We start from the raw sequence: 144,179 nt of genomic DNA, 5'->3' as shown, positions 1-144,179 counted from the left end.
TAGATTGACCAATAATAAATGTTAAGTTTTATCCCTCTGTCCTACGGGATTAGTATTTATGCCACTTAATTTTGGGATTTAGTGGGCCTGATTGACATACCTGGCCCTATAGTTAATTCTTTTTAATAATTTCTCCCATATTTCAACTGGTAGACGCATAAAAGAACATCGAAAGTTGATAGAGCAGATATCAAATTGGATCGTGAACATCACGGGGACATGGTGGGGCAGTAAGTGTGCACACGCCTACACGAACTGACTGACAGGGGTCAGCCCCTGCAACTTCTGGGTCTCCAAATTGGGCACATGGCCTGAGCTTGCCCTTTACCCCTTGGAGGTGCTGGCCTGCTCTGCAGCTAGTGTATTGTCTGAACGTGTGTTTAGCATGACTGGAGGGGGGTTATCACAGGTTATATTTCCCAATGTTTTGGGGTGTACCCTAATTTTAAAAATAAAATTCAAACCAAAAAACCAGTGTAGGCTACCTCCTACTCCACCGCCGCTTCCACCGACACCGCCACATCCACCGCCTCCTCAACCTCCTACTCCATATGGACCTGGTCCTCCTAGATCAAGATCAAGCCCTTTCCATTACATTTTTACAGCCATTTTAGTGCTCAAATGTTCGGGCCCCCATTGACTTAAATGGGGTTCGGGTTCGGGGTCAAGTTTGGGTCAAGTACTCAAACTTTTTTCCGAAGTTCGGCCAAACCCGTCAAATCCGAACATCCAGGTGTCCGCTCAACTCTACTAGTGAGACCACACCTGGAATACTGTGTCCAGTTCTGGAGACCCCACCTACAAAAAGACAGATAAATGGAACGGGTCTAGAGACGGGCTAAAAAATGTCTTAAGCATAAAACATACCAGGATAGACTTAAAGAACTTAGGGGGTCATTTACCAATTGATATACGCCAACTTTCTGGTATTTTGCTCTGTAATCTGCGACTTTTCCCTGCTCAACCCAGGTCGAAAAAAAGGAGATGTGGCATGGACGGCCTCCCAGGTTTGTCTCATTTTTTATTTTCTACACCTGTTTTTGGCGTAGAAAATTTTCTAAATCTACACCAGCAAGGAAGCTGGCGTAGATTTAGACCAGTGGCTCTACATAACTTCGGCAGATCCACCACTAGTGCAGGGGTTATTAAGTCCAGTATCGAAAGCATCTTAATTAATGACCACCTTATTTTGTATAGCCTTGAGGAATCAAGGGAAAGGGGGGGTACATGATCAAAACCTTTAAATGTGTTAAAGGCATAAATAAGGTTCAGGAGGGAAGTGTTATCAATAAAAAGCTAAACACAAGAACAAGAGGGCACAATCTGAACTTAGCTGGGGGTAAGTCCTGGGCCTTCTGCCATACCTCCCGCTGTCATATCCTAAGCATCTCCTGCCTCGCTGCCCGCTGCTGTCTCCGCCAGATGTGGCAGGTGCGTGCCTGCCAGACGTGTCCTCTGGCCACACTGCCTCTGTGCTCCATCCCATGCAGCGTCCCATAGGGGTGCCCGCCGCTTCCTGTCATTTATGCTTCCAGGGGCGCGTGCTTCCTGCCTTCCAGCACCAGCACGGCCCCTGGTTAGGGTTACAAGGTTGAATAGCAGCTTCCTCTTCCAGGAAGTTGCCTGAGCGTTTGGTTACTATCAGTAATAGCAAAGATGTTCCGATCTGATCTTCTGTGTTTGACCCAGCCTGTTTGACCATTCTGTTTACCTGCCACCTGCATCGACTACTGGACCTGTCTGACCCTGAGTCTGTCTGATTCCCTGTACCACACTACTATCTGATACCGGCTTCTGACCTCTGGCTTGTCTCTGACCACGCTTAGGCTTCTGCAACTTACAATCATCAGCTGCTGCCTTTACTCCAGTCTTCTCTGCAGTACCACTTCTCACCACCATGTCTGCTACTGGACTCAGTTCACACTAACTGCAGTTCTTACTGCAACTTGAGCTATTGGAGCGTTACCTGTTGTCTGACTCTGTGAGTCAGCTGTCAGCCATAAGCTTACCAATCAGAAGCAAGTAACATCTTATCTCCAGCATGTGACTGCTTGTCTGGATTCCTCATCTGCGGCTATTCAACCTCCATAGGCTCCTATAGTTACTACTGTATTTCTCCTCTGACTGCTACTGCTTCTGGTGCTGGTCCACATTTGTCTCCGCCTCCTCGCTACAGTGGAGATCCCATGTCATCCAGAGGATTCCTGAACCTGTGCACTATCCATTTAGAATTTTAACTTTACCAATTTCCTTCTGAACGTGCTAAAGGGGCATTTATTATTTCCATTCTGGAAGGGGAGGCCTTGGCATGGGCAAATCCTATCTGGGAGAAAGCAAGTCCAATCACTAACAATATTGCTCTTTTTCTGGACTCTTTTCGCAAAGTGTTTGAAGAACCCAGTCATGTTTTATCTGCTTCCTCAGCTCTTCTGTGCATCCCCCAAGGTGCACGCTCTGTTTGACCATATGCCATTGAATTCTGTACCTTATACTCTGCACTGTCCTAGAACGAAGATGCTCTCTTTGCTACCCTCTAGAAAAGTCAAGGATGAGCTTGCAGGAAGAGAGATTCCATCTGCTTTGGATGCCTTAGTGACTCTGGCTACTAAAATCGACATCCGTCTGTCTGATAGGCCTAGGGAATCCCTTAGTAAGAAGATGTCTTCTGCTAGAGCACCAAAGCACTCAGTGGCTCTGTAGTGCCCAGGAGCAGGGGGTACTTTGGACATTTGCTCCTGTTTCCCCTATGCAAACGGGGGGTGGTAACTTTGTAATTGTTTGTGCTGAGTTTCTCCCCTCCACCCCTCCCACTGAAGGTTTTAGTGTAGCTGGGGTGCACCACGCCCTACCATCCTTTCCGGTAAGCAGCAACACGTGCTCAACGGTGTCTGCGGGACCCAGCGTAGCATTGGAGCCACCCCAAACTCGGCCACTGCAGCTTCATCTTCTGTGTATGCTGATCCTGAACCCATGCAGGTGAACCATCTTAGGGTGTCGGTTGAGGAAAGACGGCACCATCTCTCTGCTGGTCTTTGCCGATACTGCGGTGGTTTCAGCCATCGTGTCCACAACTGTCCTAGGAAGTCTGGAAGCTCCAGTGGCTAGTGCATTAGGAGAGGTGATCCTAGGCAAAGATAACTCCTCTCTGAAAACCTCTGTTCTACCGTTGTTTGGTCATGCTAGGTTCTCCATGACTGCCTCTATTGACTCTGGTTCGGTAGGAAACTTCCTGGTGGAGCAGTATTGTATCCCAGTTCGACAACTCAAGAATCCCGTTGTAGTGACGTCGGTCAAAGGCAAAGCCCTATCTGGATCTTTGTTAGGCTACTTTCACACTTGCGTTCAGAGCGGATCCGTCTCAGATGGATCCGCTCATATAATGCAGACGGTGGCTCCGTTCAGAACGGATCCGTCTGCATTATATTGTTAAAAAATTTCTAAGTGTGAAAGTAGCCTCAGACGGATCCGTCCAGACTTTACATTGAAAGTCAATGGGGGACGGATCCGTTTGAAGATTGAGCCATATTGTGTCATCTTCAAACGGATCAGTCCCCGTTGACTTACATTGTAAGTCTGGACGGATCCGCTTGCCTCCGCACGGCCAGGCGGACACCCGAAGGCTGCAAGCAGCGTTCAGGTGTCCGCCTGCTGAGCGGAGCGGAGGACAGACGGTGCCAGACTGATGCATTCTGAGCGGATCCGCGTCCACTCAGAATGCATTAGGGCAGTATGGATCCGTTCGGGGCCGCTTGTGAGCCCCTTCAAACGGAGCTCACAAGCGGACACCCGAACGCTAGTGTGAAAGTAGCCTAATGTCACCAAGCCTCTGGATGGTCAAGTTGGAGTTCTACATTTGGAGATTTCCCTGTATCTACTTCCTGAACTGTTCACATTGTCCTGTTGTGGCTGCCCTGGCTCCGAGTCCATGAACCCGTTTTGGTTTGAAAATCAGGAGAGATTATCCGCAGGGGACAGTTGTTCCTAACCTCTGTACAGCTTAAAGTTTGCTCCAAACCACCTGCCAATTTAGAAGTTTTACCTATCACATACCATCATTTTGAGGATGTCTTCAATAAAAAAAAAAAGCTGAGACTCTTCCTCCTGATCTACCATATGATTGCCTCATTGATCTGTTGCCTGCATCTACTCCTCCTCGTGGTAGAGTGTATCCCCTCTCACCTGCAGAATCTCAAGCAATGGCTGACTACATCATGCATTGATTATCTTGGACTAAACAAAATCACTGTTAAAAATAAATACCCTTTGCTTTTGATTTCTGAGCTTTTTGAAAACCTTTAATACCCATGATGGACATGAGTATCTAGTTATGCCGTTTGTAAATTACATTTTCAGAGACTTACTATATGCATGCGTGGTCGTATACCTGGATTACATCCTCATCTTTTCCAAAGATCTTCTCTCTCACTGCAAACATGTTCAACTACTATTACAATGTCTCTGAGACAGTGCCCTACATAGAGAAGTAAGGGCCCCATAGCAAGGATCAAACCAGGCCCCCCCACAAAGGAAAGAAGGCCCCTGGGCCATTTTTTCCACTGCTTCGTTTGCTAAAAGCTGTTCCTTTAGAGGGTAGAGTCCTGACCAAGTTTTCACCCCCAGTAGAAGAGGAGATGATCCCAACTGGGCCCCCTCTTTCCCTGGGCCCCATAGCAGTCACATGGTCTGCACCTATTGTAGTTACGTCCTTGCTCCGAGAGAACAGTTTATACGCAAAATTTGAAAAATGTGTTTTTGAAAAGTCTTCTTTACCTGTTGTCTGACTCTGTGTCAGCTGTCAATCATCTTTACTAATCCTGTAGGTAGTGGTTCAGTTTCTCTCTTGCTGCATTCTGTCCTGTCTCCTGTGAGAGTGCTGAATAACACCCTAGGGCAGTGGTCGGCAAAGTGCGGCTCGCGAGCCACAAGCGGCTCTTTAGACACTTCTATGCGGCTCTTTGATGCGCAATAATCGACTTGCGAATAATCGATAAATGCGATTTTGCAGACCCGAAAATTATATGAAGGGGCACATAACTGGCTTTGTGTGTGAAGTTTGTTTACTACTGTCTGAACTCTGAAACAAGCTCTCTCCTATTGATAATATGGCCAGCCTCTGTACTCACTGTCACTATGAATGCACTGCAGCGAGCGGCTTCCGGTGCAGCTACATCACTTCCGGGTATAGACTTTTGTCCGGGTATAGAAAAGTGGCAGAACAACGGCCCGCTCGCTGCAGTGCATTCATAATGAAAGTGAGTACAGAGGCTGGCCATTTTATCAATAGGAGAGAGCTTGTTTCAGAGTTCAGACAGTAGTAAAAAACGTTACACACAAAGCCAGTTATGTGCGCAGTTTAGGACACATGAGGGGACACATAGGGCCATGAGGGGGACCAGCATAAGATGCTATATGTGTGTCTTATGCTGGCCCCCCTCATGGCCCTATGTGTCATAGTACACATCCCTGGCCCTGCCTATAACAGTGCCATCCACAGATCCACCCCATAACAATGCCATCCACAGATCCACCCCATAACAGCGTCATCCACTGGTCCCCCATAAGTGTCCTCCACAGATCACCCATAAGTGTCCTCCACAGATCCCCCATAACAGTGTCCTCCACAGATCCCCCATAACAGTGTCCTCCACAGATCCCCCCCATAACAGTGTCCTCCACAGATCCCCCCATAACAGCGTCCTCCACAGATCCCCCACATAACAGCGTCCTCCACAGATCCTTCACATAACAGCGTCATCCACAGATCCTTCACATAACAACGTCATCCACAGATCCCCCACATAACAGCATCATCCACAGATCCCCCACATAACAGCGTCATCCACAGATCCCCCACATAACAACGCCATTCACAGATCCCCCCCATAACAGCGTCCTCCACAGATCCCCCACATAACAGCGTCCTCCACAGATCCACCACATAACAGCGTCCTCCACAGATCCTTCACATAACAGCGTCATCCACAGATCCTTCACATAACGTCATCCACAGATCCCCCACATAACAGCGTCATCCACAGATCCCCCACATAACAGCGCCATCCACAGATCCCCCATAACAGTGCATCATCCACAGAAGCTTTACAGTGGGTCATCCACAGATACTTAACAGTGCGTCATCCACAGATACATAACAGTGCGTCATCCACAGAAGCTGAACAGTGCGTCATCCACAGAAGCTGAACAGTGCGTCATCCACAGATACATAACAGTGCGTCATCCAATATTATTGTTTTATGTGAGTAAGGGTGCTGGTTTGGTGTTGGTGGCTTTTTTTTTAAATGAAACATTTTTATAGGTGCCCCTGTTTGACATGGCTACAAAGAAAAAACAACGAAAAACGGAAGATGAAAACCGTGAATTTAAAGTGGAATGAACCGAGACTTTCGCGTTTATTCAAAACGTAAATGGCCTTCCGACCTGTCTTATTTGTAAGGAAAAATTGTCGCATAACAAGAAATCAAATTTGGAGAGACACTTTACAACTAAACACTTTTGGTAATAAATATCCTGTCGGTGATGCAAGGAAGAAAGCAGTTGAGGAACTTCTCAAGAGTCAAGAAAAATCAAGTTCTGTGTTTAATCACTGGGTGCAATCTTCCAACTGTGTTAATTTTGCAAGTTTTGCGGTTAGTCAAGAGACTGCTAAAAGAGGCAAACCATATACAGATGGCGAATACATAAAATGTTGTTTTATAAATGCATCTGAAGAGTTATTTAGGGATTTTAAGAACAAAGAAGAAATTTAAAAAAAAATTAAAGAGTTGCCATTGTCTGCTAAAACAGTGAAAGATAGAACAGCCAAAATGTCTTCCAATATAACCAACCAACAAGTTGATGATCTTAAAGGGGTTTCAGCTTTATCAATAGCAGTTGACGAGTCTTGTGACATAAATGATACAGCGCAAGTTTCACTTTTTGTAAGATTTATCTCAACTGCAGGTCCTAAAGAAGAACTTTTAGGATTATTGCCACTGAAAGGTCAAACACGTGGAGAGGATATAGCAAATGCTGTAATTGATTGCATTGGAAAACATCATATTCCACTTGATAAAATCATCTCAATTGCAACAGACGGGGCAAAAAGTATGACCGGCGTAAGAAAAGATTTTGTTGCTATTATAAAAGAAAAAATTAGTCACGAGATACTTACATACCATTGCATTATACATCAAGAAGCACTTTGTGCGCAGACATTTCCAGAAGAAATGTGCAAAGTTATGGAATTGGTGATTAAAGGGACACTGACAGCCCTTCTGAGCATAATTAGCTCTTTATATGCCCCCCTAAGTTTTTATTGAGAATATTCTGCATTTAAGTATCCACGTGGAGAATACAAATAACACAACTAATAAAACAAAGACTTTAGAAAGATATTATTTATTGATAACGTTAAATTCCGTAAAATTTGCCTTACAAGAGAAAATTACATCCTGACAAGGACTGACAAAGTCACAAACACTAATGTGAACAATGGCCTTGCATCTCCTTGGAAAGTTTGAGTAAGTCAGGTTTGTATGTTGTTGTTTTTAATTTAGGCACGATTTCAGGTTCTCATCGTTGAGACGAATTTACTCAATTTACTCTCGATAAGGTTCATGCTTGAAAATGATTGTTCGCATATATATGTAGACCCGAATAAGGAAAGAACAGCAAACGCTAGTTTTTTCAGTTGACTATATGAGTCAGGAATACTATTCCAGGTGTTAAAAATCAACATATCTTCCTTCTCCAGATCTTTCAAAGCAGACCACTTGTGCTGTGAACTAAGTTCACAATTGTTTTTCTCCAAAATTTCTAAATCAGCACAAAGACGTTCAAATTTCGAGCTCCACAGTTCTTTGTTTTTAAATCCAGCAATTGCATTTCAAAGTTGCCAATGTCGATATTAAAGGGAGAAAAGTTTAATTCCGTTACAGTAGCATCCAGAGGTTTTTTAACAAAGGACAACGTCGCTTTGCTGTTTCTGAATTCCTGAAACCTCTTGAGAAAAGCTTCCCTCATATTTAAAAGTGCTGTTTTAAAATAGCAAATGTCAATATCAGAATTATATTCTTGGCGATGTTTCAACAGGCTTGGAAAGTGAATCAAAGTTTCTCTGTCAAAATCTTGAGCAAAAACAGATAATTTGTTTTCAAACGAAATAACTTCTTCTAACACCAAAAAAATGGTGTTTCCTTTCCCCTGTAGTTTATGATTAAGCTGATTTAGATGGGACGTAACCTCTACCATGAAATACAGTTTTTGGATCCACTGTTAATTCTGGATAGTGAACAACCTTCTCAAGGAAAAATGCTTCAATTTCTGTTAATAAGGAAGCAAAACGTTTCAAAACGTTTCCTCTTGATGCTGTTATGCAGCAGAAGATCTGCGTACTCACTCCCCATTTCAACTAAAAATTCTTTAAATTAGTGATGATTAAGAGCTTGAGCTATAATGGAGTTGATCATCTTAAAGGGACACTGGCAGGCCTTCTGAGCATAATTAGCTCTTTTTATGCCCCCCTAGGTCTTATAATAAGTTACCAATTCATATAAGTATTATCCCTGTGCGCATTATGAAACGTTAAAAATAATCTTTATAATCACCTGTCCTTTCTGCCCAAGGGGCGTTCTTTGTGCCGCATTTGTGCCCAGCCGCGTCCCCACTGCCAGATCCTTAGACACGCCCATCTCATTAGTATTCACTTGGCGCAATGTGATCCCGGCAAGCGAGGGGACTGTCGGGGACAGGAAAATACCGCCCAGCAAAGTGAATACTAATGTGATGGGCGTGTCTAAGGATCTGGCAGTGGGGACGCGGCTGGGCACAAATGCGGCACAAAGAACGCCCCTTGGGCAGAAAGGACAGGTGATTATAAAGATTATTTTTAACGTTTCATAATGCGCACAGGGATAATACTTATATGAATTGGTAACTTATTATAAGACCTAGGGGGGCATATAAAGAGCTAATTATGCTCAGAAGGCCTGCCAGTGTCCCTTTAAGATGATCAACTCCATTATAGCTCAAGCTCTTAATCATCACTAATTTAAAGAATTTTTAGTTGAAATGGGGAGTGAGTACGCAGATCTTCTGCTGCATAACAAGGTACGTTGGTTATCAAGAGGAAACGTTTTGAAACGTTTTGCTTCCTTATTAACAGAAATTGAAGCATTTTTCCTTGAGAAGGGTGTTCACTATCCAGAATTAACAGTGGATCCAAAAACTGTATTTCATGGTAGAGGTTACGTCCCATCTAAATCAGCTTAATCATAAACTACAGGGGAAAGGAAACACCATTTTTTTTTATGTTAGAAGAAGTTATTTTGTTTGAAAACAAATTATCTGTTTTTGCTCAAGATTTTGACAGAGAAACTTTGATTCACTTTCCAAGCCTGTTGAAACATCGCCAAGAATATAATTCTGATATTGACATTTGCTATTTTAAAACAGCACTTTTAAATACGAGGGAAGCTTTTCTCAAGAGGTTTCAGGAATTCAGAAACAGCAAAGCGACGTTGTCCTTTGTTAAAAATACCTCTGGATGCTACTGTAACGGAATTAAACTTTTCTCCCTTTAATATCGACATTGGCAACTTTGAAATGCAATTGTTGGATTTAAAAACAAAGAACTGTGGAGCTCGAAATTTGAACGTCTTTGTGCTGATTTAGAAATATTGGAGAAAAACAATTGTGAACTTAGTTCACAGCACAAGTGGTCTGCTTTGAAAGACCTGGAGAAGAAAGATATGTTGATTTTTAACACCTGGAATAGTATTCCTGACTCATATAGTCAACTGAAAAAACTAGCGTTTGCTGTTCTTTCCTTATTCGGGTCTACATATATATGCGAACAATCATTTTCAAGCATGAACCTTATCGAGAGTAAATTTAGTAAATTCGTCTCAACGATGAGAACCTGAAATCGTGCCTAAATTAAAAACAACAACATACAAACCTGACTTACTCAAACTTTCCAAGGAGATGCAAGGCCATTGTTCACATTAGTGTTTGTGACTTTGTCAGTCCTTGTCAGGATGTAATTTTCTCTTGTAAGGCAAATTTTACGGAATTTAACGTTATCAATAAATAATATCTTTCTAAAGTCTTTGTTTTATTAGTTGTGTTATTTGTATTCTCCACGTGGATACTTACATGCAGAATATTCTCAATAAAAACTTATTGAAACTAAAAACAATGTACCTTCCTATATATTTTAGGTTTTAAAAATGTGGCTCTCAAAAGAAATTTCAATCGTGGTTTTGGCGATATTTGGCTCAGTTGACAAAAAAGTTTGCCCACCACTGCCCTAGGGGTTAGTGGCTGCCACCCCTTGGTTGACACAGTGAATACACGATCTCTGGTTTGACTAATGGGTCCCACCCACTGGTCGTAACAGGCTACTTTCACACCTGCGTTTTTGCTGGATCTATCAGGGTTCAGCAAAAACTCTACCGTTACTGATAATATAACCATCTGCATCCGTTATGAACGGATCCGGTTGTATTATCTTTAACATAGCCAAAACGGATCAGTCATGAACTCTATTGAAAGTCAATGGGGACGGATCAGTTTTCTGTTGTGTTAGATTGTATCAGAGAAAATGGATCCATCCCCATTGACTTGCATTGTGGGCTCCACATGTCAGGACCGAAAGAAAACCGCAGCATGTATGAGAACGGAATGGAATGCATTTTGGGGCACTCCGTTCTGTTCCGTTACGTTTTGTCCTCATTGACAATGAATGTGGACAAAACGGAAGCATTTTTTCCGGTATTGAGACCCTATGACGGATCTCAGTACCGGAAAATATTAACGCTAGTGTGAAAGTAGCCTAAGTGAATTTAAACATGCCTGGGATTAGCACTTCTATCCTAAGATAAAAAAGAATGAATATAAGGGCAGATTAGATGGACCAGGTGGTCTTTTTCTGCTTTAACTCCTGGAACCCCCAAAGATCAGCTGTTTTAAGAGGCCATGGCACTCCGGTGAGCGCTGCAGCCTCTTACTAGGTCTGTGCCATCACGTTCATCCGTCATATGGCCTAGGCGCATCTTAATCCCATTCAAGTAAATGGGTCTGAGCTGCAATACCAAGCACAGACACTTATCCAGTGGACGGTGGTGTGCTTGGTATGCTGCGAGGAGGCTGGGATGCTCACAGGGCTCCTCAGACAGCTGATCCGTAGGGGTGTTGGGAGTCGGACTCCCGGGCAATCTGTTATTGATGACCTATCCAACCAGTTAAATGAGTGATCAGATCATTTTCAAATAAAATTATGAATGGATTCATCCTGGTTGTTTTCTGTAGGTGCATATGCACTCAAGGGGGAACAATATCAAATTAGTCCCATGAGTATATCATGTTGCTGCTACTGATATAATGGGGAATTCAAAAGCATAGCTTGAACACAAATGCAAATGTACAAAAGAGCCCCCCAAGTTGGCATGTGCCAAGTACAATAGTAGTGTCCTTTAATATGCCAGACAGGTATTTTGACATGCTATGTTCCCAACTGCCAACTTTACTGATCCTATAGTTGTGACCCTGGCCATAGGGATGGGAGGTTACATGCAACCCCATTTTATAGTGGCATTTGGAAGCTATGAAGCTCATAAAAAAAGATGTAATTAGAAGGTGGTCCAATATTTATTAAAAGTGACCGATCCTGTTAACTACCCCATGAAGGGTCGAACAGTTAGATTAATTTCAAAGTAGTTATTCATTTTTATCTAAAAAATTATTGTATACATGTATAACTGTTTTGATATGGAACATAATTAATAAAACACTACAGCACTTTAGAGTAAAACATATTAGATTCAGGACACTTAAAGGGGTAGTTTGGTTTCAAGTTAAAACAGGTCAGTCGTGGGCAATGCAATAGGATTAGATCCAGTAGCACTGATCCTCTGGTCTTCCCTGCCGGGCTTTGATAACTTGGCATTGATAACACCTGCTGGATCCGCCAATCCGCATGTGACTGAAAGCATTTGTGAGACGCATCCGAATGAGGATCCGTCTCACAAATGCATTACAAGAAAGGATCCGTCTCTCCGCTTGTCATGCGGACAGACGGATCCGTCTTGTATCTTTTTTCACATTTTGACCGGTCTGCGCATGCGCAGACTGGAAGGATCCTATGGGGAAAATGCCGGATCCGGCATTCCGGCAAGTCTTCAGTTTTTTTTTCCGCCGGAGATAAAACCGTAGCATGCTACGGTTTCATGTTTCGCCTGATCAGTCAAAATGACTGAACTGAAGACATCCTGAACGAATTACTCTCCATTCAGAATGCATGGGGATATGCCTGATCAGTTCTTTTCCGGTATAGAGCCCCTGTGACGGAACTCAGTGCCGGAAAAGAAAATCGCAAGTGTGAAAGTAGCCTTAGTTGTAAGTGATGTTTCTTTTATTTGAGTAATAAGTAATTATTGAGTAATCATGGTAAACTGTTCTGCTGGAAAGTATTGCACAATGAATAATACAAAGTTCACTGTGGACTCACACAGATAACATAGTGCTGAAATATTAACAAATTAGTGTTTGATGAAAAAGGTTTTTGAAGGTCATCAGGTATGAGAGATCACAGATTGCTACTGCTGTACACAAGTATGCAGTATATGCTCTGCAAACACCAACGTTAAGTAGATTGATATACAGATGTAGCTTCCTTTTCTGGGTGGATACATTTTTCCATCACATTATACACTGCTCATTTCCATGGTTACGTCCACCCTGCACCCAGCAGCAGTGGTCGTGCTTGCACACTATAAGAAAAAGAGCGCTCCTAGCCTATGTGCGCTCCCACGGTCCTGGCCATCGGCGAGACCAGAGCTTTTTCCTATAGTGTACAAGCACGTCCACCACTGATGGATTGCGGGGTGGTCGTAACCATGGAAATGAGCAGTGTATAATGTGATGAAAAAATTAATCCAGCCAGCAAAGGAGGTAATATGGATAATAACAATACATTACTAAGTGCCTTGTATTAACTTTCTCTATATAAATGCCACTGAATAAGGTGAGAAAACCCTGTTAAGGCTCTTGTACACAAAGCAATGATCAGCTTAAAGGGATTATCTCACAAAAAGGATTACTGTACAATGAATAGGGCATTTCAAAGGAATTATTATTGTAATATATATATATACAATAAAATATTCTTCCTTTTCTTTTAAAATGTACATTACATTTTTCTCGTTTGTAGTGCCGTCTACTATTTATCCTGTGGCTGAACTTCTGGTCCAACTTCTCCTGCAGTCAGTGGTAGACTAACATGCTCAGTAGCTTCCCTGCTCATAGGAACACCATCCACGAGGTGAGTTGAGCATCTGCAATTTAGCCTCCAGCCCTGTACTCATGCACAGCCCTGCATATATCTATGTTTTTTAGGTGGTTTTATAAGTATTTTACCAGAGTGATAAAACCAGGACCGGCCTTAGGTGTGTTGCGACCTTTGCAAAGGCACTTTCAGCTCCCATGTGCTTTCATTCCACTACTGCACTTTCCCCTTTGGCATTCTACATTGATGGTGGCTGCACAAGAATTCCAGGAACTTTCCCAACTGGCAGCAAACTCCCTCTGCTCGGGAACCTCCCCACCCCTCCTTCTCTCTTTGGATGTGATGGTAAAGCAGAGGATTCCTGGTGCTCATCCCCCACCCAGCACAGCAGGAAGCTGCATACAATTGTGACAGTGATACACGGGTGATCACATAATAACCAAGATATATATATATACAGGTCCTTCTCAAAAAATTAGCATATTGTGATAAAGTTCATTATTTTCTGTAATGTACTGATAAACATTAGACTTTCATATATTTTAGATTCATTACACACAACTGAAGTAGTTCAAGCCTTTTATTGTTTTAATATTGATGATTTTGGCATACAGCTCATGAAAACCCAAATTTCCCCTCTCAAAAAATTAGCATATTTCATCCGACCAATAAAAGAAAAGTGTTTTTAATACAAAAAAAGTCAACCTTCAAATAATTATGTTCAGTTCTGCACTCAATACTTGGTCGAGAATTCTTTTGCAGAAATGACTGCTTCAATGCGGCGTGGCATGGAGGCAATCAGCCTGTGGCACTGCTGAGGTGTTATGGAGGCCCAGGATGCTTCGATAACGGCCTTAAGCTCATCCAGAGTGTTGGGTCTTGCGTCTCTCAACTTTCTCTTCCCAATATCCCACAGATTCTCTATGGGGTTCAGGTCAGGAGAGTTGGCAGGCCAATTGAGCACAGTAATACCATGGTCAGTAAACCATTTACCAGTGGTTTTGGCACTGTGAGCCGGTGCCAGGTCGTGCTGAAAAATGAAATCTTCATCTCCATAAAGCTTTTCAGCAGATGGAAGCATGAAGTGCTCCAAAATCTCCTGATAGCTAGCTGCATTGACCCTGCCCTTGATAAAACACAGTGGACCAACACCAGCAGCTGACATGGCACCCCAGACCATCACTGAGTGTGGGTACTTGACACTGGACCTCAGGCATTTTGGCATTTCTCTCTCCCCAGTCTTCCTCCAGACTCTGGCACCTTGATTTCCGAATGACATGCAAAATTTGCTTTCATCCGAAAAAAGTACTTTGGACCACTGAGCAACAGTCCAGTGCTGCTTCTCTGTAGCCCAGGTCAGGCGCTTCTGCCGCTGTTTCTGGTTCAAAAGTGGCTTGACCTGGGGAATGCGGCACCTGTAGCCCATTTCCTGCACACGCCTGTACACGGTGGCTCTGGATGTTTCTACTCCAGACTCAGTCCACTGCTTCCGCAGGTCCCCCAAGGTCTGGAATCGGTCCTTCTCCACAATCTTCCTCAGGGTCCGGTCACCTCTTCTCGTTGTGCAGCGTTTTCTGCCACACTTTTTCCTTCCCACAGACTTCCCACTGAGGTGCCTTGATACAGCACTCTGGGAACAGCCTATTCGTTCAGAAATTTCTTTCTGTGTCTTACCCTCTTGCTTGAGGGTGTCAATGATGGCCTTCTGGACAGCAGTCAGGTCGGCAGTCTTACCCATGATTGCGGTTTTCAGTAATGAACCAGGCTGGGAGTTTTTAAAAGCCTCAGGAATCTTTTGCAGGTGTTTAGAGTAAATTAGTTGATTCAGATGATTAGGTTAATAGCTCGTTTAGAGAACCTTTTCATGATATGCTAATTTTTTTAGATAGGAATTTGGGGTTTTCATGAGCTGTATGCCAAAATCATCAATATTAAAACAATAAAAGGCTTGATCTACTTCAGTTGGTTTGTAATGAATCTAAAATTTATGAAAGTCTAATGTTTATCAGTACATTACAGAAAATAATGAACTTTATCACAATATGCTAATTTTTTTAGAAGGACCTGTATATATATATATATATATATATATATATATACATAAATGAAAAAAGAAAAAACACAGGCGGCACCACCCTTCGTATATGGGTGCAAAATCCAAGGACGGCAGCAGGTGCTTACCCCGTATTGTAGATACAAAAATTGGACTGCACTCCCAGCAATTCGTGAAGAAAATCTTAGTTTATTCACCCATCTATGGCAAAGCGACGTTTCGGCTCCAACTGAGCCTTTCTCAACTCCAACTGAGCTTGAGAAAGGCTCAGTTGGAGCCGAAACGTCGCTTTGCCATAGATGGGTGAATAAACTAAGATTTTCTTCACGAATTGCTGGGAGTGCAGTCCAATTTTTGTATCTATATACATATATATATATATGATGTCTTCAGGCCCTTTCACATTTTGTTATGTTGCAGTCTTATGCTAAAATAAGAATCAAGTTTTCCCCCATTCTGCACTCAGTACCCCATAATAACAAAGTGAAAACAGAATGTTTTAAATCTTTGCTAATTTATTGAAAATGAAGAACTTAAATCTTGCAGTGACATAAGTATTCAGACTCTTTACTCAGTTCTTAGTTAAAGAACCTTTGGCAGCGATTTCAGCCATAAGTCTACTTGGATATGATGTCACAAGGTTTTGGATTTGGAGATTTTCTTCTATTCTTCTCTGCAGATCTCATCAATCTCCGTCAGGTTGTATGGGAATTGTCGGTGGACAGCCATATTCAGGTCTTTCCAGAGATATTTGCTTTTCAGGAGGAGGCCCTGGGCAGTAGGTTCAAGTCAGGTCTCTAGCTGGGCCATTCAAGAACATTCACAGAACTGTCCCTTACCCACTCCTGTGTTGTATAGGCTGTGTGGTTAGTGTCATTGTCTTGTTGGAAAGTGAACCTTTTCATTCTGAGGCCCAGAGCACTCTGGATAAGGTTTTCATTACAAATATCTCTGTACTTTGCTTCATTCAATTTCCATCTACCCCGACCAGTCTCCCTGTCACCCCCACAACATGATGCTGCCACCACCATGTGCAGTGCATAAAGGGTTACTGTATTAGTAGCAGTACTTTGATGGTGGTTCCTCCACCCACTTCCTCTGGAGGGGGAAGTAGTTGTGTTGTGTGTAGGCTGTGTATGTGTGAGCAGCTAGGAGCAGCCAGCAGATTAAGACAAGAGCAGCAACAGGTTGCAGAGCAAGCAGAAAACAGCCTGAGATACAGAAGCCTATAAACTAAGGACAGCCTCCGAGAGAGAGAAACTGAACTTAAATGGGTTGTCCCACAATAAATATATAAATATTCTACAGTTTTCAAATAAGCACCTGGATCAGAATAGTTTTGTAATTGCATGTAGTTAAAATTTTAAACACAATGCAACCACACTCTGCAAAAACAAATAATAAACTAAATACAATAGTGCCATACTCACTATGGAAAATGTACTAATGCTAATGCTATGTTATGAATGTGAAATTCTTGGCAAATACTTTTTGTACAAAATTATTTGTGCATGTACGTCAACAACAAGGGGATCTCTTTAGGACAGGAACCTACTCTGAATACTACCTCCCACGATAACAATATTAAGAAATTTATCGCGATAACTATATATTGCGATAAATACCCCTCCAACAAGGAGACTGTGAGGAATATGGATTAATATTTACTGTCAGCCATGTCCTCACACCCCCCATTTGCTGACAGACAGCAGAGGTAGGGAAATCTACAGGATTTCCCTGCTTCAAAGCCCCCAGCTCTGTTTGTAATTTGATGCACCTCTTGGCATGATTCTGTGTACATGCCAAATAAGTTTCCACTCCCCCCCCAGCCAACTGAGTGTCAGTTGGCCAGGAAGACACCCCTCAGGGGGTCCAAGCTTCAAGGAGAAGTTCACACCTCTGTGCAGCAGTTGGGAGCCACCTGAATCTGCAGGAAAACCCCCTGCTGTGGGTATCTGCTTTTGCCTGGATCAATGAGATTTCCTAGACATATTGGCACCTACCTCTCATAAGGAATTATGAATCACCTGGCCATCGCAGGCGCAAACCAGATACATATTTGTGTCACGGTGGCCACGAGGTACGGTCCCATGGTCTTTGTTTACTCGTACCCAGTCGGGGTAGGGAGATACCCATATCTCCCCATAGAAGCCACCTACCAGTACCAGGTTTGGGCTCTACTTGTAGCCGGAACCCAGGCAGGTCCATTAGTCCCAGAACCATCTCCCTGTGACCCTCTGGTCTGGAGCTATGACCCCTAAAGGGTTTTGTGGGTCATTCACCGTCAGCCCAGAAGAGGGGGAGTTGACCCCTCCCTGAGGCAGGGAGGGGAGGGGCCGGCTACAGGTTAAAAGCCTGGTGCCAGCAAGTAGGCGGCGTCTTTTCTCTGAAGAGGGGTCACATCCTACACATGTGTTTAGAGGGACCCAGGAAATAGCAGGAGATCACAGCCCCTCGTGTGGACTCCAGCTCAGGACATCACAAAGAACTTTCATCATACTTGGTAACTTACTTTTACACTGCTTAGCCCAGTTGTACCCATATAATCTGTATCTGTAATCTCAGACCACTGTATATATTGTCTGTGTATATTGTGTCATATCTAGTGTGCTCTTACAGCGATTAAATCTATAATTTAATCTTGTGCTATCTTGTATCTCGATCACGAATCCCCACGTCCGTGTTTTGGCCTAGTTATAAGCTACCGCAGGTTGGTTTCTGACCCTATATAATCCTGTTAGCGGACCGGGCTTATATCAAACGAGAAACTGGTGGCAGTTACCCGGGCTGAGTGTGGGCTGTTTTCACTGTGGCAGTGAAAAGGCCCTTCCAGCTTGTTGCCTCTCTGTGCCCGCGTGGACAGGAGGTGTGTGTGTAAACTATACCAGCCTGACCTTACGTGCTCCTCTGGAGGGCGTAACTTCACGTTTTTGGTAAACCCCGTGATCATACCAGGTCTCGTGAGCTCGACGAGGTTGACGTCAGCGGACACGAGGGGTGGTATTCATCACATATTGGTGGCAGCAAAGTGGGATCGAGATACTAGTGTGTGTGTGAGTGTGAGACCCATACTTCCAGACACTAAAGACGACCAGCAGTAGCTCTTGCTGCTGGAGTCTTAAGATCAGTTCAACACTAGACCGTCTGAGTGCAGATACAATAAGGTGTGTGTGCATCAGGTTGCAGTGGTGTCAGTGACCATCCGTTGCAATGACGGCCAGTATCACAAGGAGCAAATCGAAGGAGATGGCCGATGCTTTAAATGGGGGCGGAGAGGAGGTGGAAGGCGAGGGGGAGCACAGCCAAAGCTCCCCAAGGAGCCAGTCGCCAGAGGTGAGGTCCGCGGCGGGCCTCACTCCACCTGCCCATCCCCCCAGCCAAGCTGGCTCAGCTGCTCTCCTACAAGCTGCCATGGACCGTCTCCAGGCTGGAGACCAGGCATCCTCTGAGCTCCTACTGGCGGCTGCAGAGCGTCGCGAGCAAGCAGAGGCTGCAGAGCGTCACGAGCGAGCAGAGGCTGCAGAACGTCGCGAGCAAGCCCAGGCCGAGCGTGAGCACCAGCTACAAATGCTCCAGCTGAAGCTTCAATTCCAGCAGCCCTCCCCAGCCCAATGTGAGTCTCCAGAGGTCCGTATTCCCAAACTGCGGGCGGAGGACTTTCCCCTACTGGACAAAGATGGGGACCTGGACACCTTTTTGTTGGCATTTGAGACAGCCTGCCATCAATACCAACTGCCAGAGGACCAGTGGGTCAGATTCCTCACGCCACGGCTCAGGGGAAAAGCCCTTGAAATCTTCGGGTACCTGCCCAGCGAGACCATCCTGAGCTATGAGGACATCAAACAGGCTCTGGTCAGGCAGTATAACTTAACCCCTGAGTCGTACCGGAAAAGGCTCAGGAATTTGCACCGGGGTTCTACCCAGAGCTGGGCCGATCACATGCGGGCCTTGCTGAGAGCGGTCGACCAATGGACCACAGGATTGGAGCTCTCCACCGTCCAGCAGCTGAAGGAGCTCATCGCCACAGAACAGTTCTTGTGGAACTGCCCAGAGGATCTCCAGCAGTACCTCCGTGACCGGAAGCCAAAGGGGGCCTCCGCAACAGCAGCCCTGGCCGATGAATACACCAACAACAGGACTTCAGAGGCCCGGAAACCTGTCGGCTGGAGAGGGGGTAAGACGCACGCTGCACCTGCTACCCCTGCCCCTAGGCCCAAGTGGGCACCGGCCCCTGCTGCACTTTCCACGTCGGTGGGGGAACCCCGACTTTGTCACCTGTGTAAGCAGCCAGGACACTTCAAAGCCATGTGTCCCCAGCGCCCGAGGGATCCGTCCCAGTCATCAACCCGGAAACCGTCCACTGTGTGTGGGTGGGGGTGGTGGGAGGTCCCTTGACAATGTTCAACCAGTCACCGTGGGCCAGGCCGTGGCCATGGGACTTAGAGACACCGGCGCTGAAATGACACTGGTACGGCCTGAACTGGTGACACCCCATGATTTACTGCCCGGGAGATCCCTCACTGTCTCCGGGATTGGAGGAGTGGAACCGGCGCTGTCCGTCGCCAAGGTCTATCTGGACTGGGGCGCCGGCCGAGGAGTAAGGGAGGTGGGGGTATCCGCAAATATCCCTGCCAGTGTTTTGCTGGGGACGGACCTGGGGCGGCTTGTGTCTAAGTATGTGGCCGCTGACGCCCCAGGGTCCGATTCCCCAGAATGTGATGCAATGTCCCCCCCCTGATAATACTGTGAATGTACCTATTATGCATGTTGATGGGGATGTGGGGGATGTAATGTGTGCCTCTCCCCTCAGTGGGGAGGGGGTCATTCCTGTCAGCTGGGCTGAAGCCCCAGGGTGTAGCCAGCAAGCATGCTGGGACCTGTTGTCCTCCAGTGTGGTGACAGGGGGGACAAGCAGGGGGCAGACAGCTGCGGGGGAGGAGGATGCAAATGAGGTAAGGGCTGCCCCAGGAGAAGTAGGGCTCCCAGGTAAAGCCTCAGTGCAGTGTTCCTCCACCACTGGGATGTCAGAGGGCCAGGTTAGTCCGTCTGTACTGGCGACTTGGTCGGGAGTTGAGGGGAAGCAGGCACTACCAGCGGTGGCAGTGGCTGTCACGCGCAGTGGGAGTGCTGGGGCCCTAGGGGCCCCTCAGGGGTCTGATGGCTTTCCCCCTTCCGACCAAGTGGCTGCCAAGTCAGATGGAGGCCCAGAGACAGATCCCAGGGACCTTACAGAGGACGTGGCAGTCTCATCTATTCTGACCACGTCCAGTCAGGGGTTTCAGGTGGCGTTAGTGGCTGACGCCAGCCTGAACGCTCTCAGGGAGCAAGCGGCGCTGCCTCCCTCGGACTCAGACCTCAAGCAGGTGGTCTGGGACCAAGGAAGGCTGTGCCGGGTCATGGTCCAGCAGGGCTCACCGGAGGAGTGGCCTAGGGACCAGCAGTTAGTAGAACTGACAGGGGACGGGGCAGTCTCATCCATTCTGACCACGTCCCACCAGGGGTTTCAGGGGGCGTTAGGGGCTAGCGCCAGCTTGAAAGCTCTCACAGAGCATATGGCACGGACTCCCTTGGATTCAGACCTCCAGAGGGCGGTCTGGGACCAAGGTCGGTTGTGCCAGGAAACGGTCCCACAGGGCTCACCAGGGGCATGGCCTAGGGACCGACCATTTGTGGTATCCTATCCGTACAGGGCAGAATTTCTGTGGGCTGTGCATGAGACTCCGGTAACCAGATACCCAGGGGCCGCTAAGGCAGAGGCTTGGAGTGGAGACCTAGCCACCCCTGGGGCATCAGTCAATGAGTGTGTCGTGCGCTTCCAGGAAAAAGCGCCGGCCTTGTCGCGGTTGGTGCACGACAGTATGGGGCAGGCCCAGACCGTCCAGAAGCAGGGGTACGACCAGTTAGCTTGTGAGAGGACCCATCACGTGGGTCCGCAAGCATGGATACTGGTTCCAGTACCTCAGACTAAGCTTCAAGCGGCCTGGGAGGGACCGTACCTCGCGCACCAGCAGCTCAATGCCAGGATGTACCTGGTCACCCTGGACCACGCCCAGGGAAGGCAGAAGGCACGGGAGGCAAGTGCCCTCCCAGAAGGCCACCCCTTCCGGGAAATGTTAGCAAACACGCATGGAAGGACTGCGTCCACCAAGATGCCCTTGGGCATGGAGTATGCCCCTGCCACTTCTAAGCGGATGGTCAAGCTGCTTAAGGGACTTGAAGGGTACGCGGCTGCGTACCTGGAGGTCATTGCCGTCTTCGGTCCTACATGGGAGGATCCCCGAGAGCATCTGGCGCAGATGCTCGGGCAGATCTGCCAGGCAGGCTTGACCCTTACGCCAGGAAAGTGCCAGCTGGGCATAAGCGAGGGGCCCTGGGCAGGCAGGGAAGCCTCGGAACCGGAACCTGGGAGAGGGGATGCCAGCTCATCCTGGATCACCCTCCGGGACAAGCACCAGGCGATATCCTTCCTGGGCTCTGCCGGGTACTATAGGGAGTTCGCACCCCACTATAGTAGCCTGGCGAGGCCCCTGACGGACCGCACCAGGAAGAAGCTGCCCAACGACTGCGAGACGGCCTTCCAGGCGCTGGAGCATGCCCTTTCTAGCTTCCCGTTACTACAGGCAGCCGACTGCACGCGGCCGTTTATAGTACCGTCTGATGCCAGCCATTGTGGCCTCAGAGTCAGGCTCAATCCAGGTGACTCCCTGGGTCAGGAACGAATGGGAGGTTGGTACGCGGGAGCCTGGCTCTCCGGCCGTACCACTTTGCCATTAGCCACCAGGGAGGGGGCGGATGGGCGCACGGGGGAGCACAGGAATGTGCTGCCCCCTGGCGCCCTCTAAAAGGGGGAGGTGTGAGGAATATGGATTAATATTTACTGTCAGCCATGTCCTCACACCCCCCATTTGCTGACAGACAGCAGAGGTAGGGAAATCTACAGGATTTCCCTGCTTCAAAGCCCCCAGCTCTGATTGTAATTTGATGCACCTCTTGGCATGATTCTGTGTACATGCCAAATAAGTTTCCACTCCCCCCCCCCCAGCCAACTGAGTGTCAGTTGGCCAGGAAGACACCCCTCAGGGGGTCCAAGCTTCAAGGAGAAGTTCACACCTCTGTGCAGCAGTTGGGAGCCACCTGAATCTGCAGGAAAAACCCCTGCTGTGGGTATCTGCTTTTGCCTGGATCAATGAGATTTCCTAGACATATTGGCACCTACCTCTCATAAGGAATTATGATTTACCTGGCCATCGCAGGCGCAAACCAGATACATATTTGTGTCACGGTGGCCACGAGGTACGGTCCCATGGTCTTTGTTTACTCGTACCCAGTCGGGGTAGGGAGATACCCATATCTCCCCATAGAAGCCACCTACCAGTACCAGGTTTGGGCTCTACTTGTAGCCGGAACCCAGGCAGGTCCATTAGTCCCAGAACCATCTCCCTGTGACCCTCTGGTCTGGAGCTATGACCCCTAAAGGGTTTTGTGGGTCATTCACCGTCAGCCCAGAAGAGGGGGAGTTGACCCCTCCCTGAGGCATGGAGGGGAGGGGCCGGCTACAGGTTAAAAGCCTGGTGCCAGCAAGTAGGCGGCGTCTTTTCTCTGAAGAGGGGTCACATCCTACACATGTGTTTAGAGGGACCCAGGAAATAGCAGGAGATCACAGCCCCTCGTGTGGACTCCAGCTCAGGACATCACAAAGAACTTTCATCATACTTGGTAACTTACTTTTACACTGCTTAGCCCAGTTATACCCATATAATCTGTATCTGTAATCTCAGACCACTGTATATATTGTCTGTGTATATTGTGTCATACAGTTGCAAGAAAAAGTATGTGAACCCTTTGGAATGATATGGATTTCTGCACAAATTGGTCATAAAATGTGATCTGATCTTCATCTAAGTCACAACAATAGACAATCACAGTCTGCTTAAACTAACAACACACAAAGAATTAAATGTTACCATGTTTTTATTGAACACACCATGTAAACATTCACAGTGCAGGTGGAAAAAGTATGTGAACCCTTGGATTTAATAACTGGTTGAACCTCCTTTGACAGCAATAACTTCAACCAAACGTTTCCTGTAATTGCAGATCAGACTGCACAACAGTCAGGAGTAATTCTTGACCATTCCTCTTTACAGAACTGTTTCAGTTCAGCAATATTCTTGGGATGTCAGGTGTGAATCTCTTTCTTGAGGTCATGCCACAGCATCTCAATCGGGTTGAGGTCAGGACTCTGACTGGCCCACTCCAGAAGGCGCATTTTCTTATGTTTAATCCATTCTGTTGTTGATTTACTTCTATGCTTTGGGTTGTTGTCTTGTTGCAACACCCATCTTCTGTTGAGCTTTAGCTGGTGGACAGATGGCCTTAAGTTCTCCTGCAAAATGTTGTGATAAACTTGGGAATTCATTTTTCCTTCAATAATAGCAATCCGTACAGGCCCTGACGCAGCAAACCAGCCCCAAACCATGATGCCCCCACCACCATACTTCACAGTTAGGATGAGGTTTTGATGTTGGTGTGCTCTGCCTCTTTTTCTCCACACATAGTGTTGTGTGTTTATTACAAACAACTCAACTTTAATTTCATCTGTCCACAGAATATTTTGCCAGTACTGCTGTGTAACATCCAGGTGCTCTTGTGAAAACTATAAACGTGCAGCAATATTTTTTTTTGGACAGCAGTGGCTTCCTCTGTGGTATCCTCCCATGAAATCCATTCTTGTTTAGTGTTTTACGTATCATAGATTCGCTAACAGGGATGTTAGCATATGCCAGAGACTTTTGTAAGTCTTTAGCTGACACTCTAGGATTCTTCCTCACCTCATTGAGCAGTCTGCACTGTGCTCTTGCAGTCATCTTTACAGGACGGCCACTCCTAGGGAGAGTAGTAACAGTGCTGAACTTTCTCTATTTATGGACAATTAGTCTTACTGTGGACTGATGAACAGCAAGGCTTTTGGAGATACTTTTATAACCCTTTCCAGCTTTATGCAAGTCAACAATTCTTAATCGTAGGTCTTCTGAAAGCTCTTTTGTGCGAGGCATCGTTCACATCAGGCAATGCTTCTTGTGAAAAGCAAACCAAGAACTGGTGTGTTGTTTTTATAGGGCAGGGCTGCTGTAACCAACACCTCTAATCTCATCTGATTGATTGGACTCCAGTTGGCTGACACATCACTCCAATTAGCTCTTGGAGATGTCATTAGTCTAGGGGTTCACATACTTTTTCCACCTGCACTGTGAATGTTTACATGGTGTGTTCAATAAAAACATGGTAACATTTAATTCTTTGTGTGTTATTAGTTTAAGCAGACTGTGATTGTCTATTGTTGTGACTTAGATGAAGATCAGATCACATTTTATGACCAATTTGTGCAGAAATACATATTATTCCAAAGGGTTCACATACTTTTTCTTGAAACTGTATCTAGTGTGCTCTTACAGCGATTAAATCTATAATTTAATCTTGTGCTATCTTGTATCTCGATCACGAATCCCCACGTCCGTGTTTTGGCCTAGTTATAAGCTACCGCGGGTTGGTTTCTGACCCTATATAATCCTGTTAGCGGACCGGGCTTATATCAAACGAGAAACTGGTGGCAGTTACCCGGGCTGAGTGTGGGCTGTTTTCACTGTGGCAGTGAAAAGGCCCTTCCAGCTTGTTGCCTCTCTGTGCCCGCGTGGACAGGAGGTGTGTGTGTAAACTATACCAGCCTGACCTTACGTGCTCCTCTGGAGGGCGTAACTTCACGTTTTTGGTAAACCCCGTGATCATACCAGGTCTCGTGAGCTCGACGTGGTTGACGTCAGCGGACACGAGGGGTGGTATTCATCACAGAGACATTATAGTGAATGAGGTGGCAGTCCACAAAGAGACATGATGCTGTATGGGAGCCACAAGGAGATATTATATATATGGGGAGGCTAGGGCCAAGGTGACATTATGCTGTATGGGGCCACAAGGAGATATGTTGGAGGTAGGCATTGCTAAGTGGTGTGCCAGCTGTTAGTGGGGAGGGACATAGCTAGGCAGCATGTCCTTAATGAGGGTAGAGAATCCAAAGGTAGCTAATGACTGACCCAAAAACCTGGTTTCATATGAGGTAATCTGGCTTGCAAAGAACTGAATAAAGAAACTGGTTTTGAACACGAGGCCTGTCTGGCAACTAAGCTGGTTGAGGCGCTACGATTTGGGCCGGGCTTCCCTACAGGGTGGAAATGTGGCGCTTGCTATAGTTTTTTGTCACACCTTGTGTCATGTTTTTCTCTCTGGTATGGGATATAAAGCTGTATGTAGGGGGAGGTTGGCATGTGTGCTTCTTAACAGAATTATTGAGAGAGCAAGATTGCACCCTGTTTTAACATGAATTCAAAGATTCGAGAATAAATAGGCTTACTAAGGCTAAGTGATAAAAATATTTATGAAGTCTGAGTAAATATATTAAAGCTAAAACAGCCAAACAAGTCATATACATAATAAAAAACAATCACTCTAACCTGTGTTCAAAACAACCAGCAAGCTTCAATGAACTATGCTACCAACATAGCATATGACCAATGCCATAGGTGATACAAGAGGTCTAACGACAGACTTACTTCTTCACATGATGTTTACCGGAGTAAAATTTATACCTTCTGGCCCCCCAAGATGCTTCCCCGTGTGCAGTACCATGTCCTGTTAGTTAACCACTCTGGAATGTGGGCTGGCAGTCATATGACACAGGACAATGGCTTTGTACAAGGAGTGCAGAATTATTAGGCAAGTTGTATTTTTGAGGATTAATTTTATTATTGAACAACAACCATGTTCTCAATGAACCCAAAAAACTCATTAATATCAAAGCTGAATATTTTTGGAAGTAGTTTTTAGTTTGTTTTTAGTTTTAGCTATTTTAGGGGGATATCTGTGTGTGCAGGTGACTATTACTGTACATAATTATTAGGCAACTTAACAAAAAACAAATATATACCCATTTCAATTATTTATTTTTACCAGTGAAACCAATATAACATCTCAACATTCACAAATATACATTTCTGACATTCAAAAACAAAACAAAAACAAATCCGTGACCAATATAGCCACCTTTCTTTGCAAGGACACTCAAAAGCCTGCCATCCATTGATTCTGTCAGTGTTTTGATCTGTTCACCATCAACATTGCGTGCAGCAGCAACCACAGCCTCCCAGACACTGTTCAGAGAGGTGTACTGTTTTCCCTCCTTGTAAATCTCACATTTGATGATGGACCACAGGTTCTCAATGGGGTTCAGATCAGGTGAACAAGGAGGCCATGTCATTAGATTTTCTTCTTTTATACCCTTTCTTGCCAGCCACTTGTGGAGTACTTGGACGCGTGTGATGGAGCATTGTCCTGCATGAAAATCATGTTTTTGTTTCCTTGCAGACTTCTTCCTGTACCACTGCTTGAAGAAGGTGTCTTCCAGAAACTGGCAGTAGGACTGGGAGTTGAGCTTGACTCCATCCTCAACCCAAAAAGGCCCCACAAGCTCATCTTTGATGATACCAGCCCAAACCAGTACTCCACCTCCACCTTGCTGGCGTCTGAGTCGGACTGGAGCTCTCTGCCCTTTACCAATCCAGCCATCTGGCCCATCAAGACTCACTCTCATTTCATCAGTCCATAAAACCTTAGAAAAATCAGTCTTGAGATATTTCTTGGCCCAGTCTTGACGTTTCAGCTTGTGTGTCTTGTTCAGTGGTGGTCGTCTTTCAGCCTTCCTTACCTTGGCCATGTCTCTGAGTATTGCACACCTTGTGCTTTTGGGCACTCCAGTGATGTTGCAGCTCTGAAATATGGCCAAACTGGTGGCAAGTGGCATCTTGGCAGCTGCACGCTTGACTTTTCTCAGTTCATGGGCAGTTATTTTGCGCCTTGGTTTTTCCACACGCTTCTTGCGACCCTGTTGACTATTTTGAATGAAACGCTTGATTGTTCGATGATCACGCTTCAGAAGCTTTGCAATTTTAAGAGTGCTGCATCCCTCTGCAAGATATCTCACAATTTTTGACTTTTCTGAGCCTGTCAAGTCCTTCTTTTGACCCATTTTGCCAAAGGAAAGGAAGTTGCCTAATAATTATGCACACCTGATATAGGGTGTTGATGTCATTAGACCACACCCCTTCTCATTACAGAGATGCACATCACCTAATATGCTTAATTGGTAGTAGGCTTTCGAGCCTATACAGCTTGCATAAAGAGGATGATGTGGTCAAAATACTCATTTGCCTAATAATTCTGCACATAGTGTATATGTTAACTAACTATCCATAACTAACTACATTACAATGAATATAAAAGGTAATATAATAATTAAAGGGGAATGAACCAATCAGTACTTAAAGGGGTTGTCCCACCTCAGACATTATGAGCATATCACTAGGATATGCCCCCAATGTCTGATAGATGCGGGTCCCAGAGGTAGGAATGAAGCCTACAAAGTCAAGAAGGGTGCACTGCGCATGCGCTGTCAATTCATTTCTATGGAAGCAGGTATTTTTGGCAGTTCTATTGAAATTAATGAATTGCTGAGCACAGCCATCATTCCATTCAGTTCTATGGGGTCTACGGAAATAGCAGAGCCACTGCTCAGTTATTTTCAGGGCTCCCATAGGAATGAATGGAGAGTGGATGCGCATGCGCAGTGCGCCCTCGTTTACTTTGCGGGCTCCGTAAAGATAGACATTGAAGGCATATCCTAGATATATGCCCCCAATGTCTGAGGTGAGACAACCCCTTTAATAAAAAAAAACAACCTTCTAACACAATCCACCCCTGGTTCTTCCACTTTAATTAATTTCCACCTATCTCAAACTATCCATAATATATGCAAAACAAATGAAAAAAATGTGTGTGTTTTGGACTAACAAGAAATGTCTTTCTCCGAGATCTTCGCTTCTGATCTTCTTGGATCCTAAACTTGTACGGTCTTTGTTGCTGTAAAACATGGGGATCTTGATCTTGACTTTGGAATCCTTCTCGTCAACCTTTTAACTCCATTTTTTTTCTAGCAAAGACAATGGCATTGATGCCCATTCTCTTAACACTCAAAAGTATCAAAGTCAATTTTCCATTTTGTGGTGTTCTGTGCACCATACTGCATGCTGTTTTGTGCCAGAACATAGAACAGCTGATCTCTTTACATTTTGTATAGCACAGACCCTTAGTTCAGTCTCTTAGCCCTCCTTTCTCCACCTTGATATGTGAGGGGATTGCAAGTATAATCACAATCCTGAGTGCATGTTTCAAAGCCTCTTCTCTGTGGTTGTATAACAGTCAGACTTGTCTCAAAGAGGAGTTTTGACACTGAGACCACCTGTTCCCCTCCCTAGTGTGCAGGCCGTTATAAAGTCATCACCCCACTGTTTGGTTGGTGTGCAGCAAGAAGTCTTGGGCAGACGATTAACTTTGAGTTTGGTCATATGCCTTTGATTTGATTTTTCTTAAACCTATCTAGAATAAAACTGAACACCATTAATATCACATGTATTCAGGAATTTTCTAGTATACCTAATGTTGCAATCTTCTACACTACTCAGTGTTGTATTTTAATTTACCCTGCATTTCATACCCTATGGTATTTTTGTTTGCAGATGTAATCAGCTTTCCTTGAAGTTGAAATGAATGGTCTTCTTCCATAAAGGCATACACAACAAATGTGAAAAGGTATCTCTTTTTCCATAAATTCACAAATTACTTCTCTTTTCTTTTATGTGGATGCCTTGTAATTAGGGACAAGCAAAAGGGGCTGCCTTGGTGTCCATAACATTCACCTTTTTCTCCTACCTCCCCTCCTTAGCTTCTCAGTACTTCTCTGCTTAACATATCATATCACATACCACAAACAGGGGCAGTATTACTAACTCCCATAGTGTTACTGTTCCTGCTGAGGAGTCCTTGCTATGAAAAAGTTTTATTTAGCTTCTATTTTTGAAATGTTCCTGCAAGGATTCAAACTCACAACCATCTACATTAAAGGCAAGAATGTTAACCACTGGGCTATTGAGCTCAATGTTAGATTGTTATAAAAAAAAAAAAAAAAAAAAGAAGAAAACTCATAGTAGTTTCTCATGTATATAGGTATTCATAAACAGTAGAAGCATCATTTTATATATTTTTTTAGTAATTGTAAAAAAAAATGTATGGCACAAAAAAAGTTGATAAAAAATGGCTGCACAACATTTCACATACAAACAATAGAGCTGAGAAATGGGGATCATTCTAAATTAAAGTGGTATTATACCTACTATAAATGGAAAAATAGAAGCTCTTTGCGCACCTTTTTGATCAAACGTGTGTCGGGCCCATCTACCATGGGGTAGATGTGAGTGGGGAGAAGTTGCAGATTTTGGCGCAAATAACATTTGTGCAGCAATCTGAGCAAGAAATACGCCAAAGATAGGTAACTTTCTGCTAGTAAATGAGCCCGATTGTTTCTGATAGAGGAGTACAAGTCACTTCTAAACTTTGGAGGTTTCTGTAAGGGTACTTTCACACTAGCGTTATTCTTTTTCGGTATTGAGTTCCGTCCAAGGGGCTCAATAACGGAAAAAAACTGATCAATTTTATCCTAATGCATGCTGAATGGAGAGCAATCCGTTCAGTATGTATCAGGATGTCGTAAGTTCAGTCACTGTTACTGTATTTGGCCGGAGAAAATACTACAGCATGCTGCAGTATTTTTTCTGTCCAAAATTCTGGAACACTTGCTTTCCATTGAAATGCATTAATGCCGGATCCAGAAAAACTGATTTGGTTTTCTGGTCTGCGCATGCGCAGACTGTTGAGGGAAGTGTTGGATTTAAATATATATGTATATATGCCCTTACATATATGCATGTATATTGGCCCTTTTGCATGGGCCGGTCCAGGTGGTATGGGTGTATACATGGAGATGTACAGACGTGGACAAAATTGTTGGTACCCTTTGGTCAATGAAAGAAAAAGTCACAATGGTCACAGAAATAACTTTAATCTGACAAAAGTAATAATAAATTAAAATTCTATAAATGTTAACCAATGAAAGTCAGACATTGTTTTTCAACCATGCTTCAACAGAATTATGTAAAAAAATAAACTCATGAAACAGGCATGGACAAAAATGATGGTACCCCTAGAAAACACAGAACATAATGTGACCAAAGGGACATGTTAATTCAAGGTGTGTCCACTAATTAGCATCACAGGTGTCTACAACCTTGTAATCAGCCATTGGGCCTATATATATGGCTCCAGGTAATCACTGTGTTGTTTGGTGATATGGTGTGTACCACACTCGACATGGACCAGAGGAAGCAAAGGAAAGAGCTGTCTCAAGAGATCAGAAAGAAAATTATAGACAAGCATGTTAAAGGTAAAGGCTATAAGACCATCTCCAAGCAACTAGATGTTCCTGTGAGTACAGTTGCACATATTATTCATAAGTTTAAGATCCATGGGACTGTAGCCAACCTCCCTGGACGTGGCCGCAGGAGGAAAATTGATGACAAATCTAAGAGACGGATAATCCGAATGGTAACAAAAGAGCCTAGAAAGACTTCTAAAGAGATTCAAGGTGAACTTCATGCTCAAGGAACATCAGTGTCAGATCGCACCATCCGTCGTTGTTTGAGCCAAAGTGGACTACATGGGAGACGACCAAGGAGGACACCATTGTTGAAAACGAATCATAAAAAAGCAAGACTGGAATATGCCAAACTACATGTTGACAAGCCACAAAGCTTCTGGGAGAATGTCCTGTGGACAGATGAGACAAAAATCGAAGTTTTTGCCAAGGCACATCAGCTGTATGTTCACAGACGAAAAAATGAAGCATATCAAGAAAAGAACACTGTCCCTACTGTGAAACATGGAGGAGGCTCTGTTATGTTCTGGGGCTGCTTTGCTGCGTCTGGCACAGGGTGTCTTGAATCTGTGCAGGGTACAATGAAATCTCAAGACTATCAAGGAATTCTAGAGAGAAATGTACTAGCCAGTGTCAGAAAGCTTGGTCTCAGTCGCAGGTCATGGGTCTTGCAACAGGACAATGACCCAAAACACACCGCTAAAAACACCCAAGAATGGCTAAGAGGAAAAAATTGGACTATTCTAAAGTGGCCTTCTATGAGCCCTGACCTCAATCCTATTGAGCATCTTTGGAAGGAGCTGAAACATGCAGTCTGGAAAAGGCACCCTTCAAACCGGACACAACTGGAGCAGTTTGCTCATGAGGAGTGGGCCAAAATACCTGCTGAGAGGTGCAGATGTCTCATTGACAGTTACAGGAAGCGTTTGATTGCAGTGATTGCCTCAAAAGGTTGCGCAACAAAATATTAAGTTAGGGGTACCATCATTTTTGTCCATGCCTGTTTCATGAGTTTATTTTTTTACATAATTCTGTTGAAGCATGGTTGAAAAACAATGTCTGACTTTCATTGGTTAACATTTATAGAATTTTAATTTATTATTACTTTTGTCAGATTAAAGTTATTTCTGTGACCATTGTGACTTTTTCTTTCATTGACCAAAGGGTACCAACAATTTTGTCCACGTCTGTATGTATGCCCCCTTGTCAGCATACATCTCTATGTATAATATATCCATAGGCAGGTGGGCTTATTACTGCCCATTTATGCCCCAGAATTATATTGTGCATTTGTACATGCAGGTAGATGTGCCCCAAACATCTATATATGTGTATCTGCCATGGCTCCCCCCCAGGTATATATATATATATATATATATATACAGTGGGATGCAAAAGTTTGGGCAACCTTGTTAATCGTCATGATTTTCCTGTATAAATCGTTGGTTGTTACGATAAAAAATGTCAGTTAAATATATCATATAGGAGACACACACAGTGATATTTGAGAAGTGAAATGAAGTTTATTGGATTTACAGAAAGTGTGCTATAATTGTTTAAACACATTTAGGCAGGTGCATAAAATTGGGCACTGTTGTCATTTTATTGATTCCAAAACCTTTAGAACTAATTATTGGAACTCAAATTGGCTTGGTAAGCTCAGTGACCCCTGAACTACATACACAGGTTAATCCAATTATGAGAAAGAGTATTTAAGGGGGTCAATTGTAAGTTTCCCTCCTCTTTTAATTTTCTCCGGAGAGTAGCAACATGGGGGTCTCAAAACAACTCTCAAATGACCTGAAGACAAAGATTGTTCACCATCATGGTTTAGGGGGAGGATACAGAAAGCTGTCTCAGAGATTTCAGCTGTCTGTTTCCACAGTTAGGAACATATTGAGGAAATAGAAGACCACAGGCTCAGTTCAAGTTAAGGCTCGAAGTGGCAGACCAAGAAAAATCTAGGATAGACGGAAGCAACGAATGGTGAGAACAGTCAGAGTCAACCCACAGACCAGCACCAAAGACTTACAACATCATCTTTCTGCAGATGGAGTCACTGTGCATCGTTCAACCATTCGGCACACTTTACACAAGGAGATGTTGTATGCGAGAGTGATGCAGACGAAGCCTTTTCTCAGTCCACAGTACAAAAAGTGCCGCTTGAGGTGGGCAAAAGCACATTTGGACAAGCCAGCTTCATTTTGGAAAAAGGTGCTGTGGACTGATGAAACTAAAATTTTGTTATTTGGCCATAACAAGGGCGTTATGCATGGAGGAAAAAGAACACAGCATTCCAAGAAAAACACCTGCTACCTACAGTAAAATATGGTGGTGGTTCCATCATGCTGTGGGGCTGTGTGGTCAGTGCAGGGACTGGGAATCTTGTCAAAGTTGAGGGACGCATGGATTCCACTCAGTATCAGCAGATTCTGGAGACCAATGTCCAGGAATTAGTGACAAAGCTGAAGCTGCGCCGGGGCTGGATCTTTGTAATGACCGGCAACACGCACAGGGAAGAAAACAGGGAAAGCCCTGCCCAAGGGAGAAGGAAAGGTGGTGACCCCTAACTCACCTTGCAGCTGGCACCTGCCTGCCCTGACGTCCCTAGACGGGTTCCTCACCCGTGCGGCGATCACGTGCCTAAACCCTGGCTTTCCCTGAAATGAGCCCTAGATAATGAACGGGCCGGTGGGATCGCTAGTCCTCACCACTGCACTAAGAGGGAAACACCAGGGAGAGGACAGACAAACACAAACACCCAGGTGGACGGCAACAATTGTCCACAAAGGTCCAACAGGGATCCGGAGGGTAGCGTTCTAAGGCAACACTCAGAGAACGCAGCAACACAGTTCCAGTGGGTCAGAATAGATGTCCAGGCAGGAAGCTCTTGACACCCTCGTGACAGTACCCCCCTCTCTACGAGGGGCCTCCGGACACTCAGGACCAGGTCTCTCAGGATGAGAGGCATGAAAAATCCGGACTAGCCTGTCGGCGTTTACCTCAGACGCAGGAACCCACATTCTTTCCTCGGGACCGTAACCTCTCCAGTGCACCAGATATTGGAGAGAGCGGCGGACCCGACGGGAATTAACAATTTTGGATATCTGAAATTCCAAACTACCATCCACGACAACAGGAGGGGGTGGCAGCGGTGACGGTTCTAGAGGTGGAACATATTTTTTGAGTAACGACTTATGAAAGACATTATGGATTTTAAAAGTCTGAGGTAACTCCAGGCGAAAAGCCACGGGGTTGATGATGGCTACAATCTTGTAAGGACCAATAAACCTAGGACCCAGTTTCCAAGAGGGAACCTTCAACTTGATATTCCTAGTAGACAACCACACATAGTCATTCACTCCTAGGTCCGGACCTGGCGACCGTCTCTTATCAGCCATGCATTTGTATTTACCTCCCATATTTTTCAAGTTAGCTTGCACCTTCTGCCATACTGATGAAAGAGATGACGAAAACCGTTCCTCTTCGGGAACCCCAGAAGACCCCCCCTCTTTGAAAGTACAGAATTGGGGATGAAAACCATATGCACCAAGAAAAGGTGACTTGCCAGTGGATTCCTGACGGCGATTATCTATGGCAAACTCAGCTAACGGTAAATATGACGACCACAACTCTTGGTTTTCAGACACAAAACATCTTAGATATGTCTCCAGGTTTTGGTTGGTACGCTCAGTCTGTCCATTCGACTGAGGATGGAAAGCTGAGGAAAAGGACAAGTGAACCCCCAAACGGGAACAAAAAGCTTTCCAAAATTTAGAAATAAACTGGGTTCCCCGATCCGAAACAACATCGGAGGGGACCCCGTGAAGCTTCACGATCTCACTGACGAATACCTGAGCAAGAGTTTTAGCATTAGGTAGTGCGGGTAACGCAATAAAGTGTGCCATTTTGCTAAACCTGTCCACTACTACCAAAATCACTGTTTTACCCGCAGACAAAGGTAAGTCAGTGATAAAATCCATAGACAGATGTGTCCATGGTCTATTGGGAATGACGAGTGGTAATAGAGACCCTGCAGGACGTGTATGTGAAACTTTTGCGCGCGCACAGGTAGAACAAGAAGACACAAAATCCAATACATCCTGACGCAACCTTGGCCACCGAAAACGACGAGACAATAGCTCTAAGGTTGCTTTACTACCCGGGTGCCCAGCAAGTGCCGAATTATGATGTTCCTTTAATAATTCGAGACGTAGGTTCAACGGTACAAACAATTTCTCTGAGGGGCAAGAGACCGGGGCGTCCCCCTGGGCCTCTAACACCTTCCCCTCCAAAGCAGAGTGCACCGCAGAGGCAACCACTCCTCTTTGTAGAATGGGTACCGGATCACTCACATTACCCCCTCCAGGGAAACAACGAGATAGTGCATCAGCCTTGGTATTCTTTACCCCAGGACGATAGGTAATCACAAAGTTAAACCTGGTAAAAAATAGCGACCACCTAGCCTGTCTAGGGGTGAGACGCTTAGCTGATTCGAGGTACAGCAGATTTTTGTGGTCCGTAAACACAATGACGGGGTGGACTGCCCCCTCTAAAAAGTGACGCCACTCCTCAAACGCAAGTTAAATAGCTAACAGTTCCCTATTGCCAATATCGTAGTTCTGTTCTGCTGCAGATAGTTTTTTAGAAAAGAAAGCACAAGGACGCCATTTGCCAGGAGACGGACCCTGAGACAGCACAGCCCCCACTCCCACCTCTGATGCATCGACTTCAACAATAAAAGGCTGAGAGACATCAGGTTGGACTAGTACAGGTGCTGAGGTAAACCTCTCTTTTAGAGAGGAAAAAGCAACTTTAGCGGCGTCAGACCATTTAGAAAAATCAGTCCCCTTCCTAGTCATGTCAGTAAGGGGTTTTACGATCACCGAATAATTTTTAATGAATTTCCTATAGAAATTCGCGAAGCCCAAGAACCGTTGTAGTGCTTTGAGGTTCTCAGGAAGATCCCAATCCAAAATTGCCTGGACCTTCCTAGGATCCATACGGAAACCTGACGCAGATAAATAATAACCTAGGAATTGTATCTCCTGAACGGCAAAAACACATTTTTCAATTTTAGCATATAATTCATTCGTCCGTAGGACCTGTAGTACTTGTCTGACATGCTCCTCATGTGTTTTCAGATCAGACGAATAAATTAAGATATCATCTAGGTATATTACCACAAACCTGCCGATTAGATGACTAAAAATGTCATTAACGAAATGTTGAAAGACGGCAGGAGCATTGGTCAGGCCGAAAGGCATAACTAGATTTTCATAATGCCCCTCAGGGGTGTTAAAAGCTGTTTTCCACTCATCCCCCTCTTTAATACGAATCAGATTGTAGGCCCCCCTAAGATCGAGTTTGGAGAACCACCTAGCACCCGCAATCTGGTTAAACAGGTCAGGAATGAGAGGAAGAGGGTATGGGTCTCGGATGTTATCCGATTTAATTCACGAAAATCTAGGCAAGGACGCAGGCCCCCATCTTTCTTTTTAACAAAGAAAAACCCTGCAGCCACGGGTGAAGAAGAGGGTCTGATGTGTCCCTTAGCCAAACTCTCGGAGATATAATCCTTCATGGCTTGTCTCTCTGGACCTGAAAGATTATATAACCTGGTCTTGGGTAATTTTGCGCCGGGAATAAGGTTAACCGGGCAATCATAAGGACGATGAGGTGGTAACTTCTGACAACCCTTTTCAGAAAAAACGTCCTCAAAGTCCGAAACAAATGTAGGTAGGGTAGTTATGGAGGCGACTAAGCAATTGCTATTTAAGCAATTTTCTCTGCACGGCTCACTCCACTCCAATATCTCCCTGGCCTGCCAATCCACCACTGGATTGTGCGCTACCAACCAGGGAAGGCCCAGCACCACCGGAGTGGGAAGCCCCTCCAGAACATAACATGAGAGCATCTCGTTATGGTGGTCCCCTACCCGAAGGTGTAAATTATGAACGATGTGGGTGAGGTTTCTCTGAGACAGAGGAGCAGAATCTATAGCAAATATGGGAATAGGTCTCTGTAACGTACAGAGAGACAAACCCATAGTGCGGGCAAAATGGGCATCTATCAAATTTACCCCTGCTCCACTGTCTAGAAAGAAAGAAACAGTCTCTGTCTTATCACCAAAAACAATAACCGCTGGCAACACAAATTGCGATGTACGTATGGAGGAAACGTATACCCCCCGGCTGACATCCTCCACACAGCCTGGGGTTAGTAGTTTTCCGACGGTTTTTTTGTTTCTGAGGAAAGAAGGACAGACGTTAATGAAATGACCCCTCTCCCCACAAAAAAAACAACCCCCACGCCTACGGCGAACCTCAGGAGGACGGACCTGACGAGTAGTTCCTCCTAGCTGCATAGGCTCGTCTAAGTCCGTACAGACTAACTGCTGCTTGGGAGGGGTTACCAATGGCTCCGGTTTTTTCAACCTGTCCCTAAGGCGTCTATCTATACGGATAGAAAGGGACATAACTGCATCAAGGGAAAAGGGGGTCTCATACAATGCAAGCGCATCCTTAACCCTTTCGGATAACCCAGAGCAGAACTGACTCCTGAGAGCCGGGTCGTTCCATTGGGTATCCGTAGCCCACCTACGGAAGTCAGAGCAATACTCCTCTACCGGCCACTCTCCTTGTAGGAGTCTCCGTAATTTTGATTCAGCCAGTGCGACTCGGTCAGGGTCGTCATATATGAGACCCAAGGCCCCGAAAAACTCATCCACTGACCGAAGAGCCTGGGAATCAGTAGGTAAAGAGAACGCCCAGGACTGCGGGTCCCCCTGCAGCAGGGAAATAACAACACCCACCCGCTGTTCTTCATTACCAGAGGAGTAAGGACGCAGTTTAAAGTATAGTTTACAGGCCTCACGGAACGTCAAAAACTTGTCCCTTCCCCCAGAAAATCTGTCAGGGAGAGGGACCTTGGGTTCCGCAACAACCTGGTTACCAGTAGCAACCGCTGGGCTTGCGGTCTGTTGTAATTGCTGCTGTTGCTGGAGGACCGACGCCTTCAATCCTGCCACCTCCAAAGACAGGCCATTAAATTGTTCGGACAGAGCAGCAATTGGATCCATACTGGATTCTAAGTAGGTAAAAAAAAAATTTTTTTTTTTTTTTTTTTACCTACACAAAAATAAGGGCCAGATATAATGTAATGACCGGCAACACGCACAGGGAAGAAAACAGGGAAAGCCCTGCCCAAGGGAGAGGGAAAGGTGGTGACCCCTAACTCACCTTGCAGCTGGCACCTGCCTGCCCTGACGTCCCTAGACGGGTTCCTCACCCGTGCGGCGATCACGTGCCTAAACCCTGGCTTTCCCTGAAATGAGCCCTAGATAATGAACGGGCCGGTGGGATCGCTAGTCCTCACCACTGCACTAAGAGGGAAACACCAGGGAGAGGACAGACAAACACAAACACCCAGGTGGACGGCAACAATTGTCCACAAAGGTCCAACAGGGATCCGGAGGGTAGCGTTCTAAGGCAACACTCAGAGAACGCAGCAACACAGTTCCAGTGGGTCAGAATAGATGTCCAGGCAGGAAGCTCTTGACACCCTCGTGACAATCTTTCAACAAGACAACGACCCTAAACACTGCTCAAAATCCACTAAGGCATTTATGCAGAGGAACACGTACAACATTCTGGAATGGCCATCTCAGTCCCCAGACCTGAATATAATTGAAAATCTGTGGTGTGACTTAAAGAGAGCTGTCCATGCTCGGAAGCCATTAAACCTGAATGAACTAAAGATGTTTTGTAAAGAGGAATGGTCCAAATAACCTTCAACCAGAATCCAGACTCTCATTGGAACCTACAGGAAGCATTTAGAGGCTGTAATTTCTGCAAAAGGAGGATCTACTAAATATTGATTGAATTTCTTTTTTGTGGTGCCCAACTTTATGCACCTGCCTAATTTTGTTTAAACAATTATAGCACACTTTCTGTAAATCCAATAAAATTCATTTCACTTCTCAAATATCACTGTGTGTGTCTCCTATATGATATATTTAACTGACATTTTTTATCATAACAATCAACGATTTATACAGGAAAATCATGATGATTAACAAGGTTGCCCAAACTTTTGCATCCCACTGTATATATATATATATGGGCCTATAACTGCCCATGTATGCCCCAGGTTTATAATGAGTATATATGTGTATATAGATGCGCCCCAAGTATCTATATACATATATATACTTTAATTCCCCCCATAGGGACAGCGTTCAGCCAGTTCCAGTAGGGGGGTGGATATGTCTCCAGGTGGCTGGTGACTTCAAAGGCTAAGGGATCAATAGAGTTTATCAGCCTAGATACTATGCTCTGCCCCACCTTATGTTTGTGACATGGCTGGGCGTGTGGTGCTGCTAGCCTCAGGGGGCCAACTGGCAGGCATACGTCACAGTCACACTATGATGTCACATCCCTGAGGAGGGGGGGGGGCTGTTTCTGAGGATGATATAAGAGCCTGAAACCAGGAACAGGGGTCTCTTGCATCTGGACTACAATCAGAGACACATGGGATGGGAGCAGCTCCCTGAAGGAAGAGAGGCCACATGCTCCTGAAGATGGCTGAGTACCAACCATCCCCTAACCCCTGGCTGCTGACCTCATGCCTCAGCATTAATCCCTGATGAGCCTGTACCCTGGAGGCAACACAGTTACCCCTTTAGCTGCCCTGTAATCCTACCCCCTTCACTGCTGCCTGCTTACCCCAGCAGCAGCTGATGGTGTGTTAAACCTTTGCCTCCCATAGGGATAGCTTAGAGCCAGGTTGGGTTGGGCTGCTAAGGAATGTATGAAAGTGTATTAGAGTGTGGGGTGGAATTGGGAATTGTAAATTGTCTAGTGTAGATAGGTTTGGATAGACTTGTATTATTGTCCCTGACCATCAACCCCTTCACTACATGCTGCCCTGCCTCAGCCCTGCTCTGCCCTGCAAGTCCCTGCAGAGCATAAACACCCTTTCCTGAGTTACCCCTTGCCATGCCTTGCCCAGAACTCTGTGTGCCTTGGCCTGCATGTATTTTCTCCTGCAGTGCCACAATTGTGTTTACCCCTTACTGATATTTGTGTGTATGGAATTGTATTATTGTAATTGTAGTTAGATTCTGGGGAGGATTTGGGACTGTGTTAGTTAGAACCGTATTAGTGTGTTGTTATAATGTGTTTACTTATATTGCTGTGTGCTGCTATAAATATATCTATCTATTCCATTTATATAGATATATATAATTATAAGCAAATATTAGACTGTTACGTATAGATGTATAGTGTGTTAATAAATACCTTTTATTTAAGCACAGTGTGTAGTCTTTTGTAGCTGTAATAGCCGTAGTGTAGTTCAGTGGAGTGTATAGGTAACAGAGGTAGTTAGCTAGTTAACATAGTTAACCTATATAGGTATCTATATTTATATTTTATGATTTAGGCATAAATAGGCGGAGTCATCACTAGACGATTCACGCCTATTTATGAATATTAATTATCGATATTTGCATAAATATTGGTAATTAATATTCCCCTTTAACACAGACCTTTAAAAATGAAAAAAAAAATAATAATACCGGATCCGTTTTTCCAGATGACACCGGAGAGACGGATCCTGTGTTTTAATGCATTTGTTAGACGGATCCGCATCCAGATTAGTCTACAAATGCACACAGATTTCCGGATCCGGCAGGCAGTTCTGGCGATGGAACTGCCTGCCGGATCTTCACAACGCAAGTGTGAAAGTACCCTAAGTTGTTAGAAGTTAAATAGCATTTTTTCCTCTGCATATTATCCACAGACTAACGGGCAGGTAGAAAGAATTAGGCTACTTTCACACTAGCGTTCGGGCGGATCCGTTCTGAACGGATCCGCCCATAATAATGCAGACGGAGGCTCCGTTCAGTACGGATCCGTCTGCATTATTTTTAGCATAGAACAGCTAAGTGTGAAAATAGCCTAGTACGGATCCGTCCAGACTTTCAATGTAAAGTCAATGGGGGACGGATCCGCTTGAAGATTGAGCCACATTGTGGCATCTTCAAACGGATCCGTCCCCATTGACTTACATTGTAAGTCTGGACGGATCCGCACGCCTCCGCACGGCCAGGCGGACACCCGAACGCTGCAAGCAGCGTTCAGCTGTCCGCCTGTCCGTGCGGAGGCGAGCGGAGCGGAGGCTGAACGCCGCCAGACTGATGCAGTCTGAGCGGATCCGCATTCAGGGCTGGACAGCTGCGTTCGGGTCCGCTCGTGAGCTCCTTCAAACGGAGCTCACGAACGGAAACCCGAACGCTAGTGTGAAAGTAGCCTTAACCAGGTTCTTGAGAACTATCTACGTTTCTTTGTTTCCGCCAAGCAAGATAACTGGATATCTTTGCTCCCATGAATTCTGCCATAACAATCACTCCACTAACAATCTACTGACAAGTCTCCTTTCTTTATTGCTTATGGTCAACATCCTCGGGTGTCTGAACCTTATGAGCGATCCACTGATGTGTCAGTTACAGATGCCTCGTCCAGGGACTTTTTCTAGATCTGGCATGAGACCAAGGCTTCTTTTTCTCAGTCCTCGATGTCCATAAAGAGAAAGGCACTGCCGATTACAGATGGAGACAATAAACACACAAGAACACATAAAGAGCCCTTCCAACTCATCATAGGAAACATTTACATCATATTAACATACCTGAGTTTCTGTGAACTCAATAAAAAAAATGGGCTCCAATAAAAAACAAGAATCTCCCATAAGAAATAATGGCCAAGGCGCGTTGGATAGATAATGTATGTGTATATACAGGTGAAACTCGAAAAATTAGAATATCGTGCAAAGTTTATTTATTTCAGTAATGCAACTTAAAAGGTGAAACTAACATATGAGATAAACTCATTACATGCAAAGCGAGGTATTTCAAGCCTTTATTTGTTATAATTTAGATGATTATGGCTTATAGCTTCTCAAACCCCAAAGTCTCAATTTTGAGGTCCCCTTTGCTCAGGGGGTATGGATTAATTAGCTGACTAGAGTGTGACACTTTGAGCCTAGAATATTTAACCTTTTCACAATATTCTAATTTTAAGCTGCATTAATGCAATTCCTTTAAATTTGCATTACTGAAATAAATGGACTTTTGCACAATATTCACATTTTTCGAGTTTCACCTGTATATAGTATTACACATAATACTTTACTCCGCACACTCAGCACCTTGCTATCAAGCATTCACATTCTCATTTGACTACAAACTTCATACACAAATTTGCAACATTTTCTTTTGTCCAGTCAGTTGAACATCCATCAAATTCTTTTGGTTACAATGTCACACATTCACAAACAACTACTCATAGTCACAACCATGCCTTTGTCTGGTCAATCACATTCTTTTGAAAGCAGCATCACACACTCAGCAGCTCTCTGTGCCTCTTATCTCTGAAGCATTCATCCACCCAGCTTTCCTGAGACACATACACACACAGAAAACTATCCTATCATGGTGCAAAGAAACATTTACTAATTAGATCAATTGCGGGCAAGTAAAGGCTGTATTACACCTGCCGATTTTTCAGCAGATGATCGCTAACGACTCGAGCGTTTGTATGAATGCTCATTAGCGGTCATCTTGCATTGTAATACTGCCGCCAATTGCCCGATAAAGGACAAATACTTGTTCATCGGGCAATTATGATTTTTAAGCACTCTTTCGGCAGCAGATGGTGTTGTCCGATTACGATCTGCTGCCGAAAGCACTAGACAGCATGGGGGCTGTGTAGGAGATCTCTGCATGTAATAACAGCGGTCTCCTCTGCTAGCTAGCAAGCAATTGCCAGGACAGAATGCTTCCCTCCCAACAATCACTTTCTCAATCTGCCTGTGTAATACAGCCTTAATATCAAAGTCTTCTTATGTTTATTCCGGCAAGAGAGTTATCTAACACAATTGTAACATCAAAAACAGTACTAAAACACACAAATACTCGCATATAGCAATACAACACCACACAACACTGTCTTTAACAGATCCTTTAAAACTCTCAAAACACATTCCAACACACATTCTTTGATTAGAAATACGACAGCAAATACAATAGTGGAAAAACAGCTTTGAATAGTGGGAAGGAAAAAAAAGTATCTGTATTTCAAGTCAGCCTCATTAAATTTTCAACAGAGTCTTTGTCTCACTCTGCTATTTCACTCCTTCCCCTCCCCTCTATAGTCATTAGCCAAAGAATACAGTAGCCATAACCTTATCTATGTTGTTAAACAAAGCATAATCAAACTAGCCATTCCAAACATATCAACCCCCCTGGTTAAAGGGACCTGTTCTTAAAGGGAAAGAGTAACCATTCTATACACATTTCTCTTTAACCCTTAAACTTCATACATACACCACTCAAAGTCTCACCAATCTGTCTTTTCAGTCTTGTCCATGATATATCATATAGCTTCAACAGTCCCTGATGGTTCTGAAACCAGAACTACTTTAACAAAGATATTTCTTTCAACCTCTTCATGTTCTTAGTGCTAACCATGCACTTATTGGCACACTAGGTAACAATGTTTATTTTCTGTTAATTAACAAACAGTCCCAGATGTATCACAGTTACTGTGTAAAGAAGAGGACCGGCACTCGCAAGTAGAATTTTCGCTGCTGTGGTTTATTCAGTCACTTATAAATACATAGTGACGCGTTTCAGCACATAGATAGTGCTTTCATCAGACCATACAATACACTCCTATCATTGTGTCTTATATACATACAAATATGTAAAGGAACTGACGTCATGAGATGTAAGGCTCCTCCCACATGGAGGCCGATACAGGTTCAGTTGTGTGTATACCATAGACCATGGGAGTCAATGTAAAGCGGTGGAAAAATTCAAGTCCGCTGAAAATCAAACATAAATCAAAGTATAAGCATTATGCATATTGTGGAAACATGATCAAGCATTAGATAAAGCCAGAAATATTGTAATCCCTGTTGAGGCCTCTTGGTTCCACCGTTTGTAATCGGTGGATCCAGTATGCCTCTCTCTTTAAGAGCATTTTATTCCTATCGCCACCGCAGCGGGGTAATGGTAGATTTTCGATCACTTGAAATCGCAGTTGGCATATTGCATGTCTTTTCTCATGAAAATGGTGCGGTAAAGGAAGCAATAGATTCTCGGTACGAATGGTGGATTTGTGTTTGCTTAATCTATCTTTGATGCACATGGAGGTTTCACCCACATAGAGCAAACCACAGGGACATTTGAGGATGTATATGACATATTTGCTATCACATGTGAACATGCCCTTAATTGGGATCTGTTCACCGGAATGAGGATGTGTGAGGTAGGCGCCTTTAATAACGCTGGAGCAGTTATTACAGTTCAGGCATAGGAATGTGCCCTGACGTGGGGTGGTCAGTGTGGTTTGTCGCAGATTTGATTTAATGGTGCCTATATCGGCTCGAATAATTTTATCACGGATGTCGACCTATTGACACATGCACCACAACCATCACAAAGCAGTGCCGACCCTTATCTTCAACACGTATCACAGTTACTGTCATTTGACTACATATATTTTTACTTATAGTTACTATTTTGAAGTAGTCTCTAATGCTGCAAATCTTTCCTACTTGGATACACAGCATTGGAGTAACAAAGGCTTCACATTCTAGACGAATGGGTGCTTTTCTCTTGCTAGTGCCATATATTTTTTATTATCTGTCAATGCACTGTTATAGACTTATCAGAATTTCTCAGTACATAGTGATCATTGAGCTCTGATACCTACAATATGCAAGCTCTCACTACTCAAATTCTTACAGACTGTTACTAATGATTTCTGTAAACTCAGCAGAACTCTGCTCCTTTCTACTGACTTCAATCCAAATCAACTGTCCAAAGCCTGGGGATTTTAGCACAGATTATACTAACTGTCCAAAACCTCACTTATGAATCTACTATCTAGAAGCCCCACTCTTAGCATTTTAGTACAGATTACCCAATTCAATGTCTGCCCACAGATTTTTGCTTTCCTGGGTTTTCTTATATATACCCTGGGTCCATCTGGAGTGGCTGGGATCAATACTTTTCTCTCTATATATCACCATATCAACAATATCAGCATATTTATTAACTCAATGTGAATTCAAAGATTTGAGAATAAATAGGTTTATGCAGGCTAAGTGATAAAAATATTTTCTAAGTGTGATTAAAGGGAACCTGTCACCCAAAAATCGCCTATTAAGCTGTTTACAGTACCTTATAGTGCTGTATACTCGTTTCTTGATGCACTTTTTGTTCGTTTTCCCGCATGTCTGCTCATTCAGAAATCGATGTTATATTCAGCTGCTGCCCCGTGCTTCAAGTCAGGCTTGAAGTCACGGGGGCAGCGGCCTCGGCGTCTTACATGGCCCTCTCCCCGCCCCCTGCCTCTGTTACTGACAGCCGAACTCCGAATCCGGGACCGCGCTCAACGGCCGCATGCGCAGTAAAGGGCGGCAGGAGCGCGGTCCCGGCTGCCGCGCGTACTACGCGCCGTCTTACTTTCGCCGCACTGCGCATGCGCCCGACATCCTGTATCAAACGCGCCCGCGCCCAGATGCATCAAGAAACGAGTATACAGCACTATAAGGTACTGTAAACAGCTTAATAGGCGATTTTTGGGTGACAGGTTCCCTTTAAATATGTTAAAGATAAACTAGACAACTCACAAACATAGTAAAAAACAATCATTCCAATCTCTCAATTATTCCCCCTATTTATTGCTTTGCAGCCAAAGCCTGGGGTCCAGCAGTATCCAGGTAGGAGCCCAGTGACACATGAAGAGACATTTAGGCCACACTACACCACTCAACATTCCTACCAAACCTGGGACGCGATACAAAGGACCCTGGGGGTAGGCGCCCGTTGCAAGTTGCATCACGAACAGGATGTACTTTTTGCCTTATTGTTACTATAGGCCTACAGTAATTGCTAAACCCCTGGAAAAATAGACTTTATTGCACTTACTTACTGCTGGAGTGTGTAAATCTGCATCAGTTGCAGCACTGTGCCAAAACAGGGGTTAATTCGGCCATCTTGGATTTAGGCATCGTGTGTTGAGAGGAAGACATCCACCCAGCAGAGAGGAGAGAACAAAACAGTGCGCCTCCACAGAGGAAACATTTTTGCAGCAGAAGGAACTAAAGTGCTCAGTACAAGTTCCCAGGAGGACAGAGAAACCTCCCTTTACAGGAAGTAGAAGCATCAGCCATTTTGGAAACTGGAAAAGGCAGTTCCTTCATCCCTGGATCCTGAGAAGCAATGTCCAGAAGTCTGAGTAAGTACTGCTAGGGAAAATAAACTTGCTAAAGACTGTTTGGGGCCATTATCTGCCTGCCACAGCATCATACTCCCCAAAATTGCTCAGTTGCAGAGACTCTTAAAGGATCCACACACCAATTCTGCTGCCGTTACCCATAGCAACATGCACTTAAAGCACATTTCAGCTTACACTGACCCCTCTAGTATGGTACAGGGTATCAGAAGCCATGTCTGACAGCAAAGATAGCACCTACTTGCATACATGCCTCTTACTATGCCAAAGTACTTTTTGGCACCTTGGCTCCCACGTTATTTAGGAGACGCCCACCAAGAACATCTGCAGTATGTCAGTGATCTACTCAAAGAGAAGGATACCACATGGCAGAATGACCTAGCCTGATGGAAGGCCCACAGGGGGAGTGCATTACAGGACTTGATAAAGAAAGAGGAAGAAAGGAAAAATCTTGAGAGGATTCTTAGTGGAGAAGGTGACTTATCAGAAAGAAGAAAACGCATAAAAAGCATATAAAGAAATTGTGGCGGAAAAAGAGCGCAGAGAAAGGGAATTGCATGAACTCTACAAAAATGCCAAGACTTCCTCTCATCCACCTGCTTAAGACAGCACACCTGGTATGACACTACCAGATCCTCTAACCACTGAAAGTGTCCTATCCACCAGTGAGAAGTTCACTGAAACTGCTCCATGCACTCCGGAACCACCCCTGAATGCAGAGCTCCTTGCTATGAAAGACCAAGGGTCCATGCTTTACTGTTGTCTGGAGAATCTGTCACCTACCAGGAAAAGACCAAGGCTTAGAGAGGATCCTCCAGAGAAAGGGGATCCTGCAGTTCCAAGTTCTGCCAAAGAAGGCCACCAGGAGATCACAGATGAAGTTTCTGCTTGAGTTACAGCTGCAGAGAGCACCAGAGCTACGAGTGACAGCGATGAGGATTTTGCGCCGCTTAAAGAAAGACTTTTGCACCTTCAAATATGGGACCCAGGAGGAAGACTTCCAGCCCCTCCTGTAAGAGACCTTATGCTGTGAGAAAACCATCTTTTGGACTACTGGAACCACTACATGGACTGAATCTGACAGGTGAGAGCCTGTTGGCCCATATTCTGTTTTTGTTGCCCTGTTCGGTCCTCACTCAGATAGACATGGTTTGTCAGGACTCCCCCCATTGGCAAAATACCTCCAAGTTGCACTCGAGACCTTTTTTCCCCCTTCTTAGGTTGAGTGGGAACCGTCTTTGCAAAAAGGGTCAGGGCCGTCTTTAATATTGATTGGACCCCGGGCAAAAATTTACTTGGGCCCCCTGGATCCTGCCTTCCCACACCTTAACATGCAATCACGCTCTCCACCACAACACACACACACAAAAAATCCACATATCTGGTAGAGTCCAGTGAATGACTGTAAATACTTCTAGTTCTGAAGACTCCAGCGGCTCAGGAGCAGTGCTCTGGGCAGCTGGGCTCAGGCTGGAAGTGGGCACCGCTCTGCAGGAAGGAGACCAGGGCTCGGCTCACCCTAGTGTTACAGTGCACCCCAGCACCCCACAGTATGCAGTATAACACCCTATAGTATACAGCACCACACAGTATGCAGTATAGCACACCACACTATACAGTACCCCACAGTATATAGTAGAGCAGTATAGCAGCCCACAGTATACAACACCTCACGGTATACAACACCTCACTGTATACAGCACCCCAAACTATACACGATACAGCCCCCCACACTATACAGTACAGCAGTATAGCACTACCCCCCCCCCCACTATACAGGCCCCCCCACATAGTATACAGGCCCCCCCACATAGTATACAGGCCCCCACACAGTAAACAGGCCAACACACAATATACAGCCCATTACACAATATATAGCCCACTACACAATATACAGCCCACCACACAATATACAGCCCACCACACAATATACAGCCCACCACTATACAGTAGTTTACAGTATATTAACATAACAGCCCCTGTCACCTTTTTCTGATGTAATCTTTACACAAAAAAGCTCCACAGTTAACTTCTGTAGGACCTGTGATGACCTCATAGCCATGTGACCAGTAATTGCTAGGTTACTGGTCACATGGTAATGATGTCATTAAGGTCCTAAAGCAAAACTCATTAAGGTCCTAGAATTAAGATCATTAGCACAGTACGATCATGATGCCTGTGTAGCCGACAGCCTGACACCCAGGGCAGTAGCTAGCAGGGCTCAAGAGGCAGCTGCCTTGGGCCCCCCAGGAGCAACTGGGCCCAGGGCAGCTGCCCCTTTTGCCCCTTGGTAAAGACGGCCCTGAAAAGGGTCCTCATTAAAATTGCAGCTATTTGATATCATATCTCATGTGGATTACAAATGACTCTTGCATTATTTGTTCCAGTTTGGTGCACTTAACAAGCCAGCATCCAAAGAATAGACTCAAAGGTATACCTGAGCTCTTTGCGGTCTCTAATGTGAAATTATTTGCTTTCTGTATTTACACAATTTATGCACTAATGTTTTAAAATTTTAGCAATGTTCAAGTACTTTAGCCCATTGTCCAGACTGTATTTTGGGTACCGCAATGTAACCCATGATGCACTTTTAAATGGACTTTGGTAAAATAATATTGTTAGCCAGATAGTTAGTTACTTCTATGCTCATATGGACTGCCTCTGAGGACATTAATACTAATGGTCTTATTTTTACCTTCTGTTAGCTTAGAAAGCCTAGGCATTGTATTGTGTTGTTGCTACACAAGGGGGACCAAGTGGTAAGTCACAAGCAGATCTAACATTGTCAAGGGTAACCCAGCTGCTGATAAATGTGTGTTTATGTACAGTACAGACCAAAAGTTTGGACACACCTTCTCATTCAAAGAGTTTTCTTTATTTTCATGACTATGAAAATTGTAGATTCACACTGAAGGCATCAAAACTATGAATTAACAAATGTGGAATTATATACATAACAAAAAAGTGTGAAACAACTGAAAATATGTCATATTCTAGGTTCTTCAAAGTAGCCACCTTTTGCTTTGATTACTGCTTTGCACACTCTTGGCATTCTCTTGATGAGCTTCAAGAGGTAGTCACCTGAAATGGTTTTCACTTCACAGGTGTGCCCTGTCAGGTTTAATAAGTGGGATTTCTTGCCTTATAAATGGGGTTGGGACCATCAGTTGCGTTGAGGAGAAGTCAGGTGGATACACAGCTGATAGTCCTACTGAATAGACTGTTAGCTGCTTTTTTCTTGCCATAATACAAATTCTAAGTAGAGAAAAACGAGTGGTCATCATTACTTTAAGAAATGAAGGTCAGTCAGTCCGAAAAATTGGGAAAACTTTGAAAGTAAGGGCTATTTGACCATGAAGGAGAGTGAAGGGGTGCTGCGCCAGATGACCTGGCCTCCACAGTCACCGGACCTGAACCCAATCGAGATGGTTTGGGGTGAGCTGGACCGCAGAGTAAAGGCAAAAGGGCCAACAAGTGCTAAGCATCTCTGGGAACTCCTTCAAGACTGTTGGAAGACCATTTCAAACTTTTGGTCTGTACTGTATGTTAGCAGAAGGACATTTCTCCAGTGAATGAAGAGGACTGTGGCATGCTAGGCACCTGTTGGACCATGCAATACATTTGGGCTGCTGTAGGAATCACCTTGTTTTCAAGCTGACAGAGTAGCCCATTCCTTGCCAAGATCAAGTTCTTCTAGGGTGCCTCCTAATACCTCATTCACACGTCAGTGTTTTGGTCAGTGATTTCCATCATGATGGAGAGAAAACAGGAGCATGCTAATGGAATGGAATGCATTTTGGAGCATTCAGTTCTGCTCAGTTACGTTTTGTCCCCATTGACAATGAATGGGGACAAAACGGAAGCTTTTTTTTCCGGTATTGAGACCCTATGACGGATCTCAATACTGGAAAATAGAAACGCTAGTGTGAAAGTAGCTTCAGATGAGTAAATTTTAAAGATTTGGGAAACATGGCTTCTTTCCTCCAAGAACAGTGACACACTTGTCCACAGGTAGTGTTTGGTATTGTAGCTACCTCAATAGAACTGTAATACAAGACACAAGCCATGAACTGGTATTTGTTCGTTTTGCTTTTATCAAGAAAACCCTGGTGACACATGTTAGGCTGAGTTCACACTCAGTTATTTGGTCAGTTATTTCCATCAGTTATTGTGAGCCAAAACCAGGTGTGTGTCAAAAACACAGAACAGGAGCAGATCTTTCCATTATACCTTATCTCTGAGTAGGTTTCACTACTGGTTTTAGCTCACAAAAACTGATGGAAATAACTGACCAAATAACTGAAGCGTGAACTCAGTCTTAGTCAATTACTTAGTAGAAGATGAAATCACTTTGGCTGGTTTCGGCTGTCCCATAGTTAGGATGAAGTCTGTGAGAACTGAAGGCAGGTATAAGAACGGTATCAGGATGAATTTACTGTCCCATCCAGCAGAGTAACGTGTCCAGGGATGAACTGCGGTCAGTGCATGCTCCATACAATCTGTAGCAAGAGACAGCTTTGTGGCGCAGAAGGATGCTACGCTGTCAGCATACTCATAGCCTAAAATATAAATACACACAGAATTAGATCACAGCATCAGGTCCAATCATATGCTTACAATATAGAACAACAAATATAGCTAATTAATCTTAATTTTTTATTTTTTTTTGCTTTATTTTAATTAGTGCCTTTTTTTTGTGACAACCCAAAGGTGCATAAATTCATATACAGCAGCTATGCATATTGGCTCCAATCTATCATGAGCAACGCAGCCAGGTTTATCTTTAGGTCTAGAGCAACCTCCAGCACTCCAGCTGTTGTGAAACTACAACTCCCAGCATGCTCTATTCACTTCTATGGGAGAGGTAAGTTTATTTATCTTGGGTCTGATATGGAGATCTGATATGGGGGTCTGATTTGAGGACCTGATATTTGGGTCTGATTTGAGGTCTGATCTGAAAGGTAAGTGGGTATTTTGTTTGTACTGCCATACATTATAAGGTTGTATTTTTTGTAATGGTGCACAGTATAAGGGGATTTTTTTTGTACTGGCACACATTTGGGGGCATTTTTTACTGGCACCGATTATAAAGAGAATTAATACTACTGGGGGACTATGGGAAACATGATTACTAGTAGGGCACAATGGGGGCATTATTACTATTGGGGGTACTATTAACAAAATTCTATTGGTGGGACTTTGAGGAGCACTATTACTGTGGGGGGCACCCTGGCACAGTATCGGCTTAGCACAATTATATTTGGGGGACATTATGTTTATACTATTATATAGTAACATAGTTTGTAAGGCTGAAAAAAATACATCTGTTCATCCAGTTCAGCATGTTATCCTGCAAGTTGATCCAGAGGAAGGCAAAAAAATTAAATAAACAACAACCTGTGACGTTAAAGCCAATATTCCTCAGGGGAAAAAAATCCTTCCCAACTCCAATCAGTCATTCACAATAACTCCTTGGATCAACGACCCCTCTCTAGTAACTATAATCTGTAATATTATTACACTCCAGAAATACATCCAGGCCCCTCTTGAACTCTTTTAGGGAATTCACCATCACCACCTTGTAAACGGACGTACCAAGACATACGGACGTCCCGGTGACAGTGAGTGGCAGGAGATCTGTGAGACTGGCAACATGTGGTTTGATCTGACAGGTTTTCCTTGTGGATCAATAGGTGTCTGTGTAAGGTAACAAGAAATAGCTTTTTTGGCACTTTTTTAGTTTTTGTTATTTACAACATTCATGTTAGATCATGTGGTAATTTTATAGAGCAGGTTGTCACGGACGCGGCGATACCTAATATGTATACAATTTTTTTTATTAATGTAAGTTTTATACAATAACTTTATTTTTTAAAACCAAAAAATTGTTTAGTGTCTCCATAGTCTAAGAGCCATAGTTTTTTCAGTTTTTGGGCGATCTAATTTTTTGTGGGATGAGATGACGGTTTGCTTGGCACTATTTTGGGGTGCATATGACTTTTTGATCGCTTGCTATTACACTTTTTGTGACGTAAGATGGCAAAAAATGGCTTTTTTTACACCGTTTTTTTTTTCTAATATGTATACTTTATTTTTATTTATGTAAGTTTTACACTATGATTTTATTTTTGAAACAAAAAAAATCATGTTTTAGTGTTTCCATAGTCTAAGAGCCATAGTTTTTTCAGTTTTTGAGTAGAGTCTCATTTTTTGCGGGATGAGATGATGGTTTGATTGGTACTATTTTGGCGTACATGTGACTTTTTTTTAATCACTTTTATTACCTTTTTTGGGAAGTAAGGTGGGCAAAATGTCAATTTTCTCATAGTTTTTTATTTTATTTTTATGGCGTTCACCGTGCGGGGAAAGTAACATGACCGTTTTATAGATCAGGTCGTTACGGACGCGGCAATACTTAATATGTGTAGTGTATTTTATTTTTTAAATTTTTATTCAGTGATAAATGTTTGTTTTTTTAATCTTAACTTTTTTCACTTTTTTTTTACATTTTTTTGACCCAGACCCACTTGGTCCTTGAAGATCCAGTGGGTCTGATGTCTGTAAAATACAGTACAGAACCCTATAGGGTTCTGTGCTGTATTTTACTTACACTGAACAGATCTATGCTTTTAGCATAGATCTGTTCAGCACCATGGACAGCAGGACGCCTGAGCAGGCGTCCTGTTGCCATGGGAACCTTCCCCGTCTGCCACAACTTCGCAGACGGGGAAGGGTGAGGACGGGGCTTTGGGGGGCTGCCTGGGGGCTCTCTCCCTCTCCATCGGGGGGCTGCAAAGGCACAGCAGCCCCCCGATGGGAGAGGGAGGGAGCTCCCTCTTACTGTTAACTTTTTCCATACAGCGGTCCGTACGGACCGCGGTATGGAAAGGGTTAAACGGCTGACATCCGGATGCCTTCTTAAGGTGGTCGTCCCTAGGTGAGTGTTGGGCTTCCCACGACTTGTGTGTTGACAGCACATGCTGCAGATGGCAACACTAGCAGTGGAAAAGGAGGAGCCAACCGAGGTGGAGACGGAGAATGGAGTAGGAGGAGGAGAAGAAGAGGCAGGCCTGCATGCAATCCATGGCGGTAACCCCAAATCCACACAGGAGCCACGGGTTACATTGACACTGCCGTCAGAAAGTTCACCAAGTGGGCAGTAAAAGTTATATACCTTCCCTGCTCGTGTTTGCTAGACCATGTGTCAGTGTCGGTGCCAAGATACATCTGACCACATTGTGCCAGAGATATATTCACTTGCCGCTGAACATGGCCATATAGCTCTGGGATGCCCTTCTTGGAGAAATATTTCCTTCTGGGGATCTTCCATTGTGGTGTGCCAATGGCCACAAAGGCCTCCTAGTCCACCAGTTTATATGGCAGTAGTTGGCAGGCTAGCAGTTCCGACAATCCAGCGGTCAGCCGTTGGGCAAGAGGGTTTTTCGGCGTCATCAACTTTTTACGCTCAAACATTTGGGCCACGGAAGCCTGCCTTTTTCCAGATGAACACGACGAAGGCACGGTGGAAGGAGGAGTGGAGGACAAAAGGGAGGAGAGAGGAGGAGAAGAAGAGGCAGGACGTGGAGCGTCAGGAGTGTGGCTTTGTGGGTTCTGATGGCGTTGCTCCCACTGGGCTTGGTGATGGGAGGCCAGGTGCCTTCTTAAGGTGGTCGTCCCTAGGTGAGTGTTGGGCTTACCGCGACTTATGCGTTGACAGCACAGGCTGCAGATGGCAACACCATTGTCAGCAGCTGACACGTTAAAAAAAGCCCACATTGCGGAGCCATGTGCTGGCGTCCTGGGAGCGCAAGATGTGACTTTGCGTGTGGATGGCTCGCTCCAGATACATTTGCAGTCTGCTTTTTGACTCCTGTGCACTGCGAGTTCTGCATGCTTCTCCTCCCTATCTGCTGCTCCGTCTCTCCCTCTAAACTCCCCTCCTCTTCCTCTCTTGTGGGCACGTGACGTCCATCGACATGCCATCATCGTCACCTTCACCACCACAGACATTAGAGATCTCGGAGAAGGCAGCAACAGCGGGGACCACCCTTCTTGAGCTGATCTGGGTACCGTCGTCAGACCGCTGGGTGGCGGCCGTTGCTACCTCCTCTTCCTCATCCGATGCCAAGAATGGCTGCGCATCGGTAAGGTCTGGTGATGGATGGGAAAATAATTCCTCTGACTCGAGTGGAGGAGCTATGGTGGTGGTGCACACAGCAGAGAGTGAGAAGGGTGCCAATACAGAGGATGAGGAGGGTGCAGAAGCGGAAGGTGAGTTAAATTATTTTTTAACCCCTCCAGCGCTATTTTACTATGCATTCTGTATTCAGAATGCTATTATTTCCCCTTATAACCATGTTATAAGGGAAAATAATAATGATCGGGTCTCCATCCCGATCGTCTGCTAGCAACCGTGCGTGAAAATCGACCGCATCCGCACTTGCTTGCGATTTTCACGCAACCCCATTCATTTCTATGGGGCCTGCGTTACGTGAAAAACGCACAAAATAGAGCATGCTGCAATTTTCACGCAACGCACAAGTGATGCGTGAAAATCACCGCTCATGTGAACAGCCCCATAGAAATAAATGGGTCGGGATTCTGTGCGGGTGGAATACACGTGGAATACTCGCCCATGTAAAAGGGGCCTATATGTTACATTCTCATGTTGTGTACATTACGTTTATGTGGCACAGTATCAAATGATTTTGAGAAATCAAGATATATGACATCCATTGACTCACTTTGTCAAGTCTAGAACTTACCTCCTCATAGAAACTAATTAAATTAGTTTGACATGACCGACCTCTCATGAAGCCAAGCTGATATGGCGTTATTTGCATTTCATTGAGGTACTCCAAGATAGCATCTCTTAGAAAACCCTTAAACAGTTTACCCATGACAGATGTTACTTACCAGCCTAAAGTTTCCAGGCTCTGTTAATTTTGACCCCTTTTTGAATATTGGCACCACATTTTCTAATCGACAATCCTGTGGAACACTCCCTATCCTTAAATGGGTATATCCATCACAGACAATAAGGGCATATTGCTAGGATATTCCCCCATTGTCTGATAGGTGCGGGTCCCACCTCTGGGACCTGCACCTACAACGAGAATGAATTGGTGAGAGTTGTGGTTGGAGGTTTCCCACCAAGAGCTGCTCCCCGCTGCTTCCTAGCTGTCTTTACATTTAGACCTTTTTCTACCCTGAAACAGGCTTAGAAAATGGTAAATGAGATGGGCCTCCCGTCCTGTCCCTTTCCCCGCCCACACCACGCCAACTTATTTAGACCTGGCGTAAGCGTGGAGAAGTCGCAGATTGCGGCGCAACTAGTTGTTGCGTTGCAATCTGCACCTGAAATATGCCTACTATAGGAGTATTTCAGGTTCATAAATGACCCAAATGACCCTCATAGTTTTTTCTTATTTCTTACATTTTTATTCCCATAAGGTATGTGTTGAGGGAAGTGTTAGATTTAAATATATATGTATATATATGCCCTTACATATGCATGAATATTGGCCTTTTTATATTGTGTATATGTACATGCAGGTAGATGTGCCCCAAACATCTATATGTGTGTATCTGCCATGGCTCTCCCCCAGGTATATATATATATATATATATATATATGTATATGGGCCTATAACTGCCCATGTATGCCCCAGGTTTATAATGAGCATATATATATATATACTTAATATTCCCCCCATAGGCACAGCGTTCAGCCAGTTCCTGCAGGGGGGTGGATATGTCTCCAGGTGGCTGGTGACTTCAAAGGCCTTTTGTTTAGTTTATCAGCCTACTTACTATGTTCTGCCCCTCCTTATGTTTGTGACATGGCTGGGCGTGTGGTGCTGCTAGCCTCAGGGGGCCAACTGGCAGGCATACGTCACAGTCACACTATGATGTCACATCCCTGAGGAGGGTGGGGTGTTTGAGGCTGATATAGGAGCCTGTAACCAGGAACAAGGGTCTCTTGGAATCTGGACTACAATGAGGGAACAGCTCGCTGAAGGAAGAGAGGCCACATGCTCCTGGAAATGGCTGAGTACCAACTATCCCCACCCCTGGCTGCTGACCTCATGTACCCTGGAAGCAGCCCAGACACCCCCTTATAACCCTTGGTTACCCCCACCTCTCCTGCCCTGAGTCCCCCTATAATCCTAATATCCCCTGTGTTCCCCCAGGATTGTAGATCCCTCATATCCCCTGTTCCATAATACCCCTGGTTATTCCCCGTCGGGATAGTATATTGCCAGGATTGGGTGGGCTGCTGGAAAAGTGTATGCATGTGTATTATTTCAATTGTAGTTAGAAGTTGGGGAGGACTTGGGACTGTGTTAGTGTAGTATAGTGTGTGTACTTATATTGTTGTGTGCTGCTATAAATATATATATCTATTCCATTGATATAGATATATATAGTTATAAGCAAATACCCTGCAGAGCATTACACCTCTGCATTGCTTTGTCCCTGCAGAGTCCAGACCATTAACCCCTTCACAACATGAGGCCCAGCTTCTGCCCTGCAAGTCCCTGCAGAGCATAAACACCCTTTCCTGAGTAACCCTTGCCCCGCCTTACCCAAAACCCTGTGTTCCTTGGCCTGCAGGTATTAACCCCTGCAGGGCCACAATTGTGTGATTAACCCACTTGTGCCCCCATAGGGACAGTGAGTAGCCAGGCGGGTGTATAACCGATAATTGTATGTATGTAAGTGCATTATTGTAAGTATAGCTAGTGTGTGGGGTGGAATTTGGGATTGTGCTGTGTAGTGTAGTTAGGTTTGTATTGTGTTTATTGTAGTACCGTTTCTATACTGCGGTGTGTACTTCTATATGTATATATATTCATATCCATTGATCTATGAATATATATAGATATAGCATATTGTTAGACTTGTATAATTGTATTGTGTAATAAATATTCTTTATTGTTCATAATACCGTGTATGGTGTTTTTAGTAGTCGCCGCCGTAGTATAGTGATAGTAAGTCGCACGTAGTGTAGTTCAGTGTAGTGTATAGGTAACAGAGGTAGTTAACATAGTTAACCTATTTATATATTATGCTGAAGGCATAAATAGGCGGAGTCATCACTAGACGGCTCCTCCTATTTATGAATATTAATTATTGAGATTTGCATAAATATCAATAATTAATATCCCCTTTAACAGTATGTACCGCTCACAATTAGAGTTTAAGATTGATCACTATTTCTCAGGTGTCCCCCAACCTGCACATCTGTTGTTCCATCAGGTCTATTGGTTAGTACTAAGTCTAGTATGGCCGTCCCTCTAGTCGGGTCCTGAACCAGTTGGGAAAGGTAATTGTCTTTGATTATTGCCAACCTCATTATGATTTGCCGCCTCATATATATCCTTTAGTAGTAGATTTTCTGTAGACTCTGGTAGGTGGCTTATCAGTATTTTATTATTGTTTTTGCTTGCAAGTATTTCTACCCACAGTGACTCCACATGTTCATTTCCCTCACTTATATCTTCTCGGACTGTGGGCTTTAGACAGGACTTTACATAAAAGCAAACCCCTCCCCCTCTCCAGTTTTGACAATCCTTTCTGAACAGATTGTAGCCCTGTATGTTAGCCACCCAATCATAGCTATCATCCAGCCATGTCTCAGTTATTCCTACCATGTCATAGTCCTCCTCACACCTTACTACTTCCAGTTTTATTAGTCAGGCTTCTGCCATTAGTATAAATACAATTAAGAGGGTTTTAAAAAAAATATGTTTTACCCTACACCTTTCCTTCTGAACTGTTCTAGTTCCTCCTTTCATTCCTCCCCAGTTTAATTATCTCCCCCAGGTCATAATGTAATTACCCTACTCCCTCCAGTAACCAATTTAAACACTTCTAGCCATCTTCTCCCCCAACACAGCTGCACATTCCCCATTGAGGTGCAGCCCATCCCTATGATGGAGCCTGTTAACAACAGAAAAGTCGGCCCAGTTCTCCAGGAACCCAAACCCCTCCTTACTACACCAGTTATCTTGAACCATTTGTTAACCTCCCTAATCTCCCGCTACCTTTCTGGTATAGCTAGTGGAATAGGTAGTATTTTGGAAAATACTACCTTTGAGGTCCTGAACTTGTAACCTAAATCCCTAAAATCATTTTTAAGGACACTTCACCTACCTCTAACTTTGTCATTGGTTCCAATGTGGACCATGACAGCTGGATCTTCACCAGCCCCTCCCAGTAATCTATTAACCTGATCTGCGATATGTTGAACTCGAGCGCCATGAAGACAACACCACGTCGATAATCCTGATCTTTGTGACAGATTGCCCTATCTGTACCCCTAACAATTGAGTCCCTAACTGGAAGAGGAAATGTCTCGCTGCAGCATTGCTATCCCTGAACTGACATCCCCCTCATCTGCCAACCTTGCCAACTTGTTGGGGTGTGCAAGATCAGGGCTGGCCTCCCTTGCACTCTTCCCTCTACTCTACTGCACTGTTATCCAGCTAGCTATTTAATTTTCCTGATCCTCCATACTATCACCCTCCCCCACATCTACCCTATAAAGCAGGGGTGCACAACCTTTTTTGGTCTGGGGGCCGCATTGTCACATTGCACTATTTCAAGGGGCCGCAAAAAAAAAAAAGTTAATCAGCGCTTGTTTGTATCAGCCTATTACACAGGCTAATGCAAAGTGACTGGGAAGGAATGATCGCTACCACAGTCATTCCTTCCTCATTCACTTTAATCGATTATTGGTAACACATTCCTGATTACACGGTGAACTTTTGGGGGTATGATCCTGTGACGAAACCAACCTCGCCACTGGGTGGTGGAGAAGCCTGGCTACCAGCCTCTTACCCCAGGATTATGGGCCCTCTCATCAGCCAGGCTTCCTTTGTTCACAAAGGACTTTTACTAACTTTTGAACCCCTGGTCTAATTTGTGCCATTTTGGGATATGTTAAATGTCTATGTGTACTGTAAAGGGTGGGACATTGTATATTTGAGTAGTGATGTCTGTCCTATTGTCCCCACGTGTGTATTGGCGATTTCCCTTTGTCCTGAGAGATAATTGACTTACTCCTCGGTTGTCTCCAGGACAGAGGACACTGTGTATTCTCCTGCCTGTGATACAATTGCATCAACCCATTGTGCAGGGTAATTGTATCACAGGCAGAGGGGAGGATTTTGTGTGGTAGTATCTGAGTGTATTGTACGTGTTTATTGGTTGTTTTTACAAAACCCAGTGGGTGGTAACCTTGTTGGAAAATGTGTATAAGTCAATGCTTGTGTGTTCAATAAAGAGTTCCTGTTTTACCCTTCATCATGTTGAGGCTGATGTTTGGGTAACTGATCGACACTGGGGATTACTATATGCAGAAGATTTGCTATACTCCCCTGGCTATACTATTAGCTCTTGTAAGAGCTGTTCCTGCTCTCTGGATTTAGGAGAGGTTCACCCACTGGAGCCTGGAGCCTTGTCGTAGGTCCAGGGTGGGTAGGAGACGGTGAGAACTCAACCAAGCTTCAGCAGATCGTGGGGTCTGCAGCGCTTGCGGTGTCAAGTGGAGTGCTTGAAGTCCTTGGGAAGCACTAGGAGCATCATTCGACGGAGGTACCCGGTCGGGGTGCCAGGAGATCCGTTACATTGGTGGCAAGCAATCAACACCAATAAATGACTCACAGAAGTGAGCACCCGTGCCAAACCTGCACGCAAAGTCAAACACCAAAGAAGAGAAAAAGCTGGCACAAATAAATAAATATAGACTTTATTGAAGTCTCAACACGAGACCAAATATAATAAAATACAGGTAAAAGACAATACTGTGGTGGGTATAGAACACACAAGAAAAAAAAACACTAGTATATAGGCATATACATATGAATATCCAGGCTAATGAAATAATGTAGATAGCATAATATATAAATGACCTGAACCGGATATCTAAAAAATTAGGCCAAACCCTGGCTAGCAAAACAGGATGGAGATCCAAAACAGTACAAAAAGTATAAAGTGCAAAGTGCAAACATACATAGTACATGGATCATAAATACTGAGCTAACCACAATGGAGCCATGACATAAGTACCTGAGTGGTGAACCGAATACCCCAATGCACGTTTCGCGTAAAGCTTCTTCAGGGGGAGAAGGTGTGGCAAGCAGTGGGATGGCGTCCTAGTGAGAGGAGAAGCAGCTCGGAGACACCGTTCGTGGATTGACAAAATTGAGGGCAACGCTAGTATCCGTACAGTGCCCCTGGCTACAGCAGCAGGATGGAACCAGCAGTGGCATACGATGAGGAAGACCTGGATGGCCGGGATGCATTAAGGAAAGGCATCTGGCACCAGGCCCTGGGTAATGTACAATACTAGCGAGGTGAGAGTCTCCCCAGTGGAGAGCAGTGATTGCAGAAGCAAGTGGCCCTGCGGATGCCCTTCCTGGGAGAGCAGCCCCTGGAGGAATGGGTGAAGGAACTAGAGCACTGGGTATGGCAGGAGCTATGTTTGGAGGAGGCCTACCAGGCGCTCTGGTGGTATATGGCACAGTATATACCCTGGACAGCTGAGCATGACAAGAGGAGTTTGATGGTCCTGGCTTGTTATGGGAGTCCTTTGCAGAGCCTGACTTCGGGAGCCCTGCACAGTCAAAACTTCAGAACATTTTCTACGAGAGGGAGGCTAGGCAGGATTGGGATGACCCCCACGAGGTAGAGAAAGACCTGGCTCACCTAGCAACCCTGGGGTGGGAACTGGAGCAGGACTACCGAGATCTCTTCCACTCCATTGAGAGGGCTCAGCGAGAGAGCAGAGTGTCAGACCCAGGTCCAGAGCCCTTCAGCTGGAATGATATAAGGATATTATGGAGGTTTACTGGGAAGACCCGACTGAAGTATCCCCTGCTTCAGTACCAGCTACACAGGTAGGGGGACCTCATAGACTGGTCCTGGGGGAAACCCCATATGGCAGGTGGAGATAGGACTGAGGTCTCTCCACCGGCCCTACAGGGATGCTGGGCAGTCGGCCCAGATCCCCAACGGCAGCCGGAGTTTCAGGGAGTAGGGACAGTCAGTCCTGCTCCCCAGCGGCAGTATGTTTTGCAGGGAGAGGAGAGCATCGTCTTCATCCCCCAGCGGCCGTGTGATGTACAGGGAATTGGGAGCCCAGTCTCCATTCCCCAGCGGCAGTGTGATGTACAGGGAATTGGGAGCCCAGTCTCCATTCCCCAGCGGCCGTGTGATCTACAGGGAATTGGGAGCCCAGTCTCCATTCCCCAGCGGCAGTGTGATGTACAGGGAATTGGGAGCCCAGTCTCCATTCCCCAGCGGCCGTGTGATCTACAGGGAATTGGGAGCCCAGTCTCCATTCCCCAGCGGCCGTGTAATCTACAAGGAATTGGGAGCACAGTCTCCATCCCCCAGCTGCAGTTTAATGAACCAGGGGGAGACAATATGCCCCACAACAGTGCAGATGGGACCATGGTCTCTGCACTCACAGCACAGGGGGTAGGGACAGTCGGTCCTGTCCGCCAGCAACAGGGCTGTTTAGCCAAAGGGGAGACAGTCGGTCTCTCCCTACAACAGCAGAGCGGTGTATCTAAAGGGGAGACAGTTGGTCTCCCCCTACAACAACCAGGCTACAACCAGACTTCTTCCATGGTAGAGCTGGCACCAGGGCAAAGTACCGCTAGTCTCTGCCCACTCAGCAACCCACCAAGGCAGTCTACCAGTCCCCCACACAGCCATGGTGAGGCACATGGACATGGACAGGTTTATCCCTTGCTCAGGTGTAGTAACTATTTATTGTGGATGGGCTGTACTGCTGTTTCTGTTTTGTGGGTGGGCTGCTGGACTAACAAGGGCACTGACCGGCAGAAGGTCAGATACCCTGTTAGTCTGTTTGGAAAAGGGGAGAAATGTGATGAAACCAACCTCGCCACTGAGTGGTGGAGAAGCCTGGCTACCAGCCTCTTGCCCCAGGATTATGGGCCCTCTCATCAGCCAGGCTTCCTTTGTTCACAAAGGACTTTTACTAACTTTTGAACCCCTGGTCTAATTTGTGCCATTTTGGGATATGTTAAATATCTATGTGTACTGTAAAGGGTGGGACATTGTATATTTGAGTAGTGATGTCTGTCCTATTACTACTTAATCCTCAGTTGTCTCCAGGACAGAAGACACTGTGTATTCTGCTGCCTGTGATACAATTGCATCAACCCATTGTGTGTGTTAATTGTATCACAGGCAGAGGGGAGGATTTTGTGTGGGAGTGTCTGAGTGTATTGTATGTGTTTATTGGTTGTTTTTACAAAACCCTGTGGGCTGTAACCTTGTTGGAAAATGTGTATAAGTCAATGCTTGTGTGTTCAATAAAGAGTTCCTGTTTTACCCTTCATCATGTTGAGGCTGATGTTTGGGTAACTGATCGATACTGGGGATTGCTATACACTGAAGATTTGCTATACTCCCCTGGCTATACTATTAGCTCTTGTAAAAGCTGTTCCTGCTCTCTGGATTTAGGAGAGGTTCACCCACTGGAGCCTTTTCGTAGGTCCAGGGTGGGTAGGAGACGGTGAGACCTCAACCAAGCTTCGGCGGTTCGTGGGGTCTGCAGCGCTTACGGTATCAAGTGGAGTGCTCGGAGTCCTCGGGAAGCACTAGGAGCATCATTTGACGGAGGTACCCGGTCGGGGTGCCAGGAGATCCGTTACAGATCCCCTCTGCAATGCATTACAATACATCTGTATGGTAATGCATTGCCTGTTCGTGCGAGTCCCCGCCACAGCAGGGCAGGGACTCGATGCGCTCCTTCACACACCGCAAACCACTTCACGGTCAGCACGGATTGCGGGGTTAATCCGCCGTCATCTGTTTGTATAGTGATGCCGGCGGATACAGCAGGGGTCCGGCTACCAGAGACTGCCGTTCCCCTGCAGTGATTGGGTGCGCTCCGTACATGCACAACGTTTTCCGTTAAGGGGTTAATAACCAGGCCTGGAAAGGCCTTACTGACCAGTCACTTTTTGGTGATTTAGCACACATGGTTGTAACTTTAAGTCATTTTTATTCAAACTATAGCTCATTATTTAAATATGCAAATTATTATAATTAGTTCCTTATATGTGTTGGATCATTTTATTATACTTTATGTTTAGTTTCACATGAATGGGGTGATAATTCTAATGGTTTTGGATGGTATGGGCATTTTTTTCTTTTATGTATATTACTATTTTTTCATTTTTTTGTTTATTTTTTATATATTTCTGCTACAAAAAGACCTTTTTATTTTGCATTTTCCTTTTTTTGTATTTTATTTATTTTGTATTTTTTATCATCGCCTCCTATTATTTATTTTTAAAATATATTTTTGCCACATAATACGACCGTGAACAATTTATATTTTTTATAGTTTTCTTTTGCTTGTATCTTATTTATTTATTTTATTCATTTATATTTTTGCTAAAATGTTCTTTTTTTAAAATATATTTTTCCTTTATTTTTTATTTTTTTATTGTGTTTTATTTTTTTTTACTTTTAAAATATATATTTGCCACATAATTTGTCCCCAAAATGTCCATAAAAGACTTTTGGGGACACAGACTTTTTTTTTTTTGCACCATTTCCACTGTAACTGGAGCATCCAAAGGAGCTTTAGTTACAGGGAAAGCCAGCCTCATGGTGAGGCTTTATACAAGGCAGAGCTGGTGAGGCTCTGCGCACTCCTCTGCTCCTGCACTGAGGAAAAGGGGCCAAAGTTGCACCAGGGCCCATGAGCCCCTATTCCAACCCATTGTGCTCTTTATTCATCTAATGACCTATGATTCTCATTCTTCCTCATTATATTCTCCCACTCCCATTTCCAAAACCTATCCAATGATGCACCCATTTTACAAAAGTGATAATTGTTGTTACAACAGACACAACGGAGGACATTTATCAAATCAGATATGTCAGTTTTATGGCTTAAAAAAGTCTAAATTTTTCAAAATGGTCTATGTTTAAGAGCTAAAAGTGAGATTAGACCTGGACTTTTTCAAAAATCACAAAAAAGTCGCAAGTTATGCCAAGCAACCCCCTGGTGTTCTTTTACACAAATAGGTGTAAACCACATTGCACTCATTACAAACATGTTATTAAGGTGCATCATTTTATAAATGTGGAGCAAGTACAAAAAGCAAAAACAGATTTAAAACTGACACAAAAACAACCACAAATGATAAATGTCCCCCTAAAAGTTCCAAACTGTTTGTCCGTAGTAGATCCAATTTCCATGTAGAGTAGCTGAAATCATCATGCACCTATTGTGTCCCTGGATTAGCAAGATGTATAGGGAATAATTTCGTGATCGTGTCGTTGGCACAGAAACCAGGACACTTCTCCTACAGCATAGAAATCACTAACTGAAGTGAATAACTATATATCAAACTGACTATATATCAAACTTACAGCATTTACATAACCCTCTATTAATTGTTTAACCCCTTAAGGACATAGGGCGTACCGGTACGCCCTATTTCCCGAGTCCTTAAGGACCAAGGGCGTACCGGTACGTCCTAACTTAAAATCTTAATTCCGGCGCCGCTGGGGTTAATCGGAACGGGATTTCGGCTGAAATCATTCAGCCGGCATCCCGTAACAACGCAGGGGGGGGTCATTTGACCCCCCCGTATCGGCGATCGCAGAAAACCGCAGGTCAATTCAGACCTGCGGTTTGCTGCGCTTTTTGCCGTTTCTGATCCCCGCGGTCCCTGACCGCGGGGATCAGAAACTTCAGAGTGCCCGAAATCAATATTGTTAACCCCCCCCTGCACCCCTGCACGATTTGATGGCGGCGGGTGGTGCAGGGGGGGTGTCGCATGCAGTGGGGGCGTTGCGGGAGGCGGGCGGTGCGGCAGGCGGGATCGCGATCCCCCGCCCGCCTCCCATTGCATAATCGTTGGTGTACAGTGGGTATACCAGGGTGCCAGCACATTGCTGGCACCCTGGTATAAACGGCTGACATCGTTGATGCGATGTCAGCCGTTTAACCCTTTCCATACAGCGGTCCGTACGGACCGCTGTATGGAAAAGGTTAACAGTAAGAGGGAGCTCCCTCCCTCTCCGATCGGGGGGCTGCTGTGCCTTTGCAGCCCCCCGATGGGAGAAGGAGAGAGCCCCCAGACAGCCCCCCCAGAACCCCGTCCTTACCCTTCCCCGTCTGCGAAGTTCTGACCATAACTGAGCAGACGGGGAAGGTTCCCATGGCAACAGGACGCCTGATCAGGCGTCCTGCTGTCCATGGTGCTGAACAGATCTGTGCTGAAAGCATAGACCTGTTCAGTGTAAGTAAAATACAGTGCAGAAACCAATATAGGTTCTGTTCTGTATTTTACAGACATCAGACCCACTGGATCTTCAAGAACCAAGTGGGTCTGGGTCAAAAAAATCAAATAAAAAGTGAAAAAAGTTAAGATAAAAAAAAAAACATTTATCACTGAATAAAAATTAAAAAAATAAAATACACTACACATATTAGGTATCGCCGCGTCCGTAACGACCTGATCTATAAAATGGTCATGTTACTTTCCCCGCACAGTGAACGCCATAAAAATAAAAAAATAAAAACTATGAGAAAATTGAAATTTTGCCCACCTTACTTCCCAAAAAAGGTAATAAAAGTGATCAAAAAAGTCGCATGTACGCCAAAATAGTACCAATCAAACCGTCATCTCATCCCGCAAAAAATGAGACCCTACTCAAGATAATCGCCCAAAAACTGAAAAAACTATGGCTCTTAGACTATGGAAACACTAAAACATGATTTTTTTTGGTTTCAAAAATAAAATCATTGTGTAAAATGTACATAAATAAAAATAAAGTATACATATTAGGTATCGCCGCGTCCGTATCGACCGGCTCTATATAAATATCACATGACCTAACCCCTCAGGTGACCACCGTAAAAAAAAAAAAAAAAAACTGTGTAAAAAAAGCAATTTTTTGCCATCTTACGTCACAAAAAGTGTAATAGCAAGCGATCAAAAAGTCATATGCACCCCAAAATAGTGCCAATCAAACTGTCATCTCACCCCGCAAAAAATTAGACCCTACTCAAGATAATCACCCAAAAACTGAAAAAACTATGGCTCTTAGACTATGGAGACACTAAACAATTTTTTGGTTTTCAAAATGAAGTTATTGTATAAAACTTACATAAATAAAAAAAATTGTATACATATTAGGTATCGCCGCGTCCGTGACAACCTGCTCTATAAAATTACCACGTGATCTAACCTGTCAGATGAATGTTGTAAATAACAAAAAAAAAAAACATGCCAAAAAAGCTATTTCTTGTTACCTTGCCGCACAAAAAGTGTAATATAGAGCAACCAAAAATCATATGTACCCTAAACTAGTACCAACAATACTGCCACCCTATTCCGTACTTTCTAAAATGGGGTCACTTTTTTTGGAGTTTCTACTCTAGGGGTGCATCAGGGGGGCTTCAAATGGGACATGGTGTCAAAAAACCAGTCCAGCAAAATCTGCCTTCCAAAAACCGTATGGCATTCCTTTTCTTCTGCACCCTGCCGTGTGCCCGTACAGTAGTTTAGGACCACATATGGGGTGTTTCTGTAAACTACAGAATCAGGGCCATAAATAATGAGTTTTGTTTGGCTGTTAACCCTTGCTTTGTTACAGGAAAAAAAATATTAAAATGGAAAATCTGCCAAAAAAGTGAAATTTTGAAATTGTATCTCTATTTTCCATTGAATCTTGTGCAACACCTAAAGGGTTAACAAAGTTTGTAAAATCAGTTTTGAATACCTTGAGGGGTGTAGTTTCTTAGATGGGGTCACTTTTATGGAGTTTCTACTCTAGGGGGGCATCAGGGGGGCTCCAAATGGGACATGGTGTCAAAAAACCAGTCCAGCAAAATCTGCCTTCCAAAAACCGTATGGCATTCCTTTCCTTCTGCGCCCTGCCGTGTGCCCGTACAGTAGTTTACGACCACATATGGGGTGTTTCTGTAAACTACAGAATCAGGGCCATAAATAATGAGTTTTGTTTGGCTGTTAACCCTTGCTTTGTTACTGGAAAAAAAATATTAAAATGGAAAATCTGCCAAAAAAGTGAAATTTTGAAATTGTATCTCTATTTTCCATTGAATCTTGTGCAACACCTAAAGGGTTAACAAAGTTTGTAAAATCAGTTTTGAATACCTTGAGGGGTGTAGTTTCTTAGATGGGGTCACTTTTATGGAGTTTCTACTCTAGGGGTGCATCAGGGGGGCTTCAAATGGGACATGGTGTCAAAAAAACTGTCCAGCACAATCTGGCTTCCAAAAACCATACGGCGCACCTTTCACTCTACGCCCCGCTGTGTGGCCGTACAGTAGTTTATGGCCACATATGGGGTGTTTCTGTAAACAGTAGAGTCAGGGCAATAAAGATACAGTCTTGTTTGGCTGTTAACCCTTGCTTTGTTAGTGGAAAAAATGGGTTAAAATGGAAAATTAGGCAAAAAAATGAAATTCTCAAATTTCATCCCCATTTGCCAATAACTCTTGTGCAACACCTAAAGGGTTAACGGAGTTTGTAAAATCAGTTTTGAATACCTTGAGGGGTGTAGTTTCTTAGATGGGGTCACTTTTATGGAGTTTCTACTCTAGGGGTGCATCAGGGGGCTTCAAATGGGTACATGGTGTCAAAAAAACTGTCCAGCAAAATCTGGCTTCCAAAAACCATACGGCGCACCTTTCACTCTACGCCCCGCTGTGTGGCCGTACAGTAGTTTATGGCCACATATGGGGTGTTTCTGTAAACAGCAGAGTCAGGGCAATAAAGATACAGTCTTGTTTGGCTGTTAACCCTTGCTTTGTTAGTGGAAAAAATGGGTTAAAATGGAAAATTAGGCAAAAAAATGAAACTCTCAAATTTCATCCCCATTTGCCAATAACTCTTGTGCAACACCTAAAGGGTTAACGGAGTTTGTAAAATCAGTTTTGAATACCTTGAGGGGTGTAGTTTATAGAATGGGGTCATTTTTGGGCGGTTTCTATTATGTAAGCCTCGCAAAGTGACTTCAGAGCTGTAGTGGTCCCTAAAAATTGGGTTTTTGTAAATTTCTGAAAAATTTCAAGATTTGCTTCTAAACTTCTAAGCCTTGTAACATCCCCAAAAAATAAAATATCATTCCCAAAATAATTCAAACATGAAGTAGACATATGGGGAATGTTAAGTCATCACAATTTTTTGGGGTATTACTATGTATTACAGAAGTAGAGAAACTGAAACTTTGAAATTTGCTAATTTTTCCAAATTTTTGGTAAATTAGGTATTTTATTATGCAAAAAAATTAATTTTTTTGACTTTTTTTTACTAGTATCATGAAGTACAATATGTGACGAAAAAACAATCTCAGAATGGCCTGGATAAGTCAAAGCGTTTTAAAGTTATCACCACTTAAAGTGACACTGGTCAGATTTGCAAAAAATGGCCTGGTCCTTAAGGTGAAAATGAGCCCGGTCCTTAAGGGGTTAAATTATCTGCATAGGAATATTGTGATTTCAATTAGTATCTTCATTAAGACTACATGCACATGAACGTATTTTGTTTCCGTGTCCGTTCCGTTTTTTTTGCTGATAGAATGCGGACCCATTAATTTCAATGGATCTGCAAAATAAAACCAATGACATACGGACATCATCCGTTTTTTTTGCAAACCGCAAAACACATACGGTCGTGTGCATGTAGCCATATGCCATCCGTTTTTTGTTTTTTTTCGGATCCATTGTAACAATGCCTAAAATGGACAAGAATAGTACATTTTTTTGGGGGGGCTACGGAACAGATATACTGATGTGAACAGCACACGGTGTGCTGTTCTAATTTTTTGTGGACCCATTGATATAAAAAAAAACGGAAAGGACACGGAAACAGAGTTTGTGTGCATGTAGCCTAAAGGTTATGTTTTAAGAGGCTGGTTCATGCAGTAACAGATTATAATTGTTACATCTGGTGACCTAATTTTTGTAGAGATGCTTATTTTGGAGTGTGACAACTTTTGGTTTGGCAGATGCCTTTTAGCTGCCTAGCTAAAATTTCAACATAAAGTATTTGCGATTGTGAGTTTGGGATCTCGTTGTGGGTCCTCAGGCTCCTCAACCGATCAAAGCTCCTAGTGGTGAGGTTTTTCTGTATTGTTTCATGTGACATACATCCTTGTAGAATATGTTTTTTTAGCAGTTAGCCACATTGACAAAGACATTAACATTCTGGTTGCTGGTATGTTTGTTGTGGTTGATGCTTTGTTTTACATAAGCATTCATTTGACCACTCATATATTTTATATGAATTAGTTACAGGGGCGGACTTGGAACTTAAAGTGGCCCTAGAAAAAAAAATCCCTAAAAGTGGCCCCATTTTGTAGGCAGGTCCAAATTAAGAGAGGGCGTGTCAACACAAGTAGGTGGGATCAACAGTACCATAGTGCAAAACACCATCCCATGAGAACCAAATAACACAGTATAGCATATTATACAGCCCCCAAAAGCTGTCCCTCTGTGGTGGCCATCAATAGCTACCATCTTCTGTCCTCCTCCTCCAGTTGTCTATGAAGCAGGGGGCTTAGGCTACTTTCACACTAGGGGCACGGACCTCCGGCAGGCTGTTTCATCGGGTGAACAGCTTGTCGGATCCGTCCTGCAGCTAGTGAACGTGTGCCCCCTGGACTGCCGCTCCGTCGCGAATAATCTGCACTTAGATGGTTTGGGCTGGGCTTGGGTCACGTGCCGCTGGCCACGTCATGTGACTCTCTTGTTCCTGCTATAATAACAGATTGGTCTAGTTACCCTCACCAGCTTTCTTTATATATTGATACCTTGCTTGTTTTGACCTCGGCTTTGTTTTTTACCTCGATCTCGCTACCTCCATTTGTATTTATCGTGACCTCTTGGCTTCCGACCTCGGCTTTGTTAGTGACCTTGCTATTGTGTTTTTCCCTGTGTACTGCGTGACCTCCTGGTTTTTTACTTTTGCTTCCCTGACTCTGTTCATGGTTTTCCCTTTGCTTTTAGGCCTCTGCACATATTTAAGCTAGGGACTGCCGCCCAGTTGTACGTCGTCAAATAGGACGGGTTGTGCAAGTAGGTAGGGACAGAGGTGCGGGTGGAGTCCAGGGCTGCACTCTTTCCTTCCTTCTGTGACAGTAATTTACTGTTGAGAGCTCATTAGGTACTTGGTCAATGGCAGAGAGGAGGACTTGGGTGGGCCCATGGGGCATCGGCCCACCGGGAAATTTCCCTGTAGGGTTTATGGCCAATCTGCCCCTGATTGGTTATTAATTACAGATAGTCTGTCTGCTGAAGATGCTATTTTTTTTAAAAAATGTTTCAAATGGTCCCCTCCGTTGCACCACTATGCCCTCCCTGTATGTTCTGGTGCCCAATATGCTCATTAGTACCATTGATACAGGGAGAAGGAGACCTCAGCTCTCCTCAGTGGGTGTCTCCTTCTCCCTGGCTGTAATGCTGTCCAATCGCAATGGACAAGCAAGGGAGAAAATGTGCTGTTGCCAAATCTCATGAGAACCGGCTATGTAAGCAAGTATAGAATATTAATTTTGGGGAACAACTTTTTTTTTCTTTTACATTTTTAATAGTTTCTTTAGGGAACTTGAACAAACAATCATTAAATTACTTCTCTCATATCCTCCAAAGCATTTGCATTGGAGTCTGTATAGAAGGGTCTCCATATGAACCTATCTGCGGCATCCTCGGATCATTCAGAAGGATGGAGGCTGCTGCACACACTATTCTGCTCCCCCAATCCCTGCTAGGGAGAGATGTTGCACAGCCAAGGGCATCTGAGGGGTTAAATGTGTACGATCAATGTTATTGTCAATCGCATACATTAGCCCCAGGTGTCTGTTATTTAAAACAGCAGGCACCTGGCAGGTATTGCACTCACTGCGCTCCCGAGCTGGTGCCATCTTTAAAGGGGTTGTCTGGGTTCAGAGCTGAACCCGGAGATACCCATAATTTCACCCAGGCAGCCCCCCTGATGTTAGCATCGGAGCATTTCATGCTCTGATGCTCTCCCTTGTCCTATGCAGGATTGCGCAGGGCAAGGGCTCTTTTATTTACCATAACACACTGCCGGGTGGAGGCTTCCGCCTAGCAGTGTGTTTGGTGACATCATCCACTGTGATGGGCCGGCTTTAGCGCTGCTCTAGCCGTTTTACAAGCTTGGGCAGCGCTAAAGCCCGCCCATCAGTGCCGGTGATGTGACCAGGCTCACTGTTGGGCAGAAGCCTCCGCCTGGCAGGCCTAAGCAGAGCCCGGTTCGTCACAGGAACTCCAGAAAATGCCTTTGCCCTGCACGAATCAGCGTAGGGCAACGGAGAGCTTTGGAGCAGTGGCGTACATAGAGAAATAAGGGCCCAATAGCAAGGTTCAAACTAGGCCCCCCACACAGGACATAAGGGTTTCCGCCTAAACCCTTTACAATGAACCCTGGGCCATTTTTATCTCTGCCTCGTTTGCTAAAAGTTGTTCCTTTAGAGGGTAGAGTCCTGACCAGGTTTTCACCCCAGTAGAAGAGGAGATGATCCCAACTGGGCCCCATAGCAGTCGCATGGTCTGCCGCTATGGTAGTTACTCTCCTGGTGGGAATTTGGGAAGGGCTGAAAGGGAATCTGTCACTAGCAACCTCCCTTTAAGCCTTGTTTACTTCATCACATTTGAAATGCTTTGGAATCCTTAGTGCTCACTGATACACTGGTAAGAAAACTATTTGGCTATGCCTTTGTGAAGCCCTAGGGTGTTATGGTGTATGGGCTCTTTCACACTTGCGGCAGGACGGATCCGGCAGGCTGGTCTCCCTGTCGGATCCGTCCTTCCGCTATTTCGCCGAGCCGCCGGACCGCCGCTCCATCCCCATTGACTATAATGGGGACGGGGGCTGAGCTCCGGCCCAGCACGGCGGTGCACGGTGAAAGCCGCCGGACTAAAAAGTCAGACATGCAGGACTTTTTAGTCCAGCGGCTTTCGTCGTGCTGCGCCGGAGCTCAGCCCCCGTCCCCATTATAGTCAATGGGGACGGAGTGGCGGTCCGGCGGCTCGGCGAAACAGCGGAAGGATGGATCCAACAGGGAGACCAGCCTGCCGGATCCGTCCTGCCGCAAGTGTGAAAGAGCCCTATGTCTGTTCTTCAAATACCAACAAAGTCACACAAGAAGATTAGTTCAATTACAGTAAACATACTCACTTTTCTTGAAATACTCTACTCCATAACTTTTCTTGACTTCTTCTGATGCTTGCTCCCATGTGAGTTTAACATTTTGCATTTGTAACTCTGGATTTGTTACCTCGGTTTTGAAAAAGCCAGGCTCAATTATAGAAACCTTCACTCCAAATGGAAGCATTTCTCGTCTGAAAAACAGGGGAAATATAAATATGTAGGGGTAGATTTATTAGAACCAATGGAAAGGAAAACTGGCCTAATGCCCATAGCAACGAATCAGATTCATCTTTCATTTTTAGAGCTCGAGTCATTTGTAAATTTAAAGGTGGAATCTGTTGTTTTTTTCCACCCTCTAAATCTCTGTGGGTGACAATTAAGTGAGGTGCAAGGGACTATTTGCAAATGAGCGTTAGTCCACTTCCTGGTCTTTGTATTGTGAGTATGCAGATAGATCTGATGGTACAGTGAGTGAACACTTGGCTGGTCTCACGTGAATTATATGCTTTTATACATCTATGCTTGTGAGTATAATAAATATTTATACGGCAGAATTGCCTACAGGACTTCACTATGGAGCACACTTCCTTTGCGCGGTGACTAATGGGTGCAAACTACAAGAGCAACAGAAAAAACTAACACTGTGATTGATGTGCCTGCATTTTCTTCTACGCTTGTGAGTACAATTCTTTGCAAGTGTGTGTGAATACTGACCACAATACTTCACTATTAGTGCGGTTTTTGGCATTCCACAGGGCTCTTAATGTTGAGAAGGCATCTGTGGGAATTGATGTTTTACCCGTGTGTATAAAGTTGGATGGCTCTGGAAGAAAGTGGTTACTGGTAGGGATCCCGCGGTCAACTGAAAAAAATACAGTGAGTTATCCAAATTCCCCAAATGTTCCTTTTACAACTCGTACAGCCTGTGGCTGCTTTTTAGGCACTGTCAGTAAGGCTACTTTCACACAAGCGTTGTTAGAATCCGGCAAACCGTATGCAAATGGATAGCTTTTCTTTCCGGATCCGTTAGATGGATCCGGTGATATAACGGATCCATCTTATCCGGTTTCAAACGGAATAACGGATCCAATATTGAATTTTTTTCAAAAGCGAAACTAGCTCCTCTTATATACCGGCGCAGGCCGGAAAACCGGATCCGGAGATGCGGCAATTTTCCAGAACAAGCAAGTGTGGTATTGTTCTGGGATTTTGGCTGGAAAAAATACTGCAGCAAACCGCGGTATTTTGTGCGGTCACATACCGTACAAGGGACGGAACGTAAGACATCCTGATGCATACTGAACGGATTGCTTTCCATTCAGAATGCATTAGGACAAAACTGATTCATTTTTTCCGGTATTGAGACCCTTTACCGGATTTCAATATCGGAAAAGAATAACACTAGTGTAAAAGTACCCTAAGATGCAATAAAAATATATTTGTACCGTGTTTGACAGTAAATAGAAAAATGAGATTCCTTATTAGTTGATACCTTTTAATGGCTAACTGAAAAGATAATGAAAAATGTACAAGCTTTCAACGTTAGCTATTAAAATATATCAACTAATAAGGAATCACATTTTTTGTATTTAGCAAGATACAGAGACCACGAAAACTTGCATTTTCTAAAGGATTTGGCTGATTTTGCCAAATGGAGACAGTGTATTTTTCATTTTTTGCTACATTTCAAGTGCCATATCTTTTTCACATTTTCATACATGTTGTGGTGTGAGGTTTTGTTTTGGGGTGTTTTTTTCTGTGGCTGGTTGTGGAACTACTGGTTCTTCAGTATCAGACTTTTCTACACTCCAATCCAGCCTAGGGGTGCAATTCTCACAAGACTTGTCAACAATGTAGACAGAGACACAATCTATAACACTGGTGAATAAAAGAGATCCTAAAGCCTTTTCTCTACCCGCCAAGGGCTGTGGAGTTTAGAAGCCATAAAATGTGCATTACCTCCACAGACTGCTTCACGCACTCTCCTCTTTGGCTGCTCAACCTTATGAGTATGTTTCTTTTTCCCCAAACTCAGTCTGGTAGGTTCCCTGGAGTTCTTCTCTGGACTCCTAAATTTGACCATGTAGACCACAGGACCTAGGCTCCTGTCAGCTGCTCAGCATGCCAACATCTACCTCCGACTAACAGGAAATTACGAAGCCCAGATTAGTGTTGACATTCTTGGAGACATTTGTCAAGGGCCTGGGATTAACCCTATCATTCTGTCAGAGATTATCTACAATTAACAGTATAACACCTAATAAAACATTAAAAAACATTTTATTAGTGGTGGTGCACTGGGTCACTGCATATGTAAGTGAGTTGTATTGTGCTTTGTACTAACTGTACGTAATCAAATGCACTAAATGCAAATCTGCAATGTTAATTGCTTTGTGGAACCATAGATGGAGTTAAATGCATGAAGCAAGTCTATGTGTGGGTGAGACCACATGCATTGCCCAGGGAGTTAGTTTAGCTCAGTAAGACTGCAGGCCTCAGGGAGCTGTTTCAAGTAATGGTAATTTGACCTTGGTGAGGGTTTGCGCAGCAAGTAGGATGAGTGGTAGAGAGACTGCTGAATTAACAACAGACATCTTAGCCTAATCAGAAGCAGGGAGAAGCCCAAAAAGAGCAGAGAGAAGTGAGAGGGATTTTTAACCTTAGTTCGTATACTCTTGCAGATAAAGAAAAAGAGGTTCTAGAGAAGGGGTTAAAATTTGCACCAACCAATAGATTAAATAAGTTTGAAGCTTTCCTTGATGTTCCACAAATATATTAGAAAACTTAATATTGCCAGATATTGTCTAAGTAATCACCTCTTATCAAAAATAATGAGGTTGAATATAAAATGATTCATACACAATAGCGGGAGAAGTCCATAAATAAAGATAATGAGTGTATTGAGGCGTTTAAAAGAGGGCTTCTTAGGGAATTAGATAAAATGGATACTAGGCTGAAATACCACAACCTTACATTAGAAGAAAAATTAGCTCTCAAAAAACTTGAATCTACCACAACCTTACATTAGAAGAAAAATTAGCTCTCAAAAAACTTGAATCTAACCCAAACATTGTCATCAAGCCGGCAGATAAGTGGGGGTGGAGGGGGAGAGAATGATAATAATGGATTTAGAAAAATATGAAGAAGAACTCCAGAGGCTGTTATCTGATGGTGATACTTATCAAATATATATATATATATATATATATAAAAAAAACTACAATGGAATGCAAAAGGCAAATAGATGAGTTGCTTTGGGAGGGCCATAAAAATGGGATTATCAACAAAAAGGAATTTGATTATTTTACTATTAAGTTTCCAGTGACCCCTGTCATATATCACTTGCCGAAGATCCATAAAAGTCTTACCAATCCCCGGGGAGATCCATAGTCTCAGGGATTCATTCATTTACAAGTAGACTGACTATATAGATTTTTTTCCTCTAAAAGTATGTCACCCGGGCTCCCTCCTATGTCAAGGACACAAACAATGTCATTGAGTTAATGAAAAACCTGGGACAGAGTCGAGAGAACACGTGGCTCGCTACGGTAGATGTAACATCATTATACACGATTATCCCAAAGGAATTGGGACTCAGGGCAATTGAGGAGAATGATCCTGAAATTTGAATCAACAAGGAGAACGTTTTTTAGATTGTGTAGACCTTCTTAGTCACAATTATTTTTCTGGTTAAAAAATACATATTATTTACAGCGGGACCGCAATGGGGGTGAAATTCACCCCAAGTTTCGCTAACCTTTTCATGGCCCTCTGGGAAAAAGAAATAATTCATCCTATCATAGAGAAACAAAAACTAAAAGTGGAGAACTGCGGGTTTGGAAACGTTATATCGACGATTATTTATTAATATGGGAAGGAGAACAACAGGGATTGATAAATCTCATTACAGCTCTTAATAAAATAATAGGAATCTCAAATTTACAAGTAACATCAGCGCCACTTCCTAGATCTAACTATTTTTATTGATGACAATGTCTTTAAAACAAAAACCTTCTTTAAAGAGACCAATGTAAATGCATATATTGCAACTACCAGTTGCCATTATGGCCCCTGGCTAAAAAATATATCAAAAAGAACAATTCAAGAGACTTTATCGCAATTGTACGGACATCAGTGACCATAAAATACAAAGTCGTCATTCATGAGCGGTTTGTAGAAAAAGTATATCTAGAAAAGGTTTTGACCATCTGTTGTAAAAATATAGCGGAAAGTGGAAGATTGGGGGAAAAAAGGGCGAACAAAATGTAAAGGATTTCTGTTTCACCTTTCTTACCCAATATAATATGAGTGTCGGGTTTTATGAAAAAGGCCATTAAGAAAAATTGGGTGGTTTCAAAAAATGACCAAATTTTGGGAGAGGATATTTTGGATCAACCAGAGATCATATATAAAAAAGCCCAGAACCTGTGCCAGCATCTGGTGCATAGTTTCATTCCAACCGAAAACGTTAAAAGGAAAGGGAACAAATTCACATGGTGCGGCTTTTGCCTCCCGTGTAAAAACAGGGTCAAAGGAAATGGAATCAGAGGTGTACAAGCAATTCACTCAAATAAAAAAGATTGGATTTTAAAATAAAGGGGGAAATTACGTGTGAATGTACAGGGGTTGTCTATCTATTGGAGTGCCCTTGTGGCACTGGCTTTAAGTTGCGACCCCTTAAAATGTGAGAGTGGGGAAAGTGCAGGTGCAGTTTTTGTTGTACCTATCATGTGAACAGCACCCAGTGGATAGAAAGTATTTGGTGTGCTATTTAATGTTGAAAGGATTAGCTTGTAGGTGAGGAGGGTGCGGTCCCTGGTCTCTGGAGTATAGCATGCAAACAGATCTCCTTGAGCGAACAAGAGAGGGAGGGATAGCTATCTCTTGTGAATAAAAGATGTGTAATTTTCTACTGGTCAGAGTGAACCATGTGATCGGAGTAGTGGTAAATGGGAGTTTGTAGCTTTGAACGAGATAATACATTTTTCACTTTTTAGAACTTTGATGGATAAATTATGCGTATTGAGAGTGAATTATTTTTTATTTATTTTTTTCCAAAGTACAAAAAGACAAATACATTAATAATCATGAACCGTCCAAAGGGCCCATGTTACAAAACGATATCATATGTTAACATTCTCCCTTTGGATTAACATTCACATTAAACTTTAACCCCAAATACCGGAACCCACCCCATTGAGAAGAGAGAGAGGAAAAAAAAAAACATGTTAACTCAGGCTTCTCGGCCCTGATTCAACCATTTCTTCCAAATATTATCTATTTTTCTCTGTCTGTCACTCAATCTCTCTGTAACCTGTTCCATTCTGATCAGATTAAGCACAGCTTCCTGCCACTGTCCTACTGTAGGGGGATCTTTATTTATCCATTTCCGAAGTATCAACAATCTGGCCTGGAATAATACTTTAGTGAATTTATATATTCTATTTGATTGTTCTTTTCTGTATTTATTTAAATTAACTGATATCCTAACTGCATTTTTTAGCTGGAGATATTTAAAGCTATCTTTTTGAGGGATCCCAAACTCCATTGTCAAAGAAGAGAAGTCCTTCAAGTTATCCCCCTCAAATATTTGCGCTAAATATTTTACCCCCTTTTTTCCCCAATCTATATAGGATTTGATCTTTTGCACTTCCTTTAGGTTTACATTTTTCCAAATAGGTGTGTAGTGCAGATACCCCTTAATATCCATAATTTTTTTAAGTTCCACCCATGTGTTTCCCATTAAATTCATTATATTATTTCCTGTGCTATTTTTCCCCAATGTTCCTGACTCCAAAATCTCTAAATAGTTTGTGTCCCCAATCCACCCGATTTTTGTTAACTCCTCCCTCCCCACCATTCCTTTTAATGTTCCATTTATCTGAATATATTGTGTTATTAAATAATAAAAAAAACAATTTGGAACTGCTAAACCACCATCTCTTACTGGAAGCTGAAGAACCTCTCTCCTTAGCCTGGGAGTATTACCTTTCCAGATAAACTCCCCCATTAAACTATCTAACAACCTAAAGAGTTTTTTCGACAACCACATTGGGGAGTTTTGTAGGACATATAATATTTTTGGAGTGTGAATTTATAAATATGAAATTAATTGTTTTTAGAGAAATTGTTTTTATATGGATACTGGATGGGGGGAGATGGGGATATGGTTTTGAAGATATAAAAAGACGGTGGAGCCCCTAAAGAAGGTGGAGTATTCGCCCCTGACGAAGCATAAGTGAAACCTGGGTCGGGCAGGAATACGAGGGTGATTCTATTGTTGATGAGCTTTTAACTTTATCACGTTTGTGAGTATAAATAAAACCCTTTATATGCGACTCTATCGATGGTGCTTCACTATCTATGTGCCTTTCTGATACTTCACAGAGTAACTTACCCAGAGGGACACTGTCTCGTGTGAAGATTGATGTTCCTTTTCCTGGCTCTGCAACATACCTATGACCTGAACATAGGAGGAATCCTTCCTGAAAATTGAGAAGCAGAGCGGTCCTACACAACGTATATAGAAGCAGGGAGTGACTGGAGCCTGAGGATGTTTGGGGACTGATTTGCTGCCATGTGAGACAGTGATAGACAACAAATCACAGTAGTATTTATAGGGTTAGAAAAGTATCAATATAATGTATCACAGAGAAAAATGACTTTTCATATAAAACATAACTTTTACATGTGAGACAGTGATAGAGAGCATCGTGAGTCTGAGACTGTTGTCCAGGGGAGCCAGAGACAATGTATCATGTCAAGAGCATAATAGCAGTCCATAAGAAAGTTCATCATTTTATTGAGGACTGGTTTCCCTGTGGATGGTTGGTAGGTAATTCCTAAGAAAGATAGCAGTCACCAGAACCCTTAGGCCTCTTTCAGACGGGCGTTGCGGGAAAATGTGCGGGTGCGTTGCGGGAACACCCGCAATTTTTCTGCGCGAGTGCAAAACATTGTAATGCGTTTTGCACTCGCACGATAAAAATCGCGCATGTTTGGTACCCAAACCCAAACTTCTTCACAGAAGTTCGGGCTTGGGATTGATTTTCTGAAGATTGTATTATTTTCCCTTATAACATGGTTATAAGGGAAAATAATAGCATTCTGAATACAGAATGCATAGTAAAATAGCGCTGGAGGGGTTAAAAAAATAAAACATTATTTAACTCACCTTAATCCACTTGCTCGCGTAGCCGGCATCTCCTTCTGTCTTGATCTTAGCTGTCTGCAGCAACAGGACCTTTGGTGACGTCACTCCGGTCATCACATGATCCATCACATGATCTTTTACGATGGTGATGGATCATGTTTTGGATCATGTGATGACCGGAGTGACGTCACCACAGGTCCTGTTGCTGCAGACAGCTAAGATCAAGACAGAAGGAGATGCCGGCTACGCGAGCAAGTGGATTAAGGTGAGTTAAATTCTTTTTTATTTTTTTTAACCCCTCCAGCGCTATTTTACTATGCATTCTGTATTCAGAATGCTATTATTTTCCCTTATAACCATGTTATAAGGGAAAATAATAATGATCGGGTCTCCATCCCGATCGTCTCCTAGCAACCGTGCGTGAAAATCGCACCGCATCCTCACTTGCTTGCGGATGCTTGCGATTTTCACGCAACCCCATTCCTTTCTATGGGGCCTGCGTTAAGTGAAAAAAACGCATAAAATAGAGCATGCCGCGATTTTCACGCAACGCACAAGTGAACAGCCTCATAGAAATGAATGGGTCGGTATTCAGTGCGGTTGCAATTCGTTCAACTCGCGCATCGCATCTGTGCGGAATACTCGCCCGTGCGAAAGCGGCCTTAGGCCTCTTTCAGATGGGCGTTGCGGGAAAATGTGCGGGTGCGTTGCGGGAACACCCGCGATTTTTCCGCGCGAGTGCAAAACATTGTAATGCGTTTTGCACTCGCGTGAGAAAAATCGCGCATGTTGGTACCCAAACCCGAACTTCTTCACAGAAGTTCGGGTCTGGGATCGGTGTTCTGTAGACTGTATTATTTTCCCTTATAACATGGTTTAAGGGAAAATAATAGCATTCTGAATACAGAATGCATAGTGCAATAGGGATGGAGGGGTTTAAAAAAATAAATACATTTTTTTTAACTCACCTTAGTCCACTTGATCGCGTAGCCCGGCATCTCTTCTGTCTCCTTTGCTGAACAGGACCTGTGGTGAGCATTCATTTCAGGAACAGGACCTGTGGTGACGTCACTCCGGTCATCACATGATCCATCACCATGGTAAAAGATCATGTGATGGAACATGTGATGACCGGAGTGACGTCACCACAGGTCCTGTTCAGCAAAGGAGACAGAGGTGGACTAAGGTGAATTAAATTCTTTTTTATTTTTTTTAACCCCTCCAGCGCTATTGTACTATGCATTCTATATTCAGAATGCTATTATTTTCCCTTATACCATGTTATAAGGGAAAATAATAATGATCGGGTCTCCATCCCGATCGTCTCCTAGCAACCATGCGTGACAATCGCACCGCATCCGCACTTGCTTGCGGATGCTTGCGATTTTCACGCAACCCCATTCATTTCTATGGGGCCTGGTTACGTGAAAAACGCACAAAATAGAGCATGCTGCGATTTTCACGCAACGCATAAGTGATGCGTGAAAATCACCGATCATGTAAACAGCCCTATAGAAATGAATGGGTCGGTATTCAGTGCGGGTGAGATGCGTTCAACTCATGCATCGCATCCGCGCGGAATACTTGCCTGTGTGAAAGGGGCCTTAGAGAACCATGACATCCATATGCAAGGGCTTAGATTAAACTCAGGATAGATAAGAAAGAGGCTTAACACACAACTGTAATAGAGTGTGAAAGATTTAACACAGAAAAGGATCGAGTAGGCTGCATTGTACTGTTACAGGCAAGATGTACAAGCCAAATGATAGGGCGTTATTAATAATAACCAATTGCAAATCTGTTTTGTTTGTAAAAATGTGTTCAAAGGCGTCCACAACCTTCAACTGATTTATTGGCATCACTAATCTAGAGGTGTCAGTCCTATTATTGTGATATATGTATCTACAATGACAAAGAAAATAGTCCTTAAAGGGCTTCTGTCACCCCCCCCCCCCCCCCAAAAGTCATTTTTCATTTTTGGGCTAACTAGAATCCTTATAGTGCGATTATTCAATATATAGTGCTCTTATATTTTTCTGTGGTTTTGTTTCTTTAAAAATGGCACTTTTATAATATGTTAATTACCTGGCTACCAGCAAGTAGGGAGGTTGCTTGCTGGTAGCCGCCGCATCCTCCTTTAAAAAAAATTGTCAAAAGATAGTCTCCTAGCAACCGTGCGTGAAAATCGCACCGCATCCGCACTTGCTTGTGATTTTCACGCAGCCCCAATTACTTCTATGGGGCCTGCATTGCGTGAAAAATGCTCAAAATAGAGCTTGCTGCGATTTTCACGCAGCGCACAAGTGATGCGTGAAAATCACCGCTCATGTGAACAGCCCCATAGAAATGAACGGGTCCGGATTCAGTGCGGGTGCAATGCGTTCAACTCACATCGCATCTTTGCGGAAAACTCGCCCGTGTGAAAGGGGCCTAACAGAAAGAAAATAAGAAAGAACTGCATGGACAGCCCATTACAGAAGATAGCAGCAATAAAGGGAAAAGAAATACAAAATTACAGCTACCTTCATAAATGATTATTTTATAGGATATTAATGCAGATCCCTTTAAAAGAAGATACATACCGAAGACTGTCAGAAAAGGATTCTACTCCAAACTTTGATATGCAGTATCCTCCACCACAGATACTTATTCTGCCAGCCACACTGCCTACATTCACAACACGGCCTTGTGCTTTCCGTATCATTGGCAACATATTAAGTGTCACGTCAATAACTCCTATCAGATTTACTTTCAGAATCTTCAAGAAGTCATCTGTAGTCAACCATTCATTAATACCTCCTGGAACACCAATGCCTGCATTGTTCACCAGACCCCAAAGACCTGAAAAGAAAAAGTTAGACAATTGCATTAAAGTGGTATTCCCATCACAAACCATGGGGGAATATCGCTAGGATATGCCCTCATTGTCTGATAGGTGTGGGTCCCACCTCCAGCCACCGCCAAGCGCTCTTCCCATACAAGTGAATGGGAGCACACCTCTCCTATTCATTTCTATGAGGGCGACGGAATTAGCCGAGCCAACACCGCTCCTTTCTCGGTGTAGGTGCGGGTCCCAGAGATCTTAGTGATATCCCCTTATTGTCTGTAATGGGAAAACCCCTTTAAGTTACATGTTTTAAATCAATTCTAAAATGAAACAGAAAAAAATAATGTTAAAGTGAACATGTCATCTTGCTGTGTAATCTGTGGTGCTTACAGAGCAGATTGATATTTAGTTTTGTGCAAGGTCCTACTGAGTGATTGATAACCTCCCCATATCAGTGTACATAAAGAAATAACTGTCAATCACTAAGTAGTATCGTCCACTAGACTCCTAAACCCAAAATTAGTAGATATTTAAATGAATACATTACAAGATATATATATATATATAGAGAGAGAGAGAGAGAGAGACTGACTCCAGGTTGTTCCGGACGCAACAATATCACATATGTCTATTTTCTTTGTTAATTTGTTTCAGTTTATATATATATATATATATATATATATATCCTAGCAGAAGGACCCGGCTTCGCACGGGTATATTTTATCTATTTCATTTTATGTTTCCGTGTGTCGTTTCCCCCATAACAGTGACCTCTACAGTACCCACCCCTTTAACAATTACATCCACAGTGCCCGCCCCTTAAACATTGACCTCCACAGTGCCTGCCCTTTTAACAATGACCTTCACAGTGCCTGCCTCTTTAACAGTGACATCCACAGTGCCCGCCCCTTTAAAAGTGACTTTTACAGTGACCACCCCTTTAACAGTGACTTCCACAGTGCCTGCCCCTTTAAAAGTGACTTTCACAGTGATTGCCCCTTTAACAGTGACTTTCACAGTGACCGCCCCTTTAACAGTGACTTTCACAGTGACCGCCCCTTTAACAGTGACTTTCACAGTGACCTCCCATTTAACAGTGACTTTCACAGTGACCTCCCCTTTAACAGTGACTTTTCACAGTGACTGCCCCTTTAACAGTGACTTTTACAGTGGCCGTCCCTTTATCAGTGACTTTCACAGTGTGTCGTAAAAAGATAGACAGTTTCCCCCATAACAGTGACCTCTACAGTACCCACTCCTTTAACAATTACATCCACAGTGCCCGCCCCTTAAACATTGACCTCCACAGTGCCTGCCCTTTTAACAATGACCTTCACAGTGCCTACCCCTTTAACAGTGACATCCACAGTGCTCGCCCCTTTAAAAATGACTTTTACAGTGACCACCTCTTTAACAGTGACTTTCACAGTGACCGCCCCTTTAACAGTGACTTTCACAGTGGCCGCCGCTTTAACAGTGACATCCACAGTGCCCGCCCCTTTAAAAATGACTTTTACAGTGACCACCCCTTTAACAGTGACTTTCACAGTGACCGCCCCTTTAACAGTGACTTTCACAGTGGCCGCTCCTTTAACAGTGACTTTCACAGTGGCCGCCCCTTTAACAGTGACTTTCACAGTGAACGCCCCTTTAACAGTGACTTTCACAGTGAACGCCCCTTTAACAGTGACTTTCGCAGTGCCCACCATTTTAACAGGGACATTCCTAGCGCCCGCCCCTTTAATAACAGTGATCTCCACAGTGTACGCCCATTTAATAACAGTGACCTCCACAGTGCCCGCCCCTTTGACAGTGACCTCCCCTTTAGCATTGACCACCCCTTTAACAGTGACCTTCATAGTGGTCGCCCCTTTAACAGTGACTTCCACAGTGCCTGCCCCTTTAAAAGTGACTTTCACAGTGACCTCCCATTTAACAGTGACTTTCACAGTGACATCCCCTTTAACAGTGACTTTTCACAGTGACCTCCCCTTTAACAGTGACTTTTCACAGTGACTGCCCCTTAAACAGTGACTTTTACAGTGGCCGTCCCTTTATCAGTGACTTTCACAGTGACCACCCCTTTAACAGTGATTTTCACAGTGACCGCCCCTTTAACAGTGACTTTCACAGTGGCCGCCCCTTTAACAGTGACCGCCCCTTTAACAGTGACTTTCACAGTGACCGCCCCTTTAACAGTAACTTTCACAGTGACCGCCTCTTTACTCTTTAACAGTGACTTTCACAGTGGCCGCCCCTTTAACAGTGACTTTCACAGTTCCCACCCCTTTAACAGGGACATTCATAGCACCCGCCCCTTTGATAACGGTGACCTCCACAGTGTACGCCCATTTAATAACAGTGACCTCCACAGTGCCCGCCCCTTTAATACCAGTGACCTCCACTTTGCCCCCCCTTTAAAAACAGTGACCTCCCCAGTGCCCTCCCTTTTAAGCAGTAAAGAAAAATGGCTGTGTTGTTATGGAAACCTTGAGTAAAACGGTGTTTATGGCAGTTGGGATTTGAAGAGAAAGACTTGCAGGCTTGTATTGACTAATGTGGGTAATTTTTTGGGAATATCTTAGGAATGGTATGTCCAAGAGAACCGGTCTAAAACCTTCCCAGACACCTGATGTACCTGTGTGCCAAATTTGGTGAAGATCGGTCCAGTCATTTGGTCACACATAAAGAACGTCCAGACAGACAGACGTCTAGACAGACAGACAGAGAAACTCATTTTTATATATATATATATAAGAGATCAATCTACTCAGCTCCTCCTGCTCTATAACATTCTGCAGATTGTGTTCAGTTTGGCAGGTTCCCCTTAAAATCTTAACACATTGGGGTTCATTTATCAAACTGGTGTAAAGTATAACTGGCTTAGTGCCCATAGCAACTAGGGATGAGCGAATTTCATATTTTGAAATTCGTTTTTGCTTCGTGTTGTGGTATTTACTAGAGGTGGGACGACGAATCCGTTGAATCCACAAATCCCTCGAATTTTGCAGGATTCGTGGGATTCGTGGACTCGAATCCTGACGTAATTCACGAAATTTGAATCCGCCATTCATTTTGACCGCTCATGGGCATGTACATTTCTTCTAAACTGTAATCGGTATACTCTGACCTGGTCTTGCAGTAACTTTAACTTTTAATCAGCGCTTGCTCGGTAACAACTAACATGCAGTGCGTGCGGCACGTCTGCTCCTTCCACTTGGCGGCCTGTAGGCTGTAGCCTGGCCCTGTTACCGAAGCTAGCTGAGGAGTGGTGTAAGGTACTAGTAGAGATGAGCGGCCGCTTATATAAAGTGAAATTTACTGCAGGATATGGATTACAGTTTAGAAATGTGACTGTCAAATGTACACTTCTGTGAGCGGCGGGGAGGGGGATCTGTGGCTGACGCTGTTATAAGGAGGGGGATCTGTGGATGACACTGTTATGGTGGGGGGGGGGATCTGTGGATGACACTGTTATGGGGTGGGTTCTGTGGATGACACATATAGCATAAGATGCTATATACAGTATGTGTCATCCACAGATCCCCCTCCACAACAGTGTCATCCACAGATCCCCCTCCATAACAGTGTCATCCACAGATCCCCCTCCACAACAGTGTCATCCACAGATCCCCCATAACAGTGTCACCCACAGATCCCCCCATAACAGTGTCACCCACAGATCCCCCCATAACAGTGTCATCCACAGATCCCCCCCATAAGTGTCATCCACAGATCCCCCTCCATAACAGTGTCATCCACAGATCCCCCTCCACAACAGTGTCATCCACAGATCCCCCATAACAGTGTCACCCACAGATCCCCCCATAACAGTGTCCTCCACAGATCCCCCCATAACAGTGTCATCCACAGATCCCCCCCATAAGTGTCATCCACAGATCCCCCTCCATAACAGTGTCATCCACAGATCCCTCTCCATAACAGTGTCATCCACAGATGCCTCCATAACAGTGTCATCCACAGATCCCCCCATAACAGTGTCATCCACAGATCTCCCCCATAAGTGTCATCTACACATCCCCCTCCATAACAGTGTGTCATCCACAGATCCCCCTCCATAACAGTGTCATCCACAGATGCCTCCATAACAGTGTCATCCACAGATCCCCCCCATAAGTGTCATCCACAGATCCCCCTCCATAACAGTGTCATCCACAGATCCCCCCCATAAGTGTCATCCACAAATCCCCTTCCATAACAGTGTCATTCACAGATCCCCATAATTCTTATGTACAGGATTCGTAGGATTCGAGAGACGATATATTCGAGAACCTTTTCGGATTCGGATTCGAAAAAAATTGGATTCGTCCCACCTCTAGTACAGGGAGTGCAGAATTATTAGGCAAATGAGTATTTTGACCACATCATCCTCTTTATGCATGTTGTCTTACTCCAAGCTGTATAGGCTCGAAAGCCTACTACCAATTAAGCATATTAGGTGATGTGCATCTCTGTAATGAGAATGGGTGTGGTCTAATGACATCAACACCCTATATCAGGTGTGCATAATTATTAGGCAATTTCCTTTCCTTTGGCAAAATGGGTCAAAAGAAGGACTTGACAGGCTCAGAAAAGTCAAAAATAGTGAGATATCTTGCAGAGGGATGCAGCACTCTTAAAATTGCAAAGCTTCTGAAGCGTGATCATCGAACAATCAAGCGTTTCATTCAAAATAGTCAACAGGGTCGCAAGAAGCGTGTGGAAAAACCAAGGCGCAAAATAACTGCCCATAAAATGAGAAAAGTCAAGCGTGCAGCTGCCAAGATGCCACTTGCCACCAGTTTGGCCATATTTCAGAGCTGCAATATCACTGGAGTGCCCAAAAGCACAAGGTGTGCAATACTCAGAGACATGGCCAAGGTAAGAAAGGCTGAAAGACGACCACCACTGAACAAGACACACAAGCTGAAACGTCAAGACTGGGCCAAGAAATATCTGAAGACTGATTTTTCTAAGGTTTTATGGACTGATGAAATGAGAGTGAGTCTTGATGGGCCAGATGGATGGGCCTGTGGCTGGATTGGTAAAGGGCAGAGAGCTCCAGTCCGACTCAGACGCCAGCAAGGTGGAGGTGGAGTACTGGTTTGGGCTGGTATCATCAAAGATGATCTTGTGGGGCCTTTTCGGGTTGAGGATGGAGTCAAGCTCAACTCCCAGTCCTACTGCCAGTTTCTGGAAGACACATTCTTCAAGCAGTGGTACAGGAAGAAGTCTGCATCCTTCAAGAAAAACATGATTTTCATGCAGGACAATGCTCCATCACACGCGTCCAAGTACTCCACAGCGTGGCTGGCAAGAAAGGGTATAAAAGAAGAAAATCTAATGACATGGCCTCCTTGTTCACCTGATCTGAACCCCATTGAGAACCTGTGGTCCATCATCAAATGTGAGATTTACAAGGAGGGAAAACAGTACACCTCTCTGAACAGTGTCTGGGAGGCTGTGGTTGCTGCTGCATGCAATGTTGATGGTGAACAGATCAAAACACTGACAGAATCCATGGATGGCAGGCTTTTGTGTGTCCTTGCAAAGAAAGGTGGCTATATTGGTCACTGATTTGTTTTTGTTTGTTTTTGAATGTCAGAAATGTATATTTGTGAATGTTGAGATGTTATATTGGTTTCACTAGTAAAAAAAAATAATTGAAATGGGTATATATTTGTTTTTTTTTAAGTTGCCTAATAATTATGCACAGTAATAGTCACCTGCACACACAGATATCCCCCTAAAATAGCTAAAACTAAAAACAAACTAAAAACTACTTCCAAAAATATTCAGCTTTGATATTAATGAGTTTTTTGGGTTCATTGAGAACATGGTTGTTGTTCAATAATAAAATTAATCCTCAAAAATACAACTTGCCTAATAATTCTTAAAGGGATTCTGTCACCAGGATTTCACTTACTGAGCTGTTAACATGACCACATCAGTCTCCATGATTTATATTACAATATACAGGTCCTTCTAAAAAAATTAGCATATTGTGATAAAGTTCATTATTTTCTGTAATGTACTGATAAACATTAGACTTTCATATATTTTAGATTCATTACACACCAACTGAAGTAGTTCAAGCCTTTTATTGTTTTAATATGGATGATTTTGGCATACAGCTCATGAAACCCAAATTTCCTATCTCAAAAAATAGCATATTTCATCCGACCAATAAAAGAAAAGTGTTTTTAATACAAAAAAGGTCAACCTTCAAATAATTATGTTCAGTTATGCACTCAATACTTGGTCGGGAATCCTTTTGCAGAAATGACTGCTTCAATGCGGCGTGGCATGGAGGCAATCAGCCTGTGGCACTGCTGAGGTGTTATGGAGGCCCAGGATGCTTCGATAGCGGCCTTAAGCTCATCCAGAGTGTTGGGTCTTGCGTCTCTCAACTTTCTCTTCCCAATATCCCACAGATTCTCTATGGGGTTCAGGTCAGGAGAGTTGGCAGGCCAATTGAGCACAGTAATACCATGGTCAGTAAACCATTTACCAGTGGTTTTGGCACTGTGAGAAGGTGCCAGGTCGTGCTGAAAAATGAAATCTTCATCTCCATAAAGCTTTTCAGCAGATGGAAGCATGAAGTGCTCCAAAATCTCCTGATAGCTAGCTGCATTGACCCTGCCCTTGATAAAACACAGTGGACCAACACCAGCAGCTGACATGGCACCCCAGACCATCACTGACTGTGGGGACTTGACACTGGACTTCAGGCATTTTGGCATTTCCCTCTTCCCAGTCTTCCTCCAGACTCTGGCACCTTGATTTCTGAATGACATGCAAAATTTGCTTTCATCTGAAAAAAGTACTTTGGACCACTGAGCAACAGTCCAGTGCTGCTTCTCTGTAGCCCAGGTCAGGCGCTTCTGCCGCTGTTTCTGGTTCAAAAGTGGCTTGACCTGGGGAATGAGGCACCTGTAGCCCATTTCCTGCACACGCCTGTACACGGTGGCTCTGGATGTTTCTACTCCAGACTCAGTCCACTGCTTCCGCAGGTCCCCCAAGGTCTGGAATAGGTCCTTCTCCACAATCTTCCTCAGGGTCCGGTCACCTCTTCTCGTTGTGCAGCGTTTTCTGCCACACTTTTACCAACTGTCAAATTGAACGGGGTTAGCCACTGATCGACCTGTGACCGGTGTGGCTTTTGGCTTCCAGGCACAACAGCCACAGCACAGCATGGCAACGTCTCAGCTGGCTCGTCCAATAGGTTCTGGGGAGCTTGGGGGCGCAGTGGAAGAGGCGATAGCAGTGGAAAAGGAGTCAGCCGAGGAGGAGACGGAAGATGGAGTAGGAGGAGGAAAAGAAGAGGCAGGCCCACATGCAATCCATGGCGGTAACACCAAATCCACATGGGAGCCCCGGGTTACATGCTTAATGGCTGTCAGAAGGTTCACCCAGTGGGCAGTAAAAGTTATGTACCTTCCCTGCCCGTGTTTGCCATGTCTGTGGTCAGATGTATCTTGGCACGGACACTGTCTGCCAGAGATATATTCACTTGCTGCGGAACGTGGTCATATAGCTCTGGGATGCCCTTCTGGGAGAAGTATTTCCTTCCGGGGACCTTCCATTGCGATGTGCCAATGGCCACAAATTTTCAAAAGGCCTCTGAGTCCACCAGTTTATGTGGCAGTAGTTGGTGGGCTAGCAGTTCTGACAAGCCATCAGTCAGCCATTGGGCAAGAGGGTTATAAGGCATCATCAACTTTTTACGCTCGAACATTTGGGCCACGGAAACCTGCCTTGTGCCAGATGAATGCGACAACGGCGCGGTGGAAGGTGGAGTGGAGGACAAATGGGAGGAGAAGGAAAAGAGGCAGGACGTGGAGCGCCGGGAGTGTGGCTTTGTGGAGGGGCTATGGTGGTGGTGTCTTTGGGGGTGCACACAGCAGAGAGTGAGGAAGGTGCAGATACAGAGGATGAGGAAGGTGCAGAAGTGAAAGGCTGAATGAGCCACACAACCAACTCTGGTGCAACCTTTGACATAATTGCACGCGCCTTCTCAAACTTCCTACTTAGGTAGGTGCACCTGCCCAACCCCTACCACCCCTGCGGAACAGCCTGCCTCTTCCTCTGCCTGTCATTTTCAAAATTACCCTGCGCCTAAGTCCCTAGAGAAGAGCAGTATTTGTGGAAGCAGGTATATCGCATGTCTCAATCAATATTTTGTGGAAGCAGGAATATCAAACCCCTTAATCAGTATTTTGTGGAAGCCGGTATATCGCAGGCCTCAATCAATATTTGGTGGAAGCAGATATATCAAACACCTAAATCAGTATTTTGTGGAATCAGATATCTTGCAGGCCTCAATCAATATTTGGTGGAAACAGGTATATCGAACCCCTTAATTAGTATTTTGTGTAAGCAGGTATCTCGCAGGCCTCAATCAATATTTGGTGGAAGCAGGTATATCAAACCCCTTAATCAGTATTTTGTGGAAGCAGGTATATCAAATCCCTTAATCGGTATTTTGTGGAAGCAGGTATATCGCAGGCCTCAATCAATATTTTGTGGAAGCAGGTATATCAAACCCCTTAATCAGTATTTTTTGGAAGCAGGTATCTTGCAGCCCTCAATCAATATTTGGTGGAAACAGGTATATTAATCCCTGGTAAAGGGGTGGGCACTGTGAAAGTCACTATTAAAGGGGAGGTCACTGTGAAAGCCACATTCTTGTATCCTACAGAGGCCGGTAAAAAAATGTGTACTTTTTTTTTACAATTGTAAAAAAAAGTTTCCTTTTTTTTTTTAACAATGGAACTCTATGGTGAATGGATACCACTGTATGGCATCAGTCTGAGGCATCCATTTAATGTTAACGTTTTATGGATATTTAAACGAATGGGAAAAACGTGATCTGAACCCACCCTAAGGCCTCTTTCACACTAGCGTGTCCGGATAGGGTCTGGATGCGTTGGGGTAAAACCCTCGCAAGTAGGTACCCAATTGCAGTCAGTTTTGACTGCGATTGCGTTCCGTTGTTCAGTTTTTATCGCGCGGGTGCAATGTGTTTTGCACGCGCGTGATAAAAAACTGACTGTGGTACCCAGACCCGAACTTCTTCACAGAAGTTCAGGTTTGGGTTCAAGGTTGTGTAGATTGTATTATTTTCCCTTATAACAGGGTTATAAGGGAAAATAATAGCATTCTGAATACAGAATGCAAAGTAAAATAGGTCTGGGGGGGTTAAAAAAAAATATATAAAAAAATGTAACTCACCTTAATCCACTTGTTCGTCTCCTAGCAACCGTGCGTGAAAATCGCACCGCGCAATCGCAAGGCATCACCAACATTGACAAACTTATAAGCACGCAAACACGAATGGTTAAACCACTCCAGGACTTGCAGAAGGAATACCCACACATAGTTTTTCCCTTTTTCCCATACTTACAAGCAAAAAGCTATATCAATGAAGTGATTTCCGCCTTGACGGAACGTGAGTGGAGTCCATACTTTAAAAAATGGTTCTCGAATCCCAATGAGGGGAAGAAACAAATTTCAACAAATTACAAATTCCTCCATGTACCAATTGACTATTCCACATCCACAGTTCCCATGACTAGATGGCAGACAGAGGTACCACAAGCCACCCCATCAGTGATACTCCGGGCACTGGAATTCTCATACAAACATTTACCTGTAGCAAGATACACAGAGATGATCCTACAAATCTGTCATAGATCATATCTGACTCCGAGAAGGGGGTTTAGAATGGGTATATATGACACCACCAATTGCTTTAAATGCGGGACTTTGGACGCTGGACTTTACCATTGTCTATGGGACTGTCCAATGATAAGAAAGTTCTGGGACAGAGTCATCACCTTCACTAACGCACACTTGACCAATTTTACCCCACGCAACCCACTTTGGGCGCTGTTCGGTTATTTGGATAAGGACAAAAACAACTGCACCCCGGGATGTAGGAAACTGCTACACTTTGTGGCAGCGGCGGGCACCAAGGCAATTTTGCAAGTCTGGCTTCAGCCCACAATTCCCCCTTTTAAATTATTCTTGGAGAAACTATCTTATATCATGCGCATGGACTGGGTGGAGGCGTCACACCAAAAAGACAAAAAAGTAGAACATTTCTTTCAGGTGTGGGAAAGCTTTATTAATATACTGCCGTTACATATCCGTAAGGCCATACACGAATGCTTTTCGGGGACCACATGGTTTCTGCAACAGATGACAGCTGGCGAAGAACCGGTTCTACTATCCTGACTGGGGGTGGGGGGGGGGATCATTGAGCCCAAACAGTCCCGAGCATCTCCGTTTTTGTTCTAGTCTTTTCTTTATTTGTCTGTGTCGTTCTCTAATTCACTACTACAGGGTACAATAGGAATGAGACAATATCAGGGCATCTACCCCGGGAGCCCACTGGGGATCATATCAGTCTATAATATTAAGGCTCTCTCGGGGATGGCGGCTATTGTATCCCACGGAGGCGGACGGCTAATACTGACAGCTTAGTTGGGTTTTTGTCAGCCTCTGTATGTTCATGGACACTACAACTGGTAAATTACTTTGCACTTGTAAGAATGGATACCAATGGTAGCAGTGCAACACTGCCTTTGTTTGTATGTTTATTCTTTAAATATTTGAAAACTTAATAAAAACAGTTAAAAAAAAATAATAATAAAAAAAAAAGAAAATCGCACCGCATCCGCACTTGCTTGCGGATGCTTGCAATGTTCACGCAGCCCCATTCACTTCTATGGGGCCTGCGCTGTGTGAAAAATACACAAAATAGAGCTTGCTGCAATCGCAGGCCTCAATCAATATTTTGTGGAAGCAGGTATTTCAAACCCTTTAATCAGTATTTTGTGGAAGCAGGTATCTCGCAGGCCTCAATCAATATTTGGTGGAAACAGGTATATCAAACCCCATAATCAGTATTTTGTGGAAGCAGTTATATCGCAGCCCTCAATCAATATTTGGTGGAAACAGGTATATTAATCCCCTTAATCAGTATTTTTTGGAAGCAGGTATCTCGCAGGCCTCAATCAATATTTGATGGAAGCAGGTATATCAAACCCCTTAATCAGTATTTTGTGGAAGCAGGTAACTCACAGGCCTCAATAAATATTTGGTGGAAGCAGGTATATCAAACTCCTTAATCAGTATTTTGTGGAAGCAGGTATATCACATCCCTCAATAAAAAAAATTGCCACAACAGTTATATCACACCACCCTGTTTATTTGGGGCAACAGGTATATCGCAGCCATCAATCAGTATTTTGTGGAAGAAGGTACATCACACCCCTCAATCATTTTTTTGGGGGGGGGGGGGGGGCAACAGGTATATCACACCTGTTGCAATTAGTTGTTCCAATAGTGCTTGTCCGTCTATATAGCTGCGGTATCACAGCAGAACCGCACACAACTGCTGCACAATGCAAATGCACTATATACTTTCTATGTTAGAAAGTATATTATAGTTATATCACACCCCTCAATCAGTTTTTTTGGGGGCAACAGGTATATCACACCCATTGCATTTAGTTTTTCCAATAGCGTTTGTCCCTCTGTATAGCTGCGGTATCGCAGCCGAACCGCACACAACTGCTGCACAATACAAATGCACTATATATACTTTCTATGTTAGAAAGTATAAGTATATCACACCGCTCAGTACATCACACCTATCGATAGCACATCTATACCAGTCCTTAAAGGGAACCTGTCATGTGGATATTTGATTATAATCTAACTAATTATATACAATCATTTACTACTAAAAAGTACCTTAGATGTATTCACTTACTGGTGTGACATATGGTTACCTCATAATATACACACAAAGATGCTGCATGCCGCATGCTAATGAGCTGATTTGAGTCCAGCATGATGTCATTGAGTCCAGCGTTTATTTAATTAACAGCTATAGCCAATCCCCTGTCAATCAGCAGCAGGTAGGCAGGGAGAGTCAGGAGCTCATAAATATTCATGACTCATCATTATCAGCTGGAGCTTTTCAGTACAAAATGTTGGCAGATTGACTGGGTCAATTAAAGAAAGTGACCCAGCATTTTGCTAAGAGAATCAGTCACTTATGTTGCCCCTAGTTAGGACACCATAAAACTGGTGACAGGTTCCCTTTAAAAGGACTTTTGTGGCCCTATTAGCTACCGTTTGGTCCCTAACAGCCTGTCCCTGCTCAACAAAGCAACTTCTCCCTACACTGGCAAAACACAGAATGTAAAATGGCTGCCAGATCAGGTTCTGTGATTGGGTGGGTGTGTGTCCATGTGCTGAAAGGTCTCAATTGGCTGTCCTGTCCCACCTGATGGATGTGTCATGGGTCAAAGTTCATTGCAATGCAAAAGAATATGGTGCCGGCAGACATCGCCATATGTTCACATGTTCGGTGAATCACAAACGTGCAAAGTTCATCTCTAGTTGGGAATAATCACGGGTAAAACCTGCTTTTACTTTCATTTTCAGCTGCATTCACAGCATCTTCCTAGGTACTGAACATATTGCTGTCATTCTGGTATTGTCTGAAAGCTTGGAATGTCAGCTTTCAAACAAAAAAAAAGCCCATGTCTATATGGCAGTTAAAGCAGCCTGGAGGAGAATGAGAGGCTGAAGAGCTGACAGGCTGCAGTAGGAGAGAAAAAACTGTAAAAATATATAGAAATGTGGCATTATTATCATTATAGTGACCCACATAATAAAATTATATTATTTTATCACACAGTAACCACTGTAAAAAAAAAATCCTTTCTTTTAAGTCTTTTTCCCTAAAAATAAAATAAATTATTTAATACACTATACATACCCCAAAATAGATTCTAAAAAAATCCTGCAAAATAACAAAAAAAAACATAAAAAAAAAAAAAATTTTAACGTTATGACTGCTAGAACACAACGGGGGAATATTATTGGTCTTTAAGGTTTAAATTAATATTTCACCAAGGGGTTAAAATGCAATAGTGTCCCCTGAGTTGTGCGCCTAAAAGATTTACTGCAGACATACACTCACCTAAAGAATTATTAGGAACACCATACTAATACAGTGTTGGACCCCCTTTTTCCTTCAGAACTACCTTAATTCCACGTGGCATTGATTCAACAAGGTGCAGATAGCATTCTTTAGAAATGTTGGCCCATATTGATAGGATAGCATCTTGCAGTTGATGGAGATTTGAGGGATGCACGTCCAGGGCACGAAGCTCCTGTTCCACCACATCCCAAAGATGCTCTATTGGGTTGAGATCTGGTGACTGTGGGGGCCATTTTAGTACAGTGAACTCATTGTCATGTTCAAGAAACCAATTTGAAATGATTCGAGCTTTGTGACATGGTGCATTATCCTGCTGGAAGTAGCCATCAGAGGATGGGTACATGATGGTCATGAGGGATAGCCAAATTCGGACTCTACCATTTTAATGTCTCAACAGAAATCGAGACTCATCAGACCAGGCAACATTTTTCCAGTCTTCAACAGTCCAATTTTGGTGAGCTTGTGCAAATTGTAGCCTCTTTTTCCTATTTGTAGTGGAGATGAGTGGTACCCGGTGGGGTCTTCTGCTGTTGTAGCCCATCCGCCTCAAGGTTGTGCGTGTTGTGGCTTCACAAATGCTTTGCTGCATACCTCTGTTGTAACGAGTGGTCATTTCAGTCATTGCTCTTCTATCAGCTTGAATCAGTCGGCCCATTCTCCTCTGACCTCTAGCATCAACAAGGCATTTTCGCCCACAGGACTGCCGCATACTGGATGTTTTTCCCTTTTCACACCATTCTTTGTAAACCCTAGAAATGGTTGTGCGTGAAAATCCCAGTAACTGATCAGATTGTGAAATACTCAGACCATGCCACGCTCAAAATTGCTTAAATCACCTTTCTTTCCCATTCTGACATTCAGTTTGGAGTTCAGGAGATTGTCTTGACCAGGACCACAACCCTACATGCATTGAAGCAACTGCCATGTGATTGGTTGACTAGATAATCGCATTAATGAGAAATAGAACAGGTGTTCCTAATAATTCTTTAGGTGAGTGTAGATTAAAAATCTCCAATAATTTTTTTTTTACTTTTTGGGAGGGTTTTCCTAATTTTAACTTGACTGTTAAGAGGTTAAAATTGTTTTCCAGTTTAATAATCAAATGCCAAACTTATTCACTGAAGTCTCGCAAGACTTCTGTGATAACTAATTTCACCTCGCCAGAGCCAAAACATTTTAATGTTGTACAGAGACAGATCTCTGTAAAGCATTAAAACAAAGTTTGGCCATTTCCACTGACTATTTAAAAAAAAAAAGGTTTTTATGTAAAGGATTTCATGACGGGAGGCTTCTGTCCGCTGAAAATGTGATCCTTTTGGAAAATTTGAGCCATGGGCCACAGAAACTACAACACATCAGACACTCCCCTACAGTGGAAACCTTCAAAAGAAACCTGAAAATCCACCTCTTCAGACAAGTCTACAATAACCCTACTGCTGCAATACTGCCATGAAGAGCTACTGTGTCTGTCTCCCAACCCTTGTAGATTGTAAGCCCTCGCGGGCAGGGCCCTCTCTCTTTCTGTACCAGTTTATAACTCATCTTGTTCAAGCTTATTGCAATTGTTAGGTATTATGTACAGTATGTATACCCCTTTTCCAGCGCTTTAATAATAAATATAAAAAATAATCATGGATGCTGGATCCTGTCACTTTTCTACTGCACTTCTTGCGTCTCAAACAATTGTATACATCCTAGTATGTGGTGATTTACTGTGTAGCACGGTTACCAAAAATGTTGTACTTAAAGGGGTTGTCTCACAAAAAATATTCTACAGTTTTAAAACCGGCTCCTCGATCTGAATACTTTTGTAGTTGCATGTAATTAAAAATTTACCATGGTCACTGAGTTATTCAATAAAATGTATCTGTATAGCACCACCTGCAGTTTTTTCTTTCTTATTTCTTTGTCCTGCTCACTGAGATGGCCGCACATGCTCAGATTCATCCTTCAACTGCCTCCTGAGCTGTGATAGGGAGAGCATGGACACGCCCCCTTAGCTGCAGCAGAAAAGACACTCCCCTTGTGCTGTCAGCTTGATAGAAATCTAGTAGAGCAATTAATGGGGAGATCTCTGGATCCATGTGAGGTACAGGGCTGGTTCTAGCTTTGTTAGAAAGAGACTGTCATATCCTATATGATGTCTGATTATAATTTTTTACATTAATCACGGGAGAACCCGTTTAACATATAATGGTGTCATAACTGTACTAATCCCCCACCCACAAAATAAATAAAAAAATAGATGGCATCCTTAAAAACAATAGTGCCAAATAGATAGTCCCCCCAAAATTATAGTACCAATACTTCATATCGTGCTCCAGGCAGTTATCCCTGAGTCTATCAATCTCTAAGTATACTTTGCAAAGTCCCAAATAACCACAGGCATGCAATTCCGTTCTCATTAAATATTTCTGCAATGCCCAGTCTGTGGGGTGCAGATCCTAGATACAGATGGCCAGTCAGTCTCAACAGTGTGGTGGGCCCTGAAGCAATAGACCCTTTGCACAGCAGTAAAGCGCTTGGCGATAAATGAGTGAATACCTTACTGTCTTTTCAAGCACAGCCTTAGAAGTGGTTCTCAAGAAATCAAGACTGCCAGATTTAACTAATTGCTGTCCGTAGACACCCATGTGGGATATACACTGCATACAGAAAAGAATAACCATAAATTACTTGATGATTTTAACCCCTTTTGCAGTGCATTGATCCACTGGGTCACTGCATGTGCAGTAAGGATTGGTGGTGGTGGTGGTGGGGTACCAGCAGCTGGATTCACCCCAATCAAGAAGTGATGGTATATAATAAAGTATGCACTGTGCCTCAATATTAATTGCTGACATGACGTGTTTAACTGTATTGGCATACAGTCAAATTTTTTACTGTGTTTACATAACATTTGTATTTTATGTTCACCTTCTATGTTGAACATGTCCACATCCTTTCTTGGACCTAATGTCCAAAAGAGTGTCCGTTTTTTTACTTTATTGACAAGCATAATCATCCTCTCCATATTGCACTTGTAGCCATCAAAAGGGATTGACATGGACACAGACTCTCCTGAATATTGTCTTATGTATGAGGCCTGAGAAAGCAATTCTGAAACATTAGTCCAAATATGAGAGATAATGAATATAATTCTTACCTTTATCTTTGACTATAGTAGAAACCCACTTGGTAGCAGATCTAACATTCTCTCTATCACTGACATCAAGAATTATGGTTTGCAGTCTACTAGAGGTCTCCTTCTTCAGATTCTTGGCCCCTTTCTCTGTCAGGCAGGATGCCAAAACCTTCATTCCACGTTTGTCCAGTTGCTTGGCCAGCACATTTCCAAATCCAGTGTCACATCCGGTTATGAAGACATATTTATCTGAGAGATTGTCCAATATCTGACTCTGTCTGTACCATCTGTACAGGAGGCTCAAACTCAACAATGCTAAACCAAGGAGCCACATGACTGTAGCGGAACTGAATCACTGTATTGTAGAAAAAGAATTAGGAAAGACATTAAATGAAGAGAAATGTATTTTGAGAAAAAGTCTGCAAAGAATAGGTAATTCCATGCATGACTTTTATAATGCTAACAAAAATGTAGGCTTTCAAGTACATTTTGTCCTCTGGCATCACTTGTATGGTGTCATAAATTTATCACCCACTGCACCCCAGAATTGTGGCTTCAAACAGTTGCAAGATAGGGTCTTTTCAACTTTTTGGACTTCCTTGAGCAAAATTTTTGTGATGTTTTGCATTTTACCACCACTGAAAGTGGATGTGACGAGTAATGTTAATTAGTTTCACTCTACATTAAGGCTAGGGCTACATGGTGATCTTGGGTGCGACAGATGTCACACGACCAAGGATCGCAGTGTAGCACTGCAGCCATCCAAATAAATGGGATCACAGCATGACTCTCACAATTGCTGTTACCGCGACCTCAGAATCACACAAATCCAGCAGGGTTGGATTATTTGTGATTTTGGGGTCATGGTTGCTGCAAATCTGTGCTGTGACCCTATGAGTTGTTCTGTGGCCCTATTAATTTTCATGACTGCAGTGCTACACTGTGATTTTGGGATGAACAAATATGTTTGGAACGAAGCAGGTTAGTTACGAACTTCCCAAAACGTTGCCAGACAAACCTGAAGCTTTCAGGTTCACTTCGGATGAATCCATTAAAATGACCTGAAGGGAGGAAGAAGGATGCTCACGTGACCCCGAGAGGAAGTGTGGCGGGGGCGGGGGGTGGTGGCTTGACCTGATTGGCTTACAGGCCAACAGACAGCCTGGATGAACCAATCAGTGCTGCAGCAGGAAGGTGCCGTTGCAGAATGACTAGAATGTCATTCTGTGTTGGGCTGTGAATGAGGGTAGATGGGTCTTGCAGTGTCTGACAGAAAACAATCTTAGAGACAGAGTACAGTCATCATCAAGCTTCTATTCTAATGTCAGGGACAGTGAAGAGAAAGGCTAGAAAGAAGAAGAATTGTGTAGAATAGGGAAAGGCAGGTAAATATTTCAGCCAGGGAGTGAGAAGTGAGGAGCTGAGGCTGAGTGTGTCTGGGAGTGCCTTCTAGCTACAATTACTGCCTTCCAACACATCTGCAGCTGCTGCAGAACCTCACATGCAGCTACCTGCAAGAATATTTCTTTTTTTTCACCATTTTAATAATAAGGTCAAAACTGTACAACACGTGTTTTACCATCTAGAGGACAGATAGCATTTGAAATGTCAGTGAAAACGCCTGAAATACTAGATCGAAAGTGTCAGGGCACCTCCAGACAGTTCAACCTTGTTTGAGGGGGTTTGGGAAAATTGCAGTACAAGTATGCAACATGTGTCTTACAATACAGGGGTTAGTGTGTTAAATGTCTGAGTTAAAATGTGAAATACTAGTCTTGTCAGGGCATCTCCAGGCAATTCTTTTTCATTTTTATTTTTTTGGGGGCAGTACAAGTAATGCAATGTGTGTCTTACAATACAGAGAGTAGTGTTTGAAATATCTGAGTGAAAATGCAAATGTTACGACCCACTGGTCAAACCAGAGATTGTGGATTCTCTGTGTCAACCAAGGGGTGGCAGCCACTAACTCCTAGGGTATTGTTTAGCACCCTCACAGGAGACAGGACAGAACACAGCAAAAGAGAAACGGAACCACTACCTACAGGATAATCTTATGGTCGACAGCTATCTCACAGAGTCAGACAACAGGTAATGCTCCAGTAGCTCAAGTTGCAGTAAGAACCGCAGTTAGTGGTGGTGAGAAGTGGTAATGCAGAGAAGACTGGAGTAAAGGCCATGGCTGCCCCCCCCCCCCCCCTCCGTTCATCCGCTGTGGACCCCCGTTGATTTTGGTGCCTGGTATTATAATGAGGAGTATCGGAAGAATGAGGAGCAGACTGAGTATCAGTGGGCGTCTCCTTCTCCCTGGCTGTAGCGCTGTCCAATCGCAGTGCAGAGCATCACAGCCAGGGAGTTTTTTTTCACCCTGGCTGGCTGTGACTCTCTGCGCTGCGATTGGACAGCGGAAGTGCCTGGTAGGTATTTGTATATAAATATATATGTATATGCCCCATTGTGTGTATGTATCTATCTATATATGTATATATATATATATATATATATGCATATTGGGCCCTGTAGAGGGAAGTGTATTAAATATTCCCTAGATTCAATTCCCTATCAACTCTTCATCCCACTAGTTGATACAGGCCCATGTTTACAGAAACACTGGTGTTGATAGCCTGTAGGCCATGGCTTGCATTGTTAAAGGGGTTGGCCACTTTCCGCTTACTGTTGACCATTGTGTTTGCAAGATGATTATATGGCACTTACTAATATAGCCTTTGTTAATAACCGCACCATTTTCTAATTTTCATAAGGTATTCTCCCTTGTTTGGCAATTCTTTTGTGCTGAGGTCATGTCCACCTGACGGAGGGTCATGTGACCAGGCAAATCACCTCCATGTGACGTAATTTGCATTCAAACACACTGCACCTACACTTAACTCTCAACAGAACTAGTGCTGATGGCAGGTGCAGTGTATTTGAACAGAGGAGAAATCACATGGAGGTGATTTGTCTGATTACATGACCCTTCTTCAGCAGCCATCTTATGGATAGGACCTCTGTATGGAAAGCACAAATGTATTGGCAAACAAGGGAGCATTTCTTATGGAATATAGAAAATGGTGCAGAATTTAGACAAAGACTAAATTAGTAAGTGCCATATAATCATTTCAGAAACACATTGGTTAACAGAAACTAGGAAGTGGCCAACCCCTTTATGGTTTCTAACAGCTGATCGGTATCTAGTCCTCTTTTGTGCAGACCCCAAACAAGCTGTTGGTGACACTCTAAACCAGTTTTTTATAGCATGGGTTATCCACACCTCTGCCCCATGGCCAAACACCTTCCCCTTACTTATGATAGATAAATAGTCCAGCATTTGGGACTAGAGGAAAGCTTATCACCACAAACAGAGGAAGGACACCCTTGGAAGAATGGACCTGAGATGAGCTGAGCAGCCCCTCCTGAAACAGAGACTATGAGACTATGAACATTGGCTGAGTATCATTAAAGGGGTTGTCCGAGTTATGAAAAAAAATAATATAGCACTGAAAATCTGATATATAACTGAGCTAAGCAAGTTTTATGAAAAAAAAAAATATATATATATTTCCTCATTTCCCTGGTTCTTTTCTGGCCCTTTGTTTACATGCAATAAAAACAATCTCTGCCCCTCCCCCACTCTGCTAAGGGAGTGAATACTAGAGCTGCCCTGAGTGACATGTCTGCCTCCTGGGAGACTCTGCAGCATGTTGTATGTGTAGGACTACAAGTCCCAGCTGTATAATGACACTGCTAAGGGAGTGAATACAAGAGCTGCCCTGAGTGACATGTCTGCCTGCTGGGAGACTCTGCAGCATGTTGCATGTGTAGGACTACAAGTCCCACCTGTATAATGACACTGCTAATACACACAGGATCTTCCCCCTACCTTCTTGTGTAATGCTCTCTCTAGTATGTATTATCTCCTCACTGCCTGCAGAGCTGTACAGCTGAAGGGGTTAAGTATCCTAGCAGAGAGTAGACGGCAGTGAAGGGGGGCGTGGCCAGCACAGTGACGTCTCGTTTACAGGCTTGTAAACGACCTTTATCAGAGCAGGGAGAGAAACTGACATCACAGGTCAATGCGACCCTCAGTGAAATCTGAGAAACCAGCCCCTGGAGATAAAGTGAGTGAATTGGAAAGCTGTTACATTTGCTTAGTTAGAAACATAGAAAGAACAAAAAAAAAATAACTTGGATAACCCCTTTAACCCGTGCTGAATCCCTGCATTTACCCTTACCTTGCCATAACCCTGTATTATTAACCCTTTCCCACTGCCACTAAACCATCTCCAATAACCCTTTCACCCCCTGCATTGCCCTGCAGTCTATAACCCCTGCAATATTCCCTGAACCCCTGCTATCCCTTCCCTGATTACATTATTCTCTACCCTGCATTAACCCCTACAATCCCCCTCTCCACCATTGATATCCCTGGCCTGCATTGTCTTGTGAGATTAACCCTTGCAGTGTATACCCTGTAGGCACATTATAGAGCCACGTGGGTGGGTGATACATTTATGTGTTTATGTAAGTATGTTATTTAGATAGTTTGTGGGGTGGAATTGTAATTGGGATAATATGGTGTTAGCGTGGTTTAGGTGTATTGTAGTGTGGTTTCTGTATTGCGGTGTATGTCTATATATATATACATTGTAAGAAGGTACCTGGAATCGTCATGGATGGAAGGTATGTGTCACCGAGGTTCCTGGCCTCGGTGAAGTAAGAGCCAGTATTCTATGTGTCAGCAGCAGCTATTGCTGACACCGTGATATTTAGTATGGCTGTCATAGCTGATCCGGGGTGGCTCTTACTGGGAGTAGTCAAAGTGCTGGGTGGGTGACTACTCCCCATGTTTCAGGCCAGGTTTTGCCAGGTATAGAAACCAGCCAACACTGCCAGGTGTGGCTTTACCTCCCTCTGACAGTGAAGCTCAGGAGTCTGTGTTCTGTGAACTAAGGGCTGTGCTAGGATTTGAGGTTTGAGCCAGGCTGGAGGACTCAGGCCCCTCTAAAGGTGAACGGCCTATGGACTTGATGAGGCTGAATGGCTAACAGGGTGTGAATTAACACCCAGGATAAAAGGTGACTTTTATTGTTTATGGACTTTCTTTGTGCGTGAACAAACACCAAGCCACCTGTGTTTTGTGATTCAGCTTATCTGCATTTTGTTATACACCAATGTGTGAATAAACACCGCTGTTTGATTCAAGAACTGTGTACCTTGCCTCTATACTGCATCCGCTAGTCCTAATTACCAGAGCGAATCCGCACATTTATAACCATTGATATAAATATATATAGTAGAATTTATAGACTGTAGACTTGTATTTGTTTAATAAATTCCTTTATTTCTTAAAATGCAGTTTATAGTCTTTTGTAGTCGCTGCCGTAACATAGCGCACGTAGTTAAAGAAGTATAGCAACAAGGTAGCTAGTATTAGTTAGTATATGAATATAAATTATTGATATTAACCCAAAATATGAATAATTAATATTTCCTTTAACAGCTAGTAATTAGTATACTAAGCGGGGAAAATACCGGAGGGCACAGCGGGTGAACAGAGCGGTGCCCAGGAATAATAGTAAGCACTATAGGATCCCTGCTTCATGCCCTACCTAACTTGCTATAAAGTCTGCAGCCATGAAAGGTCCTTTTTAAGCATAGTCAGAGACAGAAGCTGAAGCATGGTCAGAGACAAGCCAGAGGTCAGAAGTCGGTATCAGATAGTCGTGTGGTACAGGGGATCAGACAGGCTCCGGGTCAGACAGGTCCAGTATTTGATTCAGGCAAACAGAGTGGAGTCAAACAAAGAAGATCTGATCAGAACACCTTTGCTATTACTGTTAGTAACTAAACGCTCAGGCAACTTCATGGAAGAGGAAGCAGCTTTTTAACCTTGTAACCCAGCCAAGGGGGCGTGCTGGTAGGCAGGAAGCACGCGCCCCTGGAAGCGGCGGGCGTGCATCCATATGAGTCTGCAGGGTCACACTGGACCTCCCTATGTCAGCTCTCAGTCATCCAAAATGTATCAGTTTTAGCTGCCACCACCTGTCATATCAGGCTGACAAGACACCTTGCATTACATAACACCTAAGTACACTCTACAACTCAATATGCGGGCTAGCATTCACTGGTTTATACATCAATATAGGTAACACTTCTGAGATGATGGAATCGTTAGAACACAAGAAGGCTCTTATTTAAGTGAAATTTTTATATTTAAAAAGAACAGTGCATACAAACAATGGGATTATCATAGAACATATAACATAAAATATACGGACATATACATATAATGCAAAATAACAGTTTGGAAAAACAGAACTAAGGGTACTTTCACACTAGCGTTTTATTTTTTCGCGTTATTGAGTTCCGTCACAGGGGCTCAATACCGGAATTTTTTTTATCAGTTTTATCCTAATGCATTCTGAATGGAGAAAATTCTGTTCAGTATGCATCAGGATGCATCAGTTTAGTCCCTCTTACATTTTTTGGCCAGAGAAAATACCACAGCATGCTGCAGTTTTCTCTCAGGCCAAAAATCCTGAACACTTACCGGGATGCGCAGACCATTAAAAATGTGAAAGAGATAAATACAGTTTTTTTGAATTACAACCGGAAAGACGGATCCGGTATTGCAATGCATTTGTCAGACGGATCCGCATCCGGATCCGTCTGACAAATGCATCTGTTTGCGTCCAGATTGCTGGATCTGGCAGGCAGTTCCGGCGACGGAACTGCCTGCCGGAATCCTCTGCCGCAAGTGTGAAAGTACCCTTAGTATGTTACGTAACTGATAAGTCCGGTTGCCTGGAGAAGCAGAAATATCGGTCAGTCCATGAAGCTACTGATCCCCAAAGAAATGACAATTTGTTATCCTGCATAATTGGTTTTACACTTGAGAAAGCTGTTTTCTGAATTTGCATATTTGAATTCACAGAAGACAATAGGCCCAAATCTGTTAGTGGTCAATTGTCAGTAGCAGTGTCTTCATTTCATTGTGTTTGTGGAAAGGGAAGGAATTTTTTGCGCCTGTCTGTCTTTAAATTGCAAAAAACAGTATTGCAAACCATTCCATACTTTGTGTGACTCAGTACATTAGGCCCAGAAATGTCAGGAATATGGAAGGGTTCCATATTCCATATCCCCAGGGCCCCAGTATTTAGTCCTCCCAAAGCCAGAATGTGGGTAGTAGCAACATCAGCAATCCAGCCAGACATAGTAGTAGTAGGCTGAAGTTTTCCCGGGCTTTGGAAAGGCGCAACATTATCAGTAAGAAGAAAGAGGATAAGATTGTGGATTGGATGGCTCACTCTTCCTCTCAATCAGATCAGGATGACATGGAGCTGACTTCTGAGTCTGACACCATGCCTTGGAGCCAGGGTTCACAGCATTCCTCCTGCTGGCTTGTAGCCCCAGAGAAGGCTTTCAGTGGAGTCCTGCCTGTCTTTACTGCCTCTTCCTAGTGGGGCACCTTCCTAAGAACTGGCGACAAAAGCCCACCATGCTCTATTGCAGATAGTCAAGATGCTCCCTGTTGACAACTTGTGTAAGAACACTAAGTGTTTGGTCTCACCTGAGGAGATTCAGGATGATACTGAGAACCCCATGCATAGCTGTGTTGGTGGTGGTAATAGTTGTACCATAGCCACGGTATTGGTAATGGTAGCAGAGACAGTAGCAGTTGGGTCCAATGCAGAGCAGGGAATCAGGAGGGGTGCCAAGGGGTCCACCATGATATGTCACAGTCTAATAAGTATCAGCAATGAATAGCAGAGGCGACGTACCTCCCAAAGAATTGCCAGAGCCATATCTGCTTCAGGATCTGATTATGTCATTGAGACTGTGGGTGGGTTAGGCCTAAATCGAGCCAGAGCTAAGCCAAGCTTGGCTGCCTTTAGCTCTGCACAAGTATCTCTCATCTGGCAGTTTTTTGCACGCTACCAGAAGAATCAGACAAAAACATTGCCCTAGGCAGCCAAACACAAACATAGGCACCACAGCTCTAGTGAAGCACATGAAGTGTCATCACCCCATCCCGTGGGCAAACAAATGTGGCAGCCAGCTACTGCAACAAGAGTTTCCTCCTTCTCCCAGTCTCCCTTTCAACAGTCAGGCAGCATCCATGGGCAGTATGGTGTCTTTCACATTGTCATCCTCACTTTCTGCCTCTCCCACTCAAATTCCTCCTCTTCGGCTCCATTGTCAGCCATTGATAACGGAATGCATGGCCAGTTAACAACTTTACATGGCCAGCAGCTTAATTCCCACCTGGCCAAGTTGCTTGCGGTGCAGTCGTTGCCATACCACTTATTTGTCTATTGCCTTTAGGGAGCTGATGGCATTCTCTCAGCCTTGCTAGAAGATACCTAGCCAGCAGTATTTCTCCCCAAAAACGATCCCTGCTTTGTACTCTCACATGGCGGAGAACATGGGCCGCTCCTTGCAATTGCTGCTGTGTGGCAAGGGTCATGCCTCAGTGGACACCTGGACCAGTTGTTATGGGCAGGAACAGTATATGGGGGAGATGGACATGGACATGCTCCTTCATGGACATGCTCCTGTCTCCAACAGCAGAAGGGCACAGCACCGCTCCCACTCCCGCTCCTTCCTATCATATGTGTTAAGTCAAGTGTTGACATGGGGTATTAGAGCTGATCGGCGTGGGCGAGAGTAGCCACACAGGTGAGCAGTTGCTAATGTACAGCAAACATCCCACTGGTTGTCACACCGCTAACTCCCACTGGGCAAAGTGGTCAGTGACAATAGCTGCAAGCTTGTGCTAAACCTGGGGGAAGTAACACATGCTCATTTCATGGTGCATGTTATTAACCTAGTAGTGCAATGCTTTTTAAAAATGTACACTGGTTTGCGCAAAGTGCTAGTAGTGTCCAGGAGACTGTCCTCGCATTTCCGCCATTCTTGCGTGGCAAGAAACGATCTCCTGAACCTGCAGCGGCAGAATGGTCTGCCGCTACACTGCTTAATTGGCGATATTCCCACTTGCTGGAATTCAACATTGAACATGCTAGAACGTGTACCGCCTCAGCAGGGAGCATGTGTTGTTTGGAGAATAGGCAGTGGTAGCTTATCCGAGACAACAGTCAGGTGCTAAAGCCATTCAAAGAGGTCACAAGTTTGTCAGCAAGCAACACAGTTTGTCAACAGAGACAACTGCAGCATGAACGCTCTCATCCCTCTCATATTTATCTTATAACAGACATTGACGCTCATGTAGCTTGGGACGATGGTGGAAGAAGAACAGTTAACACATCTTGCTGTTGGCCCTGTAGCTGTTGGGGACCCACATGGAGAAGGAAGAGGTGTCATGTTACACATGCATGGTTTGCCTTTTTATTCTGTGTGTCCCTTCTCTCTTCCCCTCCTGCTGTGCTCTCTGTAAAGTCTCCTCCCCTCTCTCCCTTGCATTCTGGCTTCGCTCTTCATCTCAGCCACATGTATCCTGTTAGCTGCTCACACCATGATTTTTTTACCTATCCATTTGTTCATCGATGACAGTTTGGAATAAAATTCTTCATGATCTACAATGTGTCGTTTGGATCGAGTCACTGTCAGCCAATTCAGCTAAGATTGATGGTTACCACTATCTCAGCACAACTGTAAGTTACAGAGATCACACTTTCAATGCTTAGATTGTAGAGGCAGAACAGTCAAAAAATCTGTGAAAGGATCTTAGAAGATCAGCCAAATATCTTTCAAAGGATCCTTGCTAGTTATGTATGTATAGTGAGATGTATATGGACACTGGGATATAGCAGCAAAGCACAGTGCAGGCCTGCATACTCCAGCCAGCAAGCAAATCGCAGCATATGATTCATCAGTTTTCAGCACAGATTGATTGCAAAGATCATGCAACTGTTATATTAGCTTCTATACTGTCTGTGTATTGCCACATGCATTTCTACCTGCAAGTGAATGTAAGCTCTGTATGCAAAAAGCAACTTTGCAGCCGCCATTACTATACTATTCCCTCTTGCTCATCTCCCCATTGGTTGCCTAGGAAACCCAATCCTCTAGCCAGAACATTGATACATTTCTATGCAAACATATGACTTGTAATTTAACCCTCTGCTTATCATCACAATGCACCAGCAAGGCAAAGTACAATCTGAGGAACCTAATACACAGCAAGAACCTGAACTTCCTTCAGATCAGGAGTTAGATCCTATAAGCCACATAAAACAAAAACATTTAGTAAAACCAACTTGGAAAGTTCAACAGAACTATGAGACTGACAAAGAGGAACTGCTGTGTAACATCAGTCACTTATGGTCTAACACTGTTGAATGCATGTCACCTCTGCCTCAACCAACTCATGAGGTATTGCACCTAGAGGGAGCTGTTAAGCAATTGAATGCCGCTTATGAGAACTATCTAAGACTGTCTGCCAAATATGCTGATCTCTTAAAGCGGTACAACACAGAAGATTCCTTACAAGAATTAAAGGAATTGAATGAGCTGAATCTTGCAAGAGACGATTTAGTAAAACAAAGACAAAATCAGAAGAAAAAATCGCTCATCTCCATGAATCCAGATCCCATCTCCCCACAATGTCTAGGTGCTCCACAAGATCTTCCAAATCCTTACGATGAACATCTACTCCCAGCCAACAACTTATCAAAGCCCACCCTGATGCAGAAGCTTCTAAAATCCAGGCAGACTTTGCCCAAGAGAAAGCAGAGATGGAAGCTGAAGCTACACGGATGGAAGCTGAGGCTGCAAGGAAGAAAGCACAGATGGAAGTTTTGGAAAAACAATGTGAGCGTGCCAAAGACATGGCAAGACTAAGAGTCTTAGAGCAGGCTGCAAGTGATGATGAAAGAGGTATCAGTAGCATCTGTTACATCTTATGCATCAGATTCATAACGGACCTCTTCAGAACTCCATCACTCTGTCATAGCAACCAAAGCACTCAACCAAGGTGTTTTCTCTGCACCTACTGCACTTTCTCAAGCGGCGGAAATTGGTACGAATAGAAAAGACTTTCTACCTTACTATGGCACTAACCAGCTACCTCCTAACAAACCCACTACTATACAGCTACGAACCAACACACCCTTGGACTGTACGCTAGATCCAGTGTTGAACGCCTTAGCACCATTCTATGTGCCCAAGTCACTCAACATCAGTGTACCAGCCACTGCAACTAACTCTGTCCCACCAGCAACTGTATACCCAAAGTCTGAAAACACAGACATGTCACAGTTTGGTAAATACATGCTTTGCAGAGAACGCACTAGGACGGGCCTCACCACATTTGATGAAAAACCGGAAAATTACAGAGGCTGTAAATTCACCTTTGAAGCCACAATCAGCGAGCTAGACATCACTGCTGAAGAACTGGATCTACTCATCAGGTGGCTAGGTCCCCAGTCTGCCAAACATATTAAGAGACTCAAAACAGTTTACACTTCCAATCCTGCTTCAGGTCTTGACGCTGCTTGGGACAGACTTGAACGTAGCTTTGGCAGCTCTGAGGCCATCGAAGATGCCTTATTCAAAAGGTTGCAAGGCTTCCCAAGGATTATAGCTAAAGACAATCTAAAGCTTCAAGAACTCAGTGATCATCTACTATAGCTTCAACTAGCTAAGGCTGACACCCTCCTACTTGGACTTAGTTACCTCGACACCCCTCGTGGCATCAACCCTATTGTCCCTAAGCTACCATATGGCATTCAAGAAAAATGGGTTAGTCAGGGATCAACTTACAAGAAAAAATACAGAGTTGCCATTCCTCCTTTTTCCTACTTCTGTGGCTTCATAAGGGAAATTGTGGACTCAAAGAATGACCCAAGTTTCTTCTATGGTGGCTGTAACCCTCTCAGTCCACCTCCTCCAGGACTTGCAAACACATGTATAATGCACAGAGACTGCCGGGGCCCAGTATCAGTGAAGAGATGTTCAACCTGCACCTGCTACAGTTCTTCCAAGGACTGGGCAAAACAAGAAACTTGAGGATCCAAATCACCAGTGTCCCATATATAACAAGTCACATCCACTTAAGAAATGCATCGGCTTCAGAAAGAAACCTCTATAAGAATGTAAGGAACTTTTTAAAGGGATTTGGAGTTTGTTTCAGATGCTGTGCCTCCACGAAACACCTTGCAAAAGACTGTAAGGCTGTCATTAAATGTATGGAATGCGGTAGTGACAACCACGTACAAGCCCTTTATCTGTACCAACACAGCTCTACTCCATCCACAGACATCCCTCCCAGGGCAAAGCATGGCGGGGAGCATACTGAACAAACAGCTGACTCCACTCCAGTATTCTCTACATGCACTGAAGTCTGTGGGGAAGGACTTTGTGAGAAATGCTGTGCAAAGATATGCTTGGTTCGTGTATACACAAAGGGCCAGCCAGAAAGGGCCATAAGACTGTATACCATTCTTGATGATCAGAGTAACTGATCTCTTGCAAGTACAAGGTTCTTTGATCTGTTAGGCATAGCAGGAGATGCTCTACCTTATACCCTAGGTACTTATGCAGGAATTACAAAAGTCTTGGGTAGAAGAGCCAGTGGCCTCGTAGTTGCTCCTCTCAATAGCAACATGGAAATACCCTTGCCTACTATCATCCAGTGTAATCAGATCCCAACTAACAAGGATGAGATCCCCACTCCTGAAGCTGCCTTGCACCATTCTCACTTGAAGGACATGGCTAAACAAATACCAGCCTTTGATGAAAATGCTGATATCCTGCTGTTACTCGGGAGAGATATTTTAAGGGTGCATAAGGTTCGCCATCAAATAAATGGCTCACATCATGCACCTTACGCCCAGCGTCTGGATCTAGGCTGGGTCATCATAGGCAATGTCTGCCTTAGCAAACCTTTCTCAGTTTCTTCCTTTAAAACACACATTCTGCCAAATGGACTCACTACTTGTTTTCCATGACAACAACAACACTACAGTGTGAAAGAAAAGCTGTGTGACAAAGGTACGCAAGAGCGCATCATACTAGATGATAGGAAAGCATTTATCTTCTGGGATGACAACATTGGTAACACAGTGTTTTAGGTAACCACAAGAGACAACAAGTTAGCAGCCACGATGGAAGACAAAGAATTCATAAGAACCATGAGTAAAGAGTTCTACCAAGATGATTACAACAGCTGGTTGGCACTGCTACCATTTCACACCCCAAGGAAGAGAATTCCAAATAATAGACAACATGCAGATTTACGGTTCATCTCTTTAGAATGCATCCTGAACCGGAAACCAGAGATGAAGAAACATTTTATTGACTTTATGCAGAAGGTGTTTGAGAGAGATCATGCTGAGCCTGCACCCCCTCTTGCACAAAGAGAAGAATGCTGGTAACTCCCATGTTTTGGTGTCTACTATCCTCACAAGCCTGAGCAGATTAGGATGGTCTTCGACTTAAGTGCTCGTCATGAAGGCGTTTCTCTCATTGAAAATCTTCTCACTGGGCTTAACCTGAACAACAACCTCATAGGAGTCTTACTCTGCTTTGGACAAGAGCCAATTGTCATTATGGCCTACATCCAACAAATGTTTCATTGTTTCATCGTCCGTGAAGACAACAGAAACTTCCTCCGGTTCCGATGGTACCGCAATAATGATGTCAACAACGAGATTATAGACTATCAGATGAAAGTACACGTTTTCGGTAATAGTCCTTCCCCCGCAGTTGCCATTTACAGACTGAGAAAAATGGCCCAAGAAGGCGAACAAGAGTTCGGGTCTGATGCACGTCAGTTTGTTGAAAAGAACTTCTACGTAGACGACGGTCTCAAGTCTCTACCTAGAACTCAGAACATGCTCGATACTGCCAACCTCAGACTACATAAAATCATCTCCAACAGCAATGAGGTAATGAGAGCATTTCCTTCTGATGATCATCGTGTCAGTGCTAAGGAATTCCAACTAGGGACTGATCTTTCCCTCACGCAACGCAACCTTGGATTGCTGTGGGATGTTAAAAAAGACACGTTCACATTTCAAATATTAGTCTGTGACAAGCCCTTCACAAAATGAGGAGTACTGTCTGCAGTAAACAGTATCTATGATCCCTTGGGATTTATAGCACCCTTTACTATTCAGGGCAAGATATTACTCAGATAACTTACTTCAGAGAACACTGACTGGGATACCCCTTTACCCAAAGAGAAACAACAAAGGTTAGAATCCTGGAAGTAGCCCCTCCAGGCATTGGAACAGTTTAAGATATCACGATCTTACACTCTTGCATCCTTAAAGAATGCCACCAGACTAAGGATCCATGTCTTCTCTGATGCATCCATGGAAGCCATAGCTGTGGTAGCCTATCTCTGGGTTGTACACCACAACTGTGAAATAGGTGTATGATTTGTGGGTAAGGCCAAGCTAACTCCAAAGCCTGCACATACTTTTCCAAGGCTCGAACTCTGTGTAGCCATGTTAGCTGTTGAAATTCCTGAGCTTATAAAGCTTATAAACAGACTTCAACATTGACTCCTTTGACTTTTACATAGACAGCAAAATCGTGCTAGGATACATGCACAATCAAACAAGACAGTTCCATGTGTATATCGGTCCATGTGTATGTCGGCAATCTGGTTGAAAACATTAGGAAATTCTCCATTCCCGAGCAATGGCACTATGTACCCACTGATCTTATCCTTGCCGACCTAGGCAGTCATGCAGTACCTGCTGCTGCTTTTCTGGATACATTATGAATATCTCCACCAGTACTCTTGAATGACAAATTCTTCTCAAGCCCTGTAGAGTCTAACTTTGAACTTATCCATCCAGAGTCTGATAAGGAAATCATGGCCATTGTAGTTACACTTAATACCTCCGTGGAGGCGAAGGTGAAACTTAAATCCCACCGACCTCCCGCCGCCATAATCAGTAGAAGCCGCAGCAGCAGCCGCAGCAGCAGCAGCCGCAGCAGCAGCCAGCTCGGTCTTCTTAACATGATGGAGCATTTTTTTCACGTGCCGCACCAGGTTGAGGAAAATCAACAAGCCGAGACCTCCCACCTCAACGCACAGGTACAGGCCTACCTACATTCTGGCCCTTCTCTGGTGCATACCCTGTTCCCTAACTCTATGGACTTCTGGGCAGGCAGACTGGAACAGTGTGCTAAACTGGCCTCCAGTGTCATCTCGGAAAGTGTTTTCAATCAAACCCAGAGATAGACTGCAGGGGGTGTGGCGATACCCAAACAAACCAAGTTGTCCTCCACCAGTGTCCAAAACATCACTTTTGTCAAAATGAACCAAGCCTGGATTCGGTATGATTTTCACACTCCTCTGGCTGAGGCCAATGAATAGATCTGGTCTTGCTGAAAGCTCCCCATATTGCCACTGTTGCTGTCTGCCTGCCTTCCATCATGTTGCCTGCCTACCATAAGCTGCTGCCACCATCATGTCACTGCTGCTGCCTGCCTACCACCATGCTCTGTATGGCTGCTGCTGGCTCCTTCATGTCCTTGCCATAATTATGTCGCTGCCTGCCTGCCAATATGTATGGCTGCTACAGCTGCCGTCTCAGCTGCTGCTCCTCACTGGTAATCCCCCTACTGCCTCTACTATTAAAGCTACCCATCTGCCACTACTCCTACTACTACCACTACTATTGTGGTGCCTATTTCCCCTATGCAAAGTTATACACTTCTTACTTTATTTCACTTGAAAGAGTTAACTTGTATTGTTTAATACTGTGCAACTGCATTTTATATGTTGTGATGTATATCTTGTTTATTTAAACTGTATTTGCAAGGCTCTGTGGAAAGTGCTAATACTGAAAGACTTTTGGGACTTATAAAAGCTGGTAATTTTCCACAGTTACCATAGGGTTTAAAGAAGAGCATGGTTTGGAGGGAAAAAACAGACTTGTTTACTTCCAAAACCAGACAGACTGATCTTTTGAGTGTCTGGTTTAGCTATGTTGTTATGTCTGGAGACGTGTTTTTGTCTAGAAAAACTGCTGTGTCATTGCCATTGAGTATCATTGAAGCTCTAATGTAAGTCTATAAGAGACGGAAAGTGAAACAATGTATCTGTTTGTACTGAGTTTTTCCACTCCACCACTCCCACTAGAAGGTTCTAGTTTAGCTATAAACAATATAAAAGGAGAGAAGTCTGAGCCCCTAGTGTTCTGCAGTTAGGAAACAGTGCTTGGAAGAGAAGACTCTGCCAGACTACTGAGTGACCAGAAGAAGACGCTGAGACGGGGATACTCTGCCACAGACTCTGGATCACCAGCCTTGGACCAGGGTACTAGCCTTCTAAAGAGAGAGAGAGGGACAGCTAGCTCAGGCCTCAGCATCAAACCCTTCTTCTATTAGGGAGGAGATTGGAGAAGCCAGTCCTATGCTTCGCCTGTATTGTTTTGCACATTAATACCTGCAGTAAAAAAGCACCCTGGTCTACTGCAGACCCTCGCTCTCTGGACTTATTTACTATTGGGGTGCACCACGTCTTACCATCCCTTCCAGAAAGCAGCATCACTTGGTGACACCTCAACATTGTCCGGGGGACACAGAGTAGCATTGGGGCCACCCTAATCCCGGCCACTGCCCTACTACTACTGCAGCCGATCTACTGCCTTGTATGTTCCATGCAATGCTGCTTCTGCTACTACATGCCACTATATCCATACCCTTTCCACATCCACACTGCACTGCAGTCGCATCCGTAGTGTATTACAGATCCGCAATACACCCGGCCGGCATCCCCATAGAACTGCCTATTCTTGTTCGAAATTGCGGACAATAATAGAACATGTTCTATTTTTTCGGGAGTCGCGGACCGGAAGATCGGGGCCGCGCTCTGGAAATGCGGAGGCGGACAGCACACTGTGCTCTCCACATCTCTTCCAGCTCTATAGAGAATGAATGGGTCCAGATTCGTTCTGCAATGTTGCGGAACAGATCTAGACTCCTTCTACGGACGTGTGAATGGACCCTTAAAAGGGAGAATTTTCTAGGCTCGAAAGAGCGACTTTTTCTTCGGACAATTAACAGTTTTGAATGGAAAAATATGTGGATGGGCACTCTATATGAAGGTAAATAGGACGTATTTTATTAATATAATTTCATAAAATGCAAACAATATATAAATCAATATAAAATAAATACACACTCTGTATAAAAATCTGTAAAAAATATATAACACTTGGAAACAGATCAAATCCTTGTGTTACTTCATGAAACTGGGGCTGATACCTAATGCAAACCCCACTTTCTATCACAGGGCCGATTTGTCCTGGAAATATGATTTTGTATTAGGTGGGATTGATCAGGCACTCAGTCCCCGTTGCATGTAATACTATTTATCCAAATGTACATAAACAGGTTAAAAAGACATATGTAATTTCACTGATAATGATAGATGGTCCTATTTAATATAGCCACTTGAATTTCTTATTTAAAATCATTGGTGTACTTTAAATTCTCTATGTAGCAAGTTCCTGCTCAAATTGAAACTCTTTGTGAACAATGAACAGTCTCCTTTTATATCCGCATGGAGTTCGCTACAGATGTAACCAGTCTCTCTAGTGTTAATCTTTAAAGTATTCCAATACTGGCATCCAGGTCAGATCGCTATGGCGAAAATCCTTGATGATATAGTGGATCGTTCTTTTTCCAGTTAGTGCTGTATATTGCGTCAAGAAAAGTTTTTACCCACTGTGTGGGCTTACCTTTGCCTATAGTTTGCGGGAACTTGCGAATAGGTTCGTCCTCCACATAACACGCCGGCGTCCCGGCTGCAGAGTTGGTCGCGTCCCACGTGTCTCTTGCTGCTGATTAGCAGAAGCTAGTTTGGTATAGAGACCATGTCTTTTTTCCGGCGCAGGTAAATGACGTGTTTCCAATCTGTTTAAATGGATTAGAAATGTTCCTTTTTCTTCTTAGTGCACTTAAGTTCTTTAAGATCGGGGTATCTTTCAAGGTCCTACGGCGTAGGACCTTGAAAGATACGGCGTAGGACCTTGAAAGATACCCCGATCTTAAAGAACTTAAGTGCACTAAGAAGAAAAAGGAACATTTCTAATCCATTTGAACAGATTGGAAAGACGTCATTTACCTGCGCCGGAAAAAAGACGTGGTCTCTATACCAAACTAGCTTCTGCTAATCAGCAGCAAGAGACACGTGGGACGCGACCAACTCTGCAGCCGGGACGCCGGCGTGTTATGTGGAGGACGAACCTATTCGCAAGTTCCCGCAAACTATAGGCAAAGGTAAGCCCACACAGTGGGTAAAAACATTTCTTGACGCAATATACAGCACTAACTGGAAAAAGAACGATCCACTATATCATCAAGGATTTTCGCCATAGCGATCTGACCTGGATGCCAGTATTGGAATACTTTAAAGATTAACACTAGAGAGACTGGTTACATCTGTAGCGAACTCCATGCGGATATAAAAGGAGACTGTTCATTGTTCACAAAGAGTTTCAATTTGAGCAGGAACTTGCTACATAGAGAATTTAAAGTACACCAATGATTTTAAATAAGAAATTCAAGTGGCTATATTAAATAGGACCATCTATCATTATCAGTGAAATTACATATGTCTTTTTAACCTGTTTATGTACATTTGGATAAATAGTATCACATGCAACGGGGACTGAGTGCCTGATCAATCCCACCTAATACAAAATCATATTTCCAGGACAAATCGGCCCTGTGATAGAAAGTGGGGTTTGCATTAGGTGTCAGCCCCAGTTTCATGAAGTAACACAAGGATTTGATCTGTTTCCAAGTGTTATATATTTTTTACAGATTTTTATACAGAGTGTGTATTTATTTTATATTGATTTATATATTGTTTGCATTTTATGAAATTATATTAATAAAATACGTCCTATTTACCTTCATATAGAGTGCCCATCCACATATTTTTCCATTTTAAACCACTATTTTGAGGGGTGTACTCAAATTGTGGTTGGTGCACCTACCGTGGGGGAACAGAGGTGAGCGGATCTCTAAAACTACTTTTTCTATACCTCAATTAACAGTTTTGCATGTTGTATGGGCAGGCATTCAAACCCAGTCAAGGCATCATTTTTGGACACTTGGACCCCCAACAGTTCACATTTTCCCCCCCCCATAACATGTCTGTGTCTAACCGCCTCCCGACCGCCTAACGCAGGGAGGCGTCCTGCAGGCGGCCGGGTTATTCCTCGTTGACGCATCGGCATGTCATCTTGCGAGAGGCGAGATTTCGCATGAAGTTGATCTACAGCCTGCCAGCAGCGATCATTCGCTGGCAGGCTGTAGATGCGATTTTTTTTTAACCCCAAAAAGGTATATTAGATGCTGTTTTGTTAACAGCGTCTAATATACCTGCTACCTGGTCCTCTGGTGGTCCCTTTTGCTTGAATCGACCACCAGAGGACACAGGCAGCTCTGTAAGTAGCACCAATCACCACACTACACTACACCCCCCGTCACTTATTAACCCCTTATTAACCCCTGATACCCCATATAGACTCCCTGATCACCCCCCTGTCATTGATCACCCCCTATAAGGCTCCATTCAGATGTCCGTATGTGTTTTGCGGATCCGCGGATCCGCAAAACACGGACACTGGCAATGTGCTTTCCGCATTTTGCGGATCCGCACATCGCCAGAACTATATAGAAAATGCCTTTTCTTGTCCGCAATTGCGGACAAGAATAGGACATGTTCTATAGGCTCTACAAAAAACGCAGTGTTCGCCCGATCAGGCCTGATCTTGTGCGCACACTTGCGTTCAGTCCGCCCCACCGCAGTGACAGATTTTTTTTTCTGATCACTGCAAAAACACCGTAAAATCGCTGTGGCGATATAAAGATCACTTTTGAGGGGCATGGCGAGTTCATAGAAGATATATTTTTTTGAGCATAAGTTAGCGGAAATTTATATATATATATATATATATATATATATATATATATATTTTACAAAGTCTCATATTCCACTAAATTGTGACAAAAAATAAAATCTTACATGAACTCACCATACCCCTCACGGAATCCAACTGCGTAAAAATGCCCTGTGAAATCCTATAGGTACTCATTGGAATTTGGGCCCCTTTGTGCACCTAGGCTGCAAAAAAGAGTCACTCATGTGGTATCGCCGTACTCAGGAGAAGTAGGGCAATGTGTTTTGGGGTGTATTTTTACATATACCCATGCTGGGTGAGAGAAATATCTCTGTAAAATGACATCTTTGTATAAAAAAATAGGAAAAGTTGTCTTTTACAGAGATATTTATCTTTGTAAGAATTTTTTTGTATAAAAATCATTTTCCGCTAACTTGTGACAAAAAATAAAAACTTCCATGAACTCACTATGCCCATCAGTGAATACCTTAGGGTGTCTACTTTCCGAAATGGGGTCATTTTTGGGGTGTTTCTACTGTCTGGGCATTGTAGAACCTAAGGAAACATGACAGGTACTCTGAAAGTCAAAGTGTGTAAATTAATTTTTTTGCACCATAGTTTGTAAACGCTATAACTTTTACCCAAACCAATAAATATACACTTATTGCATTTTTTTTAATCAAAGACATGTAGAACAATAAATTTAGTGAAAAATGTATATAGAAATGTAGTTTTATTTGAAAAATTTTACAACAGAAAGTGAAAAATGTCTGTCAATTTTGATTAATATCAAAAAAAGTTAAAAAGTCAGCAGCAATGAAATACCACCAAATGAAAGCTCTATTAGTGAGAAGAAAAGGAGGTAAAATTCATTTGGGTGGTAAGTTGTATGACCGAGCAATAAACCGTGAAAGTAGTGTAGTGCAGAATTGTAAAAAGTGGTCTGGTCATTAAGGGGGTTTAAGCTAGGGGGGCTGAGGTGGTTAAACATCACCTACCCCCAATAAAGGACAATTTTTGGAAGCTTTGGAATAAGCATAATGCACTGGGGGACATTTATAAATGGTTTTACTCCACAATTGTGGTGTAAAAAAGTCACACATTATGGCGCATGGCATCTGAAGTGCTGAGAGAAAAGGGGCATGGCTTGGCGAAAGGGGGCATCACTTCAAGACGCAGCTACATTTACTATAACTTTCGCCAGAAAGTGGTGGAAGTTATAGCTGAAGTCTATGCCAGCCTGTAGCTGGCGTAGACTTCAGTTTCTGGCACATGGCAGAGATGCGTCTGATTTGTTAAGAGGTTTCTGCCTCTTAACAAATCAGGCACATCTCACGCCAGTGCAGGGAGATCAAGAGTGGCGGATGGATCAGCCAGTCTTAATATATCTACCCCACTGTTCATTAATACCGTCAAACATGCATTTACCTGTAGCTATGTATGTGCGTGTCACTCGGACATGATTTACGATTGCTGTCATTTAGTCAAGATGGCCGCGATGGCCTCTATGCAAGCAAATGGATAAAGTGAGCCTTTATTTTATTTTTTTACCCTGATTAACCCCTGAAAGGCAAAAATTGTAGCCTCAGATGCCGCAGTCAGTCAGTTTCTTTGTGAAATTCAGGATTTTTCATAAATTCGCTTATCTCAATTCACAGTGAAAGGAGCTCCACATTCCTGCAAGTTATGCACCCCATTTTCTTGTTTACACTGACACAATGGGTCTTCAATATGATGGCTGTGCTGAATGCTGCAGCTTGTCCTTTGTAAGTGAAAATTCACAGATACAGTCATATATACCTGGAGAAAGGGGATGTAGAACTCACAGGGGCGCCATGGCCCCTTCAGTGTGGTTATTTTACCACCATAATACACAAACAAAGCTTCACCTAACCCTCTGACCTGCCAGTCAAATTTTTGACTTTACATTCTCCTTACACTCTCTACATTGTCCTTCCAAAACTTATTGCAATATGGGGGTCACAATGGCCACCTGTCATGCTTCGGTGTGGGACGCAGATTCCACACCGAGCATAAGAGGGTAGGGGGGAACAGGGAATAAGGCTGAAAACTAGGAAAGGAAGATTGACACCTCCTAGTAAAACCCTAACCAAAATACCCAGAGGTAGGTGTGTTCATACGCAGTAATACCTAGAGTCCTATGTAGCCCTATAGGACCCTGGTACTAATGGCAGGGACGAGACTACCTGTTCCTCCAAAAGAAAGGATGAACAGGAGTCTCCTTCTGGCCTAATACAAACAATAGGTAAATGCAACACACAGAACTCAAACAAAATACAAAAAGGGAAAGGAAAGACTTAACTTCATAGGGGCTATGGAAGCACGAGGAACTCCGCCGAGATGCACACATCTGCAATCTGAAACTGAAGCTATAAACAATCACAATAGAAGCTCTAAGGTTGAGTACCCTGCTTGACCCAGATAATTATACCATATAAAACATATAAACTGCACAGCATTGTGGGAGAAGCAACAATAAATAAGGAAGGTTAAAATGACCTCATTAGCAACACCTGAGGCAAGGGGTGTGGCCACTACCAGAAACAACACAGACGCCTATTGATCCACAGGGAAAACCTGTCAGATCAAACCACGTGTTGCCAGTCTCACAGATTTCCTGCCACCTGTCAACGGGACACCACCTTCATGGTTTCTTGTCTTGAGTACCTTTCTTACCTTAGGAGAAACGTTATGAAGATGTTCAGAACAGTTTTTTTTCAAGAGCTCTCAATAAATCACGGCCCACTGCTTTGCTACATAGATATTAATACCTTTACAAATTGCACTTTGTCTAGTAATAAAGAGGAGAACAATAGGCGTGGAGACTAGAATGCACTTGTCACTCCAGCAGAGGGAGTAGAGTAAAGAGAGTAGTGAGCTGCTGCCAGACACCTCTGTTGACTGCTTATTTTCCTGGGGAAAAAGAGAATTATATATGCTGAAATCCAAATGCCTAATTCTTCCTTCCCTAAACATCTGCTGTCGAGGAGAGTTGAGAGGCCCCCATTCACATTAAATGGTTGGCTGGACCTACCAAAAGCTGGCAGGTTTGACTGAGATTAAGATGAAAGATTTAGGCTTCATGCAGATGGCCTTATACAGGATCTGTCTTTCCTGAATTCTGAATATGTTTCCTATAGAAGATAAGGGCCCATGGAGCACCTTCATGTGCATCTGATTTTGAGAAAAATTATGACATGGAAATTTGTTAGAATAAAAATTCCTGCGTGCCATATTATAACGGGTTTTCTCATTGCTTCCAGGATCTGTGACACCACATGCTGGACTTGTGGACACTTCATGTGTTGCTGTACATGGTTCAGATGCATGAGCATGTTTATTTGTACAAAGGTTGAACCTAGACTTGTTATTGGGGCGAGGGGGGGTTATTCTCCTGGGAAATAAGAAAATCAATTTGGACAAATATTAAAATCAAACGATCTGGTGAGAAACTAAATGTAGTAAGGGTTAATAACCTTGATGTAATCTTTGCATGAATTGTTATGCAACCATATGCTCTGTTTAAAGAGGACCTTTCACCAGAATAAAACTTCTAAACTAACTATACAAGCATGTAGAGTGGCACCCAGGGACCCCCCTGCACTTACTGTTATCCCTGGGCACCGCTCCGTTCTCCCGGTATAGCCTCCGGTATCTTCATAGTTAGGCTCCACCCAGGGGAACCTCCCGGCGCCTCCTTCTCCCATGCTGCAGCGCTGGCCAATCAGAGCGCTCAGCTCATAGCCTTAGAGGCTTTTTTCAATCTCAGGTTATGAGCTGAGCGCTGCGATTGGCCAGCGCTACAGCATGGGAGAATGAGCCGACGGCAGGTTCCCCTGGGTGGAGCCTAACTATGAAGATACCGGAGGCTATAACCGGAGGCTATAACCGGAGAACGGAGCGGCGCCCAGGTATAACAGTAAGTGCAGGGAGATTCCTGGGCGCCGCTCTCCATGTCTGTATAGTTAGTTTAGATGTTTTATTCTGGTAAAAGGTCCTCTTTAAAGAAGATACACTACATAAGTTTACAGTCCTCTGTTGCCATAAATAAGTGATACAGATCTAGCCTATAGTGCAAATACAACGTCTTACTAACAATCAGCCTTTTCATTATACCAATTAAAGGGCATATACACTACGTGCAGAATTATTAGGCAAATGAGTATTTTGACCACATCATCCTCTTTATGCATGTTGTCTTACTCCAAGCTGTATAGCCTCGAAAGCCTACTACCAATTAAGCATATTAGGTGATGTGCATCTCTGTAATGAGAAGGGGTGTGGTCTAATGACATCAACACCCTATATCAGGTGTGCATAATTATTAGGCAACTTCCTTTCCTTTGGCAAAATGGGTCAAAAGAAGGTTTTGACAGGCTCAGAAAAGTCAAAAATAGTGAGATATCTTGCAGAGGGATGCAGCACTCTTAAAATTGCAAAGCTTCTGAAGCGTGATCATCGAACAATCAAGCGTTTCATTCAAAATAGTCAACAGGGTCGCAAGAAGCGTGTGGGAAAACCAAGGCGCAAAATAACTGCCCATGAACTGAGAAAAGTCAAGCGTGCAGCTGCCAAGATGCCACTTGCCACCAGTTTGGCCATATTTCAGAGCTGCAACATCACTGGAGTGCCCAAAAGCACAAGGTGTGCAATACTCAGAGACATGGCCAAGGTAAGAAAGGCTGAAAGACGACCACCACTGAACAAGACACACAAGCTAAAAAGTCAATACTGGGCCAAGAAATATCTCAAGACTGATTTTTCTAAGGTTTTATGGACTGATGAAATGAGAGTGAGTCTTGATGGGCCAGATGGCTGGATTGGTAAAGGGCAGAGAGCTCCAGTCCGACTCAGACGCCAGCAAGGTGGAGGTGGAGTACTGGTTTGGGCTGGTATCATCAAAGATGAGCTTGTGGGGCCTTTTTGGGTTGAGGATGGAGTCAAGCTCAACTCCCAGTCCTACTGCCAGTTTCTGGAAGACACCTTCTTCAAGCAGTGGTACAGGAAGAAGTCTGCAAGGTAAGAAAAACATGATTTTCATGCAGGACAATGCTCCATCACACGCGTCCAAGTACTCCGCAACGTGGCTGGCAAGAAAGGGTATAAAAGAAGAAAATCTAATGACATGGCCTCCTTGTTCACCTGATCTAAACCCCATTGAGAACCTGTGGTCCATCATCAAATGTGAGATTTACAAGGAGGGAAAACAGTACACCTCTCTGAACAGTGTCTGGGAGGCTGTGGTTGCTGCTGCACGCAATGTTGATGGTGAACAGATTAAAACACTGACAGAATCCATGGATGGCAGGCTTTTGAGTGTCCTTGCAAAGAAAGGTGGCTATATTGGTCACTGATTTGTTTTTGTTTTGTTTTTGAATGTCAGAAATGTATATTTGTGAATGTTGAGATGTTATATTGGTTTCACTGGTAAAAATAAATAATTGAAATGGGTATATATTAGTTTTTTGTTAAGTTGCCTAATAATTATGTACAGTAATAGTCACCTGCACACACAGATATTCCCCTAAAATAGCTAAAACTAAAAACAAACTAAAAACTACTTCCAAAAATATTCAGCTTTGATATTAATGAGTTTTTTGGGTTCATTGAGAACATGGTTGTTGTTCAATAATAAAATTAATCCTCAAAAATACAACTTGCCTAATAATTCTGCACTCCCTGTAGTAAAATCACTGGCCCAGATTTACTATAGCTGGGGTAAACATCTAGACATGAGGGGGACATTTATCAACCCCTCTGCTGCAGAAAAGTGGCAGCAAAAAGTCAAGATTTTGCAGCTTTCTTGGGGTTTTACTCACTGCTTGCTACTTTTCAAAGTGGCGAGTGGTAAGGGGCCAGAGTAGGCGGTCTGTTACATGTATTATAATCTATGCCAGGATACTAGTTTAGATTATAGTGGAAATAAAAAGCAGCTCCCTTATAATCTATGCCAGGAAATTGGTTTAGATTATAGCAGAGATCTAGAGCAACTTCCTTGGACCTGCAAATGCATGCACCTCTTAATATTTATGTTTCATCAAAAGCAAATCTTTCCAAATAGCAATGTATAGATTTGAGCAAGGATGGGAAGTATAGTACTCTTTCCTTCTTTCTCCTTCTCCAATTTATGGCTGGTAATATTAATATTGAAATGGTGGCCAACTGAAAGACACAGGGCTTACCACCACGTCTAGGATCCAAGGATATCGTAGGAGCACCGTGACACGTGCATACAACACCAGAGACATTGTAGTCCATGCTACACCACTCTGGTAATCCTACACTTGGGTACCCACACTACCATCTACAAAGCGGACACCATGTCCTAGTTGCTTAACTGCAACTGGCATCACGTTTACTTGCTCTATAAGAGAGACATATTTCGTAGAAACCTCCTAAGAGGCAAGGGATACCCCAGACACTGGCAGTGGGCCGCTGCATAACTACCTGAATTTCCCATGTTATAATGATTTTGAAGACTCTATTCTTTTGACTCTATGTTGTACCGTTCCTTAGTTATTTCTCCTAGAAGTTTATAAATTAATCTCGAGCAGCTTGCTGTAAAGGTACGGATGGGTGTTACCAGTTGGGGAGGGGGGTAAACAGTCTGACACCAGCAGCACTGATTGGATAGAGTCAGACACACTCGCTACTGGTAACACGCAGCAGTACCTTTACTGCAGACTGCTGGCAATTTATTTGTAAACGTCTAGCAGGAATAATACATATAAAAGGGGAGGCAACGATATGCCATGTCTCTCAGATACCAAAAGTACAGGGCATTTTAATTCCAGTTTACCATATCCTTCTCTTCTCCAAAAATAGATGTCTGCAAAGAGTCAGAGAGTCATGAACATCAGATAGTCATCCGACCCAGCTGAAATCAGCTATTATCTATCCAATGTGTAAAGCTAGAGGACCCTCCCATACATATACATGCCCCACAAAACATGCATATATTCAGTTGTAATTGGGTCTTTTGGAAAAATTTACTGTGGCATTAGCTAAATTTTACACTACAAAAAAAAACAACCGTTTCAGAAAATTTGTACACAGTTAAAATATGAAAGAAAAAATATATCTTTATTGAAAGAAAAGTCACTTTAATACAGTAACAACCTACATTGTCTAATAACTTAAACATACAGTACTGTACAGACGAAGGATTTCACTGCCATATACTGTAGTACTGCACATAAGCACACTTTGATTTCCTAATATCTGGCACCGTCTGTTTGCCAAGATAAATATTACAGTTAAACTAAAGTTACACTACGATATGATATTAAGAACTAGAGAGGCACAATGTTTTTGCATCGAGGTATGCCATGTTTTAGTTTAATCATTCCTGTTGGTACTGTATATTGATGACGTTCAGAGGATCTTGTGGCCCTAGCTTGTGAGTGTGTTGGAGCAGAGATACGGTATGCATGATAAAGTGCTCCTGTTAGGTTTGCCATGTTTTAGTTTAATGCCTGTTGTTACTGTATATTGAGGATGTTCAGAGGACCTTGTGGCCATAGTTTGTGAGTGTGTTGGAGCAGAGGAGCAGTTAGTAAGCAGTAAGTGGTCCTGCTGGGAATTGGGCCTTCAGAACCTGGTAACGTCCTTGAAAACTCACATGGTGAGGTGTATCACACCCTACACTAAACCTGACTCTGGGCCCCTTGTTCAGATCTTAAAATTGCCCAGTGAGCTTTTCTCTGGATTTGGACCAGATTCTAGCTTGACATGTATGTGAGTGAGTTAAGCCTAATAGAAAAAGGAGACTGCGAGTAATTACAGGCTAGATCAAAGCTTGATCAGAGCTACCCCGAAGATAGAAATGAACCTGACAGAAAGAAAATGGACCTCTGTCACATGTATCCTGTGTGAGTAGTCCACCCGGACACCCTGACTCACCTGCAGTGGAGAGAGTTATAAAAGAGACTGTTTCATTACTACCATAGTATTTGTCAAGTATCATGCTCCTGCCAAGAAGCATAATCGTCAAATGTTAAGCCTTGTAAGCAACTGTGGTGTTATAACTAGAGATGAGTTTATTTCTTAAAAGTTTGATTCAGCTGATTTGCCGAATTTAAAAAAATAATAATTCTTGTAGGTAGTGGGTGCAATGACAGGGAGCTGCGATAGCACCGCCCCTGTCATTGTATCCCTCAGATGCTGCATTCATCGCGGCATCCGAGTGTAAAATTAACAATACTTCTTTAAAATCAAACTTACCACCACCATTTGCTTGCGACGGGCCGGCCACCGCCATCTTGCTTGAAGATGACGTCATCACGATGGCCAGCGTGATGATGTAATCTTGCGTCACATGGGATTTCGGCAGAGATCTTAAAGCAAGATGGAGGTTTGCGGCCCGTCACGAGCAAATGGAGGAGGGAAATTACATTTTTTGTTTCTTAAACTATTATAGGTTAAATCGATTCACTGACATGAAGCACGAGGAAATTCGGCTTCTAGGTGAATCAAATTCATCCTGAAATTCGTATCAAATTCACTGGATAAATGTTCTCCATGGGCTACTTGATCAGGTCCTCTTAAAACAGAAGCAGTGTCTGTAGGTGCATATATTTGTTGGTCCACAGTCTAGTCGCGCGCCGAGATCCTCTTCATCCATTGGAGGCGCGTTCTTCTGCTACCATATCCAGAAGCCTCATCAAGGCTGATGTTGGCAAGGAATGGGCTATTCAATCCAGTCTGCATGAAAAAGAGGTAATGGTAGCTCTCTAATAGTGTCCGCTATCAGAGAGCGTGCCACGATCCTCTTCATCCACTGGAGAAATGTTCTTCTGCTACTTCTTCCAGGTACCTCATCAAGGTCTCCCTGCAGAAAAAATGTATTATTTACTCTCATTTTGGGCACAAACATGTAAGAGGGTCAGACTTTTAAGTATTATTAGCCATTGATAGCTAACTTGTACTTAGGGCCCCACAGGAGGATGGCTCAGTGACTCAGTATTGCAGGGCTGGCCAACTTGTGGCTCTTCAGCTGTTGCAAAACTACAACTCCCAGCTTGCTCAGACAGCCTACAGCTATCAGTCTACAGCAGGACATGGTGGGAATTGTAGTTTTACAACAGCTGGAGAGCCGCAGGTTGGCCAGCCCTGCAGTATTGAGTCAACTACTGCGGTAGTTACAGTACCGTTCTCTCTCACAGAGGGCACAGGTTTAGTGGTTAAAACACAACAATTATTTACAAGGCACAACACTTGGTAAGAGTTACACAGTGTCTGGTGTGACCATCCACTAGAGGATACAACTGGGCAGTGGTCCTTAACCACTCGCAGGTTCTACACGTCTCTGGTGTGTCTCACTCGTAATCATATCTGGCTTGAATGTGTTCTGTAAACAGTTGCAGACTCCAGGATGCTCTAAAGGCAATAAAGTAGGTCAAAAATGATAATGCAGTCCTGTGTCAGGTGGAGTGTAAAGGTGAGGAATGCCCCCGTCAGATGTCAGAGACAGGAAAGCTATAAGCGTGTATTTCTCAGCTCTTCACACTGTCTACTGCTACAAGGCGAACAAATGTTTGTTTAACAAATGCTACATTTATAGATCATCTGTGAAAATACACGGGGGGGGGGGGGGGGGGAATTTATTATCCCCCCCACAGCAGTTTTTCGGTGTAAAAAGAGTCAGGGCCAGTGGGCCTAACATTTATCTTCTGTTAGGCATAAAAGAAGATTGATATCTATGCCAGCTCCAAGCTGACCTAGGTGCATGGAGTGCAAGAGGATGCGCTAAATGTATGATGATGGCAGTGCAGAGGATATAATAGACCGACATAAAACACTGGTGTATGATAAATCCCCCCCATGGTCTGGCGTCTCTCTATCCATTTCAGCCAGCCACTCCATCTCTAGAATCGATACATATTTTTTTTTTTTTTTAAAACCATATTCCCTATTATGTAGGTAAAAGATAATTAAGTGCTTGATGGTCAGGAAAGTTTGGTATATAAGCATTGTCAGCAGCTCCCAAAATGTGCCACTCAATGGTCTATCAGGTGCTTAGCATGCCACAACCCGCTTCATCCATCAGAGGTGTCAAGGACTCCATTCCAAATCGACTACCTTCAGGAAGAAGTTAAAAAAAGTGAAAAGCTTATATGACTACAGGCCTCTCTGTTGCTGAGATGAAGCATAATGCAGAAAGTGATGTCACAGTTCATAGACAAAGAGCACAGTGATGTCATGAATATCAAACAGTTACAGGGGTTGTGCCAAGTTCTGAACTTATCCCTTGTCCACAAGAAAGGAGAAAAGTATTTAATTAGAGTGGGTTTCGACTGCCCGGACCCCTGGTAATTACGAGAACAGGGGTCCTCTTACCCTATATGAATAAAGCGGCAGGTTGTTCATTTATTCCCTGTGGCACTGGCAGAAATAGCCATATATTCTACAGTGCTCAGCCCTTCCAGGAGTCCCATAGGGAATTAATGGGACATTTGTGTGCATGTGTTCAATTCATTTGGGGGCACTGGATCCCTATTCTCGTCACAGGTGCTGCTTTCAGTGTTCGAACCCCCACCTATTGCATACTTGTTAATAGGGGATAAGTTCAGATCTTGGCACACCCCTTTTGAATTGCAGAAAAGGGAGAACGTACATAGGTGTTGTCACTGTAAGGTGGGTGGGAAGTAAGTCCTACCTTAGGGTCCATTCACACATGCATTGCTCACCAGAGTGCCGCAAACTCTTTAACTACCTCAGCTCCCCTAGCTTAAACACCCTTAATGACCAGACCACTTTTTACACTTCTGCACTACACTACTTTCACCGTTTATTGCTCAGTCATGCAACTTACCACCCAAATGAATTTTACCTACTTTTCTTCTCACTAATAGAGCTTTCATTTGGTGGTATTTCATTGCTGCTGACATTTTTGCTTTTTTTGTTATTAATCGAAATTTAACAACATTTTTGCCCAAAAATGACATTTTTCACTTTGTTGTAAAAATTTTCTAAAAAAACGACATCTATATATAAATTTTTCTCTATATTTATTGGTCTACATGTCTTTGATAAAAAAAAAATGTTTGGGTAAAAAATAATAATGGTTTGGGTAAAAGTTATAGCGTTTACAAACTATGGTACAAAAATGTGAATTTCTGCTTTTTGAAGCAGCTCTGACTTTCTGAGCACCTGTCATGTTTCCTGAGGTTCTACAATGCCCAGACAGTATAAAACCCCCACAAATGACCCCATTTCGGAAAGTAGACATATTTCGCTGATGGGCATAGTGAGTTCATAGAACTTTTTATTTTTTGTCACAAGTTAGCGGAAAATTATGATTTTTTATTTTATTTTTTTCCTTACAAAGTCTCATATTCCACTAACTTGTAACAAAAAATAAAAACTTCCATGAACTCACTATGCCCATCACTGAAATACCTTGGGGTGTCTTCTTTCCAAAATGGGGTCACTTGTGGGGTAGTTATACAGCCCTGGCATTTTAGGGGCCCTAATGTGTGAGAAGTAGTTGGAAATCAAAATGTGTAAAACATGCCCTGAGAAATCCTAAAGGTGCTCTTTGGAATGTGGGCCCCTTTACCCACCTAGGCTGCAAAAAAGTGTCACACATGTGGTATCGCCGTACTCAGGAGAAGTTGGGGAATGTGTTTTGGGGTGTCATTTTACATATACCCATGCTGGGTGAGATAAATATCTCAGTCAAATGCCAACTTTGTATTAAAAAAAATGGGAAAAGTTGTCTTTTGCCGAGATATTTCTCTCACCAAGCATGGGTATATGTAAAATGACACCCCAAAACACATTGCCCAACTTCTCCTGAGTACGGCAATACCACATGTGACACTTTTTTGCAGTCTAGGTGGGCAAAGGGGCCCACATTCCAAAGAGCACCTTTAGGATTTCACAGGGCATTTTTTACACATTTTGATTTCAAACTACTTCTCATGCATTAGGGCCCCTAAAATGCCAGGGTAGTATAACTACCCCACAAGTGACCCCATTTTGGAAAGAAGACACCCCAGGTATTCCGTGAGGGGCATGGCGAGTTCCTAGAATTTTTATTTTTTTGTCACAAGTTAGAGGAAAATGATGATTTTTTTTTCTTGCAAAGTCTCATATTCCTCTAACTTGTGACAAAAAAATAAAAACTTCCATGAACTCACTATGCCCAAAATGGGGTCACATGTGAGGTATTTATACTGCCCTGGCATTTTAGGGGCCCTAAAGCTTGAGAAGAAGTCTGGGATCCAAATGTCCAAAAATACCCTCCTAAAAGGAATTTGGGCACTCTCCAGACTGTCTGAACAGCCAATTCCTACAGTCACCGGTAGAGGGCGGTGGCGCACCACTACCAATGCCACTCTCAGCTACCAACAGAGGCAGGAATTACCTCTGATGCACTTCAGCAGCTCCAGTAGTGACGAGGAGCTGGACACCTACTTGTAAGGTGTCCCCTGTCATGAAAATTCATCAGTGACGTTGTACTGGGAGCAACTCCATGGACTGATTGCTTGACAGATGAGGACCTGTTGGCAGATTTGTGTGTGTTAACCATTTTGTTCCAGGTTGCCTGTTTTGTTCTCATCCAGATGGTCATGCCAGTAAGGACTCCCCCCATCAGCACTTTAGCCCCTTCATGTCCAAGTTCAATGTTTTATCCCCTTTCTCAGGTTACTTGATAGCCTTTTGCTCTTATGACAATTTAACTCTTGAATTACTATTAACTTTTAACCCTTTGGATTACAATTTACTTCTTTGCCCTGTGGATTGCAAGGAACTTATATCCGTTTCCAGAGGATTCTACAACTTTAAGCACTTTTAGGAAACAGGACTCAAGTTATTGTTGAGCCTATTCTTGCATTATAAAAAATTTGCACTATTTTATAAAATGTTTTATGGCAACGTAAAAGCTTGCACCCAAAGAAAGAACTCAAACGTGATACCTGAGCTCTTTGTGATCTTATGCTATTTAATATTTTGCACTATTGTACCAGTTTACATGTATGTAACGTTCAAGATAACCTGCCCATTGTGTGTATTATCTTTCCAGGTGCCACAATGTGAATTTATGCACTGTTTCTAATGATTGCACTTAACAGAAAATGTAGCAACTTACTTAAAGTGTGCCTTTTTACAGCTCTTGTTCTCTCCCCCCTTATACGGACTGTCGTCATAGGGACATTGAATACTAATGGCCTACACCCGGTGATGTATACCCACAGGTACCCAGGTACCTAGGACCAAGTGGTAAGTCCAGGCAGATCCAGTAACTTCACAGGTACCCCTGCTGCTTCGGGAATCGTTAGAGGCCCTAGGCTGCTCCTTCCCGCTTGTTTTATGTTCCAGATTGTTCCCATCTGGAGGTGTCTCATTTCCAGGAGCGCACAGGATTAAAGACCCTACTCCTGTGACTAGCCAGAAGACATGGAGATGATACATACCTCCCCTTCTGAGCTTTTGCCTAAGGTACGGGCCCTCAAACCTTAGAGCCACTACTTAGCTTCCTCTTAGTCATCATAGTGATCGTGCTACAAGCCAAATTTCTTCAGGCTATGGTGCAGGGAAGGGAATACAGGATAAAGCCACCCTTCTATTTGCGGGCTTTGCATTACATAATGGTGGGATTACGGAGTAAAGACACCCCCATGCTTTCTTTGATGGCTACCGAGCTCAGGACATACGAAGTCAGTCAGTGATGTTTGCTTTGTGCAGTATTAGGTTACCTGGTTATACCAAGAGAAGGAAACTGTGTGTTGGACACCTTACTCTAGCGGGCAGGAACCTCGAGGAAACCGTTATATGTTTTGTCTATGTATGTCATTTTATTTTTTATTTTTTTTAATCAATAAATTTTTATTGAAGAAATTTGGTTTTAGCAAATCATTAGACATACAAAAAGAAAAGTAACAAAAGTTAAATCAAAAAGGTTCCATACATGACTCCATTAGTATGCATATGTAGCGACAAGTGCAATTTACATGCATTATGGACAATACATTATACACCTGCTTCAAGCCTAGTTTGCAGATTATACATCTATTTCCCCTTATGAATATACCCGTCACAAGTGCGTAAGCACAGAGAGGCTAAATCAGGTATTTTGAGAGTGGCTCTGCATGAGGGCTTGACAACCATTGTAACCACAGGTTGTGCACTATTATTCTGGCCTTCATCGTGGATGCAAAAGTAAATTCACATGTGCATATTGTGGTTAACAATTTTGAAAACTTCTCCTAGTGAAGGAGATTGCACGTCACTGGAAAAGCCCGCAATCACTTTTTTTTGATGCAAATAAAATGTGTGCTATCGTGCCTCTGCTCTCCCATGGGATACTCTCCAATCCTATACTGAGAATTGCTAATTCTGGGGTCAGTATTCCCATAATCCCAGTTATTTCTTCCACAGTATTCTTTACTAAGGCCCATAATCTAGATACTACCGGGCACTCCCACCACATGTGAAATGGGGAACCTAACCGACCACATCCCCTCCAACACAGTGGAGAATAATTGGGAATGATGTGAGCCAGTCTATCCGGCGTTAAGTACCACCTCAGTTGTATTTTCCTGTTCTGCTCTGCGTGATTTATACATTTAGAGCACTTCATAGACCAGTACATGGCATCTGTCCATTCTCTCGGGGAGAATTCCTTTCCAAACTCGGCCTCCCACCTGAGCATAAAAGGCTTTTTGCTGTCTATGTCTATACTCATCAGATGTGCATACCAGAAGGAAAGGCTGGACCTGGAGCGCCCCTCCCCTCCTAGTAACTTGCCTAGTGGATCTCTCACATCCACTATTGCCTCCAATTTAAGGGGAGTGAGGAAGTGCCGTATCTGCAGGAATTGGTAGAAAACCTGGTTAGGTAAATTATAGGAGGTGTGTAACTTCTCGAATGTACGTAGGGTGGACTGATCATATAGGCTCCCCAGATTATCAATTCCGCAATTTAACCACCCTGTGACTGGAAGTGTAGGAATGTGATATTCTATGGCCGTGAAAGGGATATGTTTCTTTTCCAGAGGAAAAGAGGCTCTATTTTTGAAAAGATGTGCCCATGCAAACATGGACGCTTGCATAGTTTTCAGAGGCAGTGTGAAAGTGGTGGGTTTCATCAAGTAGGCGGCCAGCAATGATTTAAGAGACCTTCTCCTAACATAGACCTCCTCTATATTGAGCCACTTATGGGGAGAGGAAGGCTTCCACCACTCTATAGTCTGATCCATCAGGTTGGCTAAGTAGTAAATCTGGGACCCCTAACCCTCCTTTGTTAATAGGGGGATATAACACGTTTTTCTTTATCCTGGGGGGGGGGGGGGAGTTTCCTCATATAAAGTTAAGCATTTCACTTTGCAGTTCTTTAATATGCGATTTGGGTATTTTTAAAGGTATACACCTGAATATGTATAGGATTTTGGGGAGTATGAACATCTTAACTGTGTTTATTTTTGCGATCCACGAAAGCATTGCTTTACTGTACTTGAGATTACTTGCAGAGTACTGGTTTAAGATCTCTGTTACTGCCTGAAGCGACTCAGAGGGGCTAGTAAGGGTCAGAATGACATCATCTGCATATAACCCAATACAGTGGGAAGTCTTCCCTACAGGGATTCCGGATATTTGCGTGCAGTTCCGTATACTCTCTGCCAGTGGTTCCATCACCAATGCGAAAATCAGGGGCGACAAAGGGCACCCCTGCCTAGTCCCATTAGTGATCGAAAAAGGAGCAGACAGGAAGCCTGATGCTAATACACAAGCACTTGGTGTCGAGTATAAACCCAGAATAGCTTGCAAGATGTGTCCTTGAAACCCAAACTTCCTAAGAGTCTGATCCAGAAACCCCCAGTGCACTCTGTCGAACGCTTTTTCAGCGTCTAACAAGACAAAAATAGTGGGGGCTCTGGACCACTCGGCAACCTGGATCAAATTTAACATTTTCCTAGTTCCATCCCTACATTGCCTACCCGGCACAAAGCCTACTTGGTCAGGGTGTATGAGGGCAGGGAGCACTTTATTGAGGCGGGCTGCCAAAATCTTAGCAAAAAGCTTAAGGTCAACGTTCAGCAAAGAAATTGGCCTAAAATTCTCAGGGGCATCAGGAGTCTTCCCCTGCTTGGGAAGAGTGACAACAGTGGCCTGCAGCATTTCAGAGGGAATATCTCCAGAAGTCATGAAAGCATTATACAGCTTTACAAGGTAAGGCACCAGCGCTGCATGAAATGTTTTATAATATTCAGCTGGGAATCCGTCCGGACCCGGAGCCTTATTAGACAGGATTTTTTAAATTGTGGTAAGAATCCCTATTGGAGTAATCGGCCTATTCAGAATGCACAGATCATCCTCAGATACCTTGGGAAGCTTGAATGGTTCTAGATAGGCCGAGATTCCTTCTTCAGAGGGCTGAACCGTGTGACTATCTGCTCGCAAATTATACAGGGAGGAATAATATGCTGCAAAGGCATCAGCTATTTCCTGAGGGTGCGAGTACGCTTTACTGTTGTATTTTAAACTAGTTATCCTCGCTGCAGCTGCTCTACTCCTTAATCTGCATGCCAATAATGCTCCTGCTCTATCCCCTGTGTGGTAAAAGTTTGTCTGCATACGTCTCATTCCTAATTCCTGACGGTATAAGAGAATAGTCCTAAGTTCAGCTCTACATTTCTGAAGGAAGGCCAACGTGGAGGAGTTGTTATTTAACTTATGACTACTCTCTGCAGCCTGTAGTCTACCTAGGGCATCCTGAATAGCTTTATTCCTACTTTTGTTCAGTCTAGCCGCTTTTTGTAAAAGGATCCCTCTCATATAAGCTTTATGGAAATGCCAGAGATTATGTACACTAGTATCAGGGAGATCGTTGAAGGCCAAAAATTCAAGTAAAGATTCTGAAATCTGTTTAACTCTATCTGGACATTTCAATAAATATGTGTTCAATCTCCATTGTGGACGTGGAAGATTAGGGAGTCCATCTTCAATTATAATGCTAACTGGGGCGTGGTCCGACCAAGTCGCTCCCCCAATGTCAGACCGTGCGACCCTGTGCAGAAGGCCCTTGGAAACTAGGATATAATCTATGCGAGACTGGGATAAGTGCGCAGTTGATATGAACGTATAATCACGCTCCTCACTGTGCTGATAACTCCAGATATCATGAAATACAGACTCATATAAAGTCTTCTGCAGATCCACTCGACTACTCACCTGTGTAGACTTACAGTTTAACGCTGAGTTAATCGGAATATTAAAGTCTCCTCCAATCACTACTTCTCCCACCGCCACTTTCTCTACTTTATTGAACAACCTCCTGCAGAAGGCCACCTGTCTGACATTGGGGGCGTAAGCAGACACCAGGGTGAATGCTTTACCCTCCAGAGTACACAATAAGATATAATAAGACATATCTTCCAGCCGAATCAGTTATGCATTCCTGCAAAGAGAAAGCGATACCAGCCTTTACTCCGATAAAAACCCCTGCTTTCCTCTTTTTACGCGTGTGCGAATGGTGCATCACAGGGAAGCCTCTGTGCTGACATCTAAACGCGTCTTTTTCCAGCAGGTGTGACTCCTGAACAAAAAGCACGTCACACTTAGATTTAAGGGCTTCCGACCATAGCTGCGTACGTCTGTACGGAGAATTTAGCCCGCGCACATTTAATGACAACATTTTTAACCCCATTTCTTATTTGAAAACGCTCGCTGTGATGCATCACACCGCGCCTCCTGTACATAATCCCGCCAAATCCAGTAAGCAAGCAGCACATGTCGCATGTATTATTAGTATAGGAACCAACCTAAAAAGTAAATTAAAATTAAAATGCATATATAAAGAAAAACAGTACAATAACATAATGGTCATCAAAGCGTGTCAAGCCTGACCAAAAAACACTGGTCAAGGACCAGAAAAAACAAGTCCAGTCGGGGCAGAGAACTATAGCTCTCCGCTACGGACCAAAAACATCAAAAAAAGAACAGTCATCCGGCTACTCCCTGCCGGTTTAAACTCACATATCAGGCCACGTCCCAATCCGGAGAGATCTTGTCAGACCTTGGGGCTGTTTCCTTTGCCCGGGTAGAGTCCCCGCCAGTGAGGCCCCACTCGGATAGGTGCCGATTCGCCACTTGAGGTGAGTTGAAGACTTGTATCCCCCCTTTATATGTGACCAACAGCTTTACTGGAAAACCCCAGCGATATTTAATTTTATGCTGCCTAAGCACAGTGGTAATCGGGGCGAACTCTCTCCGTTTTGCAAGTGTGGCCGCAGACAGATCCGGGTATACCGCAATCCCTTTGAAATCCTCCGATGGGGACGAGTTCTGCCTCAGAACCTTCAAGAACGCTTCCTTTATGGTATAAAAGTGGATCCTAGCAATAACATTGCGAGGAAGCGAGGGATCCAGACCTTTAGGCTTCGGCACCCTATGCGGTCTACGATCAAGTCCCTCTCCGTGGATTCAGGTAGGGCCGCTTTTAGCAGTTGTTGCAAGAAATGCTCCAACTCATGTGCTTCCACCGACTCAGGGATCCCGAGGATTCTAATATTATTCCGCCTGTGTCTGTCCTCCAAATCTTGCAATTTAGCCGTTATCTTGGCTATATCTTCTTCCATGGCTTCATGGGAATCGATGAGGGTGTTATGGGAGGCCGCAAATTCGGCCATCTTCCCTTCCAGGTGCGAGGTGCGTTTGCCTATACTTTGAATATCCCTCTTGAGATCCTTCATGAGCCCCAGCATGTCTTCCTTCATGGAAGTGCGCAGAGAATCCAACATGGATCGCATGACGTCCGCAGTGAGCTGCGTGTGTGCAAGGGGTTCCCCTTCTAGCCCGCTCCTAGCAGCCGAGCTGTGTACAGGTGGCGATGGCGTTCCCGCCGGAGGCGTTAGCGTGCATGAAGGAGGGGGGTCCCTCTCAGGGCAGACTCTGCTGGGGTTGTTTTGCCGAAGAATTCCGTTAGCTTCGTCGGAGCAGGATTCCTCCGGACCTTTCCCATGCTGATGCCCTTCTCAGGAATCTGCCTGGTAAGCTTTTGAGTTCAGGAGTAATTGCTGTGAGCCGCTTTATGATGTCTTAGTCCGGAGCAGAAGCGCTATGCGACCGGCGCCATCAGCGATCAGGCCACGCCCCATGTATGTCATTTTATGTATATTCATGCAGCACTTTGTATTTTATTGGGTACCCAGAGCTTATTCCTCACCCGCCTATCTTGCGCCGAAGATGTCTCATCTTAAAGTAAAGTGGTATGTAACATCCTGAAGTATGTCACTAAAACTACTGTCATCCAGCTACATGATGTTAAGTGTATATTTATTATGATCCTGTGTAATCTTGCTTTGCATATGCATTTTCTATGTCTGATTTATACTATTGCTGTAATTTTCATGTACACCAGCAGGTGGCAGCAGTATGTAACAGGTTATAGTTAGTAGCTCTAGACTGGAATAGTCCATTCCAGGCTAGCTTCCCCCTTTTCCGAGGTGGAGCGGAATGTTCCCACTTCCTACCTCATGGGGAGGAAAGAAAGTTCTAGTCAGTGTGTACCAGCCCCCTGCTTGGGGAGGCTGTGTTGGTAGGAGCTCCCAGTTACAGGGATCCCAACCCTGGATCCAACCTCGGCTGAGGTTCAAGATCCATCTTCCCAGACTGAGTCACCTATCTCAGCTGGATGACCGAAGAAGCAGCAACCACAGAACAATAGATCTCCAGAAAGACACCACCATACCCTGCAAGCAGTCCTGTGAGTACAGATCCCAAGACCAGGAGAAGATAAGTACCTCCTCAGCTAGTCAGGCCCAAACCAAGCAGACTAAAGACAGAGCAGAAGATAGATACCTGCCAGATTCTACTAGGCTTATGTACAAGAAGCAGAATAGATAAATTCCTGCAACATATTTCCAAAACCCGCTGGGACCCAAGACTTTTGCTGTACCTTGTATGGATCAAAGCTGCCATTCAGTAAACTCAAATTGGACTTTATTACCTGTCTGGATCTCAATTATTCCATCAAAACTCCTGCTTACCACACTCAATTTATTGCATGTGAGCCAGGATACAGGAGTCCAGCCGTACCAAGGTAGGAGACAACATTGACACTACACAGAGACATTATCCCCCTCTGGCATTCTTCACCTGGTATATGAGCTATAACATCTTAAAGGGCCCTGCTACAGTACCTGCGCAAGCTGCAATTGGCAGCACAAAGTTTTACACATATAAACTGATCCACTACATAGCAACCTCACTGCCCCAGTGTCCTGCTCATTGCACAATGACACCGTGTCCTGCTCTCAGCCGGAATCCAGGCCGTGTTACCACGGACCGCTCACGGCCGTGTGCATTCAGCCTTAGTCAGGACTTGGATTAGGGTTGTTCCAGGAGGTGACCTCCTCTACCCTAGTTTCCAGGCCTAGTTTCTGTCCCCTTTCCTTCTGTGCTCGTTATGGAGTTTCTTACCCACACCACATCCATGACATGTATAAAAAGTAAAGCTAATGATGGGTCTGGTGAAACCGCTTGGGACCAAAGGGCTTTTAAATTAGGGCAAGACCACGGGATATGCAATAGTTCACAATTACCACCACACTGTCTCCAGCAAAGATGTGAAGTCCCTGAGAGAAAAATGAGTGGGTGAACTTTGTGAATTAAATTTCCTCCACAGAGCAATTGATGAAGAAAATGTTGGGAAAATACTGGGCCAAAAAGGTATCATTTAAAGAGGCTATGATAAGTGCTCTCAGGTTGTGTGAGGGAAAGAGGGATAACTAAATATGTACCCAGTGTTTCAAGGAGTCTCCATTCCACCATTCTGTAAGCTTACCTATACATGATTCTAAATAGAAATAAAGATAAATGGCAAATAGCTCACTCCTCTACAAATTTGGAATGGGTGCTCTAGTCTCAGCTGATTCACTCATTCAAAATATGATTTGAGACTGGCACTCCCACGTATGAATGAAAATGTAATTATATCTAATATGATACACAATGGTTTATTTGGTAACACAAGGCTGATCTTAAAAATATAGCATACTAAAAATAATAACCCATGTGGTAGCTGCAGCAAATGTCCTTAATATAAAATAACTGGTGGAAAAATATAAAAATATAAAAAAAAAATATATATAAAAAGTGAAAAAAAAGTCCAATGGTGATATCAAAAAGGTAAGAGGAGGGTAAGAAAAAGTAATAAAAATGGTAATAAAAATCCCCATACAAAAGGGTTGATGAAAGGTTGGTGGTCCACTGAGGAAGGTGAAAGAGATCCCCGAAACGCATTTGTTTTCACAATTATATTCCCAACGGATATTCTGGCTGGGAACCCATGTGCCAACATCCCAATAGAAGAATTTGAGCACTCCAAAAGAATAGAGATCTAAAAAACAAAGATCGCAATACCGGCTACCTAAACTCGGGCATCGCAAGTCCACCTCTCGCAAGCACCACCTAAGGTCTCGTGACAAACTCGAGATCTCGGCATATTGATCGAGAGACAGCAGCAGCGCACGAGTAAGGTGAGACGCCGAGAAATTAAGACACGGACGGAGAAAGTATACCGTGAGTAAAACCGGACTTTTCTCCTTACAGCCACATTACAACAATATAGCATCGGACAGGTTCCTGTGATTTATACTAAGTGAACCAGTCCAAACATACAGTTAAGAGACTGGGACAGGTGCAAGAAATACACAAATTATAGATGCTGTACTGTATATTGGGTTGATCTGCCCAGAACTGTGTTTTACCAACCTTTCACAACCCTTTGTATGGGGATTTTTATTACCATTTTTATTACTTTTTATTACCCACCTCTTACTTTTGATACCACCATTGGACTTTTTTTTTCCACTTTTTTATATTTTTCCACCTGTTATTTTATATTAAGGACATTTGCTGCAGCTACCACATGGGTTCTTATTTTTAGTATGCTATATTTTTAAGATCAACCTTGTGTTACCAAATAAACCATTGTGTATCATATTAGATATAATTACATTTTCATTCACACGTGGGAGTGCTAATCTCAAACCATATTTTGAATGTTTCTAAATAGTAGTCTGTAATGTTTGTTAAGCTAAGGCCTCCACACCATTTATTCCTCTGGAGGATGCTCCTGACAATACGAGGCTTACATGTATGCCAGATAAAAAGTATTCAGCAGACGATTAATCTTGGTGAAAAAAGGAGCCCAGCAAGGGGATTTGCAATGTCCTGCAGAAATATAGCATCTTGGGTAGAAAATGCTGTTGGGAAGCCGCAATGCGTCCTTCCCAGGATAACTCTGCTTTCCCCATCTGCGGTTAGGGTCATCTCATCCTTCACAACCTCACCTACTTATCAGGTCTTTGTGGATGACAGACATAAAGACCCTAATAGTCAGTGTCCTATTCACAAGAAGCCTCACCCTCTTAAGAAATATTGTGGGCTTAGGGCAAAGACTTTACAAGAGCGGAAAGTTTCTCCGGAAACTTGGCATATGCTACAAGTGCTGTGTTTCTTATAGACATTTTGCTAAACACTGTAAAGTTGTCATCAAGTGCACAGAATGGGTTAGCGACAGACGTGTTACAGCCATGCATCCTACTCCACTTCCAGACAACCCATAGCCACTTCCTACCTCCACTCCCATCTCAAATCTTGGCGAGGAGCAACAAGGTCATGCTCCAACCAAAGATAATGTCTCTTCTTCATGTACAGAAGTCTGTGGAGAAGGCAATGACCGCAAATGCTGTGCCAAGATATGCCTAGTCAAGATATACCCCAAAAGTCATCCTGAGAAAGCTGCTAGGATGTATGCCAGAATAGATGAACAGAGCAACAGATCCCTGGTTAAGCCTAAATTCTTTGAGATCTTTGGCATAGAAGGTCACACAACACCATATTTTCTCAGAACCTGTTCTGGTTGTGTAGAGACCTTCGGCAGAAGGGTTGATGGGTTCATGGTCTCTCATATCAATGAGGTAGAGGGCATACCCCTACCAACGTTAGTCGAGTGCGATCAGATAACAGACAAAAGGGAAGAGATTCCCACTCAAGAAGCTGCGTATCAACATCCTCATTTAAGGCACCTTGTTGATGATTCCTGCAATAGACAAGAGTGCTGAAATCTTTGTCCTGTTAGGAAGGGACATTCTCAGAGTACATAAAGTACGTGATCAGTGCGATGGGCCTGACAACGCTCCTTATGCACAAAGACTTGACCTAGGCTTGGTAGTAGTGGGCAATGTATGCTTGGACAGGATGTGTAAGCCATCTGAGATCCACTCCTTCAAGACTTGCGTGATGGGAAAAGGACGTGCATCCCACTTCAAACAGTGCACTCACCATTATGAAGTAAAGGAGAAGCTTCTTGACATCTTCCAAGTACTGATTTTGCTCCTGTCCTTTGTGATGACAACCTAGGTACCACTGTGTTTTGTAATACAAGTGAGGACAACAAAATAGCCTTGTCAGTTGAAGACAAATTCATCAAAATAATGGATATGGAATTCTTTCTGGATGAGTCAAACAGCTGGGTTGCACCTTTACCTCTTCGTGCTACAAGGGCCAAACTCCCGACCAATCATGAACAGGCTTTATCCAGATTCAACTCACTTCAAGGAACACTAAGGAATAGGCCTGAAATGAAGGATCATTTCATCGCTTTTATGAAAAGGATCTTTGGCAATGATCACGCCGAACCAGCACCACCACTTCAAAGACACGATGAGTGCTGGTATCTGCCTTTCTTCGGACTGCATCATCCACGTAAGCCAAAACAAATCAGGATAGTATTTGACTCCAGTGCCAAGCATCAAGGTGTATCCTTAAACAATGTTCTTCTCACTGGCCCGAATCTAACCAACAACCTTGTAGGCGTACTTATGAGATTTGGAAGAGAACCAGTTGCCATAACTGCTGATCTTGAACAGATGTTTCATTGTACGCAAAGACCATAGGAACTTCCTAAGGTTTCTGTGGCACCATGACAACAACATGGACAATGAGATTATTGAAAACCGCATAAAAAGTACATGTTTTTGGAAATGGTCCCTCATCCGCTGTTGCAACATACAGTTTACGAAGGACTGCCATTGATGGAGAAAAGGAGTATGGCGCGGATGCTCGACACTTCGTTGAGAGAGACTTTTAGGTTGACGATGGACTTAAGTTATTACCTACAGACGAAGAAGCCATAGACCTGCTCCAAAGGACACAAGGTCCTGAATTCCTGCTGGATCACACAGAAGAGACCACGGTTGACATCTTCGGTCTTCTAGAACCGGACAAGGATCCAGAGATTCTTCCTGAAGTTACAACCCTTGTCACCACAACTGAACAAAGACTCGTCTTGGGCTGTCAGTGCTTTGAAAGTTTTTCTAAGTGAATAAGGCTTGCACGCACCATCGAAAGGTTAGTCCATATCGTACACTGCTTTCACACACAGCCCATTTATTGACAATGATGACATGTTAAGAGTTGTTGGATGTTTAAACAAAGCTGAATTGGGAGAACATAATCCTCTCATAATACCTGCTCGCCACCATATCACCACTCTGCTCATACGGCACTACCATGAAAGGGTTTAGCACCAAGGTAGACACTTCACTGAAGGTGCCATAAGAGCATCCGGCCTTTGGATCATAGGAGCAAAAAGACAAATTATAGCTATACTGCACAGCTGTGTTCAGTGCCGTAAATTAAGAGGTAAACATCAGCAACAGCTAATGTCAGATTTGCCAGCTGACAGATTAAGTACTGACCCACCTTTCTCTCATGTTGGATTGGATGTCTTTGGGCCAAGGATGGTAACAGCCCGCAGAACTCAAGGTGGCCAAGAAAACGGTAAACGATGGGCAGTGCTGTTACCTTGCATGAGTGTGCGCGCAGTACACATTGAAGTGATAGCATCTATGGATGCCTTAAGCTTAATCAACACTCTAAGGGTACTTTCACACTTGCGTTTTTCTTTTCTGGCATAGAGTTCCGTCATAGGGGCTCTATACCGGAAAAGAACTGATCAGTTTTATCCCCATGCATTCTGAATGGAGAGTAATCCATTCAGTTTGCATCAGGATGTCTTCAGTTCAGTCGTTTTGACTGATCAGGCAAAAGAGAAAACCGTAGCGATTGAGCTAGCGGGACAGATCCTGGATATTGTGGGGTGCTATTACTGCCTTGAACACGGAGTCCTTCCATCCGACTTGGTTGAAGCCTCCTATTAAGCTGGAGATAAGGACTGCCATTCTTTGATCGCTGACATTTTTGCGATTATTTGCAAGAGTCTCATTGCGATTTTTTTGCGATTGTTTGCATTGTGCTATTTTGCTATTTAGCAAGCAGAGTTGCATTGGGATCCGATTCATTGATTTGAGGTCCACATTGTTTCATTATATTGTTTTATTATATGTATGTTTTTACTACTATCATGTAATTTTATTAATTGGCTCATCATATTAAATATTTGATTTATTCATATAGTACTTGCTGCCATTTCCTAAATTTGGAGTGCCCCTCATTATACTGTATATCTATTGCTATTCTATTCTGTTCAGGCGGTCTAGGTGGACCGAGGGGTGAGCACCCTGATCCTTTCGGTCGATAGGTAGAGTCGCTGTTTTCCACTTTCTGTGTGCTATATGTTGTACATATATCTCTCCATAACCCACCTTTCCTTATTAGTCAACTAATGCCACCCAAGTCAATGGGTTTGGTTGTGTCTCATCTAATATATATGGGCATTTTATGTGTGATAGTTGGGGGACCATTACAGATTTTATATTAGGGTCAGGTTACACTTCCGAGGCTGGGATAGGCATCATATTCACAGACACAGCTCTCGGAAAGTTGTGAGATAGGCAGTAAGTGGGTAACCAGGGGAGTAGCTATAAGGGGTGCAGAGGTAGCAGTCACTACTGGGCCCAGGAGCCCGAGGGGGATCTAAAGACCCTTGTACCATATAAGAAGACACTGTTATTATAGAAAGTGCATTCTGGTCAAGTTCTGGCTGGCTGGAGGAA

General features: G+C 43.6%; 1 protein-coding gene across 1 annotated transcript; it reads right to left on the bottom strand.

The window, feature by feature from the left end:
• Positions 1 to 49,643: 49,643 nt before the first annotated feature.
• Positions 49,644 to 120,935, bottom strand: LOC122932052 (retinol dehydrogenase 7-like). Its single transcript, XM_044286229.1, has 5 exons — positions 120,887 to 120,935; positions 98,376 to 98,709; positions 81,962 to 82,220; positions 72,254 to 72,417; positions 49,644 to 50,581 (listed from the first exon to the last, which is right to left on the bottom strand). The coding sequence occupies exons 2-5, from the start codon at positions 98,686 to 98,688 to the stop codon at positions 50,349 to 50,351; spliced, it is 969 nt and encodes a 322-aa protein (XP_044142164.1). The 5' UTR covers positions 98,689 to 98,709; positions 120,887 to 120,935; the 3' UTR covers positions 49,644 to 50,348.
• Positions 120,936 to 144,179: the final 23,244 nt, after the last annotated feature.

Source organism: Bufo gargarizans, chromosome 3 (genome assembly GCF_014858855.1).
Source record: "Bufo gargarizans isolate SCDJY-AF-19 chromosome 3, ASM1485885v1, whole genome shotgun sequence".
Taxonomy (NCBI): domain Eukaryota; kingdom Metazoa; phylum Chordata; class Amphibia; order Anura; family Bufonidae; genus Bufo; species Bufo gargarizans.
The sequence above is the reverse complement of the archived record's forward strand: the minus strand, read 5'-3'. Positions and strand labels throughout refer to the sequence as shown.

Excerpts from the sequence above, each read along its gene's own strand:
- LOC122932052 (XM_044286229.1), bottom strand. The coding sequence starts at position 98,688 with ATGTGGCTCCTTGGTTTAGCATTGTTGAGTTTGAGCCTCCTGTACAGA. Across the intron at positions 82,221-98,375 it reads TACTATAGTCAAAGATAAAG|GTCTTTGGGGTCTGGTGAAC; the intron begins GTAAGAATTATA and ends TTTTCTTTTCAG. Across the intron at positions 72,418-81,961 it reads TCCTTTTCTGACAGTCTTCG|ACGAGAAATGCTTCCATTTG; the intron begins GTATGTATCTTC and ends CCTGTTTTTCAG.